General features: G+C 54.8%; 8 protein-coding genes across 20 annotated transcripts; 2 read left to right on the plus strand and 6 right to left on the minus strand.

The window, feature by feature from the left end:
- Nucleotides 1–14557: 14557 nt before the first annotated feature.
- KAZALD1 (Kazal type serine peptidase inhibitor domain 1) lies at nucleotides 14558–20442 on the minus strand. The gene is made up of 5 exons (XM_074874035.1): nucleotides 20326–20442; nucleotides 18237–18837; nucleotides 16881–17041; nucleotides 15401–15548; nucleotides 14558–15233 (listed from the first exon to the last, which is right to left on the minus strand). The coding sequence occupies exons 2-5, from the start codon at nucleotides 18736–18738 to the stop codon at nucleotides 15148–15150; spliced, it is 897 nt and encodes a 298-aa protein (XP_074730136.1). The 5' UTR covers nucleotides 18739–18837; nucleotides 20326–20442; the 3' UTR covers nucleotides 14558–15147.
- Nucleotides 20443–26631: 6189 nt separating this feature from the next.
- Nucleotides 26632–31790, minus strand: SFXN3 (sideroflexin 3). 3 transcript variants are annotated; one of them, XM_074875160.1, is made up of 11 exons: nucleotides 31627–31748; nucleotides 30908–31074; nucleotides 30516–30686; nucleotides 30247–30345; nucleotides 29895–29970; nucleotides 29407–29492; nucleotides 28865–28992; nucleotides 28688–28737; nucleotides 28483–28532; nucleotides 27972–28019; nucleotides 26632–27613 (listed from the first exon to the last, which is right to left on the minus strand). In XM_074875160.1, the coding sequence occupies exons 2-11, from the start codon at nucleotides 31069–31071 to the stop codon at nucleotides 27517–27519; spliced, it is 969 nt and encodes a 322-aa protein (XP_074731261.1). In that variant the 5' UTR covers nucleotides 31072–31074; nucleotides 31627–31748; the 3' UTR covers nucleotides 26632–27516. The 3 variants fall into 3 exon arrangements, with proteins under 3 accessions (XP_074731261.1, XP_074731262.1, XP_074731263.1); XM_074875161.1 differs by lacking the exon at nucleotides 28483–28532 and having other exon boundaries at nucleotides 31627–31790; XM_074875162.1 differs by lacking the exons at nucleotides 26632–27613; nucleotides 27972–28019 and having other exon boundaries at nucleotides 28502–28595; nucleotides 31627–31790.
- Nucleotides 31779–41515, plus strand: PDZD7 (PDZ domain containing 7). Of its 4 annotated transcripts, none has more exons than XM_074875155.1 (17): nucleotides 31779–31811; nucleotides 33895–34302; nucleotides 34490–34630; nucleotides 35037–35211; nucleotides 35531–35707; nucleotides 35932–36079; nucleotides 36312–36372; nucleotides 36908–37333; nucleotides 37820–38023; nucleotides 38224–38265; nucleotides 38454–38611; nucleotides 38801–38892; nucleotides 39039–39130; nucleotides 39227–39298; nucleotides 39975–40466; nucleotides 40767–40867; nucleotides 41009–41515. In XM_074875155.1, the coding sequence occupies exons 2-17, from the start codon at nucleotides 34110–34112 to the stop codon at nucleotides 41156–41158; spliced, it is 2724 nt and encodes a 907-aa protein (XP_074731256.1). In that variant the 5' UTR covers nucleotides 31779–31811; nucleotides 33895–34109; the 3' UTR covers nucleotides 41159–41515. The 4 variants fall into 4 exon arrangements, with proteins under 4 accessions (XP_074731256.1, XP_074731255.1, XP_074731257.1 ...); XM_074875154.1 differs by lacking the exon at nucleotides 31779–31811 and adding an exon at nucleotides 31853–33196; XM_074875156.1 differs by lacking the exons at nucleotides 31779–31811; nucleotides 38224–38265 and adding an exon at nucleotides 31853–33196.
- On the minus strand, nucleotides 41382–48189 carry LZTS2 (leucine zipper tumor suppressor 2). The gene is made up of 6 exons (XM_074875158.1): nucleotides 48144–48189; nucleotides 46325–46393; nucleotides 44777–45232; nucleotides 43911–44426; nucleotides 43132–43401; nucleotides 41382–43040 (listed from the first exon to the last, which is right to left on the minus strand). Exons 3-6 carry the CDS (start codon nucleotides 45191–45193, stop codon nucleotides 42360–42362), a joined length of 1884 nt encoding a protein of 627 aa, XP_074731259.1. The 5' UTR covers nucleotides 45194–45232; nucleotides 46325–46393; nucleotides 48144–48189; the 3' UTR covers nucleotides 41382–42359.
- Nucleotides 48190–49258: 1069 nt separating this feature from the next.
- On the minus strand, nucleotides 49259–54425 carry TWNK (twinkle mtDNA helicase). Of its 3 annotated transcripts, XM_074875163.1 has the most exons (5): nucleotides 53137–54425; nucleotides 52372–52612; nucleotides 51684–51791; nucleotides 51200–51341; nucleotides 49259–50530 (listed from the first exon to the last, which is right to left on the minus strand). In XM_074875163.1, exons 1-5 carry the CDS (start codon nucleotides 54380–54382, stop codon nucleotides 50240–50242), a joined length of 2028 nt encoding a protein of 675 aa, XP_074731264.1. In that variant the 5' UTR covers nucleotides 54383–54425; the 3' UTR covers nucleotides 49259–50239. The 3 variants fall into 3 exon arrangements, 2 of the variants coding, with proteins under 2 accessions (XP_074731264.1, XP_074731265.1); XM_074875164.1 differs by lacking the exon at nucleotides 51684–51791; XR_012629702.1 differs by lacking the exon at nucleotides 49259–50530 and having other exon boundaries at nucleotides 51281–51341; nucleotides 51684–51964.
- A 162-nt stretch (nucleotides 54426–54587) lies between these two features.
- On the plus strand, nucleotides 54588–55659 carry MRPL43 (mitochondrial ribosomal protein L43). Its single transcript, XM_074875166.1, has 3 exons — nucleotides 54588–54756; nucleotides 55178–55284; nucleotides 55429–55659. Exons 1-3 carry the CDS (start codon nucleotides 54626–54628, stop codon nucleotides 55641–55643), a joined length of 453 nt encoding a protein of 150 aa, XP_074731267.1. The 5' UTR covers nucleotides 54588–54625; the 3' UTR covers nucleotides 55644–55659.
- Nucleotides 55660–55717: 58 nt separating this feature from the next.
- SEMA4G (semaphorin 4G) lies at nucleotides 55718–75633 on the minus strand. Its single transcript, XM_074875165.1, has 17 exons — nucleotides 75481–75633; nucleotides 64383–64617; nucleotides 63024–63172; nucleotides 62395–62457; nucleotides 62211–62309; nucleotides 60915–61008; nucleotides 60558–60671; nucleotides 60194–60360; nucleotides 59885–60054; nucleotides 59577–59721; nucleotides 59277–59499; nucleotides 59076–59191; nucleotides 58570–58721; nucleotides 58316–58377; nucleotides 56942–58225; nucleotides 56627–56732; nucleotides 55718–56542 (listed from the first exon to the last, which is right to left on the minus strand). Exons 2-15 carry the CDS (start codon nucleotides 64501–64503, stop codon nucleotides 57372–57374), a joined length of 2529 nt encoding a protein of 842 aa, XP_074731266.1. The 5' UTR covers nucleotides 64504–64617; nucleotides 75481–75633; the 3' UTR covers nucleotides 55718–56542; nucleotides 56627–56732; nucleotides 56942–57371.
- A 13021-nt stretch (nucleotides 75634–88654) lies between these two features.
- SLF2 (SMC5/6 complex localization factor 2) lies at nucleotides 88655–120511 on the minus strand. Of its 6 annotated transcripts, none has more exons than XM_074875169.1 (20): nucleotides 120254–120511; nucleotides 114591–114634; nucleotides 113412–114109; nucleotides 112357–112414; nucleotides 110008–111146; nucleotides 107105–107187; nucleotides 106040–106156; nucleotides 105595–105762; nucleotides 103713–103815; nucleotides 102268–102343; nucleotides 100405–100546; nucleotides 99851–99959; nucleotides 98509–98685; nucleotides 97839–97936; nucleotides 97297–97384; nucleotides 96681–96803; nucleotides 95803–95880; nucleotides 94012–94098; nucleotides 92560–92628; nucleotides 88655–91429 (listed from the first exon to the last, which is right to left on the minus strand). In XM_074875169.1, exons 1-20 carry the CDS (start codon nucleotides 120361–120363, stop codon nucleotides 91394–91396), a joined length of 3603 nt encoding a protein of 1200 aa, XP_074731270.1. In that variant the 5' UTR covers nucleotides 120364–120511; the 3' UTR covers nucleotides 88655–91393. The 6 variants fall into 6 exon arrangements, 4 of the variants coding, with proteins under 4 accessions (XP_074731270.1, XP_074731269.1, XP_074731272.1 ...); XM_074875168.1 differs by having other exon boundaries at nucleotides 113412–114124; XM_074875171.1 differs by lacking the exon at nucleotides 120254–120511 and adding an exon at nucleotides 119808–120117.
- Between the last annotated feature and the right edge of the window lie 2515 nt (nucleotides 120512–123026).

The raw sequence follows: 123026 nt of genomic DNA on the forward strand, positions 1-123026 counted from the left end.
GGCCAGGATGTGAAAGTCACTTTGGTTCACTCCAGAACATGGTTAAATACCTGCTCGCAGCCCAGGTGCCCTGTGGCAATGCCCCAGAGGTCCCCAGGCACCTCATGATAATCAGAATTATCCAATAACTCTCCAGCCTCTAATTGGTAGTTACCCTTTAGCTCCCTGGGGCAGGGCAGTAGTTCTCACCCCTGTGAGCTACACTACAAGGGCTGTTTACTAGGGCCAGGGGAACAAATGCAGAAGGGAAACTCGCACTTGCGTCCTCTCAAGAGCCTTTGATTCTTCCTGTACAGTGTTTGCAGCCCCTTTCATTCACCTCCCACCAACATTTAGACCAACCATGGAGGGTAATTTACTTTTTTTGCCTTTAATGGCCAGAATATTCACACTGAAGACAGGAGCTGAGAGACAGGAGGGCACATCTTAGACATCCGTGCAAACTTTGCTGTTTGTCTGGAAAGCTAAGGTCTGTTGAGATTCACATGTGGGGGAAAGGGGCAGAGGGAGACATCTCTTGTCTTTTTCTTGGATGCTGGGGTCCCAGGACACAGCCATGACCTGCTCTGGCAGCCTCCTGACCTACCTGCCCAGGCACTGCGTGGCAGAGGTGGAAGTGCATCTGCCAAACCCTTGAAAGAAGCAAACACGCACTCAAAGCAGCTGCCTTCCCTGAACAACCTCACCCATGGCTGTTCCAGCTGATGTTATACCCAAGCTCTGCCCCAGCCTGGGGCACTGGCCATCCCTTCACCCACTACCCATAGCTCTGCTCCCACAGACCATGGCCTTTCTCCTTAGGATTGGGACCAGTTTGTTGAATACGGTGGTTTGTGGGCTCACAGAACAGTGGGAGGTTGGCTTTGCCCTGCAAGGTTACCGTACAATTAATCCCAAGGAGCAATGCAAGGGTCTGATGGAGCAGAGTTGGGCCATGGGTTTCAATCCCTTTCAGGTCCTCTCCCAGCCCAGCAGCTCTCCGATTGTGTGCATTAACCTGCTGCTTCAGCCAGTTTCCCATCTAATTGCTGGACGAGCCTAAGACAACTTGATCTCCGGAGCTTGGTGGAGCAAGCCTAGCCTGCAATTTGGTGTTGTGAAGGGATTGGGATTATCCAGCAGCTCACTTGTCATCCCCACCAGCGGTCAGGCTCAGCAGAAAGGGAAGGGCTCAACAGCCGCACACCGACATCGAGCAGTGCTGCTGCTCTCCAACATCCACGCGGACTTGCAGCCTTTCATCATTCACGAGTGATGAATAACCACTCTAATGAATGGAGGGAAATTGGATTAGTGCTGAACACCCATGTGCTTAAACTGTGCCTGATTAAAGCCCCATCTGTGCAGGGAAAGGCCGAGTCTTGCCACCACTCAAAAGCCAGGGAGCTGGCAGCACTTGCACATGTCCTCATCTGCAGCCTCTTCGGACATTTCAGGTGTTCAGGAGCATTTTTCCCCTCTAACCCTGGAAAACTACCCCTTGAAGACTGAGCTGGAAAGTTTGGGGCTGGTTTTCTTCAGTCTGCTGACTTGTTCCAAATGGATGCTTTTGCAGCTAGAAGAGGGAAGCTGTATGAGACTTCAAGTCATCTCTGGGCTTGCTACCAGGTCCCTGCCTCAGCTGTAAAAATCAGTCTCATCCTCCATGCCTCAGTTTCCCCATTTCCAACTGACATGAGCAACAGCTTCTTACCTGCAGAGACTGTGTTTTCTTTAAAACAGAGACTGTCTCCCACTAGTAATTTGCCCCAAGTTCTGGCCTGTGCAGAAGCCACCTCTGCCTTTCTTGATGGCTTTTCACAGACCCCTTAGAAACAACGTGGGGACACCGATGGGGCTGACAGTTCATAAGATATGGGTGCCAAAACATACAGTAAGAAGCTTGCCAGGACCGAGACTTCAACTAGAGAATTCCAGGCTAGGAGAGATGCCAGGATCCTCTGCAGTTTCCTCTGAAGTTACCCAGGCCAGGTCATATCAGCCTGCCTCCAAAAACCTGTACCACCTGTTACCAGCTGTAACTTGGATTTGCTTAAAGCATCTCTACAACAAAAACACATGGAAAAGGATCTCAGTTTCCTTCGCAGACAAGAGCAGGCTAAGCCACCTCTCATCTTGGTGGATGGGCTTATTTCAGCCCCACTCACTGCTAAAACAACTGGAAAACAAAATGGATCTTATTTTTAAGCATTTTTCTCTTGGTTTGAACTCAGGTCCAGATTAATGTTTTCCCTTTTGCAGTTTCATGAGCCAGTCCTTCAGTACTTGGTGATTCCTCCTCACAAAGTGACCAGGGGCCCTCACGCTCATTTGCATAAACTCAATCCAACAGACTCTACAAGTCTTTTCCTCTGGGCCTGAAATCCCACCATGGCTCTTCCCTGTGCCAGCTCCAGTGGCACCTCCATCCTCCCATGCAGAAGATGGCACTGACCCACCGACCCTCCATCCTGGGCAGCTCACAGCCCCTGGATGGCTGCCTCTTGCTGCAGACACTGGGGACAGCAGTGGGACCTGATGCTGGGTTCCTGCCTGCTCAGAGTCCTGGTTGCTTGGGACCATTTTTGGGGAGGAACAGCTGCTGCGACTCATCTCATGGGCAAACACAACATGCCAGTGCTGTCCCAAAGACACATCCCAAGGAGTCCTTTCCGCTTCCCTCCCCAGACACAGGATTTTTCATGTCCAGGGCACTGCAAGACACTGCACAACTGCACATCCCACCCCGGGATCTGGCCCTTCACCTGGTTCCCAGCTCTGTAAGTGCTGCCCCATCCTCCCCCAGCCTCCACACACGCACATGGAGGACCAGGAGTTTGATACATCACCAGCCTGACTGCGAGCCACGTTGGATCAGCACGACCCAAGGTTTGGCTGCCAAATGCCTTTGGCATTGATTTTCTCTCACGCTCTTACGAGATGAGGCTGCAATATCTGATGAATGGGCATTGGCATGTAATGAAACACAGTCACTGCTCTGATTGACGGCCCAGCAATCCCGCAGAAGAACCAAGGAGGAGACAACCAAGCCAGACACCAACCCCTGGATGGCTTTTCCCGATTTCCATGCGGGGTCAGTCTGTGTTTGTCCCTAGGCTTCACTGGGTTCACAAGAACAACTGTTGTCTTTACATCTCATGGAGCTTGGCCACTAATGCTGCTTTAATTGCCAGGTTCCTTTGCTACCAGGTCCTGAGCAGGCAGGTGTGTAGCTGGTTTTGTCAGCTGTGCAGTGTCACTGCTGTCCCAGCCTTGCTGGGAAGTGGCTGTGGGGCCACCTCACCCCAAGTGTGCCAGCACAGGGGCCTACAGGCCCCCAGGACAGGGGGCTGCAAGGACCCAGAGGGATGTTCAGCATCATCCCTTGCCAAGATGGCATTACAGTCCAGCACAGCATCACAAGGGACCCCAAAAGCCCCCAGCCCCTCTCCCCACTTCATGTCCCCATCAAGGAAACTTTCCAGTCCAGGCCAAGGTTGCCACCAAGGATCTGTCACAGGTAATGGGAGCTCAGGCTCCGTAACACTCAAGCACAGCCCTAGACCTCAGACACATCCTGGCAGCTCACCCTGGGGCTGGGACTACCCATCCAAGACCACCCTGACAGCTCTGCTCCTGCACACCTGTATTCCACCCACACCAGAGACAACTTCAACCCCTAAATCTACCAAGAACTGTGCCATGAAAACCCTGACCCAGCCTGCCTGCAAACACCCCAAACAACCTTTGTTCCCCAGCTCTGCAAGCGAGGGTGGTGGGGAACCCTTGCTAATGCACCCAGCAGGGAAAGGCTGCAGGTGCCAGCAGCTCTTCAACCATAATGAAAGTCTCAGGTATCCCAGCCCGGCCAAATCACCTCCTACAGACGCAGCACGGCGCTGGAGTAGCAATAAAAGTGTCAGGGATGTCTCCTCGTGCATCACCAGACTGCAGCATTTCAGGAGCGGCCTGCGCAGAGGTTAATTATTGCTTCCCTCTCTTCCCCTCTCGCTCCCAGTTTAAGATGGATCTGACTGTCAGGAGGGGTGACAGATGAAGACAAAGCACAGGTACGGCTCCCATGAACTCTGCGCCCGCCTGTATCATCCTAGAGCAGCTGGGAGCGTGTGGAGCAGAGCTGGGGGGAGGCAGAGGGGGGGGCGAGGAAGGGGGAGAGTTGAGAAAGCAGCAACCCTACCAGTGCTGGAACGGATCTGCTGTAGGGATGTGGGGTTGCTGGACTGGGAGAAGAGAAATTACAGCTCCTGCAAGCACAACCACATATTTGATCCCCCTTGTGATTTAATGTAAGAAAATCTGGGACGAGGGTCCCAGCTTTGTGATGGTCCCACTGGGACCATCACAAGTCCCACTCCACAAAGCAGCCTCTGGCTAGAACAACACTCGAGTCTTTTCAGTGGAAGAAGGTTTGGAGGCACTGTTATGAGCAGTCCCCAGCAGGTAGGCAGCTCTGAGCATCCCTCCTCCACTGGAGGGGGAAGAGATGACCATGATCTTTCTCTCTGTTTCCTAGGATGTATCCCTGTCTCCAGAGAAGCTTTCAGTTTTGTTGGCCTGTTTTGACCACCTTTGTCCTAGCAGTGACCAGACACAGTCCCCAGAAGGCACCCAACCACACTGTTCCCAGCAGGGACAGGACAGAGCTGCCTTCAAAGTAGCTTCTCTCCATTTTCCAGCCAGATGGGAAAAATCAGTTCCTATGTAGCAGACAGGAGCACATCAGGGTCTCCCAGGAAAAGCCAGCTGCTTTGCCTCCCAGGCAGTTTTTTAGTAGTTAAGGGATGCTGTGACAGGGAAACACGTGCCCCGCTGTTTCTGGTTTTCCCTGCTGCCCCCACACAGGAATTCCCCAGGCATCAGGAACAGGGGCCGGCCTTTTCCTCTCCAGAAGAGTTTGGAGGAGTTTGTCAGGAAGATGGATTTGTGCCCCTTTCCCTGGTGCTCCCCACAATCTGGTTTAGGTCTCACTCGTGCAGAGGGGCTGCCAAAGCAACTTTTGGCATCTGGCTTCAGGGGGGCTGCAGGCTGGGAACCACAAGCCTGGGAAATGCACTGGCTCCTCAGGGCAGAGCAGCACCCAGGTCTGCATCTCGTGCCTTCCCCTTGCTTATGAGCACAGACACTGAAGCTTGTTCAGAGGGGTAGAGCCACCCCCAGGCACCGAAATTACCACCGTTCCCATTCCCTAACGGGTTTGGATTTTATCCCATGCCATGAGCTGAGGGATGAGAAATGCCAGCATTGGCAGTTTTCATCCCCATAGAAAGGCTTTCACAGATGACCCCAATGGGAAGGTCTGCCTTGAGCCGTTCCCAAACAGTGCCTTGCCTTTCCTTTCCAGGCTTTCCGGCCGTTTCAGCCTCGTTTGATGCCATTTAGCTGCAGTTGCTGAAGGAAACATCACTTCAAATTAAACCAAAGGGGAGCATTTCAGCTGGACAACTTTGAAGTAGGAGGTTTTGATAAAAGCCTGTATTTCCTCCCACTCTTGATCTTTTTTTCTTCCCCCTTTCCAAATGGTGAGCTTTGGCATGGCTGCTCCTGCACAACCAAGGGAAAGGCTGTGACTTCCCCCCCGGGGCATCTCCCCTCACTCAGTCAAACACCCTCTCCCCAGGATGATGGGCTCAATACTAGCAGCTGAACCCAAGATCAATCCCTCCATATTACTCAGCACCCAGCAGATTTAAAGCAAAGACACGCAGAGGTCCTTTCTCCCTCCATGTGCACTCTGAACAGGCCAGCACCCTGGTGCTGCACCCAGGTGCAGAGCCCAGAAGGTATTTCCAAGGATATAAGTTCCTAGAGGAGAGGAGCAGCACAATTATCCTAACCTGCTGCCAGCCTGTATAAGCATACACTGAGGCTGCCACATTGCAACCAGGGTAGGATGGCCTCTCCAGAGCCAGAAGTGTTCTGCCTCATTTATACCATGGGAATAAATAAAAAGATACTTTTAAGCTGACATTCAGTTAACCCCTGCCTTTCAGACAGCTCCCACTACCCCAGGAGGTTCTCATCTCCCCAGCTGCTTTCCCGAGCCCTTTCAAACCCCAGTGTTCAGCCCAAGGCAGGCTGGGCCATCAGTGCACTGAACAAGCCAGGGCTCTGCCCAGTCCCTGGCAAGACCCCACTGCTGTCCTTGGATGGAGGCTCATCTCCCACCTCCTCCTCGCCAGCCCTCCTAGAGGGTAACAGGAGCACCCGGGATGCAGACAGCACACGTGCCTGCCAGGGAGGACGTATAGGGAAGGCTGAAGAGCTCAGAGCGTGTCCCTCCCCGTGCGACAGCTAAACGAGCCGAGACAATTAAATGTGCCATTTGATGGCTGCCTGGCAGAGCCAGAGTCTCTCTCTCTTTTAATAAAAGGCCTCTTTCCCGAAGTCGCTCAGGCTGCGGTGAGGGCTGCAGCTTGTGAAGTGCAAGAGCCCTTCACATTTAATTAAACAGCCCATCCAAGCCTGCCTCGTGTCGGCAGAGCTTGTTGTGCTGCCAGAGGTGCTGTGGTACCTTGCTCACACTGCAGCCCTCACTGGGTGAAATGTCCCTACCTGGACTGCTTGGACACCCTCACCCCGTTCCATCTGCACCCCCAGCACAGGCAGAGCCAAGCCCCAGCTTGTCTGGATGGCACAATGCCACGCCAAACCAGGCTGCCATGCCCTCAGATACTAGTGCCCAGAGGGTACTTAGACCTTGCAGAGCTGCCATCCCCTGCAATGTGAGCCCTGCTCTCCAGAGGAGTTGAGACTCAGCAGCTCATTACATGTATACTATAGAAATGGTCCTCTGGAGGTCTCCAGGGTATGAGACAGCCAGGGACAGGGGACTGTGGGTCTAGCCCATGTTGGAGCATACCAGCCCTCCACATCTCTGACCTGCAGCTATAGAGGGCACCCTGCAGCCAGGGTGCCACGACCATGGCCTCCCGGAGCCCTGCACGCAGTCAGCGCTGGCTTCCGCCTGTCACCAGCTCTGGTCCTCGTCAGCCCGAGGAGGGGAAATGCCCTTTTCTTGCCCAGGGCAGATAAGAGAGATGGATAAGTGTAGGGGCAGAGGGGAGGACAGCATTTGGGTAGCTTGGCTGGCTTTTTCGGAGAGCACTTGCTTTGCCGAGACTTGCAGTTTAACCCTTCCTTCTCCAAGGCCAGGGCAAGCTGGTGGTGGGAGAGAGCTGGAGTTTGGGACCACCCCCGGGGACACCATCCTAATGTGCTTGGTGCTTTCAGCCCTCTCCCCATGTTTAAAGCAAGCCCTGTTGAGCTGGCATCAGCAGCACTCATTTCTGGCTCCTCCATCCTTGGACAAGACAGGCAGCATCCTCCCTCCCAAAATGCTTGCGAGGGAACTGCTGCTCCCATCCTGCAACTGCAGCACCCCAGCACCTGATGGTTTGTTATCTACAGACACGGGGGCTTCAATCCACTGTACTTGCAGGACACGCTAGACCAGGGCTCCCAAGACCCTCTTGGTCCCACTGACCCCAGTCAAGATGCAATAACAGATTTTTTTTCTGTTTCTTCCTCCCTACCTGAGCTCTCCTGGCAGGGAAGGACGGGCTCCAGCAGATGTCCTGGAGAGATGATGAAAAACCACCAGAACCCTCCACCACATATAGCAACATGTGGCTGCAAAGCAGGAAGGGTGGATGGGAACAGGAGATGCAAGTCTCCCACTTCTGCCTCTCATCCCAGCTGTGGCTGGGAGAAGGAAGTTATTAAAGTGGAGGGCTCAGACTGTGCTTTGGATGTGGACATCCAGCCAGGGGAATTTTTGGGGCTCTCACTAGTAGCCCGAAGTTGCTGTCCCATACTCCCCTCCCAAGTTCCCAAACCGGCTGAGCCCAGGCAGCCAGGGAGGCTGCTGATGGGTCCGAGCACTCCCCAGCCAGCCAGGGCTCAGGGGCTGCTCTGCAAAGATCCCATCACTCACACTTTCAGGCCTGCCAAGCCAAAGGCACAGTAATTGCAAGCCAGATTCCCCCCCCCACTTCCGAAACAGTGCGCTCCAGCAGGGACCAGGCACAGGGGCTCCCATTTCCGCCTGCCTTCGGCTGTTATGGAGAAGAGAAGTGACAGAGAGCAGCCCCGGGGCAGAAAGGGCTTCGAGGAGAGACAGCAACCAGCACTCTGATAAGGCAGGTCCCTGCTGAGCATCTCCTTGCTTCTGAGATAACCCGCTCCAGGCACTCTCCGAAAGGTACCTGTGCTCCCTGCAGGTTATGCCCCAGCATGGGTTATTTGCCTGCTCCAGCTGGTCCCCCTCTCCCCATGGGATCAGACCCCAGTCCCATGCTCCAGTCCCATGCAGAAGGGAAATACCAGCCCACAGGGAGTGGTGCTGGACATGGGGAGCAGACCCAGGACATCAGATGAGCATGTGAGCTGAGATATAACCAGGCCCATGTCCATGCCACCCCCACATACCAAGGGACGGTCTTTCCCCCAGCTGACCATGGGTGAAAGTCAAAAAGCCTTGCGTTGCAAGGCAACTCCACTCCACGTGAAGAGTTGTGGGGGCCCTCTAGCCCTCCTTGGGCTGGTGCCACTCTTGATGGCCTGCACAGGGATTGTCACCTCTAGGGTACAGACAAGACACCACGTCCCTTCACGGGATCCAGGTTCAACATCCCACTCTCATCCTCAGTAGTGGGGTCACATCAGCAGCCCTTGAGCTTTTAAATCCAGAGGTAGTGGAGCTTTCAGCAAACACAGCTGAGGAAAAAAAAAAAAAAAAAGCACTATCAAGTTAAAGCCTTTTACAGGCTCCACCAGACACGGGTGCTGGAAGAAGCCGTAGGGTGTTACCCAGCAGCAATCCCAGCATGAACCCTCTGCTGTCAACACCAGCTAAAGAGCCCACAAAAGCTGCCCCACACACAGCCCTGCCAGCACTTCAGCCAAGCTGGCGGACAGAGGCTGCCTGCGTGGCTTTATCTGGCTGAAAAAGCCCTCCTTAAGATAGGAAGTTGCTTGCTCTGCTGGAAGGAGCTGCAGGTGCCCTGGAGCCCCTGGCTCAGCCCCAGGCTGTCATTTGGCTGGACTGGGACAAAGCCCCCCATCTCCCACAGCCTTGGTGGGGAAGGAACTTTCTGCTGTCTAATATAGCACGAGCAAATCTTGAATCCAGGGAACTGCCTCTCCTTTAGGCCATTCCCCCAAGCCAGAGCACAGGGCAGTCATACAAACCCCATTTCTGTGAGGAATCAGCATGGACAGTCCCTGCACCACTTCTCACCTCTCTTCCAGCTGCTGTCCTGGTCTCTGCAGGAGTGGGTACTGGGGTTTGTCAGGACACTTCCCAAACAGAAAGGGTGGTACCAGGATTCAAGACCAAGGAGAGGAGGCAAAAAAGCCACATCCCTAGGGCAAATGTCGGCATTCAAGTGCCCAGGGAAGTCCACAGCAGGGACAGTGAGCAAGCAGTGTCCGGTTCCTGCTGTGTGATGAACGTGGGATGCTGCCACCTCCTTCACCCCTCATCTGTGCACCAGCTGTGGACCAGCTACCTCACACCCAGCTCCATCCCTCAGCTGAGCCGCCTCCCCACAGAGCTCCTGCTTTTCACCAGCCCATGAGCAGATCCATGACTTGAAGGGACAGCCATACAGCCCAGCGGGCAGCACGCATGCTGCAACGCCAGCCACCAGCTCCTGTCCCCCACACCTTGCAGCACCCCACCTTGCACAGCCACACTGTCCTCAGGAGGCTCAGCTGCCCCCTCTGCCTGCTTTTAAAGGCAGCTCCAGGGATAGCAAGGGTGGAACAGAGCAGGTCTATCCAGGTGGAGCTGAGTTAGGAAGGGATGTGGGTGAGAAAGTCTTGGAGGAGAGGAAATAAAACCACGGCTTTAATCTGCCCTTGCAAGCATGCCCTGATGCTAGGACAGAGCTCTGCCAAAGCTGCCCTGGGCGTCTGGACAGCTATGCGGGGTGTAGCAGGCAGGGTTTCACGCCTTACCCCTGTCCATGTAATAATCCCCATTTCACCCTGCTCTGGCTCAGGTCTCCATGCCCTGCCTGGAGTCCCTGTGGTCCCAGCTCAGGGGGGCACATGGCAAAGCGAACCCAGCTTGGTGTGCCCCTGCAGCCGGCTTAGCCAGCCTTCCCCCACAGCTAGCACCTCGCCACTTGCTGTGACTGATACAGGGAACCTGGTGCTTTTATTAAACTCTTTGCTTCCTGTTTTAAGCTTAATAATAAATTGCATGTCACATTACGGCTGTGTTTATTAAAACCCATTGGCGTGGGCTCTGCTCTGCAACGGCATTTGAATTATTGAAAGCAACCCCCCATGGAGACCTATTTGCTGCAAACGCGGGAGGATTTATTTCCATTTTGTTTATCAGATGGCGTAAGTGCTGGGTGGAGGCAGGGAAGCAGTCTTGCTCTTTTTATTTTTCCCTGAGCTAGCACAGCAGGGCAAAGAGGTGCTGTGCAGAGGGCACAAGGGAAAATGCCACCCCGCCCAGGGATGGGGACAGTTTGGGGACAGAAGTCCTGGGTGTAGCTGGCTGCTCTGCCCTGCTTGTCTCCCTGATTCGGGTTGAGTTCCCCACGCCTGGTTGCTCTGTGCCTCAGTTTACCTATTAGCAGAGTGAGGTTACAGTGCTGCAAGCTTCCATCCAGGTGCAACCAGCATTCAGCTCAGGCTGGCCAAGACCCCTGACAGAAGCCATCGATCTCCCATGCGAGATACCCACAATGTGGGGGGACCAGCAGGGTGGCCACATTTTGACCCTTTTGCAGCCCTGGTTTAAAGCACACACCCAAGGACAGTGGCTGAACAGCTCCAAGCTCTGCCCCATCCCAGCTGTGCCTGCTGCAGCCACCCAAAGCCAGTGTCAAGAGGATGCTCTGGCTCCTGTGATGACCCCGAGGGACCATTTATTTAGCACCCATGTCCCTTGGGATGGCATCGCCCCTCCCAGCAAGGCAGAGCTGCTGCCAGGGGCAGCAGGGGGAGGGCATGAAGCAGGCAGGGCTGGATTTGGAGGTTCAGGGTGCTCCAGGGTTGCCCAAGGCCCCATGTGCCTTCGCCGTCTGCCCAGCACGGTGACAGGGTTCGGCGTGACCGGTGGCTTTGCCAGGAGATGGCACTGTTTAGCGGCTAATCACGCCGGTGGCGCAAATCTGGACTCTGGGATGGAGGCGAAGAGGTGCCTCCTGCCCGGGGCCAGGCCGGCGGCAGGTACCGACACCCCCGAGGACTGGGAAGGACAAGGACAGCGTGTTTTCGCTGCTGGATTGTATTTACCGGCCAAACCTGGCGGGATTTCCTGGCAGACCACAAAACCCTGTGGCTTGGTGGCTGCTCTGGGTGCCTGCCACCAGGCAAGCTCTGAGCAGCACTAGGGGGGGGTGCAAGGATGAGGGGGGGCACCTGTGGTGTCAGCTCGGCTGTTCAGGGAGCAGGGCACCCTGGTTTTATCTCTGGGTCAGCTGCAAACACTCTCGGTGACCTCCTGGCCCATGGTGGTCCCTGGAGTGGTCTGGGGACCTGGATGGTAACCCCACACTGAAGGCTGGAGCGGTGGGAAGAGCCAAGGTCCTGCCAGCAGCCTGCAGCAGGGGTTGGTGTCATGCAAACCGCAGGTTTGGGGCAGAAAACAGCTGCTTGGGGGGGGGGGGGGGGGGGGGGGGGCTGTTTTACCTGAATTTCCCCCCCTAGCACCCAGAGCTGTGACTACACAACGGGGGTAGCCGAACACTTGATGGTGGCAGGGCAGTGCCAGCCCTGTATGTGTCCCCCCAGAGACTGGGGCCCGGTGGGTTTTTAATCTCATGGTTTTGGCTCTGTTAGCATGTATCCTCAGGGTCTTTTGGTTGCCAGCAGGACAAGCCTTCCCTTTCTTTGTCCCCAGCCTCGCAGTGCCCAGGGAGGTACCGGCACCCTGCTCACCCCAGGCGGCTGCATGATGCCGGGGCCGGTGCGTGCCTGGGGCTGGCGGCCACGTTAGCACTTCCCAGTCCAGCTGACCCTGTCCCTGACGTCAGCCCAACATCTGGGCCGAGCTGCTGCTCTGAACACAGGCAGCTGGGCTGGCAGGAGCTGCTCAGCCCCCTCCGCCCCCACCGCCCCTGGAAAGCAGCCACCCCAAAAATTGGCCGGCAAAGGGATTTGGTGCTGTATGCCATCAGGGCACGCTCTCTGTCCCCACACTGACATCAGGTTTGGCTGGGTCCCCATGACCTGCCAGGTATCCAGAGCTGTGGAGAACATCTGCAGAGCCTGGGGGGACCCCTTCCTCAGGGCAGGGGCTGCAGGAGGCATCCGAGAAGCTGGCAGCAGAGCTGACCAAACATTTTTAGAGCCAACAAATAACCTCAATTAAGCTCTGTGGCAGTGACCGATTCCAGCTGTGTAGTGATATTGGCTCTTTTAATTTTTAAGTGGCTGGAAATGGCAAGACCAGGGGCAGGGCGGGGGGACACTAGCCCCCTCCATGCCCCTGGGGCCACTCGGCTGCCCCTCATCTTGGGGGAGTGGAGCCCAAATACTGACCAAGCTGCCAACCTGCAGCTCAGACAGCCCTCTCCTGCACTGAGATCTGAGGAAACTGGGAGACACAGCCTCCAGTTTGGTTAATTTTGGCCAAGGACTCTTGCTCAAGCTTCCCTCTCTTTCAGCCACCATGTCCCCTCTGCCCTCCCTTCAGGCCAGGAGAAGGAGCTGGCAGCATCCCCTGCCAGGTACCCATGGGGTACCACAGGGACCAGCTGCAGAGCTGAGGGGGGCAAGGACTGAGACCAAAATGTGACTGCCCACCCATGCCCAGGCAGGGCATCGCCCCGCCGAGCACATGGAAAGCCAGGGATGGGGGTCTGACCCATCCAACCCCCCCAGCCAGCCCAGCACTGCACACATACCCGGCACAACCTGAATTCATGCTGATGCAGGCAGAGCGGGCAGGGGGAGCCTGGCCCTGGGGAGAGTTGGCATGGCAGCCCTGGCCGGGGGCCAGCCCGGGCACTGGCAGGGAGGCCAGCGAGCAGCTCTTGCCTGCTGAAGCTCCGTGATGCTCTCAGGTTTCCCTGCAGCAGCCTCAGCCTGAGCGTGGCCCAGTTCCACCAGTGTATGAAATGGGGAGGGGATCAGGATGGATGAAAACACCCTGGCTTCTCCAAAAACAGGTTTTGCACCCAAAAAAAGCAAAATAAAAGCCAACAGCATGTTTCTGTCACTGATCTCTCCTGAACACCCTCTGACTCTGATGTAGCAGCCCCAGGAGGATGCTATTATGCTGTTAGACAGAAGGAGAAACTGAGGCATAGGTGGCTTTTGCATTTCCGCAGCTGAGAAGGGAGCCAGAGAGGACAGGCAGCCCAGCAGGCAGGCAGGCAGGGTGGCAGCGCTGTCAGCTGTGCCCCGTCGGGCTGTGGTGCAGGGACAGGGGCTGGCCCAGCCTCACCGGCTGCAGGAATTTTGCTCCGCTGCCAACTCCAGACAAATCCCTTTTATTTGCTTGTTCAGGTTTCGATGCCATAATTGAATCGTCTGAGCCAGCTCTTGAGAGAAAGAGGAAGAAGAGGAGAGAAAGAGAGAGGGGGAGAGGGGGAGAGAGGACAAGAAAAGACAAGAAAAGACAACAAGAAAAGACAAGACAAGGGAAGGAGAGCAGCACAGCGCCCAAGCCACCAGCCTCATTACCTCCTGCCTGCTCCTGCCTGGGGACTGGCCAGCTCCTTCCTCCCAGGCTCTGGCTCCCCGCCACAGCTTTGGACCTCCCTGGAGCTGGAACTGAGTAGCCAGGAGCAGTTTGATCCATGGGGAGGTTTTGAGTCCCAGAAGTCCTGTAAAGGCTGCTGATTTGGGGGGCAGAGCATACCCTGAGTGTGAGCTCAGCCCCGTGATGACTGTGGGGAGGGGTCCTGCCTCTCTGGGCACAGAGCAGCTCTGGGCTTCCTTCCCATGCTCCCCCAAAATGACAGTTTGCTCTAAATCACCAGATCTGGGAGGCAGGTGGGTTTTTTTTAAAAAAAAAATTGAGCATTTTCAGTGGAAACAGGAGCCTCCCTGTCTTTCCCCAGCCAGGCACAGAGCTGCTCTGCCCCCTCCACGCTGGTAGGGCTGTGGTCGCCTGGGTAGAGACACCAGTGCCACAGGACACAGGACTCTGAGATGAAGATGGGCAGAGGTGGGATGGGATCCAAACTGATGGGGGTGCAATGAGCCAGCTTGATGGATCCCCACAGCACAGGGGATGGTCTGGTGGGGACCCCCATCCCCATGCGGGGTGAGAGGGGCAGGACGCACGCCAGGACCATCTGTGAGCACTGGCATGGGCAGGAGGGCTCCTCAACCCAAGCACCCCCACAGTGGACAGGGTAGCATCTGCAGTGTTTGCACCCTCCCTCACTCCCAAAATAATCCCTGCGCATGCAGGACAGTCGACTGGTCTGTGCTGGCTTTGACCTACGTGTATATTTTACCTAATGTTAACTGAAATGGCAAAGTAAAGAGTTGCGTGGAAGGGATAAACACAAAGTTGGTCAAAGTGTTTCTGACCACATGGAGGGTTGGGCCGGAGAAAAGACAGCACTGAAAACCACAAGTGTCTGGTTTCCTCAAATCACTACTTTTCTGGTTAAAAACAAACAGGAAGAAAAGGCTATTTTGGCAGCAGGTTTCTCAGGTCCTGGGGAGAAGCCTGGCTGTCCCTGTACTTGGGGGACACAGATCAGCCCTGGGGGTGACACACTGGGTGTCACAGCCAGGTCTGAGCCCTCTGCTCTGGCTTCCTCAAAATGCTTCACACAGGGCAGAGATGCCCCTGCCCTGGCCTCCCTCTCCTGGAGGGGATCTGCCTCCACCCCCAGCACCAAGTCCAGTGTGGCTGTCCCCACAGTGTCCCACCTGCCACCCCATCCCCGCTCGGTGCTGGAGCACAGACCCACCCTGCCCCAGGCGGAGCCACCCCCAGTCCCAACCCTGTGCCACCAAGCAGCCGATGTCCCCTCCCCAAGCACCCCCAGAAAAGGGATGTGTCACCCTGTCCCTCACACCCCAAAAAAGATGCTGCTGTGCCAGGACTGTTCAGAGAAGGAGTTCTGGGCTGGGGTGTGCCTGCTCTGGAGATGTCCCTGAACCCTGGGAACAGCCACTGTGGGCAAGGTGATCTCTGCAGCTGGACCTCCCGTCTCCAGGCTAGTAATAGTCCTCCTCGCTCTCCACGTAGTCCTCAGGTGTTGTACGGGGCTTTGGCAGGGAAAAGCCCGTCAAGTTGAGCTGATCTGAAACAGCAGCGTGGGGTCAATGTGACATTGCCCACCCCAGTGCCTGTCCCCTTCCCCCCCAGGACCAAAGCCAAACCATGCACAGCAGCTCCCACCATATCAGTCTACCCTGCCCAAACCCCTTTGTCCCTGTGAGAGCGTGGGGACAAGGACGTGGTGCTCACCCGGTGTGAAGACAGTCAGGCTGGCTAACGCCACCACCTCCCCGACACTGTTCCTGGCGAAGCAGCGATAGGTGCCTTCATCCGTCACCCGCACGCCCTGGATCTGGAGCCAGCCCGTCACTTCATATTTCTGGGGGCCACCTCTGAACTGCAAGAGGGGGGGATTTCAGTTAGTGCTGGGGCCAGGAAAGCCCTGCATAGGGCTAGGATGGGTGGGAAGGGGGATACAAGCCCAGGGAAACTCTTTGACCCCCACTAAGTACCACTCTGGGGACAGAGGCAGATCCCCTGATGCGGGTCCCCCCTTTTCCCACCACCCAGGGGAGGTGGGGGGAATGGACATCTTCTTGCCCCCAGGAGAACCTTGGAGCCCTGTTTTGGGCAGGACCCCAGAGATGTGCCCTGGACTCCTAGCTGTGTCCCCACTGTCACCATGGTCCCCAAACAGTGGGAGGATGCTGGGGTCAGTGCTCTGCGGGGTGACAGAAGCAAGGAGGCATCTGTGCCATGGGCACAGCTAGCCTGGCATGGCTCAGAGGAGACCCGCGTTCCCTGTTTCGGCAGGCAGCAAGGTCCCAGGATTGCTCTGGCATCAACCATGCTATTTTCTGTTTGTCCCCAGCAAGAAATAACATTTTCCTGACCCATCTGGGCTGCAGCTGTGTTTGCAGGCTGCTATTATGGTGCAGTGGCCAGGGGTGGAGAACAGCTGAGTCTCCTCCAGCCAGGCAGGGTAGCCCTGCTCAGGGTGAAGGTCCTCGGCTATGGGGTGGCATGAAGGTCAGAAAGATGGAGGGGGATCAGCACATCACCCCTCCACGGTGCTGGGTCCCAACTGCTCCCCTGGCTCCCCTCATTTATCCCACCACAGTTTTCTCCCCAACAGTGTCTGGCTGTGGTGCACAGCCCCTATGCCTCTGCCCACACCCTCTAATAGCTGGGTATGCCCAGCTGGGCACTATATTTGGGGCCGACAGCAGGCAGGATGCTGACCCCTGGGCCTGCCTGCTCTGGGAGGTAAACCCTGCTTGGAGTGGCAGGCAGAAAAGGGCAGGGACTGCCCGAGTCTGCTGGTGGGAGCAGAGGATAACCCAGGCTGGAAGGTGCTTCAGGAGGTCCTTTCCTCCAGCCCTGCTGGTGGGGCTGTGAGTGAAGCCAGCAGGCAGAGCAAACTCAAGGCAGGGAGGTGGAAAACTCCCTGCTGCAGGACTCTGCAGGTCCTAAAAAATATTCATAATTTCAAATACTACTAGAGAAAATTGCAGGAGAGAGCTATGCTGGTGGCTCCTACCGCTGAGACAGCAGCCCTGGCTCAGTCAGTCCTCATGGTGTGCAGGCTCCAGTCACCCCTTCTCATCCCCAGGCAGCCAGGCTTGGCCACCCCCAGAGGATGACCACCCTGAGGTCTGGTTGCCCACAAGCTCTGGGAAGGGCTGGGTCACCCCAGGGCCATGTCCAATGACCTAGGCACAAGGCTTACCTGGACAGAGATGTGGGGGTCATCTCCAGGTAGCAGCATCTCCATGCCATCCTTCCTCCACTCAATGGATGCCATGGGGTAGGCGAAGACCTCACAGCCAAAGATGACATCCTGCCCAGTGATGTTCCATGTGTCATAGGGAGGAGAGGTGATCTGGGGCTCTGGGGAGGGGGGACAGGAGAGCAGGGTGGGCTCAGAAAAGGTCCCATGGGCTCTCCTGGGCTGATCCCCTCTGGGGTGGCAGCATTTGGCTCGCATAGAGATGCTGGGACCCTTCCCATGCCCCTCTCCTCTCTCACCGTTGGCAGATCCTCATCTTGCCCCAGGACACGGTCCCTCCTCACAGCTGGGACTGGGGACTCCCTCCCCAGCCCCCCTGGCCCATGGTGGGGTTGCCATCCCTCCTGGCCTCACTTTCCCCACCTGCACAGTGATGCAGTGATGCACAGAGACACAGGGGCAGCAGGAACAGTTTGATAACAGCAACGCTACAAAGCGAAGCTCTCCTGCGCAATCGGAGCACACTCCTCCTGCGGGGGAGAGGCCGAGGAGCACTCATCCAGCCCAAGGCTGGTGGGGATGCATGAGGCAGATGAGCTTCCAGCCAAACGAGGCCTCTTTTCTGGCACAGGGCTCATGCCAGCAATTAAGGGAGCAAGCAGGTCCCTGGCTGCTGTACAGAGCCAATACCTCCAGGTCCCACATCCCTTCCCTGGAGGGATGGAGTGAGGACTACTCTTCCTACCCACACCTGCCCCAGGAGCTGGCCCATAGCATGAGCCAGAAGTCAAGGGAAGGCCTTCACCTCTCAATATACCTGGGGGAAAAAACTCGAGGTCATGATGATCTGCAGAAAATAAAGTCAACCTTGATGCCCCTTGTGCTGTGGTGACAGCACTGGGTGACCTGTGCCAGACTGGGGCATGGCCTCCCCGCCACTGCCTGTCCCCCCCAGCTGGGTTTTAAATGAGTAATGAAAATCACGCAGCCAAGTCAAACCGACCCAGGTTTCCATTTGCAGGAGGCAGCCGCATTTCTCAGGAGCGATGGGCCAGCATGAACCCACCACTGCCGCCAAGAATTCACTAACAATTCCCTGGAACTTCCCCATCTGCTCCGGCAGGATTTGCTGCTTCCCATAAACCCTGCTCCCACTTGGCAAAGCTGCTCCCAAACCTCTCCAGGCACTGGATCTGCAGGGGCTGCCCTGGAGCAGCCGGGTGGGGGGACTAGGGGGGACCTGCCACTGTACGACACCCCTGTGGACACTGTGGGTTTGCTGCCAGGTGAAATAATTAAGCCAGACCCCTTTCTTGTCCATTCCTGAGAGGTATGAGCCTCCATCCTGGGCACTACCTGACTCGCAGGGACCCTCGTGGGCCATGGTGAGGTTGGCATCAGGGTGGGCACGGGCAGCCTCCAGGAACCTGCAGATCTGGGTGTAGGTTTTGCCATCGGAGCCACAGAGGGCCAGGCGGGAGAGGCAGACGCACTGGGGCTCGGGCACTTCTCCATGCCGCAGGTCCCCAGCATCCAGCCGGCACTCCAGGTGCTCCCCACACTTGCCGTAGAAGTGGTTGGTGTTGTCCAGGTCGCAGATCTGTCCCTCCAGGTTGGCACACTCCCAGCAGCAGTCGCAGGCATCCCGCACCATGCCAGCTAGGCACCCACGTGGTGCCGGGCACTCCTCTGGCCGGCACTCGGTGCAGCCCTCCCCTTCCTCCAGCAGCCGCTGCCAGCCCCGCTGGAGGTAGTCGGAGGTGCTGGGAAAAGCCTGGCCCAGCTGGAGCGAAGCCCAGTGCAAGGAGAGCAAGGAAAGCATGAGGCAAGAGGAGCTTAGGGTCTTGACTTCAGACATCCTCACAGCAGCTCCTCTATCCCAGTCCCACCATCACTTGGACAGGAATCTCTGGCACTGCTCTGGCCTCCCTGGCTAGATTTGAGGAGCCATCCTGGCCTGCAAGGAGGGAGGATATATGTGCATGAAGCGTCTCCCACTCCTCTGGCTCCCTGCTGGTTTGCTATGAGCAGCAGGTCGGTCCCAACCCCTCTCACCCCCAGCCCCACAGCCATGTCCTTTCCACCCTGGGGCTCCCCAACCAGCTCCTGCCCCGAGATGTTGAGTATCCTCCAGTGGGATGGGTCTGCTGACCCCAGACCCACCAGGTTTCATCCTTCTTCCCTGGCAGCCTGATGGGAAGAGCCCAGCATCCTCTGACCCCACCACGGCCTGGGGAACTACAGGGCTGGCGGGGGACCAGACAGGCTGCTCTACACTGTCATGGCTCACAGTTTGTACCCTGCTCCTCATCTCCTCTCAGGAAGCTGTTCTCAAGCCAGGCGCCCCTTTCCTTTCCCCATTGCTTTGCAAGAGTCACGAGGCCTTTTTTCCTCCCTCACCACCCAGACAAGCAGAGTGGAGCGGCTGATTCTGCAGACAAGGGGTTCTTTCCATACTGGAGGCAGCCAGCCGAGAGGAGCAGAGCCAGGAGGATGCTCTCAGTCACGCCTGGCTTTTGTCCTCCCCTCCCTGCACCAATAACCCCTCTTTTTAGTCTCCACCCACCTGAGCAGGGGAAGAATCACCCCCCCAAGAAAGCTCTGTGACCCCCTCAGTTATCACACAGGCAACTGAGACTGAGCATGGGGGAGCTCAGAAGCACAAGGGGGAAGTCAGTGGACTGGCAGCAGGTCAGCCTGTGCCGGCACAGCGGGGTCCCTGTCCCCAAACCCCAAGCCTGCATTACCCCCTAACCCTGGGGGAGTGATCTGCCCCGGGCTTCCCATCTCTGCTGGGGGACGTGTGTGGTCTCAGAGCCTGTCCCCAGAGGGGGTGACGATGAACTGAACCCCTTTGTGAACACCCCCCAGCTCCTGGTTACATCCTGGCTCTCTTCCCTGAGATGGAGTGAAATTACGGTCCCTGCCCCAGGGCCACCCAGCACGAGTGAGCGTGGCTGGGGAGGGGACCCAGGCAGCCGGCTGCCCCCTCCTCTCCTGTTGGGAACAGCACTGAAGGGCAGGCTGCGGCCCCCCCAGCTGCACCCCGCAGACCCCCCCCACCCCTCCAGGGCTAATGCAGCCCAAAGCTGGGGTGGGGTGATGGGGATGGTGGGTTACACACACGTGCACCCCCCCGGATAACAAACTGAGAAGCTCTGACCCGTTTATTGGAGACCACCGAGCCCCCCAGGGGTGGAAAGGGGGAGGGTGTCCCGGTGCTGGAGCCCCCCCCCCCCAGCCCTCCCTACCCTGGGCTGTACGGAGCAAGGCTCCAGCCCCTGATGGATGTGGGGTGCCAGAGAAGGGGGAGATAACTGCAAAGTTTGTCTCTGGCTCCCCAAGTCCGGGCTGCAGGCGCTGGGGGTCCCGACTGGGTCCTGGGAAGGGCCAGAGTGTCCTCTGGGGCCCCCCGGGAGCCACCCCGCCGTAAGCCGCCACTTACCGGAGGTGCCGGTGCCGGGGAGCGGCGGTTTCGGGGGGCGGCGAGCGGGCAGGCGCGGGTGCGCAGTGGCCGTGGCGGCGGGGCTGCTGGCCCCCGGCTGCTCCGGCACCCGCCGTGATGTCAGCGAAACGTGAGTCCCCCCGCCCCTCTCCGGGCCCGCGGCCCATCCCTGGACCGGCACCCGGGCTGGCCGGCACCCCTTCCCTGCCGCGGTCCCGCCACCCACTGCACCCCGGCCCCGGGGCTCTGCCGCTCCGGCCCCCCGACACCAGCACCTCCCCGCGAACCCCGACACTGGGGTCACCCCAAACCGTGTGTGGGGACCTGGGCGATGCTCAGCTCCATCCACGGGGCAGGAGTGGGCCGGGGTGGGGGGCAGAGCCCACCTTAGCAGGGGTCTGTGCGGACAAGTGAATGGGAGGGGAAAAGCAGGGGGTGGGCATGGCTGGGGAAGTGAGCAAAAGCATCTCTCAACTTGTAATTTGGATGGGAAACACAAGCTGAAACACTGAGCAGCTGCTGTAATTAAATGGGGGGATAATTCCTGGGGGATATCTGTGCTCACCCCACCCTGGGAGCCAGGTATGAAGGGGGTATTGGGGTGCAAGCAATGGCATTACCTTGGCTGGAACAGAGCCACTGGGAGCAGTGGTGGGGGTCCTTCACGCCACGGCAGTGCAAACCTGCGTGCATGGGGCTGGGGCTCCAGAGCCTCCCAGCAAGCTGCCTCGCTGCTCCCTGCCTCAATTCCCCTGGCCCTGAGGAGCGGGGGCCTAGCGTGCCTTTGCAGCATAAACACGCCATGCACTTGCATCTTGCTCCCACTGCTGTGGTGGGGGGGATCCCACAGCCTGCTCCCCTCCTCCAAGTGAGGAATTTGTGGGATTTGTTTCCCCAGTGAAGCTCAGGCAAAGCAAAGCCATTGCAGGACCCCTTGAAGGATCTGGTTTCCTTCACCATGCTGCAAAAATCTGCTTTTGCTTTCCAACACCCTCCTGCAAATTCGTTCGGGCTCCAGGGCTTTTGCTCAGTCATGTTGTGAATCCGGCCGTGGCTAATGACGGAAAATGCGCCAGGCTTCAGCCCCCCTAAATCCGCCTTTGCTGGCCAACCCCCCCTCCAGCTCTCTGCTGCAGAGGGGGGTTTCCTACCGGCTCTGCGTTCAGTCTCACATCCCGCTCCCCCTCTGCGGCCCCCAGCCCCTTGGCTCAGGGCTGCCTCCCTTCCCAGCTCCCCTTGCCTGGCCCATCGCGTGCGGTCCCAGCGTGCTGCAGGTTTTTGAGCCCCCCATCCACTAGTCGCCAAGCAGCTGGGGCTTCAGCTGCTTTGGGATCAGGGAAAAATGTCAGGAGGGGCTGAGGGTTTCCTACATGCACCCCCAGAGCTGGTTCAGAGCCTGATCAGAGGACAGGATGATGGTGACCCAGCCGAGGGTGCTGAGCCTCCCAGGCTGCCCCCACCGTGCCCCAGTTCCCTGCCTTGGGACAAAGCACTGCCTGCACATTTGGGCATCCCTGCGCTAAGCGCACCCTCGCCTGCCCCATGCAGTGGCCAAAGCCTGGCCCCAGATGACAACTTCAGCCCACAGAGCTCCTGGCCAGCACAGAAATAGAGCCACTGCTGAAAAGTGGGGCCAGTGATACTCCCTGGTTATTTGCTTCTCTTGCCCTTGACAGGGGGGCAAGGGGGGGACAGGCCCCAATGCGGCTGCCCTTCCCCACATATGAGGGCCCCAGCCCTGGTTCCTTCTCCCACATGCCATGGCCCAGGCGCCTGGCATGTCCCTGTCCCCATGGGGTTACCATGGCTTCTGGGTGGCTGGAGTCATCCAAGCATCACTGCAACATCTGCCACTTGCAAGGTGGGGAGAGACCACATCTGCGGATGGAGATCCCCTCTCCAGAGGTGAAATCCAACCCCAGATCTGAGCAGGGAAAGCTCCAGCTGTGCTGCAACACAACCCAGTGCTGGAAGCCACAGGCAGCACAGCACAGCATGGCTCAGCTAAACAAGATGGAGCTCAAACCTGGCAGGTAATTAAACCTCCCACTTAATGAGACTATTGAATGTGCTAATAAATAGTAGCAGCTATGAATGAGGGGTGGAAGATCTAACCTGTGCTTAACAAGAAGCTGTGCTCAATCACACCTCGATTCAATCAGCGTGGCCACTGGCTGCACCGGGGGCTTGTGGCTCCAGTTGCTGTGAACAGACTTGGGGGGGAAAAGGGTGGTTGCAGCCCTGTGTGGACTGGCACTTGGGTAAATCACATTCCCAGCTCCAGTGCTGGTCAGTTATCCCTCCTCTCTCCTCACTTGCCCCAAGCCCAGTAAAATTCTTGAAATTGGGCTTTGAAGGTGCAGCGAGGCTCAAGCACCAAAGCCCCCCCTCCCTTCCCAGTGGGCTGCTCCCCATCACCATTTCTTTCCCCTGTGACGGTCTCATTGATGCCAGGAGTCTGTGAGTGCTCCTGGCAGATCCACGTGCATCCATGTGAGTGCTCCATGGCATCCCTCCAGAGCTCTGTCATCAGGATGTGCCCCTGATGGCAGAGCTGTCACAGCTGGTCTGGGGTGCCCCACTCCTCCTGGCCCCACTGCCTCCCTCCTGGCCCCAGGCTGATCTCCTGGACCACCCCATGGGGATTTGGGGCTTCCAGCAGTTGGGGCCAAGGAAAAAACCCACCCTGGAAAAAAAGCCCTGGGCCAAGTGACTCAACACACATCATGTCAGGGAGGGTTCGCGAGCGGTACTGGTGGGGACAGGAATGCGGGTTATGCCAACGCAGAAGCAAATGTCACCAGGAGATACTGGGGCAGGGGGTGCTGCTGGCACACTGCCTGGGCCGTGGGGGTCTCATTCTCGTAATAAACCAAATCTCCCTTGTTTCATCTCAAATCCGCTGCTGCTCCTCTCCATTTCATGCTGTTCAGACCAGTCTGACACAGCCGGGATCTGGCCAGCCCACCCCAAGACCGTGCAGCTCTTGGGGGTCCCAGACACATCCTGGGGGTCCACTGCGGGGACAAGGGACAGGGAGCAGGCAAGTCCCTCCCACCCCGCATGCCACACAGGACCCACACTGGGAAGCAGCCAGGCTCAGGTTTCTCCAGGCTTTTCCAGAGCAAATTCCTCCCAAGAACAAACCCATCAGCAAATTCTTGGGGAAACGGTTGCAGCTGTGAGCAGGAGGGACAGGGGGTTCTCAGGCAGGCCCTGAGAAGCAGTGGCTGGGTGGCAAGAGATGCTCCAGGGATGTGAGGGAGGTCCGCACCCAGAGGCTGCAGGCTCCTTCTCCCCCAAAAACCACGGCTCAGTGGGGCTGGATGCAGCTTGGCCTCTCCCTGCAGGAATCCCCCCGCTTTCACTGGGGCTTTTCCACCAGCCCCATCCAAGAACAGGTCGTATAATCCGGGGCCAGAAACCAAACAGGCGGTGGCAGCTGCATGCCTGGAGACCCCCTGACTCTGCCCACCACCTGGCCCCCCCAGCTGACACGGCCATGCCAACTTTGACACCTCGGCACCGGGTTAGCGCAGTTCCCACCACCCCGCCACATGCCAGGCTCCCCCCGCACCCCTGACCCTGCAGCAAACAGGAGCACCCCCTAAACATGCCTACACCCCCGAAGCCTGAGGGGCTGACCCGGCGGAGGGCGGCAGAGAGGTGCAGGCAGGCGAGTGCAGGCAGGCGAGTGCAGGCAGCAGGCTGCGGGGTCTCTGCTGCCACCTCCAGGGCACTGCTGGCCTCGTCCCCATCCCCTTGCCGTGACACTGTCCCTGTACCTGGGGCCTGCAGATCCTGAAGCAATCCATGGCCACCACAGTCTCCCCCCATCTCCCTGCACCCCAAAAACCAAGCTCCCCATCCCCATGAGCTCACTCTGGGAACGCCCACTGCAACGTAGTGTCCTGAGGGACTTGGGAACCCTCCTGGGGTGCAGGGACTCTCTGCTCAGCCTGCCGTGGGTGCACGGGGCTGCACAGTCTCCCCCGCCAGGGTGGGTGCTCCACAGGGTGCTGCCAGCTCAGTGGCACCATGCCCTGCACCCGCTGTCCCCTTTGCCACCCTCCCTCCCTCCCTCCCTTTCCCCAGCCTCCAGCAGTGTCAGTGAGGCTGGGACGCAGCCAGGGAAGGTGACCCACCACCAGTGCCCCAGCATCCCCTGCCACCAGGGACGGGCACTGGGGAGGGGGAGCCTGCCCGCCCCTCCTCCCCGCAAGAGGCTGCCCATTTCCAGGCGTCATTAAAGAGCAATTAGCTGGAAATTAAGCTGAGAACAAGTATTGATTAGCTCATTAAGGCTGGGGGAGCCGGCTGTGGCAGTAGGAATTGCTGCTGCTCGCCCTCATTATGGGCAAGGTTAAAGCTTGTGGTCGGGCAGCTCATTAAAAATGCCAGGGACCAATCGATGTCCCCAGCCTAGTGCCGCCCAGCACCCCCAGCATCCCATGGGGACACCCAGCCACTGCCTTTCAGGGTCTGGCCTGTGACCTCTGGGATGAATTGGTTTGGGAACAGACCAAGCATCCTTGCTCCCCTGCATCCATTGCTCCATCCTGGAATCCCCTGCTGAGGCTTGTCACCTTTGGGCTTGTCAGCCCGCCAAAACTCACCAGCCATGGGGTCATCTTTCTCTCCCCCCAGCCAGAGGACCTGTGAGGACAGGTCCCCCCACCTAGTCCAGCTCTCCGTGGGCTCTCAGCAGTGCTGCCAGCGTCAGGAGAGATCAGCCAGCATGGCTGGTTTGCAGGACAGCACCCTAGAACTGAGTTTGTCAGGTCTCAGCCTAGCACTGCCAGCTTGTGCAGGTGGGGGACAGACCAAAGGGGATCTCAGGGATGGGATAAAAGCAGCTGGGGACAAGCAGACAGGGAAAAGACTGTGTGGCTGAGTGTTGCTATGACACTCTGCCCTGCACCTCAGCCCCGCCCTGTGGGGGCTCCTCAGGTGAGCCCAGACCCTGCCAGACCCAGCCACCTCCAAGCCCCTGTATCTCCAGTCCCCTGTCCCCTCTGGTGTCCTTCCCATCCCCATCTTTGCCTCTCACAGCCACCAGCAGCTCAGGGCCAGCTCCCAGCCAGTGCACACAGGGAGGGTGTCCCCACACAGGCTGGTGGTATGGGGAAGAGGCGGGGGGGGCAGGTGTCATCATTATTTTTGTTTTCTTTGCACTGCCCTGGAAATATATTGTATTCTCAGCTAATCCCGTTCAATTACACCACAATAAAACATAATAAAAACGTAATTCATTTTTCCTGAGCGCTCCATCTCCCTGTGTCTTGGCAAGCTATTAAAAATTTGTCTTCATTTTTCTGGCAAGAGCCTTGTACCTTTTCATCTTTAATTTATGAGAGCAGAATAGCTACTGACAAGCCCTTATTGCGCAGCGAGGGGCTGCATTATTTATAAGCCGCCAATGGCTGGCTCAGGGGAGATATTTGCAATATGCCGGGCCCAGCAGAAGGAGGGGGACAGATCTCTGACGCACTTGTCCCAGTCCACTCCCCAACCCTGGGTGGGTGCTGGGTGCAGATGTCCTCCTGGCTGCCCCCGGGCAGGGGAGCACCCCCTGCCCAGCCTCTGCCAGCCCCTGCCTGCTGGGGAAGCTGTGGCACAGGGTGGCTCTGGGCTGCCTGGCCCTTATCTCACCAGCTGCTGCATCTGCCCATCTTTGGCTTTGCAGCGACTCTCGCCCCTCTGTCCTGGCTCAGCGCAGGGGCTCTGCAGAGCGTGGCTGCCTCCATCCCTCCTCTCCTTGCATGTACACCCATCGCTCCTTCTGACTGCCTTGGCCTGTGGGTGACACAGCCGCTGCCTGCAGGCTTGCCAGGGTCCCGTGACAGCAGCGACGTGCTCTCTGATAGCCGTGCATAGAAAGCTGGATAAAAATATCCTCACTGGAGAGGCAGGCGCAGGCCTAGGGCTGGGATTGAAGCAGAGTGTCCTGTGAGCGGGCTGCTAGAGGGGGTGGGAGCATGGGCAGAGCTGGGGGGACGCTCCGGTCTCTCCAAACCAGCAGCATCCAGGGCAGCAGCTTTGCAGAGCCTTCTGTGCGGCAGCGAGGTGCAAAGCCCTCGGTGCTAAAAAAAGCCTTCATGACAGCTGGATGAGCTTAACCACACGCCAAGCCAGCCGGCACTGCTGCAAAGGCAGTGGGCTGGAAAGCGGGGAGCAGAACCTGGCCCTGGGGAGCACAGGGGTACCCTGGCAGCTGACCTGCCCATCCCTCCTGCTCCCGTTCTCACCCTGATGGCAGTCCCTTTCCACCATATACAAATCGGCAAGCAACACGCTTCTCTTTGCTTTAGGTTTTGTATAAACAACCTGCCTTTATTATTTGGTATATATAGGTACATTATACGTATATCAAAAATAACTAGAGGAAACCACGGTGCACTTAAAGCTATCTGAGAAGGTCCACCTGAAAGCAAGCACTCCAGGAGGGGGTAGTGACGCCCTCGGGAGGGAGCCCAGCCCTGAACAGAGATGGCATTAAAATGAGAATAAAAAGGAGGACTCTCTGCTGGGATTAAAATGTGCCATTTGCTCTGAGGATGGAAGGAGCAGAAAGCTAGATTAAATCCCCAGAGCAGCCCAGGAGAGCAGAGGGTGAGCTGAGAGCGCACGCCTGGGCTGGGAGAGCCCCCCCTGGGTTCGAGCCACTGTGCCCGCTTGAAATCACTCACCCATGGCTATTTTGGATATGGGGAGTTTTCCTCTCCAAAAGCTGCTCTGCCATCCCCAGGCACCAGCTGATGAACCACCAGGGAACATGGGGTGCCTGCAGAGGGGTTCAACCCTCGAACACCATGATTGTCCGCTGCCTCCTAAAGCTGGGGAGCACCGTTTCCTTCCCCACCCCACATCCCTGCTTGCAGGGTCCCTGGTCCTGCTGCCCACGCTCCCCCATGCACCGCACACAGCTACAGGCACACGCAGGGTGAGCGCAGGAGAAATGCACCTGGGTGCCAGCCGGGAGGTCCCCAGAGCAGGGCTGAGCCCGGGCACGGGGACGGGGTTCATGGCTGTGGGCATCCTGGGAAACAGGGATGAGCACCTGGGACCTATGGACACGCGATGGCCAAAGAAAAGCAGCGGCAGCCCCAAGGGGCTCCGAGGGGCGAAGCTCAGCGGTGTGCCGGCCCAGTGGCTCTGAGGCACGCGTCTCAGCTGCCCCAGGCCCCCCGTTCAGAGCCCTTTGTTGAAGTAGACAGTCTCCAGCCCCGGGTCTTTCTCCCGGATCCGAGCTTGGACTTCAGGCTCCAGGCGGCTCACAGGCATCGAGCTGCCAAGGGGACACAGATATAGAGGATGGAGGGGGGACACCCACTGGGAGCCCAGGTTGGGAAACCACCTGCTGCCGCCCCCTCCCCACCTGCACCCCACGGGGTTGTCGTCCCCTGCCGCCCCCTCCCCACCTGCACCCCACGGGGTTGTCGTCCCCACGGCCCAGCTCAGACCTTTGGGTCTGCTCCGCTGCGTGTGCACAGGGATGTGCGCATACAGTTTCAAGCCTCTGACTGCTTGAAGGAGCAAAAGTATCTCTTGCAGGTCAGAGAGCACAAGGAGCCCACACACCTCCTGCCTGCACCCCATGCCCCGTCCCACGGGGCTGCACACATGGACAAGGTGCTCGTCCTTACCTTTTCTGCGGGAACAGCGCGCAGCACAGCGGGGTCGCGAACACCAAGCTGCAAGGGAAAGACATGGAGAGGAGAAGCTGGGCTGCATAAATCACCCGCTCCCACCCGCAGCCTGACTCCAGAGCAGCAAGGAGGCAGCCTGGAGCTGTGCCGGATCCTCAGCCAGGAAAGGGGTAAGGAGATGCCCTCTCCAAGCTCCCGACCCTGCATTTGGCTCCTGAAGTGGGGCAAAGCCTCTCTCCTTCAGTGTGGGGGAACAGCAATGCTGAGCAGGAGCCCACGGCAGGCTTGAGAGACATCAAGATGCAGCAAAACAGCTCCCGGCCCCAGGACCTCACACCCCATCCCATCTGCCTGGGGGGCACCAGCCTGGCCAAGCTCTGGCATCTCCCTGAAGAGCTCTGGGGTGGCCCTAGCCCCTGCTGAGTAGACCCCCCAGCAGCACTGTCCCCCATACCCGGGCTCGGTCTGCTGCCAGGGCGACGATGCCCATCGACGGAGGGTGACTTACCAGAGTCCCACCAGGCCGACCTGCAGAGGGGCATTCAGGTACGGGTATCGCTGCCGGGGACAGGGAGAGGCTGCACGTCAGGGGGGTGGACGGGGTGGGAAGGTGTCTGTTCCCTGATGGGGCGCCAGCCCCAAGAGGTGTCAGCATTGTGACAAGCTAGGGGGGTGTCCCCCTGCTCACCCCCCCGCCCCAGGACCACAAGTACCTTCAGGAAAGCTCTCTTCTCCAGCGCATTCATGATCACTGGGGGGATGGCTGGGGCAGAGGGGAAGAAAATGAGATCCCAGTGCACTCACAGCCCCCCACCAGTCATGGGACCCCGTTCCATGCTGTCAGGGACCAGCTGCAGCCCCCAGACACAGGTGGAAGAGGGGACACTCACCCATGGCCGGAGCTGCCATGCCAATGCGGGACACCACCACCTGGAAAATGGCCTTCTGGGCTGCGGCCGTGGACTCGCCCAGGCGATTCCCGTTCTCATCCGTGATGGGGATCCCCAGCTTGAGCTCTCTGCAGGAAGAGCAGGGGTGAGGGGGGGCCAGGGCACATGGGTGGGGAGATGAAGGGACAGGGAGGGACACAGCACAAGCACACATCTCCAAGGGAGGTTGGCATCCTCCCGTATCCCACATCCACTGCCTGCATACTAAGTCGGGGGGGCGGTCAGCTGGACCCACATTCACACTTGGGGTGTCCTCAACAGGGCTGGATGGGGATGGGGAGTTCACAGCCAGCTTAACCGATAACCCCTTGGGATACAACTGAGTGCTTGTGCCCTCAAACCAACCCCCCAGGGTAAGGGATCCCAGCAGGACCAGGAAGAAAGTCCCCTGCAAACCCAGGGCGCTGCTCCCTGTGTCCCCCACCAGTGCCTGGTGAACCCCGACATGAGCCCAAGCACCCCAGCCCAGCCCAGGGGCTCACCTCTGCCTCATCAGCGGGATGTTGATGCAGTTGGCAGCAGCCACGGCTGCGAAAGGTACGTACCGGCCGATGATGGCTGGCAAGTGCTGGAGGGGCAAGCAGGGAGCACGTCACACATAGGGTCTGGGGGCAGAGCTGGCTGTCCCCCTGCAAGACCCCACTGGTGAAAACCATTCCCTCCCTGCAATTCCCAGCCAGTCAAAGCTGCAGAGCCCAGGGGGTCCCGGGGGGTCCCATGTCCCCTCCCAGCCCTGGAGGGAGGCCAAGGGGTGAAAGAAGCCTGGAGAGATGCAGCTGGGGATGGAGCGTGGCCAGGGGACCAGGCCATCTCTGGAGCCATTGCTGGGGAGAGCTGCTGCCTTGTGTGGGTGCCCCCTGGCAACTCTGCTCCTCCATTTTCTCCCCTGCCCCAGGTGATGGGGAGCTCAGGGAGACCTCATGGGGAGGGTCCAGGTGCCCTGGCCAGCACTGGCCAAGGGCCACCTTACCTTGGTGAGTGATTTGAGCCCCAGCGCTGTGACAACTGCCCCCGTGGTCGCACTCACATAGGCAGTCCCCAGCTGGCTGCAAGAGCAGGAGATGACACAGATGAGCCAGGGTCACCCCAGACCATGCCCCCCAGCCAAAGGAGAGGACAACGTGCCCTTCAATAGCAGCAGATACTTGGGTTCCTCTCCCAGCTCTACCACCAACCTTGACAGACCCACTGGTGTCCTCCTCTGGCTGCGCCAGGTCCCCACTGTCCCATCTCACAGCCCCCCTGCTATTCAAGAAGCTCTTCAAGGCACCCCGCCATGGCATTTTGGGGTACCCTGGGGGCCTGATCAGAGGGATGCTTACCTGGGGGTGATGGGTGCATCCCCGCTGCGGTTGGTGTAGTTGACAATGGCGTTGAAGGACTGGTTGACCCACTGCCAGAAGAGCACGGCCGGCGTGGTCCTACCAGAAAGAGGAGGGTGCTGGTGGCACTGGGGGATGTCACCCATGCTCCTATGGCATGGGTGCCTTGAGGGGTATGGGGCATGCATCCCCTCCTCACCCCAGGGCCAGGAGGGTTCCCTCACCCTCCTGGCACCCTTTTGGCCTTGGGGTGAGGAAGAGACAGGTACCTGTAGAAGGTCAGCATGCAACCGGTGATGGTCATGTTCATGGGGACCTGGGCAGACATGCGTCCCACGAGGAGCATCTTCTCCCCCGTGTCGGGGTGAAAAGCCGAGTCGTAGATATACTTCGCCCGCCAAAGCTGGTCCTCCGTCAGCCCCGGGGGTACTGTGCCCGCCCTGCCAGGTAAGGGCCGCACCCGTTGGGAGATCCTCTGCCTACCTCGTCCCCCACCCCATGTGGGGCAGCTGGGAGATGCCTTAGGGACCAGCCAGGTAATCTGGGGGACTAGCTTTGGCTGGGGGGGGGCAGCACAGCTCCCATTCCCACCCCTGAGGATGGCCCCACAGCCCGTATCCTGCTGGGAGCGGTGCTGGGGGTATGGCTCCCCCCTCGGTACCTGTAGTCCTCCACCACCCGGCGGGCCTCCTCCAGCGTGGCTCCCGAGAGCAGCAGGTTTCGGGGGTCGGTCACCATGAAGAAGTGCTTGGCCCGGCCCTGGAAGGTGCTCTGGTCCCAGCGGGGCTCCCGGATGTTGATGGTGGCAGGCAGGGACGGTGGCATTTTCTGGGGGGGTGGGGAGCGGTTATGGGGGATGTGGTGCCTGTGTGTGTCCCTGCGGGGGCACCTCTGGAACTCCCCCTGCCAGGGGGGACACGGAGGGGAAACGGGGAGCCCCGTGGCAATGGAGCTGAGTGGGGAGCCCCGAGCCCACCCAGCAGATGGGGCAGCTCGTGGGTGGGTGACACCACCGCTGCGTCCCCTCGCCCTGCAATCTGTCAGCGGGGACCCCCCCAACCCAGCCGGCACCAACCACCAGGACAGTTCGGAACCGCCCCCACCCCAGTAGGACACCGCGGCCACGGGTGGGGGGGGACGCGGACACGCCGACTCGGGGCTGGCGCTGCTGCCAGCCGCGGGAGGGGGGCGAGGAAGGGCACGGGGAAGGCGGAAAACCCCGGGAAGGCACCGAAACACACGGCCCAGCCCCATTTCCACGCCCGCCCTTTCCCGCGAGAAGAGGGACTCTGCTCCTCGCCCCGGGGCCGAGCATCCCTCCCCCCACGCGTGACCCCCCCCACCATAACGACCCGGGCCAGGGCCGCCCCCCGCACTTACGGCTTCCCGGGCAGCGCCCGCCGTGCCCCCGCCGCCGCCGCCGCCGCCCCGCTCCCGCCCGGCGCGCTGACGTCCGGCCTCGTCACGGGGGGGGGCGGCCCCGCGGCAGGGAGGGGGGGAACCGGGCGGCGCCGCGCGGGGGGCGGCGGGGGCCACGCGGGACCGGGCCGGCAGCGGGGGGGGCGGTACGTGCCGAGCCGCACGGGGGGGGTGTCGGGCCCCCCCCCGCCCCTTGATTGCGCGCGTGGGATTACGCGCGCGCGGGATTACTCGCGCGTGGGCGCGCGGCCTCACGTGGGGGGGGGGGGGGGGTGCGCGTGCGCGCTCACGCGCGTGCCGGTGTCCCCGTGCGTGTGCGTCCACGTCGGCTTCCGCTCGCCCGGGTGCTCGTGGGTGCGTTCACGCGGGCGTTCACGTGCGTGTTTCTGCGCGTGCCTGAGCGCACGAGGGCGTCCCGCGCTCCGGCCGCGTGCGTCCGCGGGCTCACGCGGGTTTCGGTGCCTGTGCCGCGCGCGCGCAGCCTGGCGCGCACACGGGTCGCGTTGGTGTTCGCGCGTGGCACGGCAGCCGCTGCGCGCGAGGGTGCGCGGGGCAGCGCCTCCGCGGAAGCGGGCGCCTGCGCTAGGTCATAGGGCGGGTGCGTGAGGGCACACTCGTGTGCACAGCCCTGCCCGTGCGCGTGTGTGCGAGCGGGGCCGTGTACACGCGTGTGCGGCGCTGCGCGCGCAGCGGCGCTCCGTGGGTGTCTGTGAGAGTGCGCACAGCCGGCCCGGCCGGGCTTGCACGCGTGTGCGTGCGCGGGGCTCTGAACACGCATGCCGTGGACGTGCGGGTGCCTGGGGTGTGTATGTGTGTGGGTGCGTGTCCCCACGCCGGCCGTGCCCCCCCCCCGCCCGGTGTCGGGGTACCCCGGGGGCGCTGCCGCGGGGCGCAGCGCGGAGCCTGCCCCCGTGGGAGTGGGGGGACCCCCCCCCCGCCCCGGCCCCCGCCCCCGCCGCCCGGCCGCGGCCCCCCCGCAGCCCCCCCGGCCGCCGCGCATCACCTGAAACCGCCGCGGTGTCGGGTTCGCGCTGGCGGCGCCGGGCCCCGCCGGGGGGTCACGGCCAGCCCGGGGCGCAGGCGATGCCCCCCGGGGAGGGGGACACGGGGGGACACCGGCTCGCATCACCGGGTTGAGCGGGGGGGGACACGACACCCCCCCTCCCCTGGCCGTGCCTCAGTTTCCCCTGTGTGCCCCCGCGATGCTCCGCGCTAAGGGAGGGGCTCGGGGGGGGGGGCACCACGTCCCTCGCCCCACGCAGCCCCGCGGGGGGACGCGGCCCCCCGACCCCCCCCCACGCCGTGCCCAGGTTGGGGGCGGGAGCCCTGTGTGTGTGTCCCCCCCTCCAGCTGCAAGGCCGGCCCTGGCCGCTCGTGATTGACAGCTCCCGCGCCCCATGGCCGCGCCGGTCCCGCAGGGGCAGCCAATCCCCGCGGGCGGGGGGGCAGGAGGCGGCGCTGCCCCCCCCCGGCCTCTCCATCCCCCCCGCGCTGCCGGGTGTCTCTTTCGCAGGTGGCATCATGGGGACAGGTGAGGAGGGCACAGGGCGAGGGGGAGGGACGGCGGTAGGGGGGTCCCCAGCGCCCTTTCGGGGAGGGGGCAGCGCCGGCTGATGCTGGGGGGGAGGCAGCGGGGGTCGCCGTGGGGGGCTGGCAGGCGACGGGGACACCAGCGCGTCCCCCTGGCCGGGGCTATCACTTATTTATTGAGGTCAGGTGGGGGACGGAGTCGGGGGGGGGGCATGGGGTGGCGTTTCACCCACGCCTGGAAAATCCCCGCGGGAACTGCCCCGGGGGGCAGCGGGCCGATCCCCTGCCCCATGGCAGCTCCCGGCGGTGTAAATCCGGAGGGGCTCCGGAGAGGGTGGGGAGGGCGTCCCCCCCGCCCCGCTCCTGCTGCAAAGCCTCCCCGGGGGGGTCAGGCCCTGCTCTCCGGCGTATCCCCTCTCCGGAGCCTTTCCGGATTTAGGCCGCCAGGTGAAGCCCCTTTGCACCCCCTATTCCAGATTTACGCTACCAGCTAAAGCCCCTTTGCACCCCCTATTCCGGATTTACGCTGCTAAGCAAAGCCCCTTTGCAGCCCAGCATCCTTGCCCCAGGGCAGGGCAGCCTGTGCCCGCCACCCCCAGGATGGTACCCCTGAGCCCTGCAGCAGTTTGGCCCCCGGGACGCTATAGGACTGGAGGGGACAGGGCTGGAGAGGGGTCACGGAGCTCCTTGTCCCCCCAGGCTGTGCCGTGGCGTCCGGGACCTATCCTGCCAGCGCCGAGCACCCACGCCAGCTGGCCCCGGCATCGCGCTGCTAAGAGGGAGCGGTGCCCGAGCCCGGGCATGTGCTGCTGGACTATGCCATGTCCCCCCCCGGCTGGCGGGCAGCCCCGGCCCCGTGAGGACGCGGCCAGCCCCGAGCCGGACGCCGGGACGCCGGGGTGCCCAGCGCCGCCATGGCCCAGGGCTGGGACGCGACACTGTCGGGGATGACGACGGGCAGCCGGTCGCGGAGCTCCAGCAGCGAGGCCAGCCTGGCTCCCCGCTTCCTCCTCAGCAAGCAGAGCCGCCTGCTCAACGGGACCACCCGGGGCAGCCGCGCTGCCTCCCCCATGGGCCGCGTCATCCTCATCAATGCCCCCATCGAAGGTGTGTGGGGTGTCCCCCCCAAACCCTCTGCCCACCTGGACGGCCGGGAGGCCTAGACCCCTGGGTTCCCTGGGTCTGGGGGCAGGGAGAGTTGTCCTGGGACTGGGGACATCCCCAGCAAGAGAGACACCCCCCGGGGTTGCTCGCACCCAGCTTGGGTGACACATCCTGTCCCCTGTCCCCACAGCCAGCAGCAACGAGAGCGACATCATCAACGCCATCACGGTGGAGAAGAGCGTGGATGGCAAGCTGGGCTTCAGCGTCCGCGGCGGCTCCGAGCATGGGCTGGGCATCTTCGTCAGCAAAGTGGAGGAGGGCAGTGCTGCCGGTAAGTGGAACAGGGCGAGGGACACTGGTGGGGACAGGCACGTGCCAGCAAGACCCTCTCGGGGAGCTCCCAGTGACATGGTGCTGCAGCAATGATGCCACCCTTCGTGGTGGGCAAGCTGCCATTGCTCCCTGCCGCCTCTGGCCGTGGGGTTTTCAGGCTTCTCACAGAGAAGGGCAGGGAACAGGAGTGGGCAGCCCCGTGTTGATGGCTCTGAGCTCCATCTCCAAGCCACAGCGAGGTGACAAGCTCCCCATGCCTGCCACAGCCTCGGTATGATTGCCAGGCATCCCCATCTCTGTTCCCATGGGGTTTGGATCAGGCTGGGACACATTTAGGGAGAGGATGCCAAGCAAGGGCATCGGTGCCAGGTCAGGTGCCCAGCTGAGCCGTGTGCCCCTTGCAGAGCAGGCCGGGCTGTGTGTTGGTGACAAGATCACGGAGGTGAACAGCGTGAGCCTGGAGAACATCACCATGAGCAGCGCCGTCAAGGTCCTCACTGGCAACAACCGCCTCCGCATGGTGGTCCGGCGGATGGGCCGTGTGCCAGGCATCAAGTTCTCCAAGGAGAAGACGGCATGGTGAGCAGGGCATCTCCCATGCCGGCACCCCAGAGCCCAACGCCATGGAGGGCATGGTGGGGAGGCTTGGTGGGGGATGCTGGGGGACAGGGTGGGGGGACATTGGAGGTCTCTGACAAAGGTGGGGAGAGCGCAGGGTGGGAGACAGGATGGGATAGGCAGGTCCGGATGCTCCACCAGGGAGGGTGGGTGCAACCCCCATCCTCAACATCCCCCATCCCCATCACTCTCCTCCGCTGGGTGACACCAATGGCCCCATCCAGTTGGAGGACGAGAGCTGGACCCCCGAGCTCACCCCAACACTGTGCCCACGCTCCAGGGTGGATGTGGTGAACAGACGCCTGGTGGTGGAGAAAAGCGGCTCGACGCCATCGGAAAGTGGCTCCGAGGATGGGCTGCGGCGCATCGTCCACCTCTACACCACCTCCGACGACTACTGCCTGGGCTTCAACATCCGCGGCGGCAGGGAGTTCGGCCTCGGCATCTACGTCTCCAAGTACGGCCACCCCGGGAGGCACGAGGGGGATGCGGCACCCTGATCCCTGCTGTGCCCGGGCTCGGGCTCAGCCTCCCCTCCCTGGCTGAGCTCCCCACCCTCATAAGACTGTGGGCATCACCACTGTGGGTGCTGGGGCACAGGGCCACCTGGGCAGAGGTGTGGGGCGGGAGCAGGGCTCTGGCGAGGGCTCAGCCCCATCCTGCCCCCCACTGCTGCTCTAGGGTGGACCCCGGGGGGCTGGCAGAGCAGAATGGCATTCGGGTGGGAGACCAAGTCCTTGCAGCCAACGGAGTCAAGTTTGAAGACATAAGCCATAGCAAGGCAGTGGAGGTGCTCAAGGGGCAGACCCACATCATGCTAACCATCAAGGTACCTGTACACGGCCCTGCGGGACCCCCAGCTGGGGTGGGGGGTCGGCATGTCCCTGTGCTGGCGCTGCCCCAGCTCCGTCTGGCGCCTGTGGGGCTGATGCAGCTGCTGGCTGGTTGGGTTTCAGGCAGGTGGAAGGGGGGGGATGCATTATTCATGGCTGGCACCGGATCGGGTTCGCTCAGGGCGGCCGGTGTGCGCTGACCCCCTCGTCCTCTCCCCCTGTGCCTAGGAGACGGGCCGGTTCCCTGCCTACAAGGAGTTGGTGGCCGAGTACTGCTGGCTCAGTCGCTGTAAGGGCAGTGCCGTGTGGGTCCGGGCAGGGACACCGGGCTGGGGCGTGGCAGGGCTGGGACCCCCATGCAAGTGTTGTTTGGCTGCCGTGGGGAGGGAGAAGGTCCACATGCTATGGGGTGCCATGGCCTTGGAGGGGGTGTGAAGCTCCCTGTGCCACGGTTAGCATCCCCACAGTCCTCATGGGCTTGCAGTGTCCCACTTGTCCCCCATCCCTGGGGGAAGACATGAAGAGCCCCATGCCGTGGCCAGCAGCCCTGTGGTCCCTGTGATCCTGCAAGGTCCTACGTGTCCCCGTCCTCGGAGGGGACATCAAGATTACTAATGCAATGGCCAGCAGCCCGCTGGTCCCCACAACCCTGTGGGACCCCACACGTCCCTTGAAGGGGACACAGAGCTCCCCAAGTGTTCACCAGCAGCCCTGCAGTCTCCATGGCCCTATGGGTCCCCGCATGTCCCCTGTCCTCAGGGATGATGTGGAGCTCCCCCTGGTCCCACAGTGTGTCACCCTGTGTCCCCGCTGTGCTTTTGCAGTGACCAACGGGCAGCTGCAGCAGCTGTCTCAGGCCTCGGAGACCAGCTCCTCCATCTCCTCCTACTCCTCGGGGCCAGCGCCGGGAGCAGTGAATGGGCTGGCGACAGCCAGTCCGGGGCCCCCGGCTCGCACCGTGGATGTGGCCATCTCCACGGAGGACGGGCCACGGCGAGGCTGGGTGCGGGAGCGTGCCGAGCGAGCCATGCAGACCGAGCCAGCCGCCGAGGGGCTGCCAGAGACACGGCGCACGGTGCGGCCCCCCGAGCTGCTGCGGGACACGGCCATCCGGGGCCAGGGTGCCCGTGAGCCCCCCGGCACCCACCCACGCCGGACCTTCACCCACTCGCCCAAGACGGCGCTGCTGCTGGCACTGAGCCGGCCCCGGCAGCCCATCACGCGCTCCCAGAGTGACCTCACTGTCGCCGGTAGGCACTGGGGCACGGCCCCACATGTGGGACTCAGCCCTGGCTGGGGTCCCCCTCCAACTCTGCACCCCCAGCCCTGGGAGTCCCACAGCTCAGCCCCTGCGCCACGTGGAGCCTGTCCCCCGCTCAAGCATCCTATAGCTCCTGACCCACACAGATACTTGGTCCCTGCTCCTTGGCATCCTATAGCCAAGTCCCTGGCCCCTACCCTGGCACCCTATAGCCCCCAGCCCATATGGACCCCTGGCCGCCAGCCGTGGGCATCCTATAGCCCTGTGTTGCCCCAGCCCTGTTCCTGGGGCTTGCTGGGCACCACAAAGCCCAGCCCCATGGACCCTGGAGACCCAACTGCACCCCACAGCAGGACTCTCTTCCAGTCAGTGCTCCCCAGTAGCCCCTCCAACACCCCCCAAGTTCCCTGCCCCCAAAACCATTTGGGGTGGCATCCCCTGACCCCTCCACTGCAACCCCCCCTCTCTGTCCCAGAGGAGAAGCGGAAGAAGGAGAAGCCAGAGGGACAAGGGGCACAGGGAGCCCCCCCAGGGCTGCACCGCTCCAAGACCCTCGTCAACCTCTTCTTCAAGGGGGGCCGTGCCACCAGCCAGAGCTGGGCCCCCCCCAGCCAGGAGCCCCCCGCCTCCGACCGCCGGGCACGCGCCAAGTCCCTGGGGCGCCCTGACGGGGACAGAGGTACTGGACTGGGGGACAGGGCAGAGCGGGACCCAACCTGGGACTGGTCTCCCCCTTCTATGGGCACCACAGTTCTGTTGTGGCATCCCTGGCATGGAGTAGGGCATGGGGAGGGGGTCCCAGGCATGCAATTTTGGTGATAGGCAGCAATGCCACTGCCCCCCTCCCCAAGCACTCACCCCTCTCCATCTCCCTTGCAGTAGGCGCTGTGCAGAAGTTTGTCATCCGGAGCCTGAAGCGGGGTAACGGGGGTGCCCGTGTGCCTGGGGGGAGTGCTGTGGGGCAGGCTCTGCATGCGCCTGGCCCTGCACTGCATGTGTCTGTCCAACTCTGGCTTGGAGCGAGCTGTTGGGGCCGGGGGGGGGGTTGTGGGGTGCCCAGGGTGGTCCCTGCCCCACGCTGGCCACCTTCCCTTTGCTCTGCCCCCCAGAGAAAAGCCGGCGTGCCAGCATCCTTGGCCCCACGGGCATCGCCGCCCTGCAGCCCAACGGCAGTGACCCCGAGGCCCGGCTCCCGCACATCCAGGACACCGCTGCACGTCTTCTCAGCCCCGACGAGGTGACGGCCGTGCTCCGCCACTGCTCCCGGGTACGGTGCCGCAGGGAGAGTGCAGGCAGGGTGCAGACAGGGCAGTGCCGGCACCCTGGGCTCATCCCCAGGCAGCTCCTGCATGCCGGGGAGCACTGCGATCAGTGCTACGTGCCCATGTTAAGCTCTGGGAGGTAAACTGAGGCACGGGGGGGCACCCATCTGCTGATGCCCCTCTTGCGCCTGCAGTACCTGCACGAGGGCAGTGTGGAGGATTTGGTGCGACCACTTCTGGCCATCCTGGACCGGCCTGAGAAGGTCCTGCTGCTGCGGGATGTGAGGTGAGTGGTGCTGGCAGGTACCCCAGGGTACTCTGATACCACCCAGCTAGGTGGGATGGAGCCTGAGCCTCACATATGCTCTTCATCCCTGATCACGCTCCATCCCAGAGGCTGCCACAACCTGTCCCCCCTCTTTGCCCTGGCAGGAGCGTGGTGGCCCCCACAGACCTGGGCCGGTTCGACAGCATGGTGATGCCCCTCGAGCTGGAAGCCTTTGATGCCCTGAAGAGCCGCTCAGGTAGAGCCTGGCCCCACAGGGACCTTGGCTGGGGGCAGGTAACAGCCAGGGGTGGGTACAGTTCGGGGGGTGACTGGTGGCTCTCCCTGACTGCAGTGCGTTCACCTGCCCTCCGCCCGGCCCACCATGACGTTCCCCCCAAGAGACACCTCATCACACCAGTGCCTGGTGAGTGTCACCCCATGGGGTCTGCCTAGCTGCCCTGTGGTGGGAGGTGCAGGGTGGAGGGGGTACGGGGGCAGTTTGGGGGAGAAGAAAGGGAGTGGGGATGCCTGGGTGCAGGGGGTCCCAGGGGAGAGGACATCTGGTGTCCCTGGGTGCTGGGAAGTCCTGGAATAGCAGGATCTGTGGGTCCTGGGTGCCAGGGGGTCTTGGGGAGGAGGACCTGGAGTTCATGGAGAGAGCTGGGATGCCTGGGGGTCCAGGGCGGGGAGCTGGGGTGTCAGAATGTCCCTGGAGGAGGAAGATCTGGGGCCCTTGGTTCTGAGAGGGTCCCTAGGTAGCAGAGGTCCCAGGGCTTTGGGGTCCCCAAGGGATGCCTGGGTGGCAGGGGTCCCAGGGGGCTGTGGGGTCCTGGGGCATCCTTGTGTGGCAGGGGTCCTAGGGAGTGGGGTTGTGGGGTCCTGGGGCGTCCCTGTGTGGCAGGGCTCCAAGATGTGGGGCTGTGTGGTCCCGAGGAGATCCATGGGTGGCAGGGGTCACAGGGAGTGGGGCTGTGGGATTCTTGTGTGGCAGGGGTCCAAGGAGTGGGTCTGTGGGGTCCTGGGGGATCCATGGGTGGCAGGGGTCCCAGAAAGCAGGGCTGTGGGGTCCTGGGGGGATCCCTGAGCCCCTCTCATTGCAGACTATCGCGGCGGGTTCCTGCTGAAGCCAGTGGGGGCTCCAGAGCTGGAGGAAGCCAGGGGGCTGCAGGCGAGCCTGGCCCGGCCACGGGCCTCCGCCAGCCCCCGCCGTCTTCACCCCCGCACCTACACCCCGCTCCCCGACGTGCCAGTGGACGCCTATGCCTGCGCCAGCCGCCCCCTGCCCGCCGCTGGCCCCCGGCCCCCCAACTGGCTGCTGGCTGAGCCCCCCCCAGGCGAGGGGCACGGGGACTCGCGCAGTCCCTGGATCACCTGGCGCAAGGAGCCCCCCAGGACAGTGCCCAACAGAGGGGCTGAAGTGCTGGGGAAGCCCCATCGGGCACGGCCCCCCCTCGCACCTCTCTTTGGGGGGCCAGGGGGTGAGGCGGGGGCTGGGGTGGCCATCAATGGCCCTGAGGATGCTGGCAGGGAGGAAGAGGAGGAGGAGTATCGGCTGCTCACCGTCACCCTCTCCAAGCTGAAGCACTCGCTGGGTGGGTGGCACACGGTTGGGACCCCAGGGGTGGGGTGGGAACCCTCCTCCTGGCACCAGCATCACTGGGATGGGTGGCACCCCCTTGGCAATAGGCACCCCATTTAGGGGGCAAAACCTCGAGCACTCTTCCAAAACCAGAAGGGGAGGCGCTGCCCCTGCCCCAGTCCCTTGTCCATGTAGGACCTACAAAAACAGGGCAGGATGGAGGCACAGCAGTCCAAGGGAGGGAGTGCCCTGCCTGGGAGCGGGTGGGTGTCCCAGCATACCTGGGTGCAAGGGTCTCGTGGCTCCCTCGCAGGGATCAGCATCTCCGGTGGCATCGAGTCAAGGGCGCAGCCGGTGGTGAAGATCGAGAAGATCTTCCCTGGGGGAGCCGCCTTCCTCAGTGGCATCCTCAAGGTACAGGGGTACCCAGCACACACTGGGGGGTGGGCAGGCATCCAGACACCCCCATCCCACATTGCTGCTGGGTGCTGGCAGTCTCCTGGCACCCCAAAAGCAGCTGCACTTCACCCAGCTGCCTTCCTTCTCCTGGGCCAGGCTGGGCAGGAGCTGGTGTCAGTGGACGGGGAGAGCTTGCAGAACGTCACCCACCAACGGGCTGTGGACATCATCCGCCAGGCCTACCGCAACAAAGCCAAGGAGCCCATGGAGCTGGTGGTGCGGGTGCCTGGAGCCCCCCCGGAGTGATGCTGCACTACCCCCTTCGAGGAGCCATCCTGTGCTCGAGCCGCCAGATGGCTCATTCCTGCACCAAGCTGTGGCCGGTCTCTGCACAGTCAGAGGGTGCGAGAGCCAGACCCACCCCACGGGCATGGAGGAGCTGCCCACAGCAGGACCCAAGGGGGGGCACCACTGGCAACGTGGGAGGACAGGCAGCCCCTGACCCTGCTCCAGACACACAGACGCAGCCCTGAAAAAAACACAGCCAGGGGCTTGTTTTTAATCAGCGTTTCCGAGTGGTACACAGGCGAGCCGGGCTCTGGGAACAGGACACGACCGAAATAAAGTACAAAAATCCCCCGTGGAGCCGGGGGCGACCAAGCCAGAGCTGGGCACAGCCAGGCTTCTCCTTTGGTTTGACCTCTCTGGGTGCCCAGCTGGGCCCCCCACCTCTGCCCACACTGGGGGTGTCCCCAGCGTGTCCCCAGCTTGCACGCCTGGCACCGTGCCCCTCTCCCCTGGCAAGGTGGGCATCACAGGGGCATGGGTCAGGCTTTTTCTGGGGGGGGGTGGAAACAGAGGGATGCTGGGCACAAGGGCATGGGAAAGGCACTGAGGGCAAGCTGCCCCATGGCAGGGGTGAGGGGGGCACAGACAGGGTGTGAGCTGGGAGAGGGTGATATGTTTTGGTAGGTCCTATAAAAATAGAGTTATTTAAAATGGCACAGAAATGAATCCCCTGACAAACACACGGGGGGTGGGGGGGGGAGGCTGGCATGGGCAGGGACAGGGCACACGCCATCCCCTCTGGTAGTGGCTGGGTGACAGTGCCAGCAAGGACGAGAAAGAGGGGACAGGCCAGCCCTCCCCTTGCCCAAGGTGACCCTGGCTGAAGCCAGTGCCGCTAATCCCCCTGGCACTAAGAGGATCAGCAGGAACCAGCTCTGGGCGGCCCTGAGGCTGGGACTCGGCACCCACCTGACCACACATCTCATGGGCCCCCCCATCTCATGGGCACCCCCCTGCTGCGGTAGGTGCTGTCACACCCTCACCTCAACACCTCCATGCTGGGGAGGGGGCAGTGCCTGCGGTCCTCTCTGCCCCCTCCCAGTGCCAGCGGTCTCTGCAGAGCTGGGGGAGGAGAGCAGGGATCCCCCACAGCCCCCAAAGTCCCAGGAGCTGGAGGCCCCCCCCACCCTCTGAGCACAGGGTGAGGGCAGGCAGCATCTCAGATCTCGGTGGCTGTGATCTCCTCAAAGGGTGGGTTGGGGCCGGGGGGGTCGCAGGGCTCAGGCGGGGGGTCCTCGCCCTGGAGCCGGAGATGCTGGAGCCGCTGCTCGAGCCGCCGGTTGCGGCGGTACATCTGGATGTAGCTGTATTGCAGCTGCTTCTGGTAGCGGATGACCCGCTCCTTCTCGCCCTGCCACGTGCCGCGCTCCTGCTCGAAGGCGTCCCGCTGCTCCTGCCCACGCTGCCGCTCCAGGGCCACCTCCGCCCGCAGCCGCTCCAGCTGCCGCCGCAGGCCCGCACCTCCCCGGGGCTCCTCACCGGGTGGGGAGCACCCTTCGCCGGGCGGGGGGCACCCCTCGCTGGGTGGGGGGCATCGCCCGCGGGCAGCTTCCCGCAGCCCCGCCACCTCCTGCTCGAGCCGGCCGGCTTTGGCGCGGAAGAGGTCAGCCTCGCTCTTGCGGCGCTGCAGTTCGTTGGCGCAGACCTCCAGCTCCAGTGCCTTCAGGCGGGCAGCCTCCTGCAGCCCCTGCGCCCGCCGCTCGCCCGCCTGCAGCTGGGCCCGCGCCTCCCGCAGCTGGGCCCGCAGCCCCAGCAGCTCGGTGCCCCGCTGCGCCAGCTCCGCCTGTGCCTCCTTCAGCTGCTGCTTCAGCAGCGAGATCTCCCCTGACTTCTGGCACACCTGTGGGGACGATGGGGTTCAGGCGACAGCTGGGAACCCCTTCCCCCCCAGCCAGAGCTCGCACCCCCCGACTCGCTGTGGGGCGACTCACCTCCCACTTGGTCTCCTCCAGCCGGGGTGCCAGCTCGGTGCGTTCGCGTTGGAAGGAGGCGCAGCGACGCTCCAGCAGCTCCCGCTCCTGCAGCAGCTGGGCGAAGTCCTCCTGCAGCTGCTTCTTCTCCTGCTGCAGCTGCAGCACCTGGAGCTGCAAGACCTGCTGTCCCCGCTGCGCTGCCTGGGCCGCCTGCCGTGCCTGGGCCACACAGCGCTGCCGCAGCCCCTCCAGCTCCTGCTCGCAGCGCCGCTGCTTCTCCTCGTACACCTGGGGGACACACACACGCTCATGCTGGGCGGCACTCCCCTACTTCTGCCACCCTCCGCAGTCTGCACACCTCTTGCCCACAGGGAGGGGGCAGCACATCCCCCCCCCGAAGGAGGAGGGGTCTGGGAGGGGTCTGATGTGGTGATGCCCCCCTCCTTGTGCCCCCATCCCTCTGCATGCTGGGCCCCCCATGTCAGCACCCCCAGAGCCTAGAGGTTTCCCCCAGCTTCCCCACCAGCAGTGAGAAGCCACAGGTCCCAGGCACATTCAAAAAAGGGCACCCCAAGATGAGGGACCCCACTCTGTACAGCTGGTCCCCAGGGCCACTCAAGGCTCCCCCAGGGACTATATAGGACTGCCCACCAGTGGGGAAAACCCCCATTTCCAGACCCACAGAAAAAAGTATCCCCATACAAGGGTATGTAGATGGTCCCCAAAGGGGGTCCCTGCCCCCCATCCTGGGGGGAATGCCCACACGAGGAGGGGGACAGGGACAGGACGGGGTGTACCTGGCAGATGGCCACCTCATTCTCGTCCAGGCTGTCGCGCAGGAGCCGCAGCTCAGCCTCCCTCTCCCGCAGCTTGTCCTCCAGCTCCCGCACCAGCATGGCCTCCTCGCCAGGCAGAGGCGAGCGCCCGCAGGAGCCGCTCTCCGAGGAGGGCCGGCCGCGGCCGCTCAGCGAGCCCGTGCTCTTGCTGGAGGACGAGCGCCCGCTGTCCGAGTTGGAGGGGCGGCAGCCCCCCGGGGGGTCGGTGGGACCGTGGGGGGTGGCTGGCAGGGTGCCCGCCTCGGGGTGCTGGCTGCAGCCCGTGCTGTAGGTGGGCAGGCTGGAGAGGGAGTTGCGCCCCGAGTCCGAGAGGGTGCTGGCGCGGCAGCTCAGGGAGCCAGGCTTCTCGGCACCCAGCAGGTGGGTGAGGCTCACCTGGCTCTCCGAGAGCCCCGGGCGTGTACCTGGCTGGGTGCTCCGGAGCTTGGGCACCACTGGCTTGAAGGCCATGGGGCGGATCAGGGTCTTCTCCACGTTCTGCCGGAGGAAGAGAGGAGAGTGGGGACGGGGGGGACCCACCACCCTCCTGAGGGGCTGCCTAGGGCGATGATGGGGGTGTTCCCCCAGCCCCAAGGCCTTCGCACCCCAACAAGACAAGGGCCGGTCACTGCCCGCTCCATCCCCCCTCCACGGGGTGCCTAGGTGGGCTCCCACACCCCTGGCATGAAGGAGGGGACATCAAGGGCATGGGGACCACCACCTCCCCTGGAACACCAAAAATATGGCATGTGACATGTTCACATGCCTGGGCCAACAGCCCCAGCGTGGCACAAGGAGCAAAGCCAAGACCCCAGCACCCAACCACTCCACTGTCACCCCCTCCTCACCTCCTCCAGCTTGCCAGAGACAGGGATGAGCTTGGGGGGCGGCCCCTGGAGGTGATCGCTCGGGGCTCGGTCATCATGGGCCTCATCTGAGTCGCTGCAGGGACTGGTGGGAGAGGAGGCATCGAGCCAGTCGCCGCAGAAGCCCCCGTTGGCGTAAGCGTGGGCAATGCTGGGCAGAGCCGCACGGGGCTCCTCGGGGGACGGGGGGTCCCGGAGCAGCCCCTCCTGCTTGCGGAAGGAGGCGACGGGGGGCTCCCCGTCGCAGGGCTGGCTGGCGCGGTCGTGGCGGGGCCGCCCGGGCAGGAGGCTGCCGACGCTGCCCATGGTGGCGGGGGGCGAGCGGGCGGCGGTGCGGAGCTGCGCGGCCCCCTCAGCGGCGGCCTCGAGGGGCACCGGCAGTGTCTGCACGATGGCCATGGCGGGGGGGCCCCCGGCGGGCAGGGGCACGCAGGCAGCCTGCAGGCAAGGGAGACAGGGCATCAGAGCTGCGGGCACCACCGGCCATGCCCCACCAGCTGCCAGCATCCCCAGGTGGGCACGGAGGCACTCCTGGACCCTCAGTCACTGTCCCCCCATGGGCACAGGCCAGCCCAAGAGGAAGCAGGCAGAGGGAGATGCCAAATGAAACAGAAAAAAACTAGGATTAGCCTGGGGGTGGCAACAGCGCCCCCCAAGCCAGGCTCAGCACCCCAGTGGAACAGCCCAGGGCTGCCAGGGGCTGTGGGGTGCTGGTGGCACTGTGGGGCAGTGGCGATGCGGTCCTGCCCCCCGCCATGCCCCGGCATGACCCCGCTGCAGGAAGCATGCCAGGGCTGGAGGCAAATCCCGAGAGGCCTGTGGAGAGCCAGCTCTGGGCAGCCTGCCCGCCTGCCTGCCCCACAGCACTGCCTGCCCCACGGTGCCCACCAGCACAGTCCCCACAGAGATTGGGGGGCAGCCCCACACATCGGGGAAAGCCCCTTCCCCTGCCCCACAGCCCCCACCTCTCTGCCATGACCCCACAGAGGGTGCCCCTCCACCCCAACCATCCACAGCAGGGCGCAGGGTCCCCTGGAGAGGGCCAGCTGCCAGGCAGACGGGGTGGTCCAGGATGCGGGCACCAGGCTCCTTCCCAGCCCCAACACATGGGTGCCCCTCGTTCCCTCCCCACACACCCCCCTCCAGCCGGGGGGGGGCGCTCTGCCAGTGCCCCACTGTGGCCCCCCCTGCCCCAACCCACGCCATACGCCCGCATGACGGGAGCCAGCCGATGGGCCAGATCCATCCCCCGCTGCCTCATCGCATCTCGCACATGGCTGCGGCTGGCACGGGGTGCGGGTGGGGGGGGGGGGCCGCTGCCCGCATGGTCTTGCCCGCTGAGCTGTCACCTGAAATCAATCTGCCTGCCAGCGCCCGGGGGGGCCAGGGGGGCAAGCAGGGGAGAGATGCTGGCGAGCCAACCCCCCCGCCGCTGTCACCCCCACCGGCACGTGCTGTCTCCGGGCACCATGACCTCACACCGTGCCCGTGACACCCCCGGCTGGGTGACCCCCCTCCAGCTCCGCTCACCTCGCCAGCCGCTGCCCATCCGTCCGGTCCACTTGGGCCCCCGCACCGCAAACACGGCTCTGTCAGCCCCTGAAGCAGGAAGGAGAAAAAGGAGGGGGTCAGGGCACCAAACGGCAGCAGGAGTCCCTGTGCCCCCCACAGGCCCCCCCTCCCCAAGAGCCCCCTAACCGGCAGGGCCAGGCAGGCAGTGCCAGCGTGGCACAGAGGGTGGCATGGGAGCCCAGGGGCGGGTACGCTGCTCCCAGCGCCCCGGGAGGGGTGGTGGGGACAACAGCCCCCTGTGGGGACCTTCCAGAAGGGCAGGAGCAGGGATCAGGGACCAGCCAGGGACACGGGACCCACAAAGGGACATCTCGGGGCCCACCAGGTCTCAGTCAGCCAAGGCGCAGCACCCCAGCCCAGCAAAACTCCCCCGGGATGTGTGGGTCAGAGGGATGCCCCTGCGGACAGCCGCGTCCCCGCAGAGCCATGGAGGGGACACTGCCACCACCGTGGCCCTGCGCTCAGTGGCTGGGCGGGGAGGTGGTGGGAAGGGACTCCATCTTCTCCCTCCTGCAAGCCCCCATGGCCGGCTGGGAGTGTCTCACTGCCACCCAAGAGGGGCAAGTAGCCGGGGAGGGGGTGGCCAGCCTGGCCAGCTGTCATTGCCCTGCAAAACCTCCCTCCAGCCACCCAGTAAAACCAGTCAGCAACTGGGGTGACGTCACCACCAGCCGCACTGGCTGGAGTGTGGTGAAGCCGGATCCCACTGTTCCGACCCCAAAACGGCAAGGGAAGACTCAGCCCCTGCTCGGCCAGACCCCCACCCTGAGCTGCTGGGTGTTTCGGGTCCCCTGGGACTCCCGTGCCTTGATGGCACCTCAGGGCCCCCCCAGGGCAGGGGGAAGCAGCCCCTCATCCCTCCCCGCACACCTGGCACGTGTGGGGTGGACACCCCCTCATGTCTAGCTGTGCCCTCCCCTAGTCCCCCAACATCCCCAGGCGACCTGGGTGGTGCTGCCCCCCTTCTCCACCCCACATCCCCTCGTGCCCTCCAACTCACCCCATACTGCCCTACTGAGCCCCACAGTGCTCAGCCTGCCAGACCCCATGGCACCCCTAAGTGCCCCATGGCACCCTTGGGCCCCTGCTGCCCCACAGCTCCCCCTAAGTGCCCTAAAACACCCTCAAAGTGCTCCACGGAGCCCTGAGGCCTGCACCGACCCACAATACCCCAAAGTGCCCCAGGACACCCCTAAAGTGCGTCATAGAGCCCCTGGGCTTCTGCTTCCCCACAGCTCCACCAAACTGCCCCTAAAACACCCCTAAAGTGACCCACTGAGTGCCTGGGCCTCTGCTGGCCCACAGCTCCCCCAAAGTGTCCCTAAAGCACCCCCAAAGTGTTCCAAAACACCCTCAAAGTGCCCCACGGCGCCCCTGCGCCTGCACTGCCCCACAGCTCCCCCAGAGTGCCCGTAAAGCACCCCCAAAGTGCCCCGCGACCCCCTAAATTGCCCCACAGAGCCCCTGGGCCTCTGCATCCCTAGGACACCCCCAAAGTGCACCTGAAACACCCCCAAAGCGTCCCACGGTGCCCCAGGGCCGCCGCTGCCCCCCAGAGCGCTCCGTGTCCCCCCCCAAAAGCGGCCCGCGGGGGCCCGGCCCCCCCAACACCCCAAGCGCCAGCAGCTCCCCCGAAGCGCCCCCAAAACACACCCACCCCCTCCCCCGAATAGCCCCCCGGGGCTCCCGCCCCTCGGCCGCCCCACGGCTCGCCCCCAGCGCCGCCGCAGCCCCCCCCGGCCCCCCCGGGCGCCCCTGGCCCCGGCCCCGCACTCACCGCGGCCCCGCTGCCGCCCTCCCGCGCCGCGCCGCGCCCCGCCGCCCCGCCCCGCGCCGGGCCACGCCCCCTCGGGGCAAAGCCACGCCCCTCCACAAAGACCACGCCTCCTAGACAGGCCACGCCCCCCGCCCCCCCCCCCCGCCACGCCCCCAGGCGGGAAGGGGATCGGGATACGGGGCGCGGGGGGGGGTTGCGTGGGGCAGCCGTGGTGCGGGGGACCCCACCCCCACCTCGGGGCTTTCCATCCCCCAAAACAGCCCCAGACCTGCGGGGGAAGGTCGACCCCGAGGATATGCCCCCCCCGATTATCTGGGGAGCCCAGCAGCCCGACAAGGCGGGCTGGAAGGGGGGGCCTCTGCCCCATTTGACATCATACCCCCCATCTCCCCCCCTCTGTGAGATGGAGCAGCAATTGCCGCTCTCCAAGAGCTCCAAACTGGGGGAAAAGGGAGAAAAAATAAACCTACATCAACCCACCCGCAGCCTGGGGAGCCATGGGTGCCCACCTGTCCCCCAGGGTCTGGGATCACCCAGGGTACCCCCCCCAGGCTCCATCACCCGCTCCCAGCCCCAAGGAGGGATGGGTGGGAGATGGGGGGTCCTGGTCACCCCACTTCCACACCATAGCCCCGTGACAGCATCCACCCTGGGCTAGACTGGGTGAAATGGGGGCCAAGGAGCTGTAGAGGGCCCTCAGGCTGAGGTGGGACACCCACAGCCCCCACCCGTGCCACCATGCACACCCTGACCCAGCTGTATTGGGGCCTGGCTCCCCCCCATCCCCCTGCCTTACCTCTGCTTCGCCGTGATCCTCCTCCATCACACCCAGCCTGCCCTGAGGGGGGGCTCACACCTGCACCAACAGCACCCAAGGGTGCTCTCGGGGAGAGCTGGTGCACCCCGGAAACCCGGGGCTGGGTGTGTACTGCCTGCCCCAGCCCCTCATTATGGCTCAGGTTAAAACTATGCCCGGCGCGGAGGCTGGTAATAACCCGTGTGCCAGGGCGGGATGCTCTGCACAGCAGGGACAGCCTCCGCACCGCATCCCCCCAGTCCTCTGGGGGCCACCCCCTCCCCAACCAGGGTCCCCCAGTCACAGGGACAGTGGCACAGAACAGCACTCACATTTATGTTTTATTAAAACTAGGAAGGGAAAAAACCCAAAGGGATGAGACCAAGATCCGGCCGTGGACTTGTCCTACCACGGCGAGGACTGGCCAGGTCACAGTATTTGCTGCCCGTAGCTGCCCGTAGCCCAGAGGGTATGGGGGTGGCCGCCCCCTCCCCAGTCAACAGAGCAAAGCAGGGCTGCTCCCCCCGAGGTTTTACTGCTGGTGATGCCCCCCGGGAAAAGGGGACGGGGGAGACCCTGAGCAAAGGGGGCTGGGTCAGGCGTTAGCCAAGCAGGCAGAGCTGGCGAGCGCCACATCGCACCTACACACCAGCGCTGCCTTCAACCCGCCACAAGCAGTGATGCCACAGGAGTCCAGCTCCCACCCTCCCATCATGTCCCACGGGGAGCGCACAGCTCCAGGGCGGGAGCCACCCACAGTCTCCCACACTTCTCTCCACCACATTCCCCTTGCTGGCTCCATCCCAACCAGGATTGAGCCCAGAGACGCCCAACCCATGACAGGAGGGTTCCCACCACGTGTCCTTCTGCAGTCGCTCCTGCCAGTGACAGCTCAGGGTTTCAGCTCCATTTTAGCCACCATGTAACGACCTGCCGCAGGTCCAGTGATCCCCAAGTCCCGGGGCTGCAGGTCACTGCCCCCCATCACCCAGCCCACACTGACTCCGCTCCCCCCGCTGTGCTCTCAGCACTCAGTGCCAGCACGGAGTGGCCAGCGTTTGCCAAAGCACCCTCCGCTGGCTGCTCTTCTCTGGAACAAGCCCACTCCTTCTCTCACAGTAGCCCCACATCTCAGAGACACCATGCTGGCGGCCAAGAGGCTTGTTTGTGCAGGAGGAGAAAGGGCCACAGCGGCACACGGCTGCTGCTCCCGGGGGAGAGGGGCTGGCGTACCCTAGCCCCCTGCTCCCAGCACCAGTCCCCGTCCCTCCTGACGGGCCGAGGAAGAGACCTGCCGGGCTCACGGCTTCTTGGAGGTTCCTGAGTCTCCTTCCGGAGCTTTCTTGGCAGCTCCCAAGCCTCCTTCTGGAGCTTTCTTGGCTAAAAGTGCCTTCTCCTCCTTCATCTTCTTCAGCCTGACCTTGCTTTTGCCAGTGGATGAGAAAGTGAGTGAGGCCTTGCTGAACTCCAGGGGGAAGACACCCACGTCCCCATCGAAGCGGTTCTTGGCCACCTGCAGGTAGCGCTTCCCTGGTCCCGTCATCAGCTTACGGTCCTGCAGGATGAGGACGTTGTCAGCCTCCTGGCTGGCCTGGGGGGAGAAAAACATCTTCAGGAAGGTACTGGGGACGCAGCCAGAGTCACGGGGTTTGGAGGTGCTCATGGGCTGCCTGTCTGGCTATTGGAGCCCTGTAACAGGGCATCCCACGCCACAACTCCAGCACCTCCCTGACACCAGCATCTTGACTTGTCCCGGGACATCCCAGAGACCTGCCGGGCCCGCTGCAGCCACAGCACACCCTGGGGAAACAGGGGGGCATGGGAGGGCTGTGCGCACCCACAGAGCACCTCCTGCCCACCACTGCAGGGTCACTGAGCATCATCTCAGAGAGTGGAGCACTCAGAGAGCCCATCCCTGCACCCTCCCCAGATCCTTCTTTAATTATCTCATACTACATCCCACTCACAGTCAATGAGCATTAATTAACTGCACATAAAGCCCCAACAAAGCTTTAGCTGGCAACAGATTTGCTCCCTGTGTGCATCTCCCTACCAGGGCCTGGCCAAATCGGGACTCCACACACCTTCAGCAGGTGACAGGAGCCCTGGGCACATCCTGTCCCTCACAGCACCTTTCTGGTCCCCAGTGATGTCTCAGGGTGCTGGTGGGAGCCAGGGACAGCTGCCCAATGTACCCCAGCCCCTTCCTGGGAACACGCTGTGCCCGAGGGGCAGGAAGGGCTACCCCAGCCCAGCTCACCTTGGCAGAGCCAAAGATGGAGGCTGTCTGCAGCTCCTTCTCATCATCCTCCTTGCGGGGATGGATGACCAGTGTGATGTGGCAGGTGTTGTCTGTGGCGAACTTGCGGAAGGCACCAACGATGTAGTCCTGGACAGCGATCCTGCCACAGCAGCAAGAACAGGGTCAGGGGCTGGCACTGCTCAATGGCGGGGGGCAACAAGGTGCTGCCAGGTTCAGCCCCACAGCAGGAAGCACCCAGGGGTCTGGGCTTGCTCTCCATGAGGCAGCCAGCCCACGCGGGAGAAGGGACAGGGCGTGACCAGGATCACAGGCTCGCCCTTTCCCACCTCTTCCTCTCCAGGGCAGTGATTGCCATTTAACAAAACAGGGCTGCCAGGCAGGACTAAAGGGGACACCCTGTGTGGGCACCCAGCCCCTGCCACGGCCAGCTCCAGCAACAAGGGTGGCAGAGGAAGGAGGGGGCAGCTTGGAGAAGGGCTACCTGTCCACAGAGAGGTGCTCGTGTCCCATCATGAACTGGAGGTTGTCGACGACCACATGGGTGATGTCGTACATGTAAACAGCGTGTTGCATGGTGTCAATCACCGTCCTGGGTGGGGGGAGACCGGGATCAGCTCCCCGAATCAGCAAGGGAAAGGATGAGGATGCTGAGCCGGGCACAGGGAGAGGCGGAGCTGGGAGGCACCAGGCTGGCTCCTTCTGGGCCCTGGGCACATCCCACCTCCGCATCTCCTCCGTCGCAGGACAGGGGCAGGCCCATCCCTGCAGGTGAAGGCGGCTGGATCAGGAGGACCCCGCTGCTGCCCACACAAGTCCCTGCCCACTGTCCCGCAATCCCCCCAGCCCACAGGGACCCTCGGGGCACATGGGGACACATCCTGCCAGGTGTAGAGGCTGCTTTCAGAGCAGCCACCTAGCACAGGGACAGGTCCCTTCCTTTCACACCCACCCCAAAGGGAAGCTCTGACAGTCCCCACGACAGCAGGAATGAAGGTGCTTGAGCCACACAGTCCCCCCATGCAAACCCCAAGACTTGAACAGCCCCAACATGCCTCCTGCCAGCCCCAAATCTGTGACCTCCTGCTGGGGAAGAGCCCAAACTCCCCAAGGCCCCGCAGCACATGCCACAGGGGGTAAATGCCACCGGGGATGAAGGCATGGGACCATACTTGATGTTCTGCTGGCCATGGAAGGTCATGAAGTAGAGTGGAAGGTCCTCAAAGCGATCAGCCCACTCGTCATACAGCTCTAGCTGGTCCTCCAGGCGCTGGGCGGCAAACTGCGTCAGCATGATCTTGGCCAGGCGGACGTTGTTGATCTCGAAGCTGCCCCACAGCGTGCACACCCCCTGCATGCACAGGTCCAGCGCGTACTCACTGATAAAGGTCGTCTTCCCACTGCCCGTTGGGCCTGGTGCAAGGGCAACGATGGGATGAATTAGCTGGGGGAGAAGATCTGACCCGTTCTGAATGTGCTGGAGGGTTGTTTAAAGGTGGAAGCACTGGGGAGTGGGATAAGAGCAGCCCATCCGCAGCGCTCCCACCATAAACAAGCAGCATCTCGTGCCAGGCTGCATGTCTGAGCACATGTGCATCACCTCCAGCAGCCAGCAAGTCCCTGTGGGGTGCAGGAAAAGTCTGGACAGCTGGTGGGGGGACACAGAGAGGGCTCAGACAGGAGGTGGTGGGTGGGAGCAGGAGTAAGGTACACCACAGGACTTCCTGTGCCCAGGCAGGGGGCCTATCATCACATCAGCATGCTCGGCCCCACCACACCTAGGAACACACCCCAGACTCTTGTGTACCCCCAAGACAGGCTCAGCCAAAGCCATGAGTAGAAAGGGACCTGGAAGACTTGTGAGACATCACCCCCAGGAGGGTGAAGCCACCAAAGAGCCTGCTGCTCCCCCCATCCACCAGCATTTTGCCCATCACCTGTGAAGATGGTGAGCTCCCCTCTGCGGTGCCCTTTGAGGAGCTTGTTGAGCTCAGGGAAGCGTGCCCACTTGATACCGGCCACCTGCTCAGTGTTGACCAGCTCCCCGAACACCTCCTCACGCAGCTGCCGGAAGGAGACGATGGATTTGTGGCTGGCGGGCAGGGCAGCACGCAGGATCTTGGTGAGGTTCAGGCCCTGGTTCAGAGCCTCCAAGGGCCGGGGCTGCAGGTCTCCAGGGCGCACCAGGGAGCAGCGCTTGAGGCTCAGCTTGCGGGCAAAGAGCTTGGCGGCTTCCCAGGAGCGCAGGTCCTCGCCCAGCCACAGTGTGATGCGCTTGAACTGCTCCAGGTACGGGAGAAGGGCAGGGGGCAGGCAGGTGGACCCCCGCGGCAGGGCCAGGCTGGCCACCCCTGTAGCCTGGTGAAGGGCCAGGGCATCCAGCTCCCACCCAGTTAAGACCAGCTCTGTGTCTCGGCGGCTGATCAGGGGCAGCCCAAAGAGATTGTGATAGGAATCGAAGCGGGGCAAAGTCTCTTCTACATAAGCTATCGCATCCCCCTTCTTCTCCACCCTCACGAGCTTCAGGCCCTTCAGGGTAGCATCACGCGGGCTGAACCAGGGGAAGACAAGGGACTTGGCAGTCCTCAGATAACGCACCCCAAAGCGTTTCAGGGTGGCGTCTGTCACCAGGGAGATACCGAACATGGCCTTGGTGTTGTTGGTCTCATCCTCATCCAGCAGCTCCGAGAGCGGCAGCGCCCGGTCCCAGATGCAGCGGGCATCCTCGCGAGCCTGTCGTGTGTCCTCCTCTAAGCTGGCGGGGGGAATGCCTCGGTGCTGCAGCTCCACGTTGGCCTGGAAGTCCTGCCAGGTGCCCTCGGCCAGGGTGGCCGTGCACAGGAAGCTGCCCGTGGTCTTGTCAATGAAAAGCGTGTAAGGGGGGTTGGTGGCCGCCGGCGGCTGGTCCTCCCGGGCGTCGGTGAAGAGGCTGGGGGTGTGCAGGCAGCTGTACCCGTCGTGGAAGGGGATGCCCTGGGCCCGCAGGTACTGCCGGATCTCGGTGATGGAGACAGAGGGCACGGGCCCCTCCGGGGAGGGCAGTACGTCCTTCTTGTAGCGCCGCTGGGTGAGGCGACCCGGCACCCCGGGGCTCAGGGAGGCTCCCTTGCTCCTCACCCCCCCGCACAGCAGCGGCAGGAGGCGGCCGACGGCTCTGCCGGGCCGCAGGGGCACCACCGCCATCCTGCCCGCGCCCGCCGCCGCCCGGGCCGCCCCGGCACCCGCCCGCGCCGCTGCCCACCCGCATCGGCGGCTGCTCCGCGGCCCCCTCGGCCCCGCGCCGCTCAGGCCGCCGCCCTCACGTGGAGCCCCACGGACGCCGCCATTGCCTGACCCCGCCGCCGCGCTCACGCATAACTTCCGGGGCGGGCCGGAAGCAGACGCGCGCCCCTCTGCGCGCTTCCGGTTCCGGGTGAGGGCCGCGCCATGACGGGCCGGGGGTCGCCCAGCCGGTTTTTGGCGGCCGTCCTGCACAACGGCGTGGGCCGCTACGTGCGGCAGCTCCAGCGCCTGCAGCTCCTCTTCAGCCCCACCGCGGCCGACGCCCGCGGCGCCAGGTACCGTCGGAGGCACCCTGCCCGTCTGGGGCTGGGGGGGGAGAGGCCTGGTGACCCTTGACCTGGTGGGGAGGACCTTTGACCTGGCTGTGTGGGGAAGGGGGAAGGCGCTGCTGCCCTCTGACCCACAGAGGTGGCAGGAGGGGAGGGGCTGTGATCTCCGACCTCATATATGTGGGGGAGGGACTAGAAGGCGACACTGCTGACCCCTGACCTCCGGCCCCGCGGCGCAGGGGCAGCTGGGCGGTGACCTCTGACCTGCAGGTGGCACATCCCAAGACCTCTGCGCTGTGACCCCTCCCGTAGGTAGGGCACCAGGGTGGGGGTGACCCCACCTGTGACCTGTGCCCTGGGGCGGGGGCTACGGTGACCTCCACCTTCTGACCCCGCTGGGGCTGACGGCACCCACACCCCCCCGCAGGCAGTTCGTGGAGGAGGCGGCGCTGGACTTTGCCCGGCAGCACCCCGATGTCGTCCTCTACATCAACCCCCGCTCCTGCCCGGCCCCGCTGCTGCTGGCTGAGTACTGTGAGTGTGGGAGGTTTGGGGGGGCAGGATGGGGACAGGGCCCTCCCTGCCCAGCCCCGGCTCTGTGCTACCTCTGCCCAGCCGCAGGCAGGGCTGTGGGCTGGGGGGGGACCCCGGCCTGACCACCCCTCCATTCTGCCACAGTGAATGGGACGGTGCGGGAGGAGCTCATCGCCAGCAAGACAAGCGAGGAGATCGTGCAGCTGGCCACCAAGCTGGCTGGCCAGTCCGGCCTGGACATCATCCGCATCCGCAAGCCCTTCCACACCAACAACCCCAGCATCCAGGGCCAGTGGCACCCCCTCACCAACAAACCCTCCGCCCTCACCGTCCATGGCCCGCGCCTGCAGCCCCAATAAAGCCTCTGGCCCCCCATCCCACGCCTCTGCATCCATCTCTCCTCCTGCTCACAGAGAGACGCTGCCACACCACATCCAGACAGAGCCGCGTTTATTGCCAGGGGCACGTGGGGCTGTGCACGAGGGGTGCCAGACACAGAGGGCAGTGCTCCTCCTTGGGGGTGGGGTGTGTGCTTGGGGGTGGCTCACCCCCCCCCTTTTGCAGCAAAAACAAGGGGGGCGGCAGGATGGGAGAGCCCAGGCATCCAGCTCCTGCCTTTTCCCCCTAAGCTTTGCTCTTCTGGGGCAGGGGGGCCTGGGCTCCAGCCCATTAGGGACCCCAGGGACTGCCACCCCCCTCCTGCCCCCCCTGCAGGGCTGAGCTCCAGGCAATGTCCTGATCCTGGAGGTCCCAGCAAGGAACACAGAGGGGAAGATGTGCACCCCAGCAAGTCTGTCCCTCCCCGGCTTCTCGGGTGTCACCACTCTGTCCCCGGGGCATGAGATACTTTTGTCACCCCAGTCCCTCAGGTTCCCCCAGGAGGCGGCTGGAGCAGAGGTAGTTGGGGGGATTTGGGGACAGTGGCTGCCCCTGGAAAGTGCCATGAAGAGCTGGAGGCCCCAGAAGGAGGCGGGCCCTTGTCCAGGGCTCCTCCTCCTCACTGTTGGAGGATGTTTTCACTCCCACATGTTGTCCAACGGGAGACAGGGCTGTGCCTGAACCCCAGTTCTCCAACAGCACCACGCAGGAGGGCAGAAATATGTGGTGCCCGGGGCTGCAGGGGCACTGTGGACGTCGGAGGGGATGGGGGTGCTGCGCTGGTCCCTTGCCACGCTGCAGGGCACAATGGTGGCTGCCAGTCCTGCTGCCAGTGCATCTTGCTGCCTGCTGCTGCATCCTGCTCTTCCCATGCAGCGCCCTGGGGAGATGGGGGGCAGAGCCCTGTCAGGGTCAGAGCCCCTGGGGGTGCCACCTCCCCAGGGCACCCAGCCCTGCATTTCACCTGGGGGCATGTGCTGCTCCACCAGCTGCTCCAGGGCGTTTGGGGATGTGGGCTCCTTGCCTTGGCTCCTTCTCTCGCCGAATTGTCCTCTCCCGGAGAGGAAAACCTGGGTGGGGGGCAGACATGGGAGAGCGGGCAGGGGCTGGCAGCCACCGAGGCTGCCCCCCCAACACGAGATGTGTCTGTGGCCCCTCTCCTGCCTGCAAGTGGGCAGCTGGGGGAAAACCACCCCCAGCCCTGTCCCGGGAAAGGACCCCACACCCTGTAAGAGGCACAGGCATCATCTGGCAGCCCCCCTCCCCATTCCTCACCCACCTCTCAGCAGCTGTCCGGCTCCTGTGTGCCAAGGGATGCCCAGCGGGGCAGGCCGAGTCCACGCGTCCACAACAGCGTCCACAACAGCGTCTCTCTCACGCCTGGACGGACAGACAGAAACTCCCCCTCCCCGCAGTGTCCACCTTCAGCCAGGCGCCAGCTCCTGCCTCCAGCTCGTGGCCACCGTCAGTGGGTTTTTATACATAAATAGAGCTCCCAAATTTAAATAGATTATTTTTCTTTTCTTTTTTTCTGTACAGCAAGTCTCAAAAGTGAATGAAAAGCCGAAGGAATGGCCGAGTCCGGGCCCGGCCCGGCTCTGCCATCCAGGAGGTAGTTTTGCCTGAGTCTTGTAACACTGCTGGCAGGGGGTGGGAGAAGGGGCTGGAGGGGAGGAGGGTCCCGCTGGCAGGACCCCCCCCCCCGGCCCCTACACGGAGCTCTCATCCAGCTTCTCCACCAGCTGCGTGTGTTTCCGCTTCTCCAGGATCTTGCTGAGCTCCTCGGTGAAGGACGCGCTGTAGAGCGGCGAGGCCAGCGGCTCCTCCTGCTGCTGCAGCAGCATGTAGCTGTTGCCGTTCATCTTGCGGAGGACATTGGGCAGAGCCCCCACGCCGTTGGTGAGCTCGGCCGGCAGCGGCGGTGGCGGCGGCAGCGGGGGCACGGCAGCCGGCAGCTCCTTGACCGGGGAGGTGGCAGCCGTGGGTGCCTCGCCGGGGATGATCCGCAGGCAGCCGTCGGGGTAGGCGAGCTCTTCCTCCTCCTCCTCCTCCTCCCGGCGGCCCTTGCGCAGGCAGTTGGCTGAGACGGTCTGCAGCTCCACGCTGGCCGGCCGCGGCTCCCCCAGCACGTACTTGCCCTTGCGCCTCTCCAGGCAGGACACGTAGAGGAGGATGGTGCTGAGCACGGCACACAGCACCACCAAGGCGACGATGGCGGAGACATAAGCCACCTTCACGTCGCCGGCTGCCTGGCTGGCAGCGTGGGGCCGGGCGGCATCTGTGGGGCCGCGAGGCAGCTCGGGCAGCACGGTGAGGCTGTAGGCAGCCAGCAGTGTCCGGAGACCCCGCTCCTCCCCGTAGCAGCGGTACTCGCCACTGTGCCGGGGCAGCGTGTCCGTCACCAGCAGCCCGTCCACCCCGACACGCAGCCGGTCCTGCCCTGCACCCGGCGCCTCGCTGCCATTCAGCAGCCACACGGCTCGTGCCAGGTTGGAGCGCTGGTCGCAGGGCAGCAGCACGTCGTCCCCTTGAAGCACCGTCCGGTTCTTCCATGGCAGGGAGCCTGCGGGGACACACACCGCCTCGCACCCATCCCGGCCACCCTAAGGGACGCCGGCGTCCCACGGGGTCCCGAGGGAGGGCGCAGACTCACCCCGCCCAGAGCTGCTCCGGCATCCCTCGTTGCCACTCTGAATGTCCTGCACCAGCCCTGTGCTGCAAGACACGGGGGGCTTCAGCCACGCAGCCCCAGCTGAACCCACCCTTACGGGGTCACGGCCACCGGCAGACCTGCTGCCAGATGCCAGACCCTTGGGGGTGGCACTGGGGTGACCGTGCCAGGGGGTGATGTGTGGCAGCACGGGACGGAGCAGGTGGAAGGCTTGCGGGCTCCCTGCCCGTCCCTACCTGTCCGCGGCGGCGGTGGCGCGGCAGGCCCTGCCATCCCAGGCACAGTAGGGGTCCCGGGCGAGGATGCAGTCGTAGCAGGAGGCATACCTGGCGCAGGAGGCCAGGGGCACCTGCAGGATCCCGCTGGCTGCCCCCACATACAGGCTCCTCTGGGGGCAAAGGGCTGGCTCAGCACTGCCCTGGCATGCTGCAGCTGGGCTGTGGGGTGCCCCACAGTGCCCAGAAATTTCCCACTCCCCCCAGCCCCACAGCAAAGCTCTCTCTTGGTGGGGGTGCACGGCAAAGGGCCCCCAGCTCCAGTCAGTGCCAATGGCTGCAGCTGGGGCCGGGCAAGGAGGTGGAGGTCAGGCTGGTCCCTCTCCCCAGGCTGCCCTGCTGGGCTCTGGCACATATCCTGAGCTGGGGTGACCCAGGAGTCGTGTCCACCCAAAACAGCCCAATGGCAGCTTCTCAGCACAAACATGCCCCGTGTGTGGTGTCCCCCCACTTCTTCCACCCCTCACCTGGGCATGGGAGATCACCAGGCTCTCCACAGGCTGCGGGTCCCTGAACACTTGCACCTCCTCCACGATGTGAAGGCTGGAGCCCACCACCACGGCCTTGTGGATCCAGCCGTCACCTGGAGAGTAGAGCAGGGGCTCAGGAAGGAGTGTGGGGTGTCCCCCCCGCCCAGCAGAGACCTGGCAAACTCATCCCGTGCTCACCCGTCCCCATGAAGAGCACATCGTAGGAGCGGCCGTCGAGGGCCCGCACCCTGTCCACGGCCAGCCGGCTGTACGCCACGCTCTTCTTCACCAGCAGCGGCTCCCCGCCAGCTGGCTTCACCTCCTCGAACATGAGCGGGTGCAGCTTGACAAAGTCCAGGACGCTGTTGGGCAGGTCCTGCGAGGAGTTGTAGCCCTTCCTGCGGGAGCGGTCCGTGATGCACTGCCCGGGGGAGATGGGGGTCAGGGGGGGATGCGGCCAACCCACGCCCCCCCTGCTCTGCACCCCCGGGCACTCACGGAGCCGGGCCGGGGCTCAGGCACCGCACCGTCGTAGCGGGACCACTTGCGAGCCGAGTCCTGGTACTCCATGTAGGGGCCCTCAAAGGCGTGCTGCACCGCTGAGATGCTGTAGCGGCACACGGCTGAGGCTTCCATGGTCCTCCTGCGGGGCAGAGCCCCATCTGAGCCCGGGCAGACACACGGGTGCTCCCCACCGACGCACCCACAGGAGCTCAGCGCCTGCCTGCGCGTCCCCTTGAGCATCTCCGGTCCCCCCTGTGCCGCAGACTTTTAGCCCCAGTCGTTTTGGCCGCTGCCCCACTCACCACTGTGCTGAGAGTGTGAAGGCGGCGTAGAAGACAGTGCTGGCCCAGCTGCCCCCATCCAGGCTGCAGACGCTGCGCAGCACCTCGTAGTAGGGGATGTAGCAGACCAGGCGCGCCTTCATGAAGGACGTCCACTTGCGCTGCAGGATCTTCTTCCCCCCCACGTCACTCTGGGAGGGTGCAGGGAACATTTCTGCACAGGCTGGTGGGTTCCCCTCTGCCCACACCTCAGTTTCCTCCAAGGTGCAGACACAGCCCCTGCACCAGGAGGAGCAGCGCTCGGCTCCCCATGGCTGGAGACGTGCCTACCTTGCAGACACGGGCCACCCGGGCCACTCGGGCCACCTGGCTCTTGTCGAAGAAGGATGTGGTCTCCTCACCCGCCCGCTCCGTGAAGAAGTAGTAGATTTTGTCATCGTCACCCACAGGGCTGTCCTTGCTCTCCTGGACCAGCACGGAGGCCACAAACTCAGCATCTGGGGGACACGGAGCAAGAGGTGGAGATTGGGGACCCACCACGGGACGGGGGATCCCTCCTTGCCTCAGTCTCCTCTCATGGCAAACCACACAGGACCCCAGGACCACCCCCTACCCCTATTCCACACTCCCTGAGGCGATGCATGGTGTCCCACAGCCCATGACGCTGGTCCTGCGGGGGACAGGGATGTCTCACCATTCAGCCAGTGCAGCGGGGACTCCTCTGTCTTCAGCGGCCGCTGGTGCAGGTTCCTCCGGATGTCGGGGAGGCTCCGAAACTCATAGCGTGTGGCCGTGTACAAGCCGCCGTCTGGGCAAGGCAGGCACAGCAGGCACCCATCAGCTTGTCCCCGAACCTCGGTGACAGCCCAAAGAGCCACCAGCATCCCGGTGCCCCAAGCAGAGAAGGAAGAGGAGGAAGACCAAGTCCTGGCTTGCTAAGGCCCCTGCACACAGAGCCCACCCAGGAACATCCCATGGGGGCATTGGGGATGGGGCCAAGGTCGGTGGCATCCAGCCTGTCCCTGCCAGCCCTAGGAAAGGCGCCACTTACCTACGATGAGGCCGGTGTAGCCACGGGCAGGGTCGTACGGGCACTTCTCCTTGCCTTCCTCAAAATGAGATGGCAACATGAACCTGTCAGCATCCTTGAGTAGGACAGGGGACCGGGTTAGACAGGAGGGGACAGACCAGCCTCGCCTGCCAGTTCCAGCCTCTGCAGAGGCTGCTAGCCCGGACGAAGCGATGCCCACAGCTGAGCACTCATCTGGGCAATACAAACCCCCTCTGGCACCCACCAGCTGGTCAGAAACCACACAGACAGCCAGAGCCCCCAGCCAAGAGCGGGGAGAGGGCTCAGGGGGGAAGGGGAGCCCCGGCACCCCACTTTGGCATCACATGGGCACCGGGCAGGAGCCAGCCAGCGCAGGTGATATTCCTGGGCTGTGCCTGGTCAGCAGACACTGCCCAGCCAGGCTGGGTCCCCCCAGGTGATGTCCCTGTCATGGCAGGAGTTATTTTCTTTGGGGTTTACAGTTCAAAGCGTGTCAAATAATGACGAGGCCCTTCCAGCTTGGCAGCTCCTCCGCCTCACTCCCAGGGTGTGCAACGGCCAAACCGGACCAGCGGCATGGCCATGGGAATGGGCACGGCCCCTCCAGGGCTCCCCGGCCACGCTGGGGACACAGCCCCAGGCCCCTTTGCCTCCCCAGCTCAGGGAGCGAGGTGGGAAAAGGGCAGCCAAGTCACCGAGAAGCCACTGCACAGGGGTGAAAGTCCTGCTGCTGGGGGACGTGGCTGCCCCCATCCACTCTGCCGTGAGTCACGGCCACGCAGGGACCCCCCGGCCCGGCCCGGGAAATCCCTGGGGAGGGGCCGCTGAGTCAGCCCCACCACTGTCACCCTCCCTGCCACTGTCACCCTCCCCAGGCACGCTTGCCACCGGCCACAAACCAGTCTGCAGCCCCTGCTTTGGGAAGGAACCCTGCAACAGCAGGGACTGGGGACCAGCTCCAGAGCTGCACCTCCCACCCCACTGGCCCCACTGAGCCCACGTGTCCCTCCCATGGCACCAATCCCTCCCCTGGCCGCCTTGCTATGGGGTCAGAGTCCAACCTCAGCGCCAGGGTGGGGACTTTGGGCACCTGCGTCATAGTGGCTGCGTCCCCACACCAACTCACCCCAGCCTGGGGGTCACTCGCCTCCCCCCCGAGCCAGGGAGGGACTGGGATGGGGGCAGAAAGGGAGCGGGGCTGCGGTGGAGATGGTGGGAGAGGACAAGGGATGCATCACCCCAGGGTGGCACGGTGGCAGGGGACAGGTGACAGCCATGGGGCCGAGCGGTACTCACGATGGCGGCGCAGAGTGGGTGGAAGGCGTAGGTCCCGCAGGCGTAGAGGTGGGTGCTGTTCAGCCTCTGCAGAAACCGCACGTGGTTGAAGCACTCGGTCTGTGGAAGGGGAGGACAGGCATCACCACCTGGGGAAAGCAGCGGCGGCCCCCCCCAGCACCTGGCACCCACCCACCGGCTCTACCTTGTTGTTTTTGCCCTTCTGCAGGCAGTCCATCTGCTTCTCCGGGGAGGCTTCCCAGTGGATCTGCAAGGGGAAGAGGGACTGCCACTGTGTGACCCCCCATCACTGCATGGTCCCCCTGTCACTGCAAGCTCCAGCCTCTGCCAGAACCGTCAGAGATGCTAAAATCCTCTTTAAATTTATTTAGAGAGGGGATGGCTGCTCAAAGCACAAGACAGCATTCTGCCTGCATCCCCCCAACCCAGGGCGAGAGTGGTCCCACACCCCAACCTGTGGGCAGAAACCCCAGAGCACCCATAGGAGCCTGGAGGATTTTGGGATGTCCTCCCCAGGGGGAGTAAAGGGGTACACTTCCCTCCTGCCCCTCATCTTGCCAGAATGTCCCTGAAGCAGGCAGCTCTGAGCTTGGGGACATCTCCCACCACTGTCCCCACACTGCCTGGCTGGGGAGAAGGATCAGGTGTCCACAGGGGACCTGGGGACAGACCTGGGGACAGAACCTCCAGGCAAGTCCTGAGACGGCGAGTAGGAGGATGAGCAGGGATAGGGTGGCCACAATTCGGGCAGGGACTGGGCAGCGTGAGACAGGAGGGGACAAACAGCCGGTGGTAGGCAGAGGCCGGGCTCACCGTGCGGTGGGAGCCGTCGGCCACATCACTGGAGTTGAGGGCGAAGATGGCTCCCCTGGCACCCACGTAGAGGATGCCCCGGTCGTCCTCCAGCAGCAGGGTGCTGTAGTTGAGGGTGCGTCCACTGAAGTGCCGGATGCCTGACAGCTCTGCAAAGGGAACAGGGGGCTGAGGGAGGACCCCAGGGCAGACACGGCACAAGCCACTGGGAAAAGACAGAGGATGGAGCTGGGAGCAGGTGAGAAGGCACCCACCAAGGTTATCGGGCAGATGGAGCCAGGTGAAGCGGTTACAGAAGGAGGAAAGGAAGAGGGGAGGTTCAGTAGGAGGTGAAAGGCACTAATTGGGCTCAGGCTCACAGGGGAAATTTCTCCCCACTAATTAAAACGGCAGCTCAGGGGTAGCTCAGGGGTGGGAGCTGTGATGTTCATGTCCAGCACGGACCTGCCATGCTGTTTGGGGAACCGCTGGAGGAAGCGAAAACATGCTAGCAGCGACCCTGGCTCTGAACCAAACCTAATCAGCCCAAAAGGAAGGATGCAAAAAACCTGAACCAAAACTGCCGTGCAAGGGGAGGGCTCCCACAGCGAGGCTGGGCACTCCCTGTCCAATGAACTAGAGAAACCATTCGATTTGGGGTGCTGAGAGGTGGGAGGTGGGATTCAGCCCTGGCCAGAGGGAGCCCAAGCCAGGCTTGGACACTCCTGCCACAGGAGGAGAAAGTCTCATGGGGTTTGGGACCCCAGAGGCAGCTGGGGAAGGAATGACCCCCCTGAAAGGAGTCATTGCCTGGGGAGAAAAGGGCACCCCAGCTGTAAATGAAACCCTCTCTTGCCATTGACCACTGAGCTGGGCTTCACTAATGAGGTCAACGAAGTTGTGTGGATGCCCAAGGCACGATGACATTGTGGGGCTGGCTGACACCACAAAGGCTGAAGGACAAGAGCCTGGTGGCAATTAGACAAAATCATGGAAGAAAGCTTCCTGCTGACTATCTGGGCCATTAGAGCCCAGCCCAGGGATGATGCCTGGCTCAGGACACCCTCCAAGGGCTGCTGGGCAGGGCTGGGGGCTGGCCAGGGCTAGGTTCCTGGACACCCTTGTCTCCCCCCGGCTTTTGGGGGCCTTTGCTCTGCTCCATCCCTTGGGGCACATTGAATCCAGGCACTCAACACCAGACAGACACGTGGGCTCCGATTTTTGGAGCCCAGGGGACCTGCAGCCACTGTAGCCACCCCGCCATGCTGAGCACCCCGCTCTGGGGAGCTGGCGAAGGCTGAACACAGTCACGATGCACCAAACCCAGTGCCAGCAAGATCCCAAACCTCACCACCACCACCATGACCTGCACCCCCTTACCATCAAAGGTGACCGTTGTCCTGGGGGTGGCATCCAGGTCGGTGGCAGACCGCCGTGACGGGTAGCCCATTGCCACCGCCACGAAGAGGGCCATCAGGAGATGGGCCGTGCCTCTGCTCATCTTCCCGTTCCCCCGGCGAGGGCAGCTGCCCAGCCTGCTGCCTCCAGGCCGGCACAGCCGATCCTCAGGATGGGCTCCCCAGCTCCCCGAGACAGGGCCAGCTGCCAAACCCTCCTGAAACACAAAGCACCGGGTCAGATGCTCCTGCTGTCGCCAGCACCTCACAAGCAAGTGGACTTGAGAAGGAGCCAGCTGCGCACATGCATGGACGCTTGACCGGGCATGGCCTCGGCCCCGGGACAGCTTTAGGGTAAAGCAAATCCTTGTTTGCTGAAGGAGAAACTGAGGCACGGTGCAAGGCACCAAGCCTGCAGCCAGCACAGGTCAGGGAGGAGAGTTTGAGTGGAGCGACCCTCCACAGCATCCCCCTGGCTCAGCATCTGCTCCATGGCAGCAGCAGCAGTTGCTTGCTGGGAGCTTGGTTCAGTTGCTTGGAGGTTCATTTTCCTCCAGGTCTGCTCTGGGCTCCTCCCTCCTTTGCTCCCAGCCATCTCCTCCTGCAGCTCCCCCTGACTGAAGGATATGCTGTGGCAGAGACAGCGATCCCCCATTGCATTTTCACACCTGAAAAGCAGGCACACTCCCAAAAAAAGAGAGCGAGGCGTGGGGCCAAGCCCCTCTGCAGGTTTCTTGGCACATTGGGGTACCCCAAGCCCCACTCCCCAGAGCAGCTGCAGCAGGACAAGCAGTGGGGGGGCTCCCAGGGAGCCCAAGGGCTCTGCTCCTTCCTGAAAGCACAGCTGGCCATCTCTTGCTGCGCAAGATGCTTGTCCCCAGTTTTGCTCTTCCTGAAATGATGAGACTCCTGAGGACAGAGGTGCGGGGAAGGATGCTGCAGGCATGCAGCGATGCAGGGCAAAGGAAAACCCATACAAGAGCTGCTTGGCATCTTCATCAGGTCTTTTCAAGAGAGAACAGTTTTCCCCTTGCAGTGTTTTTCCATGAGATTTCAGTTTCTCTTTCATCCCAAGCTGTCTTGAAGTTCAGTGTCTACCTCGGCTCTCGCTTTCATGCATCCAATCCCCCCTGAATAAACCCTCTGCCTCTCCCAGCTACTTCAGGGAAAGCCACTGGTTCATTTTGCAGACACTAAGGAGGAAGGAGACAACCAGGTATCTCTGAGCAGGAGACCTCCCCATAAAGTGACCAGAACCTATAGATTTGCTTAGGGTTGGAGGTTTTTTATATATATAAACCAAATACCTGTCCTGTAGAGAAGCTGTTCAAACACGCTTGCTGCAGACAGTTTCCCTGAAGCAAATACCTTGCCGGGTCTCAGGCAGAGGGGAGGTAAAACCAAAGTGAAACGGAAGTGAAAAGGGCTTTGGGGCCGAAAAGGAGAAGCGAGGGGCTGGATGTGAGATCCAGCCATAGTCCCGGAACCTGCATTAAACCGCAGTTTCCTTCGGGGGGTGGGTTCAGACCCAGAGCTCACACCTGCGCTAGCTGCTGCCCTGGAGCATCCCAGGAATTGGGCAGCAGGGACACGTGCCACCCGCTCCCTCCTGCCTTGTTGCCGCCCATGCACAGGCCCAGCACAGAGCACCCTTACAGCACCCAGCCCCGGGAGTGGGCAGCATGCTGCCTGTGGGGCTGAGCTCCCCAGGGAGCAGAGGACGCCAACCCCAGGGAGCAGAGGACAAGCCCTGTCCAGACCAAGGGTCTGCCCATGAGCGATGGGCCTGGCAGGGTGATGCAAGGCAGGTGAGTAGTGGTGGAGGTCAATGGGAAACAAGTTGCTTTGGTGGCACCATGTCTGGCACAAACCAAACACAAGAAGCTTTTTGGGCAAAGCAAGTGGTGGGGTCACATCTGGAGCACCAAAACACCTGAAAGTGTTCCAGCCAGCCCCAGGCTGACACCTCTCCATCCTGCCAGCAGGACCGAGCCAACCCAGCAGCTGTGGGGACCCTTCCCCAGGCCACGGTGCCAGGACACGAGCCTGGAATCACGCACAAGCCACAAGAACTGCCGTGCACCTGGGCTGGGAGAGCAGAGGGGAGGAGAAACCTTCTTACAACAAGGCAAACAACAATCTCTAATAAATGAGTAACAGCCCTGCGAGCTGCCTGCACGCTGCCAGGCATCCTCGCCTTATCTACCCCGAACAAACAAGTCCTGAACTTTGCCTGCTGTCCAGCTCTGGGCGCGACGGGGATTGGAGGCAGGAGCACGGCCAGGAAGGGAGGCAGGGATGGTACTTATTGCAGGGCAAGCATCGCGCTGAGAGCCAGACCTGGCTAACATTTAACCAGTGTGAGCACTGAGCCAGCATGGGGGGAAAAAATAAAAATAATAAATTAAGCTGTGAGGCTGTGCAGGGTTCCTAGCTGGGCAGGGGCAGGGGGGAGCAGCCTCCCCTGCAGCTGGGGCTGGGCTCCTCCGCTTTTTGCAGGTAAGCAACTACACCCATTTCCAAAGGCTCCTTTGCCCGAGATCAGATGTAACTTTGTCCTAAAGGACATTTAATCAGTTAGCTGTAAGAGTCAGTTAATATTTGACTCAAAGGGAAGGGCTGCTCCAAGCTTCTCTGTTTTCTTTTAATTATGTTTTATTCTTCATTCCTAGGGTGGGGGAGAAAGAGCAAGAAGGAACTGAAACCATCTTTGCCCCCCCCTCAGATTGTCACCCCAGGCTGCAGCTGCACCAAACACCCCCAAACCCATCATCTTCACCTTGGCAGGGTGCAAGTTCAAAGCTCTGGGCAAAGGCAAGAGCCGGCAGCCGGGGTGGGAGGCAGAGGTCTTGGTCTGTAGGACTCACCAGTCGAGCTGGGGGCGGCTGGATTGCTCAAGCCCAGCACTTCCATGGGAAATGGGGAAAACCCATGAGGGGAAACACCGCAGAGAGTCTTCTCTGGGGAAGGGACACAAAAGGAGAAGAAGAGGCCGAAAAGCAGCAGCAGTTCCAATGAAATCTGGGGTTTAAGAGAAAAACTGCCCAGAAAAGCCAATCCCATCCCCAGGTGTGAGCTCCCAAGCCCCTCGGCACCTCACCTACTTCCCAGCACAGGGGGAGCCGACATAGGACCCGAAACCCGGTCCCAGCTCCTGCCCCAGCCGGCAACGCTGAAGAAGAAGGGTGGTGGAGGCAGGATCCAGCTGCGGGGCTTACAGCCACCCCGAGAGCAGGGCAAAACCAGGAACCAGCCGCTCTAACTGCAACGTGCAACGTCCACGGGGGCCAAAGCCCACACTCCTACTGCTGGCTATCAGTGCTCCGGCGGGCTGCAGCCACGGCTCCCAGCACAGAGCTGAGTGAGCCCGGCCCAGGCACCAGCTCCCACCGGCGGGACGGGTTTGCTGGTCCCCGGGGAACACCAGGAAAGCAGCGGGGCGGCGGAGGCTTGCAGGCGTGCGCGAGCGCGCAGGGGAGCGAGCGAGTGAGCCCTGGTCAGGTCTGACTGGGTTTACTGGGTCACGACGGAAGCTGTGCAAGCGTGACTGTGCCAGCCTCAGTCTCCCACCGGCAGCCAGCCGGCACAGCACACCCAAACGAACCGGCCCAGTCGGCACCTCCTTAAAATCCCCACAACCAGCATCTCTGGAGGCGCAAAAACCTTTTGATGAGTGAATTTCCTGGTGGCAGGTCTTGCCAACCTGGATGCAGTCAAAGAAACCAGACAAAGCTGCCGCACCCCTTGATGGCCGCTGCACCGGGAGCTGCTGCTGGCCACTGGTGGTCCCTTCCCGCTGCCCCGTGGTCCTCAAAGCCACAAGGCGGCAAAACCAGGGAGCAAGAGCTACAAGCTGCAGTGCAGGGAAGCTGCACTGTCAGAGGGGCTGGCAAATATGGAGGGACCTCAGCTGGGGTCTTATGGGACCCCCATGGCTGTTCCCTCAGCGGCACAGCTGAAAATGATGATGGCTTTTCAATTCAAAAGGAACCTGGGAGAAAGAATGGAAACGCTGTGTGGGAGCAGCCCTTCTCCGGCTCACCCCCAGCATCCATCCTGGATGGCAGGACAGAGATTTGCAGAGCAGGACTGGACACTTCCCCATCCTGCTGTTCCGTGGACAGCTTGTGGTTGCTCTACCAAGCTCTAGTAAAGCCCAAGCAGGTTCCTGGAACGGCTGCCAGACCTTTCTCCCCTCCTTGTGGGCTGCCCCTCTTGGCGCTGTGCATTCCTACGAGCAAGGGCTGCTGTCTGCCCCGTGGAGGCCAGGATTTCCAGCAGGTCTCCTCCAGGTTACAGCGTTGCAAAACAGCCTTAAAACTCCCAGCAGGGACTGCACCAGGAGACACCATTTACACTTTGTTTTTTCACAGTGGCCCAGCTCAGGCGCTCCAAACCCCGCGCAGCCAATTCAGCTTTACTCATCAGGGCCAAGCCCGGCACGTGACCATCCCCCAGTCCCCTCGGCTCCCCAGCCACTTGCTCCCCCAGCCGCGTTCCCACTGGCCCAGCACCGTTTTACCCCTCCAGGGACCCGCACAAGTTGCCCTCAGGTTCAGCTGAAACAGTCTGACCTGTTCCCGGCGCGGGGTGCAGGGGGAAAGGCGCCCGCCCCGGGGGACAAGGCGGGGAGAGCTCCCAGCTCCCAGGCGTGGGAACAAGCCAAGGAATTACGGGAAAAGAGCCATCCCGCGAGAGACCAGCCTGGCCTCTGCCTGGCTGCGAGCGTGGCGCATTTCGGGCCCCCCTTCCCCGAAGCCAGCAGACCTTGGGTGGGAAATCCTGCGAGATGTGGGAAGAGGAGCTGGGATGGAGGTTGCCAGGCAACTTTAATTCAGCCCTTGACGAACTTCCAGTACTTTGCTCCTGCTGTGGAGCCCAACCAGCAAATGATAAAATATCAGGTTCACCTCGACTCCCTGATGTGTATCTGTCCGTCCATCCACCCATCACAGGAGCTTGGTCATGGCCCTGTCCCCAGGGTGCCCTGCAAGGCAACGGGTCCCTCCTGGCAGCATCCCTGAAGGCCAGCCCGGGATGAGCTGCCCTTCCCGGCAGAGATTTGCAGGGGCAGGATTTGACCCGTGGGACTGTGCTGGCGCTGCTGCACAGATATTTCTCAACCAGCCGGGATTTTTGTCAACAACAGCAAGAAAAAAATGCTAACATGCTGAAAGCTCTCCGGGAAGAGGGGATCTGTGCCGGGTTTGGGAGCTGGGGATGGGGAGGGAAGGAGCACAGTGACCTCCCGGGAGCCCCTTGACAAGTTTATTTTAGTTGCCTTCTTTAAACAAAACCATGCTCGACCCTGAGGTGCTTCAGCGGACATGCATGAGAGTTTGGCAATTTGGGAAGCAGATAGATCCCTCCTTTACCCAAATTAGGGATTTGGGCACAGAGGAGGGGAGAGAGAGCAGCAACATCGGCTCCTCTCAAGGAGCATACCACCCTGCTCCTGCCGCAAAGCTCCCACGCATGGCACAGCTGCCGTGGAGCCAGGGGGGTGGGTGGTGGGCACCAGCAGGCCATGGGAACGGGTTCCGAACTTCCCCAGATGGCACGGCCCCCATCCACTGCTGGCAGAGCCTGGCACATCCTGCTGAGGAGAGCACACAGCTCTTATCCCACCAACATCACAGTGGGCAGGAGGCTTGTGAAGGAGCGAAGTGATGGATGGGAGAGCCAGCGGGACCGGTTGGGGATGTGGGCCAGTTTAAGGGGCACCAGTGCCGACGGGAGCCAGATGTCTAAACACCCCTGAAAAGACAAGCTGATCCATCAGCAAAAAAACTACTAAGAGCCTGATTTCTGACAGATTTGCCCTGCTGGCCCCCAGCACCGTCCCTTTACCTCCATCCCCCTGCAGCATCCCTCCAGGGGATGCCGCCCACCCAGCAAGGGGCAGGGCCCAGCCACGGTGTCCCCCTGCATGGCTGCAGGGATCGGGGTGTTTTAGTTTCTCCCCAGCTCCCCACTTTCACTGATCTTACAAGAACTCGTTCATCTCCTCCGTCAGGTCAGGTCTGATACAGAGCAGGAGGTTCAAAGGGGCTGCCAGGCAGCGATGGAGCTCACTGCCAAAACCCCGTGAGAGCTCTCCTGCCATTCCCATCCAAACCGACCCAAAAAAAAACAACTGAGAAAATAAGGAAGGCTGCTCCAGCCTGTGCCATGGGCAAGCATTGCCTGCTTGCAGCCACCTGCGAGGCACTGGGACAGCTCCGCTCCAACAGCTCCCAGCAGGCTGCAAGCAGATAGCAAAAGCACAATGCCTGGGACATCAGGACAGAGCACTCCTCCGCTCCCTATCCGTATGGAAAACCCACCAATGCCGGCTGTTAGTTGAAACAGTTCCTCGTCTGACTCCATCACCCCGAAAGCCTTGCTCAGAGCTGGCCCAGGAGGGAAGGGTGCAAGGAGGGGAGGCTGAATAGAAAACCCTTGCAGCCTGGTGGTGGGACAGGGAGCACTAAGAGATACCCTGGCCAGCCTGGATCTGGCACCCCCAGGCAAAGCGGCAAAACTCCCCTCACAGAAGCAATGCCCCACATGCCAGCAACTGTTTGGCTCTTGCAAGCTGGCGGTGAGGACACAAGTCCCCGCAGCTTTTCCCTCCCATCCAGCACATCTCCCCCTGCAGAAACCCCACAGCAGCAGCCCTGGGCTGAGCCCACAGCCTGGAAGCACCCGAGAGCCCAGCTGGGAGCCACAAAGGAACCGGGAAGTGAAACTGGAAGATGCTGAGCCGCAATGACCTGATCCTTCACCCTGATGTCAGCCCGCCCCCACATCCAGGCCACGGAGAAAGCAGAGTGTGGCTGCCAAGCCTTGAGATGTGGGGTGCACACCCCCGGGGCTCCCACCTCCTCTCTGGCAGGGAAGAGGCATGCTCAGCACTATCAACATCACCCCCAAACCCTAACGTTTTCCATCCTTTCCTGCAACACCTGCAGCAGGCCAGGCTTCACCACTTTCCAGCAGCCCCTCGGCAGAGCAGATGGACAGACGGACGGCTGGACGGAAAACCCCCACGTCACAGCAAAGTTTCCCAGCGAGGGGGCGTTCGCATCCAAGTGGCTCAGCACTGGATGCAATCTGCAATTCAGCCTTCAAAGGCTTTGTGGCTGAAGTACATTGTCTCCATGGCAGAAGCAGGAAAATAATTGTAGAATTAAATTCACAGGAACAATTAGAAAGAAAACAAGAAAAAATCCCAACCCTAAATGCAAAGGGACATTTCAGAGCCAGCAGATTTTGTGGCTTTTTGATGCATTTGAATCCATTTGCTCATCCTTATGGCTGCACTGTGTTTCATTTCACTGGGCTCGTACAATGCAAGACAAGGAATTAACTCCGGTGTTTGTTTAGAGCCGGTTTGTCTCCCAGTTTTTTTCCAAAGCCAGGTTTGAGTTTCAAAGACGTTTCTTGGCAATGCCCAGGGTTCCCACCGTCAGTGCGGTGTGGGGCTTCCCCGAGGGGAAACCGAGGCTCAGAAATCATGCACGACCTGGGGTCCCCTTGGAAGTGGGGGCAAGAGTTGGAGTGCAACCCGGCTTGTCTGGCGTGAACGCAGGGCTTTCTGCTGCAAGCCTGTCCCTCTCACTTTTATTTATTCCAAAGATAAACTGTTTTCTTTTCAAAAGTCTAGCAAAACCAGATGATGGGAATGGTTTTATGGCTTCCAGCTTTAACAACCTCTTCTTGTTTCCCTCCAACAAAGCTTCAAATTTAGGGTCAAACCCAATTTGATATTCAACTTCACATTCAGAACCGCACAGTGCAAGGCAGTAGCACCTGGCCTTTCCCACAGTTGTTTGCATACCACCAGCTTTGCAGCCCCAAAATCAGCTCCACATCTTATTTGCATGGGCTGGGCTTTGCAGCAGGCAAACAAGAGCCCTCCATCAGGTAAGGGGAGATGAGGTTGTACCTGGGGGAGCTTTTAAGCAAAAAGAAAAGCACATGCCAGAGCACACCCTGCATTACCAAGCTGCATCCCAGCCCTCGCACCGGTGGGTAACACGGTGCCGAAACCCTCAGCTTCCTTCGTCTCCGAACGGCAGAGCTCGGGCCCCAGGAGGATGGAGGGGGTGGGTCTGGTGATGACTATGCTACAGCAGAGCCCTTGTGCTTGTAAATCACCAAAAGCAGTGGCACAGCCAGGCAGGGAGGGACGCCGGCGGCGGTATTTCCTACCAAAGCGCCAGTGGGGCAGGGAGCTCTCACCTTTGAACAGGAATAGGCGCCTGCCCAGCACCCGCAGCCAGCCACTGCTGGGGTCGGGGGTGCGGGGGCTTTCACAGCACGGGAACATAAAAATCCCTCCCTGAGAGATGGCGGGTCCCCCGGGACTGACTCCCCCTCACCAAACCACCCATCACATGAGCCACTTCCCAACAAGTCCCGTCAAGATGCCAAGCAGAGCCGGCGGGCAAGTGCAGGGAGGGAAATTCCCCACATGCGGCCAGGCGAGGCTGGCACCATGTCTCCACCGCACCCACGGCTGTCCTCTGCACGGGGTGCCGGCAGAGCCCCCCCTCGCCGGCCCTGCCGAGCGCACCTGGATGCTTTTTCCCGGCACACGACCTGCCAGATTTGCGGAATAAACCTCCCGGCTCCAGCAAACCCGCTGCATTCCTGGTGGGGAAAGTGGTGAAAGGTTCAAATGGATGTCGGAAGTAAAGGCAGTGGGAGAACAAGCCTACAGCACAAAGCCCTCATCTGCAGGAACCAAAAGGGTTGTTGGGGTTTTGGGTTTTTTTCCCCTCCGGTTGTAACACAAAAACAGAATCAAGATAGGGATCTCAGCGTGCTGGGGGGGCAGCTCCCTGCCCCTCATCTCTCTGGGCAGAGTGAGACTCGCCAAGCTGAGATGAAGCAGGGACGCGTCCCGCGGGACACGCGTGCAGCGTTGTCGTGGCCATCCTGGACTCAGGGTTCAGGTGGGGGGTCGCAGCCTGCGCCCACCACGCAGGGAGGCAAAGCAGCCAGACCTTACAATGGTAGGTCAACTAGCACAAAAAACGTCATCGTTGTTATTAATAATTTCCCTGCCTCTGGGGGAATCTTGCACTCATCATCCATTTTGGGCAGTCTCTTTGTCTTTGGAAACTGTTTTTCTTGGCACCTGAAGAGCCCTTTCATGGTTCCCCCTCCCACTTCACCATCTCGGTTTTAAAGGCCAGGCACAAGCCACTGGCCCACCTGGCTACTAATGGGGAGGGCAAAGAGAGCCCCAAACCCCAGGGCTGCCTGGCTGGTCCCTTCTACCCTTGCATCAGCAGGAAGATGCAGAGAAGCTCCCAGCACAACCCAGTCCCCTCCACCCAGGGGCATCCGCAGCCCCCACAACGATGCATCCCAAGGAGACGAATCCCAAGGAGACAGGGCTCAGACTAGCCACGTCCTGCAGCCCCCCACGTCCTGAGGGGAAGCGGGGGGAGGCAGCGATTGCACTGCACCATCTGCATCAGTTTAGTATCTCATCCCAGCCGGCTGAAACACCAGCTGCCCCCAGGTAACACTCGGGCTCCCCAAACGCTGCCGGCAGTCCCCGTCTCCGCAAACCCCCGATGCCCCTGGTCTGCCAGGGAAGGGAGGGGCTGTATCTGTCCCTCTCCCCAGGAGCTCGTGCCCTGTCTGGCTGCAATTCCCGCCATCATCTTCCCTCGCACCCTCAGCATGTCCCCATGTCACTCCTACCCAGGTCCCCCAGCCCCACCTCGCCCCATACCCCAAACCTGTCCCCAAAGAAAGCTGCCTGCACTGCCACCAGATCCTGCATGTCCCCACCTCCCCTCCAGTCTGTCACCCCCAAATCCTGCAGCAGACCGCCCCTGAACTCCTCTCCATCCCGCCCCCAAGCCTCTGCCCCTCTGTTTTCCCCATGGCATCATTCCCTGGACTTCGACCCCAGCAGCTCAGACCCCTGCTTCTCCTCTGGACCCTGCCTGTGCTTTCAGCACCCGCACCCAGCACCCCAGATCCTGCCTGTGGACTCAGCACCCAGACCCAGCACCCAGCACTCCAGATCCTGCCTGTGGACTCAGCACCCAGACCCAGCACCCAGCACCCCAGATCCTGCCTGTGGACTCAGCACCCAGACCCAGCACCCAACACCCCAGATCCTGCCTGTGGACTCAGCACCCAGACCCAGCACCCAGCACTCCAGATCCTGCCTGTGGACTCAGCACCCAGACCCAGCACCCAACACCCCAGATCCTGCCTGTGGACTCAGCACCCAGACCCAGCACCCAGCACTCCAGATCCTGCCTGTGGACTCAGCACCCAGACCCAGCACCCAACACCCCAGATCCTGCCTGTGGACTCAGCACCCAGACCCAGCACCCAGCACTCCAGATCCTGCCTGTGGACTCAGCACCCAGACCCAGCACCCAGCACCCCAGATCCTGCCTGTGGACTCAGCACCCAGACCCAGCACCCAGCACTCCAGATCCTGCCTGTGGACTCAGCACCCAGACCCAGCACCCAGCACCCCAGATCCTGCCTGTGGACTCAGCACCCAGACCCAGCACCCAGACCCCAGATCCTGCCTGTGGACTCAGCACCCAGATCCAGCACCCCAAACCTTGCCTGCAGACCCAGACCCTGCACCCCAGGCCCCACCAAAGGACTCAACATCCAGATCCTACCTGTAGACTCAGCACCCAGACCCAGCACCCCAAACCTTGCCTGGAGACCCAGCACCCAGCACCCCAGATCCTGCCTGTGGACTCAGCACCCAGATCCAGCACCCCAAACCTTGCCTGAAGACCCAGACCCGGACCCAGACCCCACACTCCAGGCCCTACCAAGGGAGTCAACACCCAGATCCAGCACCCCACATCCTGCCTGTGTGGACACAGCACCCAGCCCTAGCGCCCCCAATCCTGCCCGCGGACCCGCACCGAGATACCCAGCACCCCAAACCCACCACCCCCGACCCTGCCCTACAGCCTCAGCACCCAGCCCCAGCACCCAACCCCTGCCTGTGCACGCAGCACCCACACCCAGCAACCAGACCCAGCTTCCCGGATCCCGCCTGTGGACGCGGCACCCAGCCCCAGCCCTCCCGGCCCTACCTGCAGGGGACAGGACCCAGCACCCGGCGGGCGGCTCTCCCCACTCGCGTCTCCCCGGCACTTGCCTGCTGCGGCGCGGCAGGTGCGGGCGGCACGGCGCGGCAGGACTCGGCGCGGCAGGACTCGGCGCGGCAGGACTCGGCGCGGCAGGACTCGGCGCGGAGCAGCCCGGCCCGGCCGTGCCGTACCGAGCCGTACCGCGCCGCCCGCCCGCAGCGCCCCCTGCCGGCAGCGCCGGTGCGCGGAGGCCGCCGGTGCCCAGCCCCGGCCCGGAGCCTCGGCAGAGGAGGAGGAGGAGGAGGCGGGCAGGAGCGGCAGGGAGGGGAAGCGGGGGCTGGGCTACCCCTGCCTGCACAGGCAGCGCTGGGTCTCCCCAGCAAATGCCGGGAGGCCGGTGGCAGCGTTATCCTCAGCAGAGCCACGGCAGGGAGAGATGTCACCGTGCAAACCTCACCCCCCCGGCCCAGGGACAGTCAGCATCTGACGCATGGGGAGGGCCTGGGGGGGCTTCGCTCAACAGGGGCTGTTTGGGTTATACAACCCCAAACCGGCCTCTGGCAGAGGAGCCTGTGTTCAAGCCCTTTGCAAGGCCAGGGAGGCAGAGGGCTGGTAATGTTGGCTTGTAACTATAAAAAAGCATTACCGAATGCAGATAAGCATCATCCCGCTCTGCCAACACAGCACATGCGGTGTCGTCACACCACAGCCACCCAGCCGGTGCCGCGGTGCCCACCGAGGCTCCTTGCATCCCACATCGCACACCTGACCAAGGCGCCGTGCCCCATTTTTTCCCTCCTATTAGCACATGCCTCCCCATTTAGTCTGCGTTTACCCATGGTGGAAGCTTGTTTGGAAACACAGGCAGGTCATGGTTTCTCTAGGGCCGTGTGTGGAGCCTTTTTGTCCTGGGTGGCTTCTGCGGCTCCTCCCCCCGGGCAGGAGCTGCCAGGTTCGGGCCTGTGTTTGCTTTCCTTTCGCAAGCTTTCAGCGCCTGGCCAACCCTCCCTCCTCACCCGTCACGGTGGCAGGCCTCCCGAAAGCGAAACCCCGAGCGCTGTATGTAATCAGCAGGTTGGATCTAGGGCAACTGGAAATCAGCTGGAGCGGGAGGTGGGGAGATGCTGTACCTGCGCACGCCAGGTTACAGCTCCCGAAGCTGGCAGGGTGGCCGGGTGCTGCCAGCCCGTGGTTACAAAGCCATGTGGGGCCCAGTCCCAGCACCAGCACCCTCAACGCTGGCTCATCCCCTCCACTCCACATTGACTCCCCACGAGGGGTGAGTCTACAGTAAGGGGCAAGGGGCCATCTTGACCCCACACCTTGCAGACCTGGAGCCAGACCCACGGCAGAGCTTACTGTTGAGCAGGTTGTGGTGAAGTTGCTGAGCATTGTCTAGGGACAAGGATCAGCCCTGGTGCAGGTGTCACCACCACCTGGACCTTTTAGGGTTGGTAACAGTGTCAGGGGCAGGGTGCTCCTGTAGGGACCCCGGCTAACATGCCACTCCCAAGGCCTCTGACTGCCAGGGTCCAGCCTCCTAAAAATGCTGTGAGTGGAAAGGAGAGTAGTGGAGGTTTGAATCCCCCAGTTCTCACGCATTGATGGGTCTCAGCTGAGGAGGGACCCATCTGGGTGCTTCTGCAGACAGGGTGGCTCCCATCACCTTCATGCACACTCACCAAGCACCCACCATCCCCTCACCTGGCACAAGATGCCAGGACCCGTTCCCTGTCCCCACTCCCAGGGACCCCAGGAGACCTGAGAGAGACATCACCCACCTTCTCCAGTGCTCTCTGTCCTCCCTCCCTCACCTCCTGTATGCTCCAGTGGCTAATTACTGTCTCCTTCTGTCCTCGGGCAAAACTCCAGCATCCCCTCCACACCTCGCGGTGCCTCACCTCGCTGCCCACCCTGCGGAAGTGGGATGCCCACGCACTGGCAGCCGGGCTCACCCACAGCCATGCCTGGACAGTCCTGGAGTGCTGCGCAGGCAGCAGGAGGGCAGGCTGAAGCAGCAGGCACTGCCCGCGGGGCAGGGATGCTTTTGGCCAGCCTGTCTTACCCAGGGATGGGGGGTTTGCGTGCTGCGAGGTGGCCGGTCCCCCACATCCTCTCCAAACCCCATCCCCTACCTTAGCAGAGGCGCAGCTGGAGGCTGCGGGGCCGGTTATGGGGAGAACTGGTCCATGAGCGCTGGGGAAGAGAGTGCCAGGGCTGAGATAGGGCTGCCCAAGGCTCCCTCCCTCTCCAGGGCGCTGTGCACGTCCCGTCCCGTAGCAATACTCCCTGCCCGCGCGGGCGGCACAGGCAGGCGCCCTCCCACGTGGCTGCAAGCCGAACCCAGTACAAACTGGAGCTGTGTTAGCTTCTGGCCTTGCAGTGGGGTAATTAGTGCGTGAGCAAAGAGCGAGCAGAGCCTGGCGCGTTCAGCACTGCATATTTACAGGCCCAAGCTTGCAAGGCTTTAATTAATTAACGCGACTCATCGGCAGCTGGAAACAGATCTATTTTCAGAGCCTTCGCCTGCTCTGCTGCCCCCATGAGATTAACTGAAGGAATTTAGGGCCCCGCAAGGTTGAAGGCCAGGGCCTTGCTCTTATTTGCATGGCTTTCCCAATAGCCAGAGTGGGATGTAGGCAGCAGCAGGCAGGAGCCAAACCAGACCTGACCCTCTCCCACACCTGCGTCCCTCTGCCCTGCAAAGGGGTGCTGCTGAGCCAGGAGATCTTGCTTGTGCTCCAACCTCAACCCAGAGCCAGCAAAACACCGGAAGGGGAATTTCCTGATGGAGCAGTCCTGCAGCCCCCGTCCCAGCCCAGGGGACAACTTGGAGCAGGGGGCCCTTCAGGTCATGCCACGGCACCTTGGGAAACCGCCCTTCCCACAGCCATGCAAGGAGATTTTATCCCTAATGCTCTCTACCCGTTAATCCAAACAGCCTTTAGGAAAAGGAGATGCTTTAGTGCCCTGATCACCAGCCCAGAGTCTGGTAACTGTTTAATTTCTTCTTCTTATCACTTTAACACTGTGTCCCACAGAGAGTAGGCTTGTCCCACGTCACAACCCCGTCCACACCAGGAGCAGCTGCCCATCACAGCACAGCCACACCACTCTGGCACATGGCAAAGCCAGGTGGATGCCCACGATGCCCACGCTCAGCCGGCATGTTTGGGTTCACCCGTCTCTGTCAGATAACCCTACCCACAGCAGTGGGTAGAAATGCCCACAGCCAGCTCCTTTTGCCCCTTCAATGCCCAAGGAGTCAGGGAGAAGCTGTGGCAGCTCTCATGTTTCACTTGGCACCGCACCCCTGTCCCAGTCGGCATCCCAGGTGACGCAAGGAATTATAACAGGGCCACAGCACCGTGAAATATTGATAGGATTAGCGCGGATCAGCTCTCCCAGCATACATGCTGCACTCACCCCGAGCCCAGGAGCCGCTGACCTGCATGCACTCAGGTTGCAGCTCAGCACCCGCGTCGGCAGCGCTGCCAGGTGCTCCCTGCTGGATCCACATCCAGAGACATTTCTCCAGCCACCGCCAGCCTGCAGCCTTCCTACAGGGACATGGGGGACCCCATCGCAGCACAAGAAGACATACATTAAGCTGCTTAATGCACGATACCACTGTGCCTCAGGCGCTGCTGGGTATGAAGCATTGTCTGGTTTGGTTGTAGCTCAGCTCCCACTGCCACCCTGGGCCCTAGGGGACCACCACCCTGCCTGTCACCCTGAAACATGCCAGCCCCCAGGCTTCATCCCCTCCAGTCCCCTTTCCCCTTCTCAAGTTCATCCTGCATGGCTGGGACCACAGGGGATGCCCCATGCACAGGGGTGTCCTGGGTGACTGGCAGGAGACCCCTGCCCCCAGTGCTGGGAATCAGATTTGGCCAGGAAGAGGGTTTCATTGTGGATCATAGCAGCATAAATACAAACAATTTAGCAGGATTGAATAACAGCCAGCATGAAATTGGAAATACGCTGGCAGGGGTGCACGCCATGGCAGCAGCATGTCACAAAGCCCCCAGCTTTGGGGTTGCAGTGTCTATCAAACCCAAGGATCTGCAGACTTTGGTAGGAAACTCCTTCCCAGGGCAGATCTGGCTCCTCCCCGGCCGTGCCTGCAGCCTGCCTTTTCCCTCGCCCCAAGCAAGAAAAGCAAGATAAAACCCCAGCATCTGGGATTTGGTTTGCCAGCCTCTACAGTCCTAGGGGCAGCAGGCAGCTGGACCGTTTCAAGCTGCTCTCCAGACTGGTTTGAAAGCCAGCTGGGAGTTACAAAATCACAACACTCCAGCAGCTGGGGATTTATGAAACCCACAAAAGAGTTGTGAAACTCATGCTAAAGCTGTGCCAGCCTGCACTGTGCTGAGAGGCATGTTATAACGCCAAAACTACCAGCGGAAAATTGGGTACCTTTCCCTTTCGACATGAGAAAGCAACAATGAGCAAACTAGCTTTTTCTCTAGGCCCCTCCATCCCTCAACTACTCTGCAAGATCGACATCACTGCTTTGCCTCTTTCCATGGAAGAAAAGCCCAGCGGGGAGCACACCAGCCCCACACCACAGGATCGGTCTCACTGCTCCAGCATCCGTCATCTCGGTGGTCTCCTCTGCCCACCCCAGGGCCAGCCTGCCCAGGCTCCCGGCCAGCAGCGCTGTGTGAAGCAGAAGAGCAGAAAAGACCCACGGGCAATGCCTGGAGCCTGGCAGCAGCACTCGGGGCTTGCCAGCCACTGAGTGAACACTCACTAGACTTGGCTTTGTTTCCTGAGAGCATCATGGACTCGTCAAGCCAAGCGTGATGCTCCGCAGATTAGCCCCAGGAAAAAAAAATATTCCAGCGGGCACAGAGCATGAAAGGCTCGGCAGCCTCTTCCCTTCGAGTCATTGAGCAGACTTTCCAAACCACTGTTTCTTCAGGCTGAGAGCCAACAAGGAAAATTACAATTGCAGAAGAATTTGTCTGAGAAAGTTATAGCAAGTTGGAAAAAGGCAGGGGCAGACCAGAAGGCAGCGGATCAGCCAGCCATGCTGCAGCCGCTCCAGCCCAGGGCTGTTTTGGGTAGGGACCCGACTTTTCCCTCCAGCTCAGTACAGCAGCGGAGTTGCTGCCCTGACTTCCCACAAGATCAGATGCTGGATTTCTCCCCTGTAAGTGTTCGGCAGTGGAAATTGGGATGTTTTGCCCAAGGCCATTTGTTGATGAAGGCTGCCAGGTGCCGGCAGCCCCAGCCGCAGAGCCCAGCGTGGTGCCAGGGAGGATTTTCTCAGGGGAGAAGCAGCTGAGTCACAGCAGCCTCCGATCTGTTCCCACAAGCCCGGCTGCGAGAGACGCGCGGGAGTTCACGGACAGGCGCTTGCATGGGGAGCCGGCGGGGCTTGGTTTGCTCGTCTGCAAACCTCTCTGAGCCGGTGGAAAGCATCTCCCTGGCTCGGGATCTGTCAGCAGCGCACCTGCGGGGAAGGGCTGGCGAGACTGCGGGAGGGCAGGCTCCTGACCTGCCTTTCAACCGGGCAGGGCTGTTTTGGGATGCTCCTGCAGCACAGGGGCCAAATGCCAGCAGCCACTGGGAATCCCATGGGAGAGGCAAGAGTGGCATTTCAGGGTCTCGTCCCAGCTCTGGGGCAGGAGAAGGGCCAAGGTAGCTGCAGGCGGGGAAGGGGCAGAGCCACAGCTCCAGCCCCAGAAGTGGCTAGCTCAGCTGGACTCCAGCAACCCATCTGCCCATCATCCCAGCTGCTCCCAGTAAAAGTGGGCAGGGTCCAACCTGGCCGGGGAGCACAGCAGGTTCAGTCTCTGTTTCTCCAGCTGGGTCACAGGCCCCTGTGTTTTCACCTGTGTGGCAGGTCGTGTCCCTGCCACACACTGCCAAGAGCAGTAACATGTGTTTGTGGGGTTGCACAGGGACTGGGGCAACATGGGTGGCTTTTAAGAGCTGCTCTTTTGGGTGAGCTAACCCACACCCTGCAGAGCTAAAGCCAGGAGGGTGTAATGGCTCCTGGCACCCACCCTTTGGGCCAAGCCACCAGCCAGGATCCACACCCCCATGGCTTCACCTTTTGGCCATCTGATCCCTCTGCCCAAGCGACCTCTCCCCAGCCCTGCTTGCTCCAGCCCAAAGCTCAGCTGAACCACGGGCAGTCTGCCTCTCCATCCCAGGCACTGAACCCCAATGCTGCCATCGCCGCCACCGAAGAAGAAACAACCCGAGCAGCGCAGTAAATAACCCCCTGCACACAGGCGGAGCGCTGGCAAGCAGAGCCGGGCGCATCTATCACACTCACGGTTTTTCTTCAGCTCTGACACTTTGATAGGGACGAGGGGGTGGGGGAAGGAGAGGAGCTTCCAAAATTTATGAGCTTGAATTTAAAAATACATCTCCTAGAAGCGCTGCAAAACCCGGAGATGGCAATGGTGAGTGGCTTAAAAGCTGCCTTCAGGAACGAACGCAAAAGCTGTGCCTGCCTCAGAAAGAGGGATCTGGGAAACCTGTGTGGCTGATGTTGCAAACTGTGTCCCTATTGGGATCGTTTTGCAAGTCACAGCTCCCCATGCCATGCATTACAAGTGAAATGAAAGGTAGGGGTAACAAATGACTGGTTAAAATCTTTCCAGCCCTATGGTAACATCAACTCAGCACAGATAGGATTTGGACTGTCACCTTCAGTCTCCCAGTTTCTCTACATCCCTGACCTCCCGCTGCTCCACACACAGTCAGCTTTCCAGCCCCATTTGGAAACAGATCCCCTTATGCAAAGAAAAGGGCTTGTAGTTGTAAATTTAGCTGAAAACATGTCTACCATAGGGAATCACATATCAAATAATAAAGCCAAACAAATGTCATGAAAAACAACCACAGCATCAGAGTCCTTGGTCTTTATAGATGGACTGTCCCCCAGCAGGGTACCACAGAATGAACAGCTGAAAAACGTTACCCAGTCATTAAAAACATCTAAAAGTAATTTAGCCTGAGTGACAATGATGCTCAAAGCAAGTTATTTGTCTGCTGAGATAAAATGAGCTATTTCAAGCTTGCCTTTTGTTGTCATTTTCTTTTAAAGTCGGAAAAGACCAAAAAACGCTGAGCCGACAGCCTTGTCGGCAGAGCCCAGGCACTGCGGCAGCGGCACGGGAAGCACCACCGTGAGCTGCCCTGATCCCCCCTGCCATCGTGCTCCCAACTCCCCAGTTGCAATGGACGGGGAAGAAGGTTGGAATGGACTGGGAAGACAGTCCGTGGGGCCACCGCTGCATCTCTGCTGAGTTACAGTGCCATTTAGGGTGATGGTTTTGCCATGGAAACATCTCCCTCCTAACAACAGATCTATCAGCACGTGTCCCAAAAGCAGCCTGGCATTCATTACATGGTAATTTTTGCTTCCCTGTGAGGGAGGCCAGAGACTTACCCTTTCCATGCTTCTCTTTGTGTTGTGTTTTTTTTTTTTTTAAAAAAAACCCCAAACTTCTGAGTTAACCCATCAAAAGCATGGCCTGAGCCCAAGGTTCCTCTAAAATCTCCTCATAAGCAGATTTTTGGGGAGCTCTTTAGGTACACAGAGCATTTCAAATGCCCAGTATTAAATACTTTGGGTGAAACATAACTCTTCTAAGTATAGCCAACCTTGCTCTGAAGCTCCAGGTCAGTGAAATTTCTCTGCAGCATTCAGGAACTGATCTTCTTGCTGGTTCCTTCTCCCTGTACTGTTCAACTGACTTAATGTATTCCAAAACTTGATTTTTTTTTTTTCTTCCCCCTACATAATCAGATTTTGGGAAGCTGCGGTGAGATGCTTACAAGCAGTTTTTGTCCTCAGGTGTTTTCCGAGCAGGCTGCATCCATCACGTTCTGGTGCTTTAGCACATCCCTGTACAAATGGTACGTTCAAGAGTCAGCTGAATTCCTTTGATTCATGTTCCTCCATATCCATATAGCTAATTTACCTTTATTAAAAAAAAAAAAAAACAAACAACAAAAAGAAGAAGAGGGAGCTATTAAGAAGGACAGTGTCAAGGCCAGCAGAGCGAGTGCTGGAGGGCTGGGTTAATGAGCTGCGCGGTCGCTGCTGTCCAAGTGCCCAGGCTGGCTGGAGCCAGGAGCTGCTGTCCCAGCAGGGCTGACTCAGTCCTTCATCGGGCAGAAACAGGCTGCAGCCTCCTGCACCCCTCTTTCGGGTACTTCCCTACACGCCAGGGTCTGTGGTTAACCCCACTTGCTCCAGCCTCCTCCGCTGGTGTTTTCCCAGGGGGGGTTCCTGCGTGTGTTGGGCTTGGGCCAACCCCCCCCCACCCAGCCCCAGCTGTATCCCTGTGCTTCAGGGAGAAGGTGAAACAGGAATACGGATAAATCAATCTGCCCTCGCATATAACACGAAGGCCACCCCGCTTGCCTCCCGCAGCCGGACAAGCATGCTGCCTCCCCCTCTGCCTGCGCCAGCAATGTCACCGAGCTGCTCCCTCGCAAGGACACTTCCAAGGCAAGGGAGCAGGGATTTGCAAGACACCCGTCATGATCGTTTATTCTTGTCATTTCTGACCCTCAGGGTAAGAAGAACATCAGAGCACTGCAGGCACGAAACAACAAGCTTTGTAGGTCATATCAGCGTGTAAAGTACCATTAGGAACCACAGCACGACGCATGAATAATACTCCCTTTATTCCACCGTATACCTCAATGCCCTTTAAATAAATGCAAATGGTTATTTATGGATGGGTTTATATGAGATGCCTGCTCAGGGACACAGGGCTAAAACGGAGCTGGAGCAGTAAGTTTGCTCTCTCCCCTATATACAAGTCAGAGCAACCACAGTGCTGATAGTCTTAGGGATAGTCCAAGGGATCCCAGGCAAAAGACGACCAGAGAGATCACTGTAAATCTTTATTGCACAGATTTATGCTCTATCCATTAAACGAGAGCCGCAAAACACACGTCCTTCCATGCCACCCTCCTCTCTGCAAAGGACAGCAGGGCAGGAGAAACTTTGGACTCCAAGCCTGGAAAGGGACCTTCAAGAACCGATCGCATCATTTCTGAAAAGTCAGGAACAGTCAACCTCGACTACTTTCTTTAAATCCTTTCAGCAAATAATGACCTCGATTGCCAAAAATTATCTGATAATGCAAAGGCAGTGAGAGATGTGCAGTGAGTCATCATCTCCCAGGCACACTGAACTCCCTTTTGTCTTTGCAGTGACAGAAGCCATGCTCCCAGCTGGAGTGGGGTGAGGTTGCCCCCAAGAGGCAAATCTGACACAGCAACTAGAAAGGGGAAATGCTGAATTCTGTTCTGAAGGTACCACGCAGGATTATTTTTAAAAAAATCTCATATGCTCTTATTTTTACTTCTCCTCAGCTGAAAACATCTACAGGTGAGGTGGGAGGGGAGAGGAAGGAGATCAGCTTTGGCGTGTGATTGGTTGGGTGTCACATTGTGTTCTGCTGGAGCTCCTGAACCACACAACTTGTTTTCCTAGTCTCGCTTGCAGTGTCATTAGAAAGATCAAAAAAAGTCACTGGTGTCTCTTCAGCCACAGGAGACATTTGATCCCATACACCTCACTAGGCTTCTTTAGAGCAAGGGCTGGTGGCACCTTCAACTGCAACTTCTGTTGCAGGAGCAGAAGGAGACACGCAACTGTGGACACAACAGTTTGGAAACCGTGAGATGACATGACACGAAATCCCTCAGCCATTCACATAAAGCATACAGGCAGCCCACCACACTGGACCAAAATGCTAGCATCTTGCAGGGGGTACAGGAGCAGGATGGACGCTCTGGGGTATCTCCCCAGCACACGCTTCACCCTCCAGAGATCAGCAGCCTGAAGCTTTCTCAGCCAGGGATGGCCGCTTTGACTTCATAGATCCTGATGGATTTTTCTGCCACAAAACCTTTGAACCTCCAAGCTTTTAGCATCCACAACATCCTGAGGCAAGCAGATCCCCAGCTCCTGTCTGCCTTTGTTTGCTTTGAGCTTTCCTGCTAATAAAAGAACTACGGAGTCTGAAACCAAATTACAGAGCACCATTGAATAACTTCTCTCTATTTAACATTTTTTTAGGTCATTTGATTGTTGAGCTCTCTATTTTACTTTCCAACATTACAGCTATTTCCGAGATGGAGAGACGCAGCTGACTTAAGGCCACTGCAATTTATTCCTGTTCTCTACAGACACATGCAGATTCCCTCCCAAAGGGCTAAACCTGTGATATAACCTAGAATTTAACCATTCCTGGAGCTGCTTTTCAAGAGGACACAGTTTAAATACCTCAGTTGAGATGTACCCGGGGTACTCACTGCTCCTGCGCCGAGCTCCTCGTGGGTCCCCCTGCCCCACTCAGCTGGAGAACATCCCCGCATCCCCAGCACTGAACCCCTGCCGCAGCACCCCAGCTCACTGTCAGCTCCAAACTGGAAACATCATCTCCAAAATGACTGTCGCGCTGGCTCCTGCCAGACTCTTAATTACGAGGAAGGCTGACACAGTTTCTCAGCAAACGGCATTCATGTACTGTGGGGAAAAACAGAATGAGGGCAAGAGGAAAAATGGGCTAATAAGAGAAAATCAACTGGAGGGAAAAACACGTTGTGCTGTGCAAACCTTACCATAACAATGCTGGAGCCCAAAATACTGAAAAAAAGTAGGTTAGTACACAGGGGAGTCAGGCAGTGCTCCACAAACGTGGAGGAGAGTCAATATGCAGTGCAGCACCTCGGCATCCTCACCTGCCAGGCCTCTCCCCGCAGCTTGGGTTAGGGCAAAGGGGACAGGTTCGGCTTCCAGCACACACATCAATGTGTCTGAGAGCCTAAACGATGCTGTCTGAAGAGCCCATGGCCACCCTGCAGGATTTACACTGCATTTATAAAAGCCTGCAGTGTGAATAAAGCACAAAACTTAATGCCTAGCCATCCTCTCCCCACCGCTGAGCCTGACAGCTTTAAGCTATTACTTTTATTCCAACCACAGCCTGGTGGTCAGTCCGGAGAAGAAAGGGACCCCCTGCTCCTGCCTGCACTCCAAGAGCCAGGACTTTCATCTCCAAGCAGGCTTTGAATGAAGTGAGCCCGAGACTGAGAGACTAAACCATGGAGCCTGCAAGCTGAGCCAGCTCACAGCACTTGCTACTTGGGTGAAGGATGGGCCTGGTAGCACAAAAGCATTAAAAAAAAAAATTATTTACCCTTTCTGGTTTTCTCTGCAGGAGCAAAGGAGCATTGCTTGTCCAGCTTCAGGCAGCTGCAGCAGTGAGTGCAAACCCAAAGGGAAGCACTGCGAGAAGGGTGTGAAAATAGCCCTGTATCCTGTTGCTTGGAGTCCTCCCCTACACACCATATGGGCCAAACCTGCCCTGAAGAGCTTTAGGTCTCCCCCCAGTCTGATGGCAAAGACGCCCTGATGACAATGAAGGGAACAATTCGAGTTGCCATCCCCTCCCCTATGACCTCCCTATAGGCAACTGGGAGGCAGCAGGGAAGTAGAAGGAGGTGAAACATCAGCAGCAGCTCACCACAGAGACGGGAGGCATTCAAAAAGTACAACAGATCTGAAAAGTCACCTAAAAATACATCTTAACCAGCAACTTGCAAGTATGGGGACCAGCTTCAGCATCCGCACCAAAATATCAAGATGGAAAGATGTGAATGTTTTTCTTCTCTCACCACCCAGCCCTACTTTTGATACCAGATCAAATATTCCCTTTCGAATTCCTTACTGCAAAGGCAAAGCAGCGCTGGCTGAAAAAAGCAGCAGCCAGGCAAAACTAAAAGCACCTCTGCAAGGAGAAGCCCTTCAAGGAATTTACTTTCTCTAGGGTCCTCCCCATCAGCAGTCCACACTGTGCGCCAGCACTGAAAGCCCTTTTCAACACTAAATAAGAAGGGCTCCCACCAGTAAAGCTGGCAAAACATCCACAAGGCAAAACATCAAGGTATTTCACTGCCCAGGGGGAAGATGGGAAAATAGCAATTTGAACATCATTGAGAGTGTTCTGATAACTTAAACCACAAGGAATGACCTAAATTCACTAATGATGGTCTGACCTCTCTGGGCAGCTCCATCAGAGCTCCAAGGGAGGACCCCACAGCAGCTGCCTAGGCTCCTACAAGCCTCTTCTCTGCCCCACACCAGCCAGTCCTGAGAGCCTTTTATCTTTTTCAGGATGCAGAAACAAGCATGATCAGTGCCAACAGCTGCCCCATTGGCACAGCAGGGTGTTTCCCACTGGGGAACCTTGGGCAAGAACAAATTTCAAGAGCTTATAGGCCCAAGGAATGAGCCCCCAGAATTAGGAGGGTCATCTCCAACAGCACCCTTTCTGATTTGCCCCCTCCGGTGGAATAACAAGCCACACAAACACTAGAAGCCAGTGGAAGAAAAACAAAAAAACAAAACAGAAACCCAAGCCAGGGACACTATGCTATACATACAGTTCTCCCGGGAAAGAAAAACAAACATACAAGATCAGTGTTAATACTGTGGAGTTTGAAGTGTTCCTGCTAGTGACAGGGTCAGCAGAAGAATCCTTTTTGTGACTCAACTACCTAGAAGTACTTGCTTCAGTCTCCAAGAGACAGCACAGTCTCTCTCACAAGCCCATGTGCCTGGAGTCCACCCCTGGACTAGGCCATGTCCGAGACCCAGAGCTGGCTGCTAGGCAGTGCTAAGCTTTCATGGAGGTGCACCTGGCATGTCTGTGCTCTGAAAATTACCACTGCAGTATCCATCCCTCATTGTTAAAAAAAGGTCTTTTTCCACACTGAAATGCTACCTCTAAAATCCTATCACATAGCAATCTCACCAGCTGCTCCGCCAATAATAACGGCACACTTCGTGTGTTTGTGCCAGCCATCTGCTTTTGCCAAAGATATTCTCAACTCAACTATGAGCTTTGGGGACTTCAGAGAGTTCCTGCAGCCACTGCATCAATGGAGCGTACATGTCCTACTGACCTTCAGCCAGACCTACCTGCAAGTCATTAATCACTTCTGAAATCCCCATCCATTACCAAGTTCCGCAACAGGAACAGTGAGACTATGAGATGCAGAAATAGTTTTGCTGGCAGGTTTCTTCAACTTAAAGCCAGAAGCTTTTTTTCAAGCCATACAGAGGCTTGTCAGAAAATTTAAAAAAAAAAAAAAAAACAAAACAAATCAGGCAAAGAGCCACAAATACATATTTTATAGTCAACCTTTAATGTTTTGTCTGTGACTACTGCAATAAAGTGCACCTAATTTCACATGAAATGAGATAACATGGCTCTTAATACAACCATCATAATATCAAAAGATAAACGTCAGTGCAAAATGCTTATCTGAAGACAACCAAAGCAGTTAAGACATTTACTGTGCAAACAGCCTTTTCCAACACATGTAACTTCTGGCTGGGGGCCAGTAAATGAGTCAGCAAAACACAACGGCAGCAGGTTTGCTATTTCAATTCCAGGAGTCCTGAAGCAGTGCTCCGCTCAGCAGTCCTCGTAAAGACTCTGCAGCAATGCTTTGGGATCATCTCTGTAAGGATACTAATGAGCTCCAATTCAACCTACGCCCAGGCTTAAGGAACTGGGGAATTACTACTCAGCTATAAAACAGATGGAAGAAAGTCCAGACAAAGCAGGAGGGGGAGAGGGAAAATGCAGGAATGTATACACAGACATTAGGCATGAAAACACAGGACTGGCTGAGCTAAGAACGATTTCAAGACTTTTTCCATTTATAGTAAGCTAATCAGCTGTGAACCCAAGAATGACAATGTGTACTGTAAGGCCAAAATAGGATCCGCAGCCATTTTTTTGTGAAACAGAGCTGAGGCATGCCCATTCTGTCCAGGGACATTTAATTAGAAAAGCATGTCTGGTTTTATTTTTTCATTGTTCTGTTAAAGAAAAGTAAATATCAAAGTGGCTATTTCATCCGGAAAAAAACCTCAGCAGTTTCAATGTGCTGTGAACTGCAGTACAAAAGCTGTTCATCTAAACCCCTCTCCTTTCCTTCTCCAAAATATACAGGACAGCAACTTCAACTTTACATGGTAAGAAAATATATACACATCACATACAGTAAACATTCTGCATTTTTTTTTTAAAAACTTTATACAACATTAGTGAGAAAAAAATATAAACATTAATAAAATTACATACAATATATTCAATAGAGTGAGCAACTGCTACCAGAGGGAAGGCTGATACACTATCAAAGACAAGCAGAGCAAAGGATGGCGTTGCCATACATATATAACACCATGTAATTTTTTTTTTTAGCCTAAAGCAGTTCTATTTCCAGACAAAGATACCCTTTGAGGTAGATTCTTCCAATTCTTAAATAACATGTTGAGATTAAAAAAAAGGATTTTCTTCCCCCTCCCCCCGAACAATGCCAGGAGCACAACTTTTGTTTGAACAAAGATAAGCTGATTATCCTGTGAAGGGCACAGAGTCGCTGCAGTCTTAGGCTAATTCTCTAACACTTGAAATGAAAGACAAAACATTTAACACAAATTTGCAAATAAAATACCTTCCCTATAAGACATGTGTCCACTCTATAGCAGTTCCTTTATATGTAATATACATACTTAAATTTGAAGGTGGGGTGGGGTTTTTTTGAGACTTATTTTACATTCTCATCTTGGAAAGTTGTAGGGAATTTATCATACAAGACAGGGTAATCTACAAAAATTAAAAGGAAATAGTATTATAAAATGCACATGTTAATATTATTAAAAATCTCACTTGTTACAGGAATCCCAGTTGGTGTTTCTACCTTAACTTCCTCTTCATATACACACACACATCCTACAGACAAACCACAGTGTAAGATTTAAGTGATGGCATTTGCACAGAGAGCACAAAAGGAGATCACATCTTCCTTTGATTATTTCACAAACAGCTCCTGGAGCTTTGTGTACATATTGTGTGCGCAGCAAGATTTCACCGAAAGGAATTCAGACCTCATATGGCTTTCACAGTTTTTACATAGGTGGGCCAAATGTTCATCTCCTCAAATCTCCGCTGAGCTGAGATTTTAGGATTAGCACTTTCTCCATTTAGAGAAAGTGCTGAAGCCAGATAACACAGGTGTTTGTTTCTTAAAGAGCAGTACAATACTACTGGTGTAATAAGATCTCATCTATAACTTGGGTCTTACAGAAACACTTTCTGTGCAGTCACATTCGCTGCATAAATAAATTAACACCTGAAAACAAGTTAAAATTAATACATCATTGCAATAACAAATTCCATTTTGTTATTTGATAAAACACAACCACAGAGCAAAGAAACATCCACTTAACCTGTTTGGGCACAACCATTCTTAACTTCTGTTTTGACCCTCGAGTGAAGATGAGGGCTGTCATTTGTTCACATGCAACTTTTAGATTTTGTATTTTTTAGAGACACCGGATGGTCATACCAATTCTGCTTCGCAAATTAACATGTGCAGGCAATTCTGTTATTCAGTCCAGTTCTGAACCACTTCCTCACCTGCTCACAACAGGGGAGGTCTAACACTGTGTCTGAACTCACGTTCTGTGTCACAGGGCAGCTCTTTCCCAGCCACCCTAAAACAATACTTGCAGGTGTGTGCTGGCAAGAAAACACACAGACGGTTTTCAAATATGTCTTACGATTAACAATGGAAATGAGAAAACTTCCCTCAGCTTTCAATTCAGACAGAGCTATAGAAATAGCTGGGCTTTTTTATTTTATCCACTTCAATTTTTCAGAAGTAATGTATTTGTAGTAAAAGCAATATTAATCAAATTAGATCATTGTGTTTATTTGCCTGAATCAAGCTCATGTTCTAACTCAGGTGACTGATTTCTTCTGTTCCAACCAAGGTGAAGCTCCATTCATTCTACATCTTCCTTTGTATCAGAGTTTTTCTGTTAACTTTCCCTGAACTAGGCAAGACTTCAAGAATCTGGCTCCCAGAAGTCATGTAGTATTCCCTAAAGAGTAAAACCAAAATAGTAAACAAGTCAGACAACCACTGATAGAAGAGGAGAGTAGGCAAATGTCTAGCTTGAGATCACCACAATGTGTTACAAGTCCCCAGAATTTTATTCTGAAACACTTGCCAGTTTCCCCATATGTGAGTCAACCCCAAACATCTCTGAAAAAACAACTCTGATAGAGCTGCATCATTATCAACTCATCAATTGCTGAGTAGCTTCTGCAGCCATGTGTTACTGTCTAATTCCCTTCACCCTCTACAAAAAAAAAAAAAAAAAAAAAATCACACACACTACAAACGATGTCTTTTTTGCACATTGCTGGGAGCAATTAATAGTCTTTACAGACAAATGCTTGATTACAGAATTTTAAATTGAAATAAATACCAAGCATATATGTATAATTTAAGTTTTATGCGATACACTACATTACTGGAAAGCTGAGCTTTTCTAAAACAGGTAGCTTTATATTCCAAGGCAGGACTCAAACAGTTGGTCCTATCACATTACAAAAGAAACCTTACAACTCTAGACTGGAAGAAACAGCTCCGAACTCTGGATAGCAGTAGAAATTACCCACCTATTCCACCAAGGCCAGCTAGCTATCATGAAGGCAAATATGAATGAGACATTATTTACTACTGCATTTTCAAAGCATGAAAGGCTTTTCCTAATCATTGCATGAAAAGGGGGAGGAGTTATCAAGAGCCATTAAACATATGTGGATAGAGCCTTGGACTCAAGTAGTCTCGAAGTCACACACTGCCAGACCACAGCAGGAAGTGCATCACTACATTCCTGTTCCAACGTCCTTTTTGAAGCATCTAATAACTATAATCAGAGACAGGCCCTGTGACTTGACTCAGTACTAGCATTTTAGTGTATTATACAAGCCATTTACAAAAGCATTACTTTCAAGGATAAAAGATAAATCTTGGTTTTGTTGAAGGCAGCAAAGTAAGAATTTTAACTAAAATCTATTCTAATACATCTAAGTGTATTCCACAGCCATGCCATTTATGAAGAAAAAAAATCTCTTTGAAAGAATATGCTATTTTCAAATGCTAAAAAATGAGTTAAATGCACCCTGCGACATGAAAAGAGAGAAAAAGGTTTCATTACAGTACCTGAGTAAGCTGAGTGGTTTGTATCATATCTTGCCATTTGCCATATATTCTAGCAACTAAATCTTTCACCTGCAAATTCAGATTGATTAGTTTAGCCATTTATGTTAAAAAAAGCCAGAATTATAGCCCCTGTCTCTCCCCCTGCACCAAACCCATAAAACCCCAGATAACCCAACACCCAAGGTTTACAAGAAGAACAATTTTACAGCTGGCTTTAAGTATCACCACCACCTTGACTCCAACCAGATCCCTGTAATTTCGGACTCTGAATTCATGTACTCCACACAAACATATTACAGGCACATGACTCCCCATGTTAAGTGTTTGGAATCAGCATGCAAGCCTCTGGCCTCCAAACACCCACCCACCTCATCCTTCGGGTCAGTTCAGTTTGTTACACAAGTCTGTACCTAGAAGAGGTGCCTGCAACTGCAATCCCAGAAGCCAACTATGCAGCACTGTCCGGTTCAGAAATTAATTCCTTATACATAAAACTGTGCTTTTTCACAACCAATCACAAACAGGTGTTTAATCCAAGCCATTCAGAACTGAGATTTGCTTCATATGCTTTGTTAAAACCCAGCATAGTGGCATCCTCTGGAAGTTACTGTACCATTACACAAATAGATGGGGAAAAACAAAGTAAGATTTTCCCCTCTCAGTGCAAGGGCTATAGAAACAAAAGTGAAAGCAACTTGAGATACAAGAATTCAAGGCAAGACTTGTGAAAAAGATCCATGCTCTACTAATCTGGCTGAATAAAAAAGAAAAATCTTCTTCAGAGGTAAGGGTGCACACAACTGCAATTGTGTGACCTAAAGCTGAAGAAGCCAAGGTTTTTCAAAGTTGAGGTTGGGCACTTTACCACTGATCTGATTTAGCTTGCTACAACAGCGTGCAAAGCATGAAAGTCACAAAATTACAGCTATCATTAGTAAGCCCCACACCACAAAGCAAATGAAAGGCAATTATCCAAACTTGATGCTGCATCACATACACTGTTGTCTTAAGTCCACAACATTTTTAACTAACTCATTAATTTGAAAATAAAACAGACATGTATGCAGGATAGGCTAGTTTTTCAGACCTCTGTATTCTGCCCTGAATGTAGCCTCTGTTCTTAAAAGCAGTCAACTATCAGTGACTGCCAGGAACAGAAATGGAGCAACTCTGTCGGTCTAAAAGTTCAGATGCCTGACTAAAAGGAAGACAAGCTCACATTTTACAGTTGTTAAAGAGTCCTGCAGTCAGCAAAAAGAGTATTTTCAGTGCATTAAAATGGGCATATATTTGTGTACATGCAAAGACATGATGTAAACAGAGAAACCAGAAAGAAAAACAAACCCATAAGGAACTCTTACAATTTCCAGGGCTGAGATGAGGCAACAACACACAGCAAGAACACTAAAACCCACCCCAAACCAAACAAAAAACCCAACCTACATGTCTTACCTTAGTTCGATAAAACAGTCTTGCATCTTCCCTAATATCACATTTTATGTGCTTATCTAAGGCACCACAAAGCTTCAGCAAGTGTTGCTAAATACAAGACAAAAGCATACAGCTATTTAAATCCTCCATGTCAAAACTTAAAGCTTTGTTCGAATATTATTTCAATTTAAAAATTACATGCTTCAGTTTGAATTTTTCTCAGAAATATCCAGTAAAGAAGGGGGAAAACAAAGAAAACAAGATCACAACATCCTCTATCAGTTGCTGATATGCACCTGGTAAACCAGATCTAAGAGCTTTAAAAAAATAGTTTCAAAGTATAGCAGAGCTATACCTCACAAATTTTAAAGTTCCTACTAGCTAATTTGTAAATCCTTTCTGTCCCCAAAGTAGCAAGTGCAGTGACATTCAGATCTTTTTATCAGCGGAAAAAAGAAATTACAATAGCTAAAAATAACCTTGTAAGTAATGATGACTCAGGTAATTTTCTTTTGTAAGAATTGGTTGAGCCCGTAAAACACTGTCAAGGTTTATTCACTTATCTTTTATTTCTCTCTAAATTTCTGATTATTTTAATAAAGCAGTTTCGCAACTTCATAGTCTCTTGATAATGACTCCCAAGATCTTTCTCATTCTGCAAATTTCTTCATAAAATTCCTGTTAATCCCTCCCTGAACAGCTGCAAAGAAGCTCTGCAGAACAGTTGAGATGCTGAAACATTTAGAAACACTTAGAAACATTTGCTGGTGTCTCAAGACCATGACAATTTACCCCATCTAACTGGAAGAGGACCAGAAATGAAACAGTTACATTGATTTTATAAAAAGTCTAGCCTGCACAATATTCAGCCACATCCCTCTTGCCACTTGATGGCTGACAGGTCAGTGGATAATAGACTCTTCCTAAGAAATACAGAAAAATAATTAAAAAAAAAAAAATCAAGTTCTCCACAAATCTTCAGGAAGGCAGCTGTAAAAAAAAAAATCTCAAAAGATCATCACAATGTAATTATTTTCTTTACCAAATAAGGTTGTGTTTCAGATTACAGTCTGTGAATATCTTTTTGCACTGAGTAGGAAACTGAAACACTTAATGTAACCAAACGTTACCGCTTTACCTGTCTCAAACAGTTCACATGACAGATTTCTTAAAAGGCAAGAGTGTTTCCATGGGGCAGAAGGTGTACACAAACACCTTGCAGGAAACAACTCACAGCAAATGATCACAGAAATCTGAACAGGATTACTGAAAGGCTAAGCAGAAGCTATTACCTAACAAACGTTCACATCACATGGTACAAAGGAACTATTGCTACAGAGAACAGAAGAGATACAGTCCTAGCTTTCACTTGCTGCATGGCTGCACTCCAGCACAGAAAACTGTGATGCGTTTGAACATATTTCACTCGACATTTTCAAAGTGGTTTTCTTCTAGACTGAAAAATTTCAACCCTACTTCAATAGTTCATAGTATCATTACACTTCTTAGAATTTCTGTGTTGAGTTAATCTCCCATTACTTTCTCAGAAAGATTAACATAAATGTCTGCTGATGCACAGCCTTATCTTCTGAGGCAATTCCATTTGCAGAAATGCAGAAGAGGTTTGTTTCTCTGCAGTAAGTGAAGACAAAGCTCTTCTGCATTTACTTTGGCCCTGAGCAAAAGTTTCCCCTAGTGCTATTATTCACTGGTGATCTTCTATCACGTGATATGGCTCTTACCAAAATAGACCAAGTCTGCATGATAAATACTCTTTTAAAATCTGAAGATCTAGCCACTGAAGTTACTTACCCTTTGATTAGAATTTACAACATCAAAGAAACTAGCTTCACTGACTAGATGAAGGAGGATGTAGATTAGGTAGTATGCCTGGAGAGAAATCAAGAGCTTTAGTAGTTAAAGCACAATTGTAACTCTTCACATCTAGATACAGCACTGTCTTTGCTTTCTGGAATGATTCCTCCAACAGCCAGATCAATGGACAAGTATATCTACACATTTGCCTAAATAACTAATTTGAAACAGTACATTAATATATTAGAAACATTTTAAAACATTATTACACTGTTTTAAGTTACCTAAGTAACCTACAAAACTTTCTGTAGTTTTAAGCACCAAAAACGAAATTCAGCAGTTGGCTTTGTTTTCCCATCATCTACATACAGATCAAAATACTTGCTAAGAGATTCCATGGCAGACTCAAATAACCAAACCAATATTCAATTTTTGGATGGATGGAAATACTAAACCTTTCTAATACTTGTTTATGAGAAAAGATTCATAGAAGATCCATAAATCTCTTTCTGAAGCCTGCAGGTGACAGTCTGGCTCAGCATCAGTTTCCACCAATTACATCAGCAGGGAGGACGGTCTTCTGATTACAGAAGATAGGACTCAAGACATCCATGTGACTTGTCAGATTTTCTGAATGGCTGATTTCCCCGTTTGTAAAACAGCCTAGACAGCTTCCTCCATCATATGCTACTTCTTTCCTTCCTCCATGACTATAATCAAAATTGAACATGAGTAACATTTTAACTATGCAAATAAACATCAGTGTATGTACAGTGCATGTACAGAACTGTCCTCAGCTAACAGAAAAGAAACATTCTCAAAATTGTAGAAAATGCATAAAAAGACAAATACAAAAAGCACTATCAGTTATATACCTCCTGTTCTAGCTGTGTATGAAGGTGGTCTCCATTAGCACTCTGCTGCTCTAGGCCTTCTCTCATCTTCTTTAGTAGATTAGAAGGTTTCATGTACACCAGAAACTGATACAGAAGAGACATCTACAGATACAAACATTAACAAATTGGACTGGTTTACTGGCAACAGAAAATTGGAAATTGAGTGGCACTACAATATTATTTGTCCACTAAGACAAGAATATAAAAGGGATTTTTAATTAAAATGGAAGTTTTCATGCTCTGGGTAATTTTTGACTATTCACAAACTAAAGTGTTTCTATGTTGCCTCAATAAAAGACAACCCTACAAAAACAAAGAGTGACTCTACATGAACACAAAAGGAAGACTGAAAGAAGTTTCCAATGTCCAAAATGAATGTTTAGGCACATAAACAATACTGCACTTAGAAGCTGCAGAATATACAGGTTACACGCATGTGCAAATATACTTCTAATTCTAAACTAAAAATTACTAATTGGTCATTTTGCAAGGTTCTTGAAAATAGGCCTACAGTATTAAAACCTAAAACACAAACAATAATATACATGTTTTCTAAACTTTTAAATTATACACACACAACACATATATGCAGTACCTGCTTGTCACTGTCATCAGGTATTTCTATATGATTTTTATTAAGAAGCTTTGAAATGATCACTAGGCTAAGACGTCTTCTTACTTCCCTGAAAAACAATTTAAAAAATTTATTTCCCAGAGAATTTCTTAAATCCACACTGTTTCTACAAAATATATGAGGCTATGCATAGCTTTCCTAGACATAAACTTGCCTACAACTATTAAATTGGATTTTCTGAGTATAGCTGCTATTAAACTAGTAAAGAGGCTAGTAAAATGTAAGTACTCTTATGTCATTGCAGCTTTTCTTCTGCACAAGTAAACCCTGCTAGATGCTTGCCTCCAAGCCTGAAATTGAGGACCCAATTCGTTCTCCTCACTCAGCTACATTATCATTTATTAATTTCAAAGATGCAGAACTCCTGACAGATTGACAGTTAAAAGCAGACATGAATCACCCAAAGAAAATTTAACATCTATGGCATTTATCAGACTTTGAGCTTATACAAATAAATCAGCTGTTCATGACACTACACATTTCTGATGTTACAGTATCATTACCGTCCACGTATTATCCAGCTAGGCACCAGCTGAACTAGCCACAGGAGATTATGGTGATGACTGGAGAGTTCACTCACTGCCAGGCAGAGCTCAGGCATCTTTAAAAGAACAACAACAAAAATCCTGATACTGAAGAACAGATACTGTAGGCATTTGTTTTATTTGCAGAGGAGTACACATCTACTCCCTAGAAACATACACAGCAAAAACGTTAAAAGGAACTGATCTAACAAGAGATGATGTGCATAAAGATATTTCTGCACTGCACCTGTAGTTAAGTCTGCTAAATATTATTTTACAATAGGGTAGTTGAGATCAGATTGTTTTTAATCACATTTTCTCAGCTTAGTGCAATCACTTCTTCATTCTTTCAGAGAGCCATTTTAAACATACAGCTATTTCAGTAAATATAAGATTAGGTTCAATACAACAGTCCCCTTGGAGGAGAGGGCAGGCAAGCATAACGTCATGCAACAAAACCCTCTCAGTATACCTACCCACCTTCTAAATCTCACACAAATCCAAAGCTCCCAATTTGTTCATATTACATTTTCAAGCAGTATTTTTCTGATATATCAAGAAAAACCAAAAACTTCAAAACAGAAGTTTCTTGAAAATTAAGTTGCAGTTTCATAAATCTAGTACAAGAAAATTATTTATGAAGTTATACCTTTGTATCCCAGTCTTTTATACTTATCAGAAGCTTTATGGAAAGGCACTGAAAATCTATCAAAGGAATTTCTTTTAACTGTTTCTCCAAGCTTATTTTAAATAGCAATAAAAGCAGCAGCAGTATTTCTTGATCAGTATATCCACCTTGAATTACTGTTGTACAGAAACCTAGAAACTTTAAAAGAAATAAAAAGCATTAAAATCTGAAATTGCTTTAGCTTAAAGTACCATGAGAACTTAAGTTTTCCACCCTCACATTAAAATGCACCTCAAATGATATGTTGTTCTTGCAACACTTGTGTACTAACATCTCCCCATCTTCCAGTAACTGCACTCTTTTTTTTTTTTTTTAATACCTGCTGGAGGCTCATCTTTTAACAATGGCAATATCCCCTGGACATTACCTGAGATCTTTCTCCACTGCACAGACAATCCTCATGTAACTGAATGAAAGACCAACAGACTTTCTAAATACACAAGTAACCCTGAAAACATAAATCAAGAGATTTTTCCCCACCCAAGTATTATCACTTGGGTTACATACAATATGGGATGTGTGTGTAAATGAGAACACAAATGAATCAAGAGATGTGTATTTTGTCTCTAGTGGAGATGCTCTGAGTGCTTCCTCTTGAACTAAGTGATTTTATAGCTAAAAATCTAAAGAAATTATGTTAGGAGGATTAAAACACTTCCACAAGGAACTCTGAAATCAGTTATAAAGTCAGTATTTTCATGATACAACCTTTAACCACAGAGAACTAGACTGTGAAGTTATGACCAGCACTCATTCAGCCTCTGGTCTCGCAGGACACAGTGCATGGATCCAACAGCTCACTTCCACAGAAGAGTCAGTCACAGCTCCACCTGCCCTCCATGAGCTCCCACCTCATTCCCCTGGTGCTGCACAGGCACTGATCGCATACCTCAGAGCTGTGCTAACACGCTGAGGCAGCGTAAGACATACCACTCAACATCAACTCCCCTTCCCATTTCTTCTGGAGCACAGAAACGGAGAGTTTCTTCTACATAAGGGACCAAAGACATTTGATAGTGCGCCACAGCCGGAAAAGGGAGGCAGCAGAACTGTGCAGTTATGAGTGAAGCCAATGGAAGTCAGGAAACAAAATTTGCAACAAGCCTGCAGTAATCTCTGCTCAATGTGAAGCTGAAACCCCAGGATAGCTCTGTCTACTCACAAAACATGACCAGGACTAGATTAAGACACCAGGGTTTTTGCTAAAAAACAGAAAAAAGCAACTCACCCACCCCACCCCCCAAAGAAAAAAAGAACACACCCACCACAAAAAACTTTCTCACACTAACTGGTGTTTTCTCACCTTAATCACATTAATTAAATTGTTTTCTGGTAGACTGGAGAAGGCTGGACTGGTAGAAGTTAGGTCTCCTCTTGGCTGCTGTTTACTCATTGTTTCTTGCATCTGACTTCTAATAAAACAGACACTAATCTGAGCAATAAATCAACAACTTAAAAGCCCACAAAGGTTTACTTGCATCAAACTGAAGAAAAAAAACCCTGCATGTTTCAAAATGCCTTCAAATCCAAACAATCCTCAGTTGCAGAGGATACATCTATCTCAACTTGTAACCAATTACTTACACTCTGCCCAGCTATTTAGGCAACATTTTTTGTAAACCTCCATTAGGAAGGTGCAGGACAAAGGACAATGCTCTTGTTTGCTGAACTCTTACCTGGCAGGTATTATTTGAAGTTCTAGCTTATTTACTCTTAAGACCTGAGCTGAGAATTTAGAGAAGAGAAGGCCTGATGGAAGAGAGGGGAAATAAAGGAGAACCTTCTGATTCTACATTCTAAGCACAAGGCCTGCTTTCACAGGATCTAAGCAATAAATATCAAAAGGAAAACACTTACAAAATATCACACTCCTTAAAGTTGGGCTGAAGATGCTGCAATGGAAAGAGAGATCTAAACGCAACACCCATATTGACAAAAACAGCCGACACATCAGCTAGTGAGGGAATCCATGGTTTAGATTGTTCATCACTGATGGAAGCTACAAGTAAAAGACATGGAATGGATTAGTTTTAAATTTAGTTCTTAGCATTAGCTCCTGTTAAGGGAAACAACTAATCTCAGTAGTCTGCATCAATTCTAACAGCTCTCATCTCAGAAGAGTTGGTATGTTGAGCAATATGCTTATTTTCAGAACAATGAGGGGGGAAAAAATACAGCCTAACACAGTATTTTATGCTAGAGAAACATCTTGCCTATATAACAAGTGAATTAAAGTTCCACCCATTCTCCCTCACAGCCCTTTCATCACAAACAGCAGAATAAGCAAGGAGGCAATATTTACTTTTAAGAGAATACACAAATTACTGTTGTGTAGATTCAGGTAAGAGGGTGTTATCACAGAGGGACTGGAAGTGGAGCTAAGTAAGATTTAGAAACTGGGAAGGTTTCTAGAATAGAAGTGTTAAACAGATGAAATTCATTTATTTGATAGAAATAAACAAAGCTCATTGCAGAAGGGATGATTCATATGATAACTCGTACCTGAAAGTCTGCAAACTGAACAGAGGATTCTCTATAGGACACTAAGCTAGCAAGGTAACATCAAACTAGACACAGTGTTTTCCAAGCAATGACAGAAGTCACCAGAATTCTGAATAAGATCAATTTTATGTCTTAGAGCTAAGTTTGTATGAAAAAAACCAAATACAATGGAACAAACACTCAAGACACTGCAGGCTCAGATCTCAACGTTCAATTTGGTAAAACAACAACAAACAAGATGCATCCTTAGTTAAGCACTGGAACAGAATGTCTCAGAACGGTTTAAAGACTCCACAGTTGCCAATTTTGAAATGGTGAGACAACTTCCCAGGAGCAACTGTAGCCTGATCCTGCCCCAAGATCAGGGATCTGCTGGGATCTCTCCCAGCCTTAATCCTTTGAATGTTCATTCATCAGCTGTTCATTCAGAATCAAACTTATTTCGTGCTTTGCTGGCATTAAAGGAAGCTACATTCCCTCTCATATCAGCTCAGAGTCTAATTTCAAACAAGATTCAAAATACAGGGTACAATTTGGACAGATCTGAGCAAGTACTTCAAAAGAATTGCATTACTTTCATGATGTTAACTGAAAGATAAATGAATTAGTGGCTTCTGATGGATCTGAATAAAGTGAAGACATGGAGAACACAAAGGAACTTGTACTTGAGAAGTATTTGAGAGTACAGGTGAAGGAAGGCAAAACACAAGACACGAGCAGAAGTGTGGGCTGAAGCAGATCCTTGGAAGTGTTTTTGTGCAGGTGTATGATTCTTTTCACTTTTGCCATTTATCTGGAAAGTAAACTATGCAGTGCTACATACTGGGTATGACTGTGAAAAACATCTTGTAGTCCTTAAGCTATGAAATGCATGTCTGCATTTTCCAAAGTAAAAGACAAAAAAGAGAGTAAACTTTTGAGCAGACTGGGCTCCTCTTCAGGTCAATTCTATTTATGAAATAACAGAAGTGAGTTTAAAAGGCTCTGTACCAGATGTACTGCTTTGCAAATACATGCCAAGACCACATCCTGTGGTACAGGTTGCACACCCTCAGTGAAGACCAACTCCTAGAATTTGTGCATTACATAAGTAACAGAAGAGCCTAAATCACAGAACAGAGCCAGTGCCTTTTAATTCCTCCCCAATACCTTTCTATACTTAACAGAGGGGAAATGCCTTCATTCAGGTGGTCAGTTTTCCATCCTTCAAATACTCACCATTTTTTAGTGTTATATCCATCAATCTGTCTAAAATCTGGGTGGAAACACAATAGTCAGGATGAACAGACATCATCTGTGGAGAGAAAAGAAGCTACACGTCAAACACCAAGTCGCATGATGGCATCAGTTTTCTTTTAATTAAAAAAACCCCAAACAACTCTTCAGTAAAATAAGAAACAGTAAGAAAAAAAAAAAACCACATCAAAGCCTCTAAAGCAAGATACACCAAGGAGAACACAGTATTGTGAATATCGATTATTTCAAGCAGTGCACAGATGCTATGAATACTTGTAATTATTTGCAACATCAGAATGCTGTAACCCCATGCTGAATCTTTTGGTTCATAAGAAGATACTGAGGGTTAAGAGAACGGAAAGTATCATGTATCCCTTTGGAATCTATTTGCATCTGTGATCAAACTGAACTCCTTCATCAGGAGCTGGAGCAACAGAGTTAACTACAACCTTTTCCAGTCATGGGCCAGTTGAACATATGCAATACTAAACCAAAACAATGAATTCTTCATTTTTCATAGAACTCTGAACTACAAAAACGTGATTACGAAGTACAGTTCAGGTTTCCTGGAGCACTTCACTAGCTCAGCAAACTCTTTTTCTCCCCCCAGTGTGAGCTGAATCAGCTCACACTTCCTCCTTATTAGAGGAACACCATTGCTCACAGAAGGGGTGGAAGGCAATTTTTTACTGGCTGAAGGGAAGAATATGGAGGAGCAAAACACTTCCCTTTTGGCAAAAGCAGAAAGCCAGTCAACAAGCCCAGGCTGCAATTTCACAGATGGTCCAGCTTTTTTTTTTTTTTTTTTTGTTTCAGGCACAGTTAGAACATGGTAAATAATAAAAGAATGGAAATTGGAGAGGAGCATTGTTGTGAGTAGCAGAACAATGTAAATTCCTGGGGATTTAGACACCAACACAGACATCTAGAAAGCAGACAGCCACCACACTTCCTTTGAGAATGGCTCCAGACTTCTTCCTGAGCCATAATGTACATCGAACTTTCCCAAATGAAAAATATCTGATAATGCAGGTATCTCTGATGACTTAGGTGGTGACATATGTAGACATATGTTTGTTTGTGATTTGGCCCACACTAGTATATCCTGACGTCTCTTCTCTCGTAGCATGTACTGTGCCCTTTTCAAATGTAGTAATGCATATGAAGATGGACAGGGACGTGCAGCTTTGCAGTCACTCAAAGTGTGGAGAAAAGCTCTCTCTAGTGTTTTACCCCTAGTGACAATGAAAGTATTTCAGACTGGAGAACAAATCACAACCCAGAAAGATATTTTTTTTTTAATTTAGAAGTTGTTAACCTAATGCAACAGATTTACAAGTTTGTTCTAATTATTCCTGCTACAACTGGCTTCCAGGAAGAGTATTATACCTGGATAGAATATAACTGCATGAATAGTATAGTCTTACCTGGAAAAGCCACTTTAGAATTGGTATGGGACACAAGATACAACTGTAAGCAGAACTGAGAAAACCAGTAATAGCTAAAGAAAGCTGCTGTGTTACACCAGAACTGTAAGACAAAGATGCGGGTGGGTAAAGAGGAGAAAAAAAATCAATTAGTGGTTGAATCAGCACTTTCACAAAAGTGTAAGAACTTCCCCACTCCTCAGATCATCATCAACAGCAAAGATCTGAACATCCAAAACAGATGTTTTTCTTATGCTCTTACCTATATGAAAAACTATAGTAATTAAACCTTATTTGTTATTTAGAACAACTATCTTTTTCTCTAAAATGCCATACTATATAATTTAGAACATTTGTATTACTAGAGAATAATAGCTTCAAACAAACATTGATTTACACTATTGTACTATGAACCATTATGCCTGTCTACACAGATGGGCTGCTATGCTCAGTGAGACCAATGAATGAGATTTTTTACTGTCCAATGACCTTTACCAACACTTTTAAAAGAAAAGAGAAAAAACTTTGAAATTTTTAAAATAATCTTTTAAATAAAGAGTCTGGAAGCAAACTAAAGCAATTAAAATCAAACAGTCTAATCTCACTGGGCAAACTTGTGAGGTGCAAAAAGTAGCTGTTGGACGAACAGAAACTATGTCATTTTTATTACTAAATTATTTTAGCTTTAATCTTCTTTAGAAAGTCAGGTATGTCATAAGCAGCTGAATTAATGATACCCAGTTTCCTACATTCCCTTTAGTCTCCTCTATTCTCAGTATCTACTAAAACAGCTCTGTTGAGAGATCTGTGTCCTAACTTCTCCATATACCCTCAACCTGTCTGACTGAACAAGTTGCTAGGAAGACATTCACGTGCCAACTGGACAGCCAGTACATGCCAGCTGTGCCAACTGGGCAGAATGCATAAGCAATTAAATCATAATTGCCTTCTGCAAGGGACGATTTGTTTCTCATTCCTCCAGCCACTGATTTACAAGATACTTCTGAAGCGTATATCCTTGTGATCTTCAAAACATATTAATAGAGAGGCCTGAAGCCAAAGGAGTATATCACAAGCATCACTTCAAGAGATGAGGAGAAGCCACCCTCCTCCTCTTCACACCCACAATAGAACACACACAAGTCCTTTAAGACTACACTAATTCTCTCAGTTTCACTGATGCAAGTTTGAAATAAAACGTCAACTGAGATAACCAGAATTTTTTAGGATTTGCACTTGTGGTATTAGGCCAGAATTTGTCCAGCTATTTGTAGCCTGACAGCCTCACAAATATAGAATACAAATCCCTATGAGTTACAGCTGTTTATACACACACAGACACAGTGCTAGCCAACACCTATCAGAAATTGTTACTTTCTGCAATCCTCATTAGGTGGAGCCCTAAGTCCCAGGTCCATTCAGGATGAAAACATGTCAAACTCTTTCAGCAGACATAATGCAACATTAGTAGGTCACAAATCAGTTCACCACAAAGGTCCTCTTTCTGTCTTGGTACAGTTAAATGTTTGTTCTTTAAAACAATTCATTTCTGCATTTATCTTCCACAAACTGGTCAGATTATCAATGATAGCCCAACACAGTAGAAACATGGAAGAGGCCAGAACACCTATTTTTTTTCCTTATGTCTCATTTAAGATGTTTTTCATGAATTCCAGAGGAGGAAAGAAGGAAGCTTCAAGCAACAATTCACTGTTCTGTAAAGCTAACCTGGAAAGGAGAATTCCAGGGAAAGGGAGTCAGTCTTGCCTACTTAGTAAGGCAGAGCTCATTTGCATGCAAAGATACTATTTTGTCTTAAAAACTGCTAACACTGAAGAAAATCATACAACTAAACACGACACAGTGAAGAAGATGTTATTACCTAAGAAGGAGCTTTTCTGTACGATTTTGAGGGATGAAGTGAAAATTCCTCAAGTCAAGGTTATGTTGATTGAAGATTTTCCCAGAGGTTGATAAATCAAATATATCTTCTCCAGGATGGTAGTCAGGTATGGCATGAGCTACTACTGAAAATCTCTTTATAAACTCCCTGTAAAAATTCAAAATCACTTTTATGAATTTAAACACTGACAGGCTATTTGCTGGTTGAGACTTATTTTCAGATGATAAACACAACAGCCTTATATGAAAGCTGAATTGTTAAAATACGGTAATGTTCAAGAAAATCCACCCAGCCCTAAAAGACAATAAAAATGGTTCACATTAAACATATTAACAACAACTGATGGAAAGAGAGAGAGAGAGATGAGAAAAAAAGGCTAGGAAAGTAAAGAACTAAATTTAATTGGTTTTGAAGTTGGAAGGACCTGTGTTCTTCTGAGAGATCTTCATCTCCACTGGCATTCTCATCATCATCTCCATCTGTAGAATTAGTTTTTCCTCCTTGTATGTCTTCCTGTAACCACTTTTCTAGTTCATCTACCCTGAAATAACAGCAGCAGCAGAATGTATCATCACTGTTTAGTATTTACAACAGAAGACAACAAAATTTAAGCTCTGAATGTGAACCCAGGAGTCAGTAGCCAATTACACATGACAAAAGCTTACAAGACATTGCATCTGTGTTAAAAAAAAAAAAAGCATCTTGCTATTCCAAGATACAAAGTGGATGTTTCCCAAAACCTAATGAATTTCCAACATTCACAATCAATCACTAGTTTGTCAGAGATAAATACACACAACCAACTTGGGATAAAATTTTTTGTAATTGCACAAAACTTTCAATCTTCTGGTTGCTTTGTTTGTTTGTTTTTTTAAAAATCATACTGGTATTAATACTGTGTGTTAAATAGTATTAGTTATAGGAGTATTCACTACTACATAGTCAGCCCAAATCAAAAAAGCTAAATCACACATACATACCCATCCCCACCACTTGCCATTAGTACATATACCCCATTACCCTTGCTACCCAAAAGGTCTCTTGCAAGAACACTCATTAGTTCTGTTCACTCAACTGTGTAACTAATCAGATACCAATAGTCTACACAGCTTTGGAAACCAACACTGAGCTACAAATGCCTTTGAAGAAATTAATACAGGCAAGTCGACATAAATACTTCTATATCATGCCTGACCAGCAGCTGCTAGCTGGCTCAGTCACCTATAACGAAGGCACCAGTAAATTTAGTCTGGCTCTTGAAGGGTAGACAGATGTATCACAAGTCACTCATCATCGCTTGGAAGGAGCCTGTCATTTAGCTTTTACAGTTAAGCCACACTCGTGGCTCCTCTCAGATGTACGTTGGTGGCATCAGCAGGCAAAGCTTAGCTTGCTGCTACCCAAACTCCATCAGTTTCGGTGAGATGAGGTACATCTAAGCTTCTACAACCCCATCCCAAATTTTTCAAAGCAGCTTTAAGAAACAAACCTTTTAGATTCTTCTTTCTCCTTCAAGAGATGTTCTAAGCTGTTCACATATGACACCTGGCTAACAACAGGAGTCTTAGAAAGCTGTAAATGAAACAGTAACAAATTAAAAAAATACCACAAGCTATCAATTCATTTAGTATTGGACAATAAACATAATCAAACTAGAAAACTCTTCCAATTTTAATATTTTACCTGAAGATAAAAACTCAAAGGAGACCCCAAAAAACAGGACTATTAACAGTTTAGGTTTCTCAGTCCCCTGACAACTTTATATAATGGTCAAATCTCTCTCAGTGATTAATTTAGAAATAACTATGCTTTACAATGGATCTGAACTGCAAAGCAAGTCTCCGCTTCTCTCCCTGGGGCTGACCTCCAGCTAACCCTCATAAAGAGTGCTTGCATCAGAAGCCTTTTACCTCACAACTTTTATTATCATCCACTGAGACCCTGGGAATCCCCATTCTTGTGCATGAGACAAGAAGACTCCAAACATGATTCAGTACCTCTGTTAGTTTCAGGAGTACCTAGAGGCAAAGCACCAGTGTTTGCTAAATCACCTCCAAAATCATCAGACAAAACAAAGCTTCCAACCAAAACCCTAACACAAACGTAAGCAGCTAATAGTTAAAAACCAAAACCCACAGAGAAGGTCTTAACCACTAGCAAAATTAGTTTGCTTTTCAGTAGCCAGTGTTTTATTCAGGTAGTAGCAGACAACACAGATTTGAAATTTTATTTATGACCATGATTCAGTTCTTTGGACAAGCAGTGCCCTTCTGACACCACTTTCTTAAACTGCAAGCCTCTTACTAGTGACAAAGCTTCTTCCAATGAGCTCCTTCATTTTAGAAGAACACAATTCAGAGCACACATTGGGGATTTTCTATTACCCAAGTAAACCCAAAGGTAACAGAAGCTAGTCTAAGACATTAGTGTCCGCCTGCTAACAAAAAAAGCCAGTTAATACAGCATTAATTTTTGGTATTCAGAGTTATCTTTCAAATGTAACATGCAGCATGTCTTTGTGTGGGGAAATCTTGTGGAAAAGCTGAAGACCTCTCACCTTATTTTATATCTGGTTAATATGCCTAAAATGAGTTTATTCCAATGTGCCTATATGTCCCTTCTTACAAGACAGGGGAAGAATGATAGTATATGCAAAAAACATGGTCATGGAAATTTTGGGACAGTTCTTAACTATTTTGTCTTACTTAGCCATTAATTATGCAGAAACAGTATAAGCCAAATGTTGTGGTCACATACATGTTCCACATACATTTGATCTAGGCTGCATCTGTTTATCAGCCTTAACCGTTAAATACCTAAACATGTTGGTTAAGATTGTGGAATACTTATGTAACGTAACCACAGAAGTCTGATCTATAACATGCTTGCATAATGAATCATAAGGACAGATAAAGTAATTATGGCTGTTCAGTATCTGCCTACGGAGGTAGTAACTCAGTCAACAAGTAAACTGTTCCAGAGATTTAAAAACAAGAGGAGAAGAGGACAAGAGTATTTATACAGGTATTCTGCTGTTTTGTTTTCTACTGTAGAAAATAGCGATAGGCTGACCCCAGCCAGCAGCTAAGCACCACACAGCTTGTTCACTTCCCTGCCCAGTGGTGCAAGGGAGTGAATAAGAAGAGCAAAAGCAAGTTTTGATGGAGATAAAGACAGTTTAATAAGGAAGAGGGGATAAGGGGGAAAAGAAAAAGTGATGCAAGGGCAATCACTCAGCACCACCCACAAGCAGAAGGATGCCCAGCTAGACTCTGAGTAATGGCTACATTCCAGACCAACTCCCCCTGCTTGGTTTTGACTGCTGAGCATGACACTAAGTGGCATGGAATATATCCCTTTGGTCATCTGGGGTCAGTTGTCCAGGCTCTGTCCCCTCCCAAACTGTGTCGTCCCCCCCCTCCACTCTGGCCTACTCACTGTGGGGGCAGAGTGGGAAGCAGAGAAAGCCTTGATGCTCTGCTAAGTACTGCTCTGCAACAGGCAGAAGACTGGTCTCTTCAGGCTGTTTTTGTCCAAAACACACAGCACCACACAGCTGTTATGAAGAAAATTAACTCCAACCTAGCCAGACTCAATACAAAAATCTTTTTATTTAAATGCAGCCGTCTCCAGCTTGTACCAATTTCGTCAGGAATGCCACACTAAGTCCTACTGCAGGACCTTCCTAATTAAAACATTATTTTACAATAAAACTTCAAAATCACTACTTATTTGACAAGCTGTTCTTGAACAAATAGGCTAACTTTTAAAAACACAGATCAATTTTTATCACCGTAATATCCTGTAAACTGGGATTCAAACACTTCATCTATCCCTTGTGAGCAGAAGTAGTCATTCAGCTTTTTGAAATACTTTCTAAAATACTTAAAATTTTCATGAAATTCAACTTCAGAGAAAACATCACACTTACAGATCAGGAACTCGTACACAGACTTCTAACAATCACAGACTGACAAGGATGAATGACTGGAGTCTAGCACACATCTCTCAACATCTAGATCAATTTCCTCTAGTTAACTTCAACTCATAAAAGTATTATCAGGAAAATGAAAACATTAGACCCCCACATATCTTCTAAATGTAACCTCCTGTCTTTTTCTTTAGAGTGAAAAAGCAAAATCAGAACTCCTAAAAACCACCGAAAGGCAAAAGCTAATGCAATCTGTCTGCACAAAGCACCTCTCTCTGCACAAAGCACACTCTTTCTCTGCCTACATCGCACTGTACAGCATAGGACCCTTAAGCTGAGTAACTAGTTTTGCAGACAAATAACTCTTTGAGTTTTCATGCATTATGAATAAAGGAAAAAATCAAATAAAAAAATACAACATAACAAAGCTGATGCAACATTTTTGGGTTTTAGCCACTTACATGAAGCTTCAGTAATGGAGTCGCAGTGTCCTGAGAAAAACTGTCAAGACAGCATTCTTCCAGGGTTCCTGTCTGTGGCTTGGGACCTGAAGAGAGAATTTCTTGCAGTGGCATGAATACTACTTCTTCTTCATCATCATCATCATCATCATCATCTTGACTGCGTTTCAAACTCTCATCTTCACCATCAAAGCTGCTTTTTGATTTTCCATTCAGCTTGGACTTGTCTGTACAGGTGCTTTCAGCTTCTAACTCCCCTGACAGTTGTGAAGAAATATGGCCTCTGTTCATGCACACTTCTTTAAAAGACGATGAACAGGAAACGCTTTTACCTGGCTCTTCTAAGAGTGCAAGTTTCCCAGAACCTTCCACTGAACAAGAATCAGAAGCATTTTCCAAAGTTTTGTCTTTTGTTTTTGAAAAACTGTTACTGCATTGAATACTGTAAGCTTTATAGTGTGCACATCTTTCTAGTCTTTTCCCGCCTTGCTCTTTCTTCGCATCCAATACCTGAGACAAGCCAGCATTCTGGAGATTAGATTTCACACTTTTCGTTTGTGGTAAGTGGTAGAAAGAAGGCAACACAGTACTTTTTTCCTGAGAAAAAGGAAGGGACTTTTCCAAGAAAAAGCGTGAATTAGCCACCTGCAATTGATTCTCTTTGGTATCCACAACAGAAATGTGGTTATTTTTACCAGGACCTACAGAGGACCAATTATTTTTCTCATTTTCATTGCTTGAGTTGAGGTATTCCTCTGAAAGAGCAGAATCATGTCTAGGTAGAGCAGCAGTCTCCCTCAGTTGCAGCACATCACCAGAAGCAGACTTTAAAAGGGTATTTTTGACAAAATCAGACCTCCTATTTTTGCATTTTGCAGATGATCTACTAAAAGCAGAGTCATTCAAATTTGATACTTCAGACTGTTCTGAACTGTCTGCATCCACACTCATGGCAGTGCGTTTTCTCTTCCCAGGAAAGTTTATTTGTTTGGATCGCCCAGAAGACATCTTAGATATAAGGCAGTGCGAAGGAACAGACTGGCTCTTCCACATACCAGCAGTCATCTCAGATGACATTCTCAGTGCATTTGGAGAAGACGCCCCATGTTTTGAAACCTGCTTTGGTTGAGATGGGTCATCTATGAAGTGTTTAAGAAAAAAGTAAACCACTGTTGTCATGTTTAAAAAATAAAGTAGATTTAAAAAAGAAATAATCAAAACCATAACAGCTTACCCTTAAAAAAACCTAACTTCTGTTTTTAAGTCAACTATGACTGAAATTTTTATCAGAAACTACAATATTTCCATTCTATTTGAACACAGTGGACCACAATTAAGATTTAGCTGATACTGTACTGTTATTATTGTAACTAACTTGGAAATTAAATTAAATCCTTTTATTTTAAAGCAGCTCAGTAGCCACCATAGAACACTTCTCCTCTACACTAGAATCAATCAGTCTTTGGAAACACACAATAGCCCAGTTGAGGTATGGGACTGGAAAAGAGTTTCTGTCATTACATATTATGGTTATAAATAACGAACAGTATAAAAAGTATTTTGGAAATACTGCAGTAATTTTAACAGTGATCATAAAAAAGCATTCAGAGTATGAAGAAATCTGTTTTCAGGCTACAGTTCCTTGGCACCAGAGCCCACCTTCCTCATTATGCTTTTCTGCTTCCTGCCTTAAGCTGGCACCAGCACACGGACACTTCATGGCAAGCTACTTCATGGAGCTGATGTGGCTGAGAACTTCCCAACTCAATTTTCAGCCAGATCAGCTCCTTGCACCACTGGTCAAGCCCCAGTGCTAGCACAGGTGGAAAGTGAAGCATAGCAGCAGAGTCTGATAGGTTTACACAGCCATGGATCCACAACATGGGAATACTCTCCTTGTTTTGGGTTCCTTCCTTTTTTTTTTTTTTTTAAATCATCCTACTGACCTGGCTCAAGCCTCTATTCACGTGAGCTTTTTATATTCAGTTCTACCTACTGTAGAACAAAATTATGTGGTTAAAAGGGAGAAAAAGCAACAAGAATACCAGCTAAGCTTCAGTGTAAAATGCAAGAGAAACACTAAAAATAATCAGTGATTAAGGGCTTAAAACAAAGAAACATCATGACTTCAAATTAAGTTACAAACAATCTGTTTATCACTAAAATCCCAAGTAACTTGTAAACCTCTTCAAGCTTGCCATATCTTAGAAATAATCTTGACTATGCAGCAGTATTTTTTTGAGAGAAAACAGAAAAATATAACTTCAAGGGAAAAAAGCCATTAAAAAAAGACACTAAGTGATGAACCTGATTGTTCAATTAATTCCATATTATCAGCACTGATTCTACCTGAGGCAGTCTCCCTTGAACCAGAATGTGGCATTTTTCTTAAAGAACATCCATTTCCCTAAAAATAAAGAGGGAGAAAATAAAAGAGTTAATTGTATACTTTTTAAAACCAGGATGTTGATGTCTTGAGCCAAATGCTGAATCCAGCACAGACTTAATTCCACACAACCCCAAAAATATGGTAATATACTTAATTTCAAGACAAACTTAAAACACAGCTGCAAAGATCTCAACAAAAGGACTCTCCACAATCTGAATTTTATCTTTTTTTCAGATTGGTCTCCTGTTCTAAATCTCTCCACTTTTAGAGCCATTAGCACTTGCTTCCCTGGGCTACATAGCTTTCCTCAAACAAGTCATTAGGAACTTCAGTAACAGAATGACAGAAAGCACAGGCATGCAAATACGGAGGTGCGCTAAGGAGAAAAGGAAACACAAGCTAAAGTCTTTTTTGTGTCATTCACAGCACATTATGGAAGCACAAATAATGATCTTCCTTGCAAGTAACCAGCAACCTTTTAACGGGTTTTTTTCAGTTGGTAAAAAACTGAACATAATTCAACCTGTAATGAAATACTACATAGTTAATAGGACCCCTCCCACCTCTATCTAAATACTGTGGCTTAAGTGCATAAATCTGAGCTGCTATTACCAGCAACTTCTAACTAGCAGAAATTCGCCAGGCTGTTCCCTACACTACACTGTAAGAAAACACAAGGTTATAAGCTATTTAAGATAAAGACTTTTTTTTCTACAAAATACAATTTAAAGTTACAATTTCCATTGCATTTCCATGCTTGCATCTAACCCTCAGAGACTATCTCCTCTGCTTTTAAACCAGGATTTCTCATTTATAGTAACATAGTTAAGAACTGGCTTAGCCAAGCATGACCTAAAATTTACAGAGGAATAGCAAAAGAGCATTAACTCGTTACATCTGAAAAAGGCAGCTCCAAGAATCTCATCCTACATTGAAAAATAAATAAATAAATAAATAAATATCACATGCACAATGAGTCACTGATTTCCACCTTTAACAACCCTTCTGAACACACCTGATGTGATACACTTGTTCCTGAGAATGGTTTTGCAGGATGTGTCTGGGATTGTTTCATTTTATGTTTCTTCCGTCTCCTTTCTCTGCGGAGAGCTTCCAGTGACAACCTACATTTAGACTCAGCTGAAGTACAGGACAATTTCATGGGAAGACCTGGGTTTTGGCACAGAGATGTGTTGTTCGCAGTGCCATTATTTCTAGCGCAGGCTTTGCGAGTATCAGCTTCCGATAATGAAACCCATTTGTCAGAGTCTAAACTAGTGTCTTCTAGATCCATACAGTCAGTTTTCTGTTCCCAACTATTTCCACAAGACAATGGTGCTCTTGTTACACCCAGACACTTCTCATTTCTTCCCTGTTCTGACTTGCCAGTTTTATCCTTCTTGGTCAAGAAACTGCTGTGAGACCCTGCACTAATAAAGAGTTTTTCAATCACAACTTTTGGGTATAGTGAACCCAGTGCCTTGCATGGTCTGCCATTCTCCAAAGTGTTTACACTGTCCTTTTTCTCCTTAATTCTTCTCCGAAAGGCATCTACCAGAAGACTTGTGCTGGGTGTTCGGTCTGGCATCTTTTTTCTTCTGACCTTCTCTGCAGAAGGTATTTTCCTTTCAAAACATTCAGCACATAAAACTGACAGTCCAATTCCTGCATCTTTTATGTTTCCTCTGTCTGGTGAGCACAACACAGTCCTATCTTTATAGCCACGGTCTAAGAGAGAAAAGACAAGACAAATTATTCACAATCACAATACTGGGGCAAAAAAAGTTTTATTGGACTGTATTACTTAATATTTTATCTCTCTCTCACATGCAATCCAAAATGAATTTACTTAATCATTTAGTTTTGGTAGTGCCATGCAATTTCTTTCATCTCAAAGAATTGCATGATCTATGTCACCACAGCTTCAGTTGTTACAAACAATCTAGTTTAAGCATGAGACAATAACTTGAAATAATAATTACATCACTATTTAAAGAAATTAATTTTAATAGGAAATTAACATTTTCAGTTACATTATTAGAAAAAATTTAAATGTGTGCATTTTGGCATATTTGGTAAGCTATACTCATTATCTTGCTGCTCCAATCTGGAATGAGATTGGACTATACTTCTGCACACTTATACAATTAAAACTAATATAAATATCTTCCATTTAAAAAAAAGACTTATTTACCTTGGTTTGAAACTGTTCTGAAGAAATCTGTAATGGTCTGGTTTCTGAAAAGAAAACATAACTTTATCTCTTTAAAAAGAACAATACCTGAATGCCCATACAGTGAATATTGATAAAATTAAAATGCTGTTAATTTCTACAGATTTTTTATAATGCCAGCAGCTCTTATTTCTGATAGCTCTTTCTGATAGATCAGAGTTAGCCTTCACTCTGCCTGGCTAATGAAGGCAACCTGCCAGTTTCCTTGATCAAACCATTTCATTTATCACTCTAAGTAAGACTTAGCCACCCTTCCAGCTTAAACTAAGCTTTCTTAAACGGGACTGACCTCACCTGTATACAGAATTCTAGATGAGACCTCCCCAGTACCTTATGTGATAGTGTTAACAACTTCCCCATCTCCACTGTCAACACCTTGAGCTGGTAACTCCTACTGTAATTTTTTTTTTTTTTAGGTGTTATAGTGGTAAGCAGCTGGCCTTATCAATACCGTCAGTGATCAAACCCCCTTCAAAGCATTACTAGTTGCAATCAAGTCTAACCACAAAGTTCTCTCTGCAAGTTGTGAAGTTCAACTAATCCTGTAACTTTCTTCTGGCTGTCCAAAACCCTTTGTGCACCACTGTTTGTTGCTTTTTTCACACATCTGGTGCCAGGCTCGGATGCAAATTCTTGTCTGCAGTATGACCAGACTTCCCAGCAGGAACTTGTATCAGGCACTGCTCCTTAACAAAATGTATATCAGTGGTGAAAGGGCTCAAACAAATGAATTTCTGACAATCATTGATTAAGACTAAACTGTGATGCATGAAAGCTTTGCCTGTGTTTTGCTTCATTTGTTTCCCAAGGACTCCTTAACTGTTTCCCTAGACCTCTTTGTTTGTTTAGATCTCCGTATGTAAATCACTGATAGCAGACTCAAAGCCTTCAATGGACACTTGGGCAACTCGTAGAATGGGCAAACTAAGATAAGGGGGACTCGAACAAAAGGACACAGAGATCCTATTATAGGGAGGATGATCTTGCTGATTTAGGAAGAAGACACCTGGACTTTACCTCACAGTGCATGCTATGGAAAGAAGGTCAACTAGCAAACACCGTGAAGACGACTACTTCTTCCCTCAACCACCACTACTTCTTCCCTCAACCACCGAAGATGCTCACTATTTTTACTACATATGCTCAGACTATGTAAATGAATTCCGGGAACTCATTATCATAAGACACCCTTTCCAGGAAATCTAATGAATATGTATGATTGTGTGTATGTAAACTGACGTCCCTTGCTAATTCTTGGGAGCCCTTATGGTGGAGAATCCCCAGGGCGGCCCCAGCGCTGTTAATAAAGAATACCTGCTTAACAGTTATATTGGATTCTGAACGTTGAGTGAATTTATTTCAGTGGCCTCCTTCCCAGCACACACTATAGGCATCTTCTGGCTTCCAACAGAAACAGCAGTCTACACATACATCTTTTACACATACAAAACAAGATAATTAAATCACAGGTATTTTCTCTGGCAAGAATAAGCAGGGCATGAGAGCACCAAGGCATCTCTCCGTGAGAGAATGCTACTTCTGAAACTGGGCAGATGGAGTAACGTACAATTTGAACATTAAAATACATCAAGAATGATGAACTTGCTATTTTCACCCTTTCCTACGTAGCAAGTAAGTTTGCTAACAACTTCAAGGCTATACCTATGCCTGTTTTGGAAGTGCCTCTTCAAATTCCAACAAGGTATTGGTGCGAGAAAGCAGAATAATACAGATTTAAGACCTTCTTCCATCTTTTGTAATCTTTCTGTGTCTTCCAAAACAAAGCTACAACATTACTGCCTGTGTAACAGTGATTACAAAGGCAAAACTTATTTATTCCAGATTTCAAGCTAACACATTCAAACATCCATACATGACTGCTTTCACAGACTCAATACTCATTTCTGAAGTTCAGGCCAGAAGAACCCACTGCTCACTTGTTCAAACTAAACTTGAATTTAATTTTTAATCTTTACGTAATCTTGTTACTTTCACTTTTGCATTTTCTAACATGGCTTCTGCATTTTTAGCACCTACACAAATAAAAAAAGCTGTTTATAATGCACTGATGCTTCTTTAACCAGGTTACTGGCAAGCAGTGATGTTTGATAATACTGTAACTCAATGAAAAGCTACCTATAATCAGAATATGGGAGTGCATAAAACTGTCTTTTTGGCTTATCAAAGAGAGAAGAAAACCTACCTGTCAAAGACTACTTGCCTGTCCCAGTTTAATTTGATGTAGGCCAAAATACACCCATTCTTCCCACATGCTGAAGCAACAGGGTCCCAAATTCCAATTCAACAGAAGAATCAAAAGGCTAAATTTCAGGTTTATTCACTGTTATTGCTGTTGCTGACTGATTTGTGTTTCTGCCCTAGACCACCTCCCACTCTGACCTCACCTGCTCACCAGAGGCTCTCTCCACCTTGTGTTCCTCAAGACACTCCTGATGCTTGCTTGTGACTGCGCTCTCAGCTGCAAAATCACCCCCTGCCCACAGCTTTCTGCACCATGTATCTTTCCAAAACTCTTCTATTTTCCTAAATAAGCAACTTTACTTCTTCCTTCCAGGTTAAAGTCCCATCTGCAGTATCAACCACTGCTGGCAGCCCAAATCTCATCTTCGGTTACCTCTCAGATTCTTCTTCGCACTTGAATCTTGAAAACAAACCAAAACCGAAGCCTTCTGCTATCTTCTTCCTTCTTTCCGCAGCCACTGATTTCGAACGACTGCTTATCTCCCTCCCACATCCACTATCTCATTGTTGTATCTTTTTGCTGTCTTTTATTCTAAATGCAAGAGTTTTGTAGCAAAATTCATTTGCTCCATAATTATACAAAGCCTTGTATAATATAACTGAGAGAACGGAGGCACTGCTGCTGAAAAAAGGCATTTTTTTCCCCCCTCCCTCAGATAAAAGTTTAACTTGAACAGAGAATTATTTGTCTTAGACGATTTGTTTTAAAGTGCTTATCCATTGACATTGTCTACTTTACATATGTAATTCTGCTTTTTGGAAGTGCAAGGGATAGGAACTGTCCAATTAAAACAAGTAAAAATTTCTCAAGTGCTGTATTCTATCTCAGACAAGGAAGTGTACTAGAACTTCAAACAAAAGGGTGAAAAAAAAAAAGCAAGCATGTGATACAGTACAAGGAGGAACAGGAGAAAGTACTGGACTTTCCAACCTGCTTTTCATGTATATGAAAATACAAAAAGAACCTGTAATCTATGTGAACAGAACCATAACTGTCCAGAACCTATTCACAGGAGAATCTCCACTATCGTTTTAATAAAGGGTCAAAGAATCAGCCCTAAAAGAATAAAGAACTGATGAAGCAACATTAATAACTGGTTTTCACTCTTTTTTTACCTGACGTGAAAGTCACAGTTGTTTAATGTATCGTTAACATAGTTCTGGTTAATGCTTTTCATCAAAATATATAAATTGAGCAAAACGTATTTATCCCCACTAAAAATTATTCCCTCATTTTTTGTGAAATCTCACCTTACCTGAGACACCAGGGAGACCACTAAAAAACCCAGATAAGATACATGATCTCATTTGACAAAGAAAAAAGCTACACAGCCAGGAAATGCACCTAACAGACCTTCTAGGCCTTTCAGGGCACAACCTGCATGAAAGAGGGAGGAAAGAAATTCTTTCACTTGTTTAAAAAGACAAACCCCTGAGTATTCTTTAAAAGTGTTTACAGCTGTATCAGTAGTTATCTCCAACTGGGTAAAAACTGTACTTTAAAAAACTGTGCTGGAAACACTAGCAGTAGCTCAGAGAAAGCAAACCCACACAACATAGGAATAAAATATAAAATGTCACCACATCTTTGACAAAAGGGAGCCTCTTGAAAACCACTGTAGTGAGAAATGTTTTGAGACTTATTTACTTGCTTATAGCAACTTGTAGTATTTTTGAATATTGCTAATAATCCTGCTTGCCCAGACTGTTCTGTGGAACTTTACCAAGGACTACTGTGTTCATCAAAACAAAGCAGTTTACTGTGAAAATCTACCAAGAACTGCAGTGTTCAGCAAAATATTATGGTTTTGTCCTTGGGAAACAGATGTGCTCTAACTAGTTGGGTCTTGGTAATGAATGAAGATAGTCATATATGGACGGTAGAAATTCCATTGGTACTTTTAGATAAGATAGAATGAGTAAACCAGCTGAAAACACTCTTATTCAAGAAATTGGCCAAGAGAATCTGTGCATGCTCTGGAGAAAAGTACAAGGTGAGAAAGACTACGAGCCTTCCTCCAAAAGACCCCCAAAGACACCCACCAGGAGGCAATGCCCAGGTGCAAAGAGAACATAAACTGCTGACACCAGCCTTTCGAACTAACCCAGCCTTACTCATGCATATGTATGTTTGTGCTATGTAATCCAATGAATATGTATATCCACACTCTATAGATTTTGGTAAAATGTGCGGTGGGTGTGCAAGCTTTGTGACGAAATCCCCTTGCACCCGGACGCCAGAGTAAACATATCTGCTTTATAACTCTAGTCGAGTTCTAGAGTCTGTTTTCCACAAGTCAGTAGAAGTAAAAAAACCCCTAACAATCCAGAACAGAAAGTCACACACAAAACCTCACAATGGTCTTTTAGATGACCACAGCAAAATCAAAACACAGAGTATTTTCAGTTTCTTGTGCAAGAAGCAACATAGAATAAAACCTGAACTTTTACCTTTGCCTTTTCGTTCAAATGTCCAGGCTATCAAAAAAGAGGATCAGCAGAAATGAACAAAGTAAGGTGTGCTAATCACATAAGAAACTTATGACTTGCCTCATACTGCAAGAAACAAAATTCAATGCAGCAGCCTCTGAAAAACTTCATCAAGTTTTTGGCAGAATTTGGATTTCTAGTTGGTAGACAGGTTTGTCATGTCTAAAAACCGTCACTGACAGCCACTGCCTTCATCGGAGACTTGCCCTCCAGCAGTGTTAGTACAGTTCTCAGCTGGAACAAGCCTGAAAGCTGAATCAATGAGAACGGAAGTTCTCTGTTTAGAGCCGAACTGCTGAACCCTATCTAGCTCTACAGGTAGGCTTGCTAACAAACACCGGCACACGAGATGAGAAGATGCATGGGTACACGTGGGAGGAGTCATGTATTTTGAACGCTGTGCTGAAGGTGCTAGTCAGGACTTACCCAGACATTTTCTTCAGTTTCTTTGCAGGCTGTCAGGCTGCCTGTCTTTCAGACCCCTTTCACCTTGGCGCCAAAAAACTACCATCACCACAAGAGAACACGGGCCAGCGCCTCAGGGCCGGAACTCCTGGTGGTGCGGGTACGGGTAAGGAGGGCACCGGACGCCCCTCCCCGACAGTCTCACACCCCCCGCTCTGCCAAGCTCGGCCGGGACCGAAAGGTCGGAGCTGGGAGCAGCCCGGTGAGGCTCCCGCACCCGCCGGCCACCCCCAGAGCGGCCCCCGCCCGCGGACATGGCGCCATCCCCTCCGCCCGCCAGGGGCGCCCCCTGCCGGCGGCGCGGTGCACGCCGGGAGCCGCAAGGAGCCCCTAGCTGGGCGGGCACGGTGCCCCGCGGCGGCTGCCTCCCGCGCCCCGCCCGCCCTTCAGCCGCTCCCCGCCGGTACCTGAAGTCTTGGGTCGTCTCTTTCGCCGCGGCCGCAAAATGGCGTCGGGACCTGGTGACGGGCGGGCCCGGCGACGGCACGCCCACGCCCACGCCGAGCGGCCGGGTCATGGCGCGGGTTGCCCAGCTGACCCCGCGCAGCGGAGAGGAACGGAGAGACCCGGCGCTCCCGGCACCATAGCAAAGGCCGCCAGCCGGAGCGACCCCCACCGCCGCGGGCCGCGGAGCGAGGCGACGAGGAGTTTGGGGCTTTATTTTGGCTCGGTCGCTGATTGGCTGAACGGCTGAGTAGCGCCTCCCATTGTTTCTTTGCCGCCAGGGGCGGGACGGGGAGACGGACCGCGGTTCCGATTGGCTGCGAAGAGAGCGGGAGGTGGGAACGTCCTTCCGCTCCCAGGAGGGGTCGTTTGGCGCCTTGGTCTCATGCCACTCACCCCCCCTCCCGCTCTCTGATTGGTGCGTGCGGGGCGGGCCCCATCCCGGCTCTAGAGCGAGGCACCGCGCAGCCCCACCCCGCCTTCCCACAGGAGCGTGTGGACGGCTCCGGCCGCTTCCTCCCTGCTGGGGGCCTGCGGCGGCCGGGCTACCCTCAGGGACGGCGGCTTCCGCCGGGGGCACGCCTGGGGGGATTGCTCGACAAACAGAAGTGTCCTGCGCGGAGAGTGGCCCGGGGCAGCCAGTGAGCTGCAGGCCCTGGGGCTTGTGCTACATCTGTGAGAAAATCCAGACTGCACATTCATCTCCATAGCTGCTCGACGAAGTTGCAGCAGTTGGGAGGCTAAAAGGTTGGAAAGGGAGTATTTTTTCTGAAATCGCCACCAAAGCAGCATGCAGACCTGTGCCGTCCCAATCACAGCCTGCTGTGCAAGCTTCACCTTACTTTACACACACAACCCTACCCCCGCTAAAAATGCATCTTTTGTCCGATTGCCCTAGTGCTGCACTACCACATTACAAATGCTTTGGCCCAGGGTCAAAAACCTGGACTACGCAACCCGAAGAACCAGATTTGCAAGCTTAGAGACCCCTAGTACTGACACCTGTAGTGTCCTGCACAAATTTATGTAACTAGTCTATAAAAATCAGCGGTATCAAAACGTCTCCACAGTAGTAGCTTTAACAGTTAAAAGCAGGCACTGCACAGGTACAAGCTGATCCCTGCCATTGGTCTGCATAAATAGATACTGTGAACAGAGCTTCCTTCATCACAACAGTGCCCTGAACAACAGTTAATGGTAAAATCTCTTGGCTTTGTTTATTTTAGTAGTTTGTTTGAGTGGACATGACCAAGGCCACTCTTCTCCTAATGTTTTCCTTAGATTCAGAAACAGCAGGAGACAATTCACTCAAAGTGTCACCCATCTGATGTCTATTTCCCAGGTAGCTTAGGGAAAGTCTGCAAAACAGAAATAACAGTAGTGCAAAGCTAAAAGAACAAGTCAAAATAGGAAACTGTTTTTTGAGCATCTGAAGTATCTGTGTCTGCCATGTACTGTGCACTCCAACCCATCCCCTTTCATCCTGCCCCATCCCTCAGTCTGTTTTTCAAAAGCTTTCATCCATGTAACTTATGATGTCTTAAAACCAACCTCAAAAGAGTAAAACATTGGCTGCCATTACATGTACCTTCCCCCTTCCTTGCTTTAGCCCATCCTACATGTATTCTGTCTTCAGCTGCAAGCTCTCTGCCCCAGGGACCACCTCTGACTAACATGTTTCTAAGAAACCTACCAGGAGGGGATCCCATTGTTTGACAACACACTCCAAGAACCACCATACACAACAGTACAACCAATCCATGTTTATGCTTAGTGTAACTTCCTGGAGCAACAAATGAAGAACAACTGGGCTTGCTGTCATATAGACTTGCCTGAAAAGACAATAGTGTATATTTAAATTAGTCTAACAAAGTGTTAAAGCAAAGTTTCATGGCTAGTGTTAGCCAGGAATTCCAGAAATATTTTTATGTCACACTGAAGGAGCAAATGGAAGTAATATAAATATTTTATTTACCTTTCAGTTTAATACTTTAACCCTGCAAAATTGCAATAGACCTAGAGGCATTCTTACAGTTACATGACCTGAAAATGTAAATAGTTACAAAACACAACAGAAGAGTCAGATACAGAATGCATTGGTAAGTTCACAGGAAATGCAGAGACACCAAGCAGCTTCCACGAAAAGTCCAATTCCGACATCAGTGATGGCAAGGTGATGCTGTTTCTCATAAGGAGCAGACAGCAAGGACACAAAAACTCCAGTAATGACTTAAGTGATAACATGACTTATAATAACCTGCTTATGGCAAGTGTCTGAAATATAGAAGCTGCAGAAGGTAGGGTACTATGGCATTGAGGACAGTGGGGGAAAGTAAGAAAAAGGTGCAACAGCTATAACAGTATCAGCTTGTTCCTTGGTTTGTTGGGGTTTTTTCACCCAAACAGGGAGTTGTACATACACACATGCTGTTTAAATTAAAACATGCCCTACAGCAGGCCTTAATTTCAAATAAATAGGCAACAGCAGTCATCAGGCACACAAGTATAGCTATCAGTAAGTAATCATAATACTCAAACTACTTTTTAAACCTATGCTAATCAGAATAACTCTTATCACTGCAGATACTAATTATTCCCAAGAAAGGGGGACTCTTACTTTCCCCGACAATTTGGGAGCACTTCACTGCTTACAATTCCCTTCCTCCAAATTAAGCAAAAGTTAGAAGACACTTATCTCATGCCTTGCTTCGAAGAAGTTGGAAAACTATTTGCCTC

This window comes from Strix uralensis, chromosome 7 (genome assembly GCF_047716275.1).
Source record: "Strix uralensis isolate ZFMK-TIS-50842 chromosome 7, bStrUra1, whole genome shotgun sequence".
Lineage (NCBI taxonomy): Eukaryota > Metazoa > Chordata > Aves > Strigiformes > Strigidae > Strix > Strix uralensis.

Bases quoted from the DNA above. Each gene is read 5' to 3' on its own strand.
- KAZALD1 (XM_074874035.1), bottom strand. From the start codon at position 18,738: ATGTCTGAAGTCAAGACCCTAAGCTCCTCTTGCCTCATGCTTTCCTTG. The intron at 17,042-18,236 runs GTAGTGCCCAGG...CCCCCTCCCCAG, and splicing joins CGAGGGTCCCTGCGAGTCAG to AGCCCCAGATCACCTCTCCT. The intron at 15,234-15,400 runs GTGAGCACCACG...CTGCTGTTTCAG, and splicing joins CCTGACTGTCTTCACACCGG to ATCAGCTCAACTTGACGGGC.
- SFXN3 (XM_074875160.1), bottom strand. From the start codon at position 31,071: ATGCCACCGTCCCTGCCTGCCACCATCAACATCCGGGAGCCCCGCTGG. The intron at 30,687-30,907 runs GTACCGAGGGGG...CTTACCTGGCAG, and splicing joins CGGGTGGTGGAGGACTACAG to GGCGGGCACAGTACCCCCGG. The intron at 30,346-30,515 runs GTACCTGTCTCT...TCTTTCTGGTAG, and splicing joins TGCATGCTGACCTTCTACAG to GACCACGCCGGCCGTGCTCT.
- PDZD7 (XM_074875155.1), top strand. From the start codon at position 34,110: ATGGCCCAGGGCTGGGACGCGACACTGTCGGGGATGACGACGGGCAGC. The intron at 35,212-35,530 runs GTGAGCAGGGCA...CCCACGCTCCAG, and splicing joins TCCAAGGAGAAGACGGCATG to GGTGGATGTGGTGAACAGAC. The intron at 40,868-41,008 runs GTACAGGGGTAC...CTCCTGGGCCAG, and splicing joins TCCTCAGTGGCATCCTCAAG to GCTGGGCAGGAGCTGGTGTC.
- LZTS2 (XM_074875158.1), bottom strand. From the start codon at position 45,193: ATGGCCATCGTGCAGACACTGCCGGTGCCCCTCGAGGCCGCCGCTGAG. The intron at 44,427-44,776 runs GTGAGGAGGGGG...TTCCTCCGGCAG, and splicing joins TCTCTGGCAAGCTGGAGGAG to AACGTGGAGAAGACCCTGAT. The intron at 43,041-43,131 runs GTGAGTCGCCCC...TCGTCCCCACAG, and splicing joins TGGAGGAGACCAAGTGGGAG to GTGTGCCAGAAGTCAGGGGA.
- TWNK (XM_074875163.1), bottom strand. From the start codon at position 54,382: ATGGCGGTGGTGCCCCTGCGGCCCGGCAGAGCCGTCGGCCGCCTCCTG. The intron at 51,342-51,683 runs GTAGCCCTTCTC...CTGCTGTGGCAG, and splicing joins GAGCACCTCTCTGTGGACAG to GATCGCTGTCCAGGACTACA. The intron at 50,531-51,199 runs GTGAGCTGGGCT...TTCTCCCCCCAG, and splicing joins CCATCTTTGGCTCTGCCAAG to GCCAGCCAGGAGGCTGACAA.
- MRPL43 (XM_074875166.1), top strand. From the start codon at position 54,626: ATGACGGGCCGGGGGTCGCCCAGCCGGTTTTTGGCGGCCGTCCTGCAC. The intron at 54,757-55,177 runs GTACCGTCGGAG...ACCCCCCCGCAG, and splicing joins GCCGACGCCCGCGGCGCCAG to GCAGTTCGTGGAGGAGGCGG. The intron at 55,285-55,428 runs GTGAGTGTGGGA...ATTCTGCCACAG, and splicing joins GCTGCTGCTGGCTGAGTACT to TGAATGGGACGGTGCGGGAG.
- SEMA4G (XM_074875165.1), bottom strand. From the start codon at position 64,503: ATGAGCAGAGGCACGGCCCATCTCCTGATGGCCCTCTTCGTGGCGGTG. The intron at 59,500-59,576 runs GTGAGTGCCCGG...TCCCCCGGGCAG, and splicing joins CTGAGCCCCGGCCCGGCTCC to TGCATCACGGACCGCTCCCG. The intron at 59,192-59,276 runs GTGAGCACGGGA...TCTACTCTCCAG, and splicing joins TGTGCTCTTCATGGGGACGG to GTGACGGCTGGATCCACAAG.
- SLF2 (XM_074875168.1), bottom strand. From the start codon at position 120,363: ATGACCCGGCCGCTCGGCGTGGGCGTGGGCGTGCCGTCGCCGGGCCCG. The intron at 107,188-110,007 runs GTAAGTGGCTAA...TTTCATTTACAG, and splicing joins CTCCATTACTGAAGCTTCAT to CTTTCTAAGACTCCTGTTGT. The intron at 106,157-107,104 runs GTTTGTTTCTTA...CTGTTATTTCAG, and splicing joins GAGAAAGAAGAATCTAAAAG to GGTAGATGAACTAGAAAAGT.